The following is a 144,179-nucleotide window of genomic DNA, read 5'->3' on the forward strand; positions in this document are numbered from 1 at the left end:
GAAGAGATTTGGTATGTCAACAAATACACTCCAAAACTTCTATAGATGTACCATGGAGTGCATTCTGACAGGCCGCATTACTGTCTGGTATGGGGGGGAGGAAACTACTACACAGGACTGAAAGAAGCTGCAGAGGGTTGTAAATTTAGTCAGCTCCATCTTGGGTACTAGCCTACAAAGTACCCAGGACATCTTCAAGGAGCAGTGTCTCAGAAAGACAGCGTCCATTATTAAGGACCTCCAGCACCCAGAGCATGCCCTTTTCTCACTGTTACCTTCAGGTAGGAGGTACAGAAGCCTGAAGGCACACACTCAGTGATTCAGGAACAGCTTCTTCCCCTCTGCCATCCGATTCCTAAATGAACGTTGAACCCTTGGACACTACCTCACTTTTTAAAAATATTGAGTATTTCTGTTTTTTGCACTATTTTTAATCTATTCAATATATGTATACTGTAATTGACTTATTTATTTATTATTATTTTTATTTTGTTTTTTCTACCTTATTATGCCTGCATTGAACTGCTGCTGCTAAGTTAACCAATTTCACATCACATGCCTGTGATAATAAACCTGATTCTGATAATGTTTTCTCTGAGCTGTGTATTTTTGAATACAAGAACTATTGTAGAAGTAGAAAGACAGATGAGCTTAGGGCATGGATCAGTACACGGAATTATGATGTTGAAGCCATTAGTGAGACTTGGTTGCAGGAGGGATAGGACTGGCAGCTCAGTGTTCCAGGTCTCTATTGTTTTAGATTTGATAGAATGGGAGGAATTCAAGGGAGATGGTTGGCATTACCATTCAGGGAAAATGTCACTGCGGCGTTCAGTTAGGACGGACAGGAGCACAATTAGTGAGGCTTTATGGGTAGAAATGAGGAATAGGAAAAGTACAATCATATTAATGGTGCTAAGTAACAGTCCGTGGGATTTAGAGGAGCAAATTTATAGAGAAATTGCAGACTGTTGCAGGAAACATAATGTGATAGTAGGTGATTATATTGACTGGGACTCCCATACTGTAGAAGGGCTGGATGGGAAAGATATGTTTAGGCAAGTTTCCTTAATCAGTGCATGGAAGTTCCAACTAAAGGGTGTGCAATATCAGATCTCCTGTTGGGGAATGAGGCATGGCAGGTGACAGAAGTCTGCAAAGGGAAACACCTTGAATCAAGTAATCATAATGTTATTAGTAAGATAGTTCTAGTCCTTGGGTTGAGATTCTAAATTAGAGAAGGATCAATTTTGATGGTATTAGAAAGGATCTGGCAAGTGTGTATGAGGACAGGTCGTCTTCTGGCAAAGGTGTACTTGGCATGTGGGAGGCCTTCAGTAATGACATTCTGTATGTTCCTGTCAAAATAAAAGGTAATGATAACAGTTTTAGGGAACCTTGGTTTTTGAGAGATATTGAGACCCTGGTTAAGAAAAAGAAGGTGATGCATTGTCAGTATAGGAAGGCAGGAACAAATGAGGTACTTGAGGAATACAAGAAATGTAAGACAACACTTAAGAAGGAAATCAGAAGAGCAAAAAGAAGACATGAGGTTGCTTTACCACTTGAGGTGAAGGAGAATCCTGAAGGCTTCTACAGATATAAAGAGCAAAAGGATATCAAGGGACAAAATTGGTCCTTTGAAGGTCAGAGTGGTAATCTATCTGTGGAGCTCAAAGAAATGGGGGAGATTTTAAATGGATTTTTTGCATCTGTATATAGAAGTGAGGCAAATCAGCACTGAGTTCATGGACACTATACAGATTACAGAAGAGGAGGTGTTTGCTGTCTTGAGGCAAATCGGGGTGAATAAGTCTCCAGGGTCTGACAATGTCATATTCATAAATCCCAGTTTAAGATTGCTGACGACACCACCATGGTAGACGGAATCAAACAAGGTGTCAAATCAGCAGATTGGAGGGAGATTGAAAATCTGGCTGAGTGGTGCCACAACGACAATCTCAGCAAGACCAAGGAGGGAGCTGATTATTGACCAAGGGGAGGAGCCAGTCCTCATCGGAGTGTCAGAGATGGAGAGAGTCAGCAACTTTCAATTCCGTGGTGTTACCATTGTGAAGGACCTGTCCTGGGCCCAGCACATATGAAGAAAGCCTTTACTTCCTTAGAAGTTTGTGAAAAGTTGGCATGACAGCTAAAACTTTGACAAACTCTTATCAATGTGTAGTGGAGAGTATATAGACTGGCTGCATCACAGCCTGGTATAGAACCACCAATGCCCTTGTATGGAAAATCCTACAAAAAGTATGGAGATGGTCCAGACCATGATGGGTAAAGCCCTCCCCACCACTGAGCACATCTACACGGAGCATTGTCCCAGAAAAGCAGCATTCATCGTCAGGGACACCCACCACCCAAGTCATGCTCTCATTTTACTGCTGCCATCAGGAAGAAGGTACAGGAGCCTCAGGGCACACACCACCAGGTTCAGGTACAGTTGTTATCCTTCAACCATCAGGCTCCCAAATCAGAGGGTATAACTTCACTCACCTTCACTTGCCCCGTCACTGAAATGTTCCCATAACCTATGGACTCTGTCAGGGCACTTCATCTTATTTTCTCAATGTTTATTGCTTATTTATTTATCTATCTATTATTATTATTTCTTTTTTATCTATTTTTCTTTCTTTTTCTATTTGCTCAGTTTGTTCTCTTTTGCATGCTGGTTGTCCGCCCTATTCATATGGTTTTTCATTGCCTGTCTTATGGTTATTGGATTTATTGAGTATGCCTATGAGAAAATGAATCTCAGGGTTGTATATGATCACAATAAATTTACCTTGAACTTTGATGTGTTCCCTCAGAACCTGTGGGAAGCTAAAGCAGAATTTGCATGGACTTTAGCAAGGCATTTGGCAATGTCCTGCATGGGAGGTTGGTACAGAAGGTTTAGACACTTGACATTCGAGATGAGGTAGTAAATTGGATTAGCCATTGGCTTTGTGAGAGAAGCTAGAGAGTGGTCGTAGATGGTTGGCTCTCTGACTGGAGGCCTGTGACTAGTGGTGTGCCATTGGGTCTGTTGTTGTTTGTCATCTATATCAATGATCTGGAAGATATTGTGGTAAAGTGGATCAGCAAATTTGCGATGACACCAAGATTTGGGGTGTGGTGGACAGAGAGGAGCTTGCAGTGGGATCTGGACCAGCTGGAAAAATGGCAGATGGAATTTAATGCAGACAAGGTGTGAGGTATTACTCTTTGGAAGGTCCAACCAGGGTAGGTCTTACACAGGCACTGAGGAGTGTGGTAGGACAGAGGGACCTGGGGAAAATGGATCCATAAGTTATTGGAAGTGGCATCAAAGGTAGATAGGGTCATAGAAAAAGCTTTGTCCTTCATAAATCAATGTATTGAGTACAGGATTTGGGATGTTACATTGAAATTGTCTAAGATATTGGTCAGGCCAAATTTGGAGTATTGTGCCCAGTTTTAGTCACTAACCTACAGGAAAGTCGTAAAATAAGATTGTAAGATTGCAGAGAAAAATTACAAGAATCTTGCTGGGACTTGAGGACCTGAGTTATAGGGAAAGGTTGAATAGGTTAGGATTTTATTCACTGAGCAGAATTATGCTTTTTAGCCCATCAAGTCTACTCTGTCATTTGATCATTGGTGATTTATTTTCTCTCTCAATCTCATTCTTCTGTCTTCTCCTTCTAACCTTTGATGCCCTTACTAATCGAGAAAAAAATCAAACTCAGCTTTAAATAGACTCAGTGTCTAGGTCTCTACAACAATCTGTGGCAATGAGTTCCAGAGATTCACCACCCTCTGATAAAAGAAATTCCTCTTCATCTCTGTTCTAAAGGACATCCTAATCTGAGGCTCTGTCCTCTGGTCCTGGACTCCTCCACTATTGGAAACATCTTCACCATGTCCACTCTATCCAGGCTTTTCAATATTCAAAATTCAAAGTAAAATCATTATCAAAGTACATGTATATCCCCGTTACAGCCCTGAGATTCATTTTCTTGTGGGGATACTCAAAAAATCCATAATAGAATAATAACCATAATAGAATCAATGAAAGACCACACTAACTTGGGTGTTCAACCAGTGTGCAAAAGACAACTGTACAAATACAAAAAGAAAGAAATAATAATAAATAAACACTAAATACCTTTTACATAAGATGAAGAGTAATTGAAAGTGAGTCCATAGATTGTGGGAACATTTCAATGATGAAGTGAAATTGAGTGAAATTGGTTCAGGAGCCTGATGGTTGAAGAGTAATAACTGTTCCTGAAACTGGTGGTGTGAGTCCTGAGGCTCCTCTACCTTCTTCCTAATGGAACAGTGAGAAGAGAGCATGTAGGCTTCAAAGAGATTCCACCCCCCCACTTCATTGTACCTAATGTCCCGACCAAGGAGGATAAACATGACATATGCCTTCTTCCCCACCCATGACTCCGAAGAAAATCATTCGGCCCATTAAGACTCTGCAATTGAGTCTTGCTGATTTCACTGGGGCAAGTCTTCAGATGTTAATTGTACATATAATCGTGTATCGTGTGTTTTAGTTTTGTGACAGAGGAGAAATTCCTGCTCTACTTGCAGCAGCATCACAATCACATCACATCAGGGTCACAATGTCGACAAGTAAAAAAATTAAACATAAATTATATACAACTTTACAGGAAGACAATCAGAACAAAAAAAACAAGCCCGTTGTAGTGCAAAGTGATCATAGTGCTGATGTAGTGATTAGCATTGTGCTAGTTGGTTCAAGAATTGACTGGTTGAAGGAAGTAGCTGTTCTTGAACCTGGTGGTGTGGGACTTCAGTGTTCTGTAGCTACTGCTGAGAGAAGGTGGCACAGCCTGGATGGTGGGCATCTTTAATATACTGAACTAGAGCCTCAGACGGTAGTTTGAATCAGGGTGACTTTCTGTGGAAACTTCTGGAATACCGACTGAGACAGCTGGTTCTCCGAGGTATTTCTGGTCTTCCCCCACCCTCCCACTTCCCCACACATCACCACAAAGGAGCTGAGCCATTTCAAGGAATGTTTGGCTCAGAGGGCTTGGTAACACAAATTGCTTTTATGTTAGTCTCTCAGGGTTTGGCATTGAAAAATGAGGGTTGAAAGAAATATGCATTCATGCATACTTATGAAAAGCCCCTTTGTTTTCACTAAGCATGTACACACTTTACTCTAATTGCAATACTACTTCTTCGCTAATTCTGCCCAGATTTAGACTTTTACAAGCCCATTCTCGTTGGGAATGGTCAGTCCTGCTTGGCTTCTCTGTCCCTTTATAGACATTAGTAGCCAATGGCCTGTAATACCTTAGAAATCCACAAGTCTCTGGAAGAAAGATTTGGAAAGGTTCGTGATGAGGGGAATTTTCTCCTCACTTCCACTCTAAGCTCCTCAACCTGAGACTGAAGGCCTGTTGGCTAGAGCCCCCAGTCTGTGAATATCTGAATGTCCACTGGGAAGGCAAAGCCCAATGCCTGGAACTCAGAGTCTGAGCCCATTGGCGACTGGAGCTGGAATGTACGACAACACTGCTGTGCACCCTTCGACGGGGTTGCAGGGCTGTGGCTGGGAGGAGAGAATGTGGATTTTGTGTTGCTTGTTATGTTATAGTCTGTGTATTCTGTGTTGTTCTACTGAGCATTGTGGGTATGCTATGTTGGTGCCAGAATGTGTGGCAACACCAGCGGGCAGCACCCAGCGCAACTTCATTGGTTGTTAATGCACTTGGTGCATTTCACTGCATGCTTCAATGTAGTATATGTGATCAATAAATCTGAATTGTGAAACGTGTTCCCCTGCCTCTATCACATCTGTCTCCTTAATCCCTTGTGGTAAACTATGTATACCTGTCTGGACACGCCCCTCTGCTGACTGCTCCTGTGGCTCCTCCCACTGACCCCGGTATAAAGGCGATTGGAAGCACTGCTCCTCCCTCAGTCTCCAGGATGTTGGGGTCTCTTTTGCTGCTAATAAAAGCCTATCATTCACCTCCCGTCTCAGAGAGTTATTGATGGTGCATCATCCCTCAAAGCATTTCTCCATGTCTTCACTTTCACTGTTCAGCAGGACACTGAAACACAACCTCTCTTTTCCCTCTTTCCAGTCCGCTCTCCCTCCAAATTCCAGGGTACTGAGGAGGTTGCTGTCTGTGTGGAGCCCTACAGTTATGAGAGGAGGATGAATACTCTGGGTTTGTTTTCCTTGGAGCAGAGGAGACTGATGGGAGACCTGATAGTTTAGGAGAGGAATAGTTCAAGCCTTAGAACAGTACAGACAGCATTGAAACAGGCTCTTTAGCCCAACTTGTCCAGACTGACCGAGATGGTCCCATATGCCCCCTTATCCCCCTAAACCTTTATAACCCCTGTACTCATACAATGGTAGCTTTCATTACTGTACCCATTGTGGTTACTTCCTCTGTCAGTTTTGTCTGCATACGTACCACTCTCTGCAAGAAATATTTCCCCTTGTGAAAAGGGCATTTCACCAGTTATATTTCATTTGGAGTTTGAGGGGATTTGATTCATCACCAAAGACTCTTGCCAATTTCTACAGATGTACAGTGGCGAGCTTTCTGACTGGTTGCATGGTGCGGAGGCTCCAATGAATAGGATCGAAGTGGGCTGCAGAGGGTTGTAGACACAGCCAGCTCCACACAGACACTATCCACTGCTCTGGCGAGGACATCTTCAAAAAGTGATGCCTCAAGAAGGTGGCATCAGCTTTAAGAACCCTCACCATCTGCAAACCACCCTCTTCTCAATACTACCATCTGAGAGGAGGTACAGAAACCTGAAGGCACACACAACATTTTAGGAACAGCTTCTTCCCCTCTGAAAACTATTAGATTTCACAACGAACATGAACACCTCACTATTCATGTTTTTCACTATTTAAGTTTTTCTTGTAACTTTAGGTAATATTTTATGTATTCTAATGTACTGCTGTCACCGAACAGAAAATCTCATTGATAGTAAACCTGATTCCGATTCTGTAAAGGAGTGAAAATGGAGAGCAGGAGTGAGGAGTAAAAGGGCGAGCGAGGGCGTGGAGAGAAAGTGGAAGGGTAAGAGGAGTGCGAAGATAAAGAGCAAGGAAAACAAGGGCAAGAGAAAGTGTGTGTGGGCGGTAAGACTGAGAAAAGGGCAAACAGAAGAAAGGTGAGCTGAGATTGTAGAGGAAAAGAGTGGGAGAATGAGGGGAGAGAAAGTGACCCAGAGGTAAGAGTGAGGGAAGGAGGGAAGGGAGTGGTGATAAGAGTGAGGGATGGGAGTGGTGATAAGAGTGAGGGAAGGAGGGAAGGAGGGAAGGGGAATGGTGATAAGAGTGAGGGAAAGAGGGAAGGGAGCGGTGATAAGAGTGAGGGATGGGAGTGGTGATAAGAGTGAGGGAAGGAGGGAAGGAGGGAAGGGGAATGGTGATAAGAGTGAGGGAAAGAGGGAAGGGAGCGGTGATAAGAGTGAGGGATGGGAGTGGTGATAAGAGTGAGGGAAGGAGGAAAGGGGAATGGTGATAAGAGTGAGGGAAAGAGGGAAGGAGGGAAGGGGAATGGTGATAAGAGTGAGGGAAGGAGGGAAGGGGAATGGTGATAAGAGTGAGGGAAAGAGGGAAGGGAGCGGTGATAAGAGTGAGGGATGGGAGTGGTGATAAGAGTGAGGGAAGGAGGAAAGGGGAATGGTGATAAGAGTGAGGGAAAGAGGGAAGGGAGCGGTGATAAGAGTGAGGGATGGGAGTGGTGATAAGAGTGAGGGAAGGAGGAAAGGGGAATGGTGATAAGAGTGAGGGAAAGAGGGAAGGAGGGAAGGGGAATGGTGATAAGAGTGAGGGAAAGAGGGAAGGGAGCAGTGATAAGAGTGAGGGAAGGAGGGAAGGGGACCGGTGATAAGAGTGAGGGATGGGAGTGGTGATAAGAGTGAGGGAAGGAGGGAAGGGGACCGGTGATAAGAGTGAGGGAAGGAGGGAAGGGGACCGGTGATAAGAGTGAGGGAAGGAGGGAAGGGAGCGGTGATAAGAGTGAGGGAAGGAGGAAAGGGGAATGGTGATAAGAGTGAGGGAAAGAGGGAAGGAGGGAAGGGGAATGGTGATAAGAGTGAGGGAAAGAGGGAAGGGAGCAGTGATAAGAGTGAGGGAAGGAGGGAAGGGGACCGGTGATAAGAGTGAGGGATGGGAGTGGTGATAAGAGTGAGGGAAGGAGGGAAGGGGACCGGTGATAAGAGTGAGGGAAGGAGGGAAGGGGACCGGTGATAAGAGTGAGGGATGGAGGGACGGGGACAAGTAGGACTCAATTCCCTCACATTTTATCCACATCTCTGAAAATTATTCTCTCATTAGTCCATGCAATTCCCTTGTAATATCTGTGACTGATTCAGTTCCTGTCATCTCTATAGCAGCAAACTGCAGATCCGAAACCCACATTGAATGAAGACATTTTATTCCTTGTCCGATGAGCACAGTGGGAATTGTTTCCAGCTCCAGCTGCCATCTGCCCAACAGCTTGCAATCTGATTTTTGCCTCAGAGAATGAGAGCTTTTAATCACCCATTTGTTTTTGGGTGTTGCCAACACAGACATAGAACAGTACAGCACAGTACAGGCCCTTCAGCCCACAATGTTGTGCCAGCCCTGAAACCCTGCCTCCCGTATAATCAGCATGCAGTGACTGAATGAGGAGCTCTGCTGAGTTATGAAGAGGAGAAGAAATGTCTGCAGGCACACTGAGTCAGCGGGCAGACATCAGCAGATGGACTTTCAGCATGGGTGAATGGGAGACAGCTTTGGATCTGAAAAGGACAGAGGAGAAGATATAGAGTCATATAGCAGAACTCTACAACCGAGAAAAGGCCCTCAGCCCATGCCAAGCTATTAACCTGCCTGCACCCAGACAGCGGTGGATGGGAAGGGTTCTGTTGGCTACGGTAGAGCACAGATCAGTACAGTGTAGTACAGGCCCTTCGGCCCATGATGTTGTATTGACCTTTGAACCTATTCCAAGATCAATCTAACCCTTCCCTCACACAGAACCGATTTTTCTTTCATCAATGCACCTATCTAAGAGTCTTTTAAATTTCCCTGACGAACCCATCTGCCTCTAACCCAACCCCAGCAGTGCACTGCATGCACTTTCCACTCCGTGTATGAAAATCGACCCTGATATTCCTCTTACACTTTCCTCCAATCACATTAAAATCATAGCCTTTGGCATCCTGGGGAAAAAGGTGCTGATTTTTCCACTCGATCGTGCCTCTTATCATCTTGAACACCTCTACAAGTCGCCTCTCGTCCTCCTTCGCTCCAAAAAGAAAAGCTCCAGCTCGCTCAGCCTTTCCTCGTAGGACAACATCGTGGTAAATTTCCTCTGCACCCTCTCTAAACTTTCCTCCTCCTTCCCATAATGAGGTGACCAGAACCGAGCACAGTAATGAGGTCTAACTAAAGTTTTATAGAGTTGCAGTATTAAATAGTAGCTTTATTTGTTACATACACATCGAAAAGTAAAGTGAAATGCATCATTTTGCATTAAACTAAATCGGTGAGGGTTGTGCTGGGCAGCCCCCAAGTGTCGCCACACCTCCAGCACCAAAATAGCATATGCCCACAACCCACCGACTGTAACCATACCTCTCTGGAATGTGGGAGGAGACCAGAGCACGGGAAGAAACCCACGTAGACGGGGAGAACTTACAGACTCCTTACAGGCGGTGGCGGGAATTGAGCCCTGATCTTTTAGCTGGCCGCTGTAATTGCGTTACGTGAAGCCAGTGTGTTACCACGCTGCTCTTGAACTCCATCCCCAACTAATGAATGCCAGCACCCCCCATGCCTTCTTAACCACCCTATCATGTGTCAGATTTAATCATAGAGACTGGCCTTAAACTATCCCAGACAATCTGATCCAAGCCAAGCAGTTCACTGTAACTGTGCAAATCTCAACCGGTGTGTATGGTCAAGGACACACACCTCACACCCACTCAGCTAGCACTAGACTGCTCCTCATGCATAAAAGTTTGCCTGAGAGTGTGATTGCCTCTCTCCTCTCGGTCCAACTCTTTTCATCCTGGAGGGTTCCTGATCCCGAGTTACATCTCCCCAGCTCTCCACTCCTTATCCCAGTGCCAGGCTGGATACGGCCTCTCTGAGAGTGACCCCTCACTCTGATACTGACTGACTCAGAAGACGGGGGTGGGGTGGGGAGGAGAGGACAGAGTCATAGAGTCACAGAACACAGTGGCAAGTCCTTAGGCCTATCTAGTCTGTGCTGAACCATTTATCTGCTGAGTCCAATTGACAAGCACCTGGACCTTAGCAATCCATGCCTCTCCCATCCACGTACCTATCCAAACTTCTCATACATTGAAATTAAAATTGCATCCACACTGTCAGTACCCTTTGAGTGAAGAATTTACTCCTCATGTTCCCCTTAAACATTTCACTTTTCACCCTTAACCCATGACCTCAAGTTCTAGTCTCACCCAAGCTCATGGAAGCAGCCTGCTTGCATTTACGCTGCCTATAGCTCTTATCGTGAGGACGGATGCTGACTGGACACAGTAGTGTAGTGGTGAGCATACCACTATTATAGGGCCAGTGTCTGTGTTCAGTTCTGCTGCTGTCTGCAGAGAGTTTGGACATACTCCTCATGACCACGTGGATTTTCTCTGAGTGCTCCAGTTTCCTCCCGTTTTCCAAAGACATACGAGTTAGTAGGTTAAATGGTGACATGGGTATAACTGGGTGGCATGGGTCATAGGCTGGGAGAGCTGGTTACCGTGCTGTGTCTCTAAATATCATAAAATTAAATCAATAACCATTTAGGCTGCTGGCAGGCCAGTATTGAGGGAGGTGTGTGACATTAAAACAGGTTGCAAGTGACATTAAAACAGGTTGCCTCTCAGGGCAGGTCAGCACTCTAAATTCCTGGGCCCAGCACGCAGGTACAATCACAAGGAATCACGCCAGCAGCAGCAGAAAAGGCTCAGACTCAGCCAGTTCCATCATGGGAACCGGTCCCCCCCTCATCGAGGACACCTTCAAAAGGTGATGCCACAAAAAGGCAGCATCCATCATCAGGACGTGCCCTCTTCTCATCACTACCATCAGAGAGGAGGGACAGGAGCCTGAAGATGCCCACTCAGCATTTCAGGAACAGCTTCTTCCCCTGCACAATCATATTTCTGAATGAACAATGAAACCACCAGCACTATGTCACTGAGCTTGCTCTCTTTTTGCTTTCCTTATTTAATTTTAATATATATTTATCACAGGCACATCCCTCCCCACCATCAGTCCCACCTACAGGAGGTACTGTCTCAGGAAGACAGGGACCATAGGATGCTCTGTCACAGGAAGGCAACATCTCTCATCAAAGATTCCCACCCACCGGGCCATCCCGTTTTCCTACAACTACTATTGGTCACAAGGTTCAGAACCCTGAAGACCCACACCACCGGGTTCAAGAACGTGCAAGGCACTCCTTCCCTCCGCTAATCTGCGGGTCACCCTTGGGCAAGCTGTACGACCTGCTTCACCCCTTACCCCTGATCAGCGTCACGTGAACCCATGGGATCAGGTGCTGGACGGTCGTACGAGCAGCCGGTGCAGACCACAAGTCCTGGGTATGCCACCACTGACACCAGGCAGACAATCTCTGAAGAGTATTGATAATGGCTGGGGTGAGCCACCTTGTAAAGACACTGGCAGAAGAAGACAATGGCAAACCACTTTTGTAGAAAAAAATTGCCAAGAACAATCATGGTCAAAGACCACGATCGCCTACATCATACAACACGACACATAACGATGATGATGATGAGTCCTGTTGACCTGCAGTGAGGCCACAGCCCTCCATACCCCTACAATCCATGTGCCTATCCAAACTTCTCTTAAACATTGAAATCACTTGTGCTGGCAGCTTGTTCCACACTCTCACCACCCTCTGAGTGAAAAGTGGCCCCTCATGTTTCCCTTAAACTTTTCACCTTTCACCCTTAACCCATGACTTCTAATTGTAGTCCCACCCAACCTCAGCTGAAGAAGCTTGCTTGCATTTCCCTATCTATACCCCTCATAATTTTGTATACCTCCATCAAATCTCATTTCAAACTACATTCTGGGGAATAAAGTTATAACCTATTCAATCTTTCCTTATAACTCAGGTCCTCCAGACCCAGCAACATCTTTGTAAATTTTCTCTGTGCTCTTTCAATATCATTCACATCTTTCTTGTAGGCTGGAGATCAAAACTGCTGACAATACTCAAAATTAGGCCTCACCAATGTCTAATACAACTTCAACATAACATCCCATCTCATATGAAGGACAACGTGCCAAAAGCTTTCTTTACAACCCTATCTACCTGGGATACCACTTTGAATAAATTATGGACCTGTATTCACAAATTCCTTTCTTCTACTATCTCAATTCCCTACTGTTCACTGTATAAGATCCACTATGGCTGGTCCTACCAAAGTGCAACACTGTAAGATAGGAGCAGAATTAGGCCATTTGGCCCATTGAGTCTGCTTCACCATTTCATCAAAGCTGATCCAATTTTCCTCTCAGTCCCAATCTACTGCCTTCTCCCCATTTCCCTTCATGCCCCGATCAATCATGAATCTCTCGAACTCTGCTCCAAATATAAATAAAGACTTGACCTCCACAGCTGCCTGTGGCAATGAATTCTACAGATTCACTGCTCTCTAGCTAAAGCAATTCCTCCACATCTCCATTATAAATGCGCCACTATTCTGGCATTATGTCCTCTGGTCTTAGACTCTCCCACCATAGGAACCACCCTCTCCATATCCATTCCAACAAGGTCTTTCATCATTCAATAGGTTTCAATGAGGTCACTCCTCATTCTTCTGAATTCTGGTGAATACAGGTCCAGAGCCATCAAACGTTCTTCATATGACAAGCAATTCAATCCTGGAATCATTTTCGTGAACCTCCTTTGAACCCTCTTCAGTTTCTGCACATCCTTTCTAAATGCTCAAAGTTGCTCACAACACTCCAGGTGAGGCCTCGCCAGTGCTTTATAAAGTCTCGGCATTATGTCAATTGCCTTTATATTTTAGTCCTCTTGAAATGAATGATAGTATCACATTTTCCTTCCTCACCAGACTCAACCTGCAAATTAACCTTTAGGAAATCCCGCACAAGGACTCCCATTTGTGCCTCAATTTTTTCCTGTTTTCTCTCTGTTCAGAAAACAGTCTACCCTTTCATTTCTTCCACCAAAGTGCATGACCATACACTTCCCGTCACTGTATTCCATCCGCCATTCCTTTGACCAATCTGTCTAAGTCCTTCTGTAGCCTCTGCCTATCAAAACTATCTGCCCCTCCACCTATCTACATATTGTCTGAAAACTTTGTAACAAAGCCACCAATCCTATCATCCAAATCATTGACATATAACGTAAAAAGAATCGGTCCCACCACAGACCCCTGTGGAACACCACTAGTCACTGACAGCCAAACAGAAAAGGCTCCCTTTATTCTCACTCTGCCTCTTGCCAATCAGCCACTGTTTTATCCAGGCTAGAATCTTTCCTGTTAATACCATGGGCTCGTGGCTTGCTAGACAGCCTCATGTGTGGCACCTTGTCAAAGCCTTCTGAAAATCCAAGTACACCACATCAACCAATTCTCTGTTGTCTGACCTGAATAGACAACATGGCTTTATCATAAGGTTGTGCATTATGAGCCTGATTGAATGTTTTGAGGATGTGACTAAACACATTGATGAAGGAAGAGCAGTAGATGTAGTGTATATGGATTTCAGCAAGGCATTGGATAAGGTACCCCATGCAAGGCTTACTGAGGAAGTAAGGAGGCATGGGATCCAAGGGGACATTGCTTTGAGGATTCAGAACTGGCTTGCCCACAGAAGGCAAAGAGTGGTTGTAGACGAGTCATATTCTGCATGGAGGTCAATCACCAATGGTATGCCTCAGCGATCTTTTAAGGGACCCCTACTCTTTGTGATTTTTATAAATGACATGGATGAGTAAGTGGAGGGATGGGTTAGTAAATTTGCTGATGATACAAAGGTTGGAGGTGTTGTGGATAGTGTGGAGGGCTGTCAGAGGTTACAATGGGACATTGATAGGATGCAACACTGAGTTGAGAAGTGGCAGATGAAGTTCAACCCAGATAAGTGTGTGGTGGTTCATTTTGGTAGGTCAAATATGATGACAGATATAGTATTAATGGTAAGACTCTTGGCAACATGGAGGATCAGAGGGATCTTGGGGTCCGAGTCCATATAACACTGAAAGCTGCTGCACAGGTTAACTCTGTGGTTAAGAAAGCATATGGTGCATTGGCCTTCAGCAATTGTGGGATTGAGTTTAGGAGCTGAGAGGTAATGTCAGACCCCACTTGGAGAACTGTGCTCAATTCTAGTCACCTCACTATACAAAGAATGTGGAAACCATAGAAAGGGTGCAGAGGAGATTTACAAAGATGTTGCCTGGATTGGGGAGCATGCCTTATGAGAATAGGTTGAGTGAACTCGGCCTTTCCTCCTTGGAGCGAAGGAGGATGAGAGGTGACCTGATAGAGGTGTATAAGATGATGAGAGGCATTGATTGTGTGGATAGTCGGAGGTTTTTTCCCCAGGGTTGAAATGGCTAGCATGAGAGGGCACAGTTTTAAGGTGCTTGGAAGTAGGTACAGAGGAGATGTCAGGGGTAAGTTTTTTACGCAGAGAGTGGTGAGTGCGTGGAATATGCTGCCAGTGATGGTGGTGGAGGCAGATATGATAGGGTCTTTTAATAGACTTCTGGACGAGTGCATGGAGCTCAGATGAATGGAGGGCTATGGGTAACCCTAGGTAATTTCCTGGGTAAGGACATGTTCGGCACAGCTTTGTGGGCTGAAGGGCCTGTATTGTGCTGCAGTTATTCTATGTTTTTATGAAACCATGCTGACTATGACCTAAGTTTATCATGTGCTTCCAAGTACCCCGAGACCTCATCATTGATAATTGATTCCAACATCTTCCCAATGACTGGTCAGACTAACTGGCCTTTAGTTTCCTTTCTTTTGCCTCTCTCTTCTTGAGTGGAGTGACTTTTGCAATATTCCAGTCTTCGGGAATCATTCCAGAATCTAGTGATTCTAGTGCCTTCACAATCTCTTCAGCCACCTCTTTCAGAACCCTGGGATGTATACCATTTGGTGCAGGTGACTTATCTACCTTCAGAAAAGACTCTTCCCAAGAATCTTCTCCCTAGTAACGGTAACTTCACACACGTCATTCCCCCTGACATTTGGAACTTCTGCCATTCTGCTAGTGTCTTTCACAGTGACAACTGATGCAAAATACTGATTCAGTTCATCCGCCATTTCGTTGTCTCCAGTGTCATTTTCCGGCAGTCCAATATCCACTCTCACCTCTCTTTTACACTTCATGTATCTGAAGAAACTTTTGGTATCCTCTTTAAAATTACTGGATGGCTTACTTTCATATTCCATCTTTACCATCTTAATAACTTTTTTAGTTGTCTTCTGTTCATTTTTAAAAGCTTCCCAATCCTCTAACTTCCAACTAATTTTTCCTCTATTAAATGCCCTTTCTTTGGCTTTTATGTTACCTTTGACTTCTTTTGTTAGCCACAGTTGTGTCATCTTTCCTTTAGAATACTTCTTCCTCTTTGGAATGTATGTATCCTGTGCCTTCGGAATTCCAGCCATTGCTGCTCTGTATTCAACCCTGCCAGTGTTTTTTCTAATCAATTCTGGCCAGCTCCTCTCTCATGCCTCTGTAATTCCCTTTACTCACTGTAATACTGATACATCTGACTTTAGCTTCTCCGTCTCAAATCTCAGGGTGAATTCAATCATATTATGATCACTCACCTCTCAGGGTTCTTTTACCTTAAATTCTCTAATCAATTCCAGTTCATTTCACAACACCCAATCCAGAATATCTGATCTCCTAGCGGGCTCAAACAAAGCCATCTTGTAGGCGCTCTAGAAATTCCCCCTCCAGGAATCCAGCATCAACCTGATATACCCAATCTACCTGCGTATAGAAATCCCCCATGACTATTGTAACATTGCCCTTTTGGTGTGCACTTTGTCTCCCATTGTATCCCCATTACTGTTTGGGGCTCTGTATACAATTCCCATTAGGTTCTTTTTATGTTTGCAGTTCCTTGTCACCTCTTTCTAATGATTTGATTTCATTTTTACCAACAAAGCAACTCTGCCCCCTCTACCTTCCTGCCTGTCCTTTTGATACAATGTGTATCCTTGGACATTAATCTCCCAGCCATGATTCAGTGATGCCCACAACATCATACCTGCCAATCTGTAACTGTGCTACAAGTTCATCTACCTTATTCTGTTTACTGCACACGTTCAAATATAACACCTTCAGTCCTGTATTCACCCTTTTCAAATTTGGCCGACTTTTACATTGCAGCACATCCTGTTGTCTGCAATTTTGCCCCATCAATAGCCTCTCCTCACTACACATTGCCTCGGTCTGTAAACCAGTTACCTCATCTTCAGTACTATCATCTGCCTTTCCTACAGTACTTCTTGCATTGAAATATACACAGATCAGGACACAAGTCACACCATGCTCATCCTTTTGAATTTTAGCTTTGTCTGAGGTCTTACCAACATCTGCCTCCACAACCTCTCCACTACCTGCTCTGACACTGTGGTTCCCATCCCCCTGCAAACCCTAGTTTAAACCCCACCGTGCAGCATTAATCTCACACTTACTGCATTAAATTCCATCTCTCATTTTTCATCCCATTTTTCCAGCTGCTCCAGATCCTGCTGCAAGCCATGATAGCCTTTTTCACTGCCCACTGCACCACCAATCTTGGTGTCATCCAAAAATTTGCTGATCCAGTTAATCACATTATCGTCCAGATCATTGATGTAGATGACAAACACAATGGACCCAGCACCGATCCCTGTGGCACTCCACTAGTCCCAGGCCTCCAGTCAGAGGGGCAACCATCTACTATCACTCTCTGGCTTCTTTCAATGTCTAATCCAGTTTACTACCTCATCTTGAATGCTGAACGACTGAACCTTCTTGACCAACCTCCCACTTTGGGACATTGTCAAATGCCTTTCTAAAGTCCATGTAGACAACATCCACTGCCTTGTCTTCATCAACTCTCCAGGTAACTGACTATCCCCAAGCAGTTCATGTCCATCCAAACACTCATATCCTGTCCCTCAGAACACCTTCCAATAACTTTCCCACTACTGATGAAAGGCTCGCCAGCCTATAATTTCCAGGTTTATTCTTAGAGCCTTTCTTAAGCGATGGAACAATATTAGCTATCCTCCAATTCTCAAGTACCTCACCTGTCACTAAATCTCCCTGCTAGGGCCCAGCAATTTCTGCACTAGCCTCTCACAGGGTCTGAAGGAACACCTCATCAGGCCCTTGAGATTTACCCACCCTAATTTGCCTCTAGACAGCAAACACCTCTTCTTCTGTAATCTGTTTAGGTTCCAGGACCTCACAGCTGCTTTTCCTCACATCAACAGATTCTCTGTTCATCTCCCAAGTAAATACAGATGCAAAAAAAAATCCATTTACGATCTCCCCCATCTCTTTTGGCTCCACACATGGGTTACCACTCTGATCTTCTGGAGGACCAAGTTTGTCTTTCCTATCCTTTTGCTCTTAACATATCTGTAGGATCCTTTAGGATTCTCCTCATCTTGTCTGCTAGAGAAACATCATGTCTTCTTTAAGCCCTGTTGATTTCCTTCTGAAGTGTTCTCTTGCATTAATACCTCATTTATTCCTACCTGCCTATTCCTGTTAAATACCTCCTTTTTCTTAACTGGGGCCTCAATATCTCTTAAAAACCAACGTGCCCTACACTTGTTATCTTTACCTTTTATTCTGACACGTTCATACAAGCTTTGTAATCTCAAAATTTCAGTTTTGAAGGTCCCCACTTACCAAGTACACATTTGCAAGAAGACAGCCAGCCCCGATCCATATTTGCCAGATCCATTCTGATACCTTTGTCCAATTTAGAAACCCAACACCAGACCAGACCTGTCTTTTCTCATGTTTACTTTGAAGCTAGTGGCATTGTGATCACTGGATGCAAAGTATTTCCCTACACAAACTTCTGTCACCTGCTCTATCTAATATTGCATGCTCTCTCGTTGGGACTTAATGTTCTGATTACAGAAACTTTCCTGAACATATTTGACAATCTAGTCCTTTTACAGTATGGGATTACCAGTCAATATGTGAAAAATTAAAATCACCTTCTATCACAACCTTATGTTTCTTGTAACAGTCTGCAATCTCTCTATACATTTGCTTCTCTAAATCCTGCAGACTGTTGGGTGGTCTGTACAATGCCTCATTAACATTGTGATACCTTTCGTATTTCTCAGTTCCACCCCTGAAGCCTCACTAGATGAGTTCTCCAGTCTGCCTTGACAGTGCACTGCCATGACATTTTCCCTGACTAGTAACACCACCCTTCCTCCCTTAATCTCTCCCACTCTATCCTGTCTAAAACAACGGAACCCAGAATATTAAGCTTTTGGTCCCATTCCTCCTGCAACCAGTCTCACCAATGGCTACAATATCATAATTCCATGTCTTGATCCAGGCCCTGAGCTCATCTGCCTTTCCTACAATACTGCCTGCATTGAAAGATACGCATGTCACACCAGGCTCAACCTTTTGGTTCCTGACTCTGTCTGAGGTCTTAACGAGATCTGTCACCACATCCTCTCCACGGACCATTCTGACACTCTGGTTCCCATTCCTCCACAACTCTAAACTCCACCATGCAGAATTAACAGATCTTCCCACTAGGATACTAGTCCCCCTCCAGCTTAGGTGCAAACTTATCCATCTGTACAGGTCCCACCTTCCTTGGAAAAGGGCCCAATGATCCAAAAATCTGATGCCCTCCCTCCTACACCCACTCCTTGGCCACATATTAAACTGTATAATCTTCCTAGTTCTGGCCACACCAGCACGTGTCTGGGTAGCAATCCTGAGATCACAACCCTAGGAGGGTCCTGCCCTTTAACTTAGCACCCAACTCCCTGAGCTCCCTATGCAGAGCCTTGTCACTCATTCTACCCATATCATTGGTACCAATATAGACCATGACCTCTCTCTGCTCTCCCTCCCACTTAAGAATGCTGAGGACTCGATTCAAGATATCTTGGACCCTGGCACCCAGGAGGCAACATACCATCAGTAATCTCGCTCCTGTCACAGCCTCCTTTCTGTTCCCCTAAGTAACGAATCCCCTATCACAACAGCTCACTTCTTCTTCTCCCCCCCCCCTCCACCCCACCCTACTTACGTTCTGAGGCAGAGTCAGTGCCAGAATCTTGACTACTGTGACTTTCCTCTGTTAGGTCATCCCCCCAAGTGCATTCAAAGTATATCTGTTGTAGCCACAGGGGTACTCTGCACTGGCTCTTTAACCCTTTACCCCTTCCTGACTGTCACTGAGTCTCCTGTGTCCCGCACCTTGTGTGTAACTCCCTCTCTATCACCCCTTCAGCCACCCGAATGATCTGGAGTTCATCCAGTTCCAGCTCCAACTCCTTAACGCGGATTGTTAGAAGCTGCAGCTGGATGCACTTCTTGCAGGTGAAGTCACCAGGGACACTGGAAGTCTCCCCGTCTTCCCAAATCCCACAAGAGGAACATTCAGCTATCCTGCCTGGCGTCACTACTGTCCTAAATGTACAAATACGTAGAAAGAAGGAAAAACTGCGTGTTGCTCAGATTTCCAACTTGTGCAGAATTTCCTGTTTTTCTTGTGAATAATGTGTACATGATGCTACTTGCCTGTGATGCAGGTGTAAATATTTTTTATTGCACCTAAGCATGAGTGCATTGTGCTTATGACAGCATTGGTATCAGTATTACGTACACAACGCTGGAAGAACTCAGCAGGCCAGGCAGCATCCGTGAGAAAAGAGTAGCCAACGTTTCGGGCCGAGACCCTTCATCAGGAATGGGGGGGGAAGAGAGGACTGAAGCCCAGTAATAGAGATAGGGGAGGGGGTACCTCACTTGGAGCTTTGAAAGGATAAGTTCCTTTCAAAGGAGAAAGTTTCAAAAGTTGAGGCAAGTATTGGGTAGGTCATGGCAGCTGAGATCGGCCCCGTGGTTTGTTCATCCTGCAGCATGTGGGAAATCAGGGATACTTCCGGTGTCCCTGACGACTATGTGTGCAGGAAGTGTGTCCAACTGCAGCTTCTGGCAGACCGCATTGAGCGTCTGGAGCTGCGATTGGATTCATACTGGAGCATCCGCGATCCTGAGAAAGTCGTGAATAGCACCTTCAGTGAGTTGGCCACACCGCAGGTAAAGGCTACACAGGCAGAAAGGGAACGGGTGGCCACTAGACAGCATAGCAGTAGGCAGGTAGTGCAGGAGTCCCCTGAGGTCATCTCCCTCCTAAACAGATACACTGTTTTGGATACTGATGGGGGAGATGTCTCATCAGGAGAAGGCAGCAGCAGCCGAGTTCATTGCACCATGGGTGGCTCTGCGGCACAGGAGGGAAGGAAAAGGAGTGGGAGAGCTATAGTGATAGGGGATTCGATTGTAAGGGGAATAGATAGGCGTTTCTGCAGCCGCAAACAAGACTCCAGGATGGTATGTTGCCTCCCTGGTGCAAGGGTCAAGGATGTCTCTGAGCGGCTGCAGGACACTCTGGGTGAACAGCTAGTGGTCGTGGTGCACATAGGTACCAACGATATAGGTAAAAAACGGGATGAGGTCCTACAAGGTGAATTTAGGGAGTTAGGAGATAAACTAAAAAGTAGGACCACAAAGTTAATAATCTCTGGATTACTACCAGTGCCACGTGCTAGTCAGAGTAGAAATAGGAGGATATTTCAGTTGAATACGTGGCTTGAAAAATGGTGTAAGGGGGAGGGATTCAAATTTCTGGGGCATTGGAACCAGTTCTGGGGGAGGTGGGACCGGTATAAACAGGACGGTCTGCACCTGGGCTGGACTGGAACCAATGTCCTAGGGGGAGCGTTTGCTACTGCTGTTCAGGAGGCTTTAAACTAATGTGGCAGGGGGATGGGAACAAGTGCAGAGAGACAGAGGGGTGTAAAATGAGGGGAGAAGCAAAAAGTAGTAAGGTGAAAAGTAAAAGTGGCAGGCAGGCAAATCCAGGGCAAAAAACAAAAAGGGCCACTTTTCAACATAATTGTATAAGGGCAAAGAGTGTTGTAAAAACAAGCCTGAAGGCTTTGTGTGTCAATGCAAGGAGCGTTCATAACAAGGTGGATGAATTGAATGTGCAGATAGTTATTAATGAATATGATATAGTTGGGATCACAGAGACATGGCTTCAGGGTGACCAAGGATGGGAGCTCAACATCCAGGAATATTCAATATTCAGGAGGGATAGACAGGAAAGAAAAGGAGGTGGGGTAGCATTGCTGGTTAGAGAGGAGATTAACGCAATAGAAAGGAAGGACATAAGCCTGCAGGATGTGGAATCGATATGGGTAGAACTGCATAACACGAAGGGGCAGAAAACGCTGGTGGGAGTTGTGTACAGGCCACTTAACAGTAGTAGTGAGGTTAGGGATAGCATTAAACAGGAAATTAGAAATGCGTGCAAAAAAGGAACAGTAGTTATAATGGGTGACTTCAATCTACATATAGATTGGGTGAACCAAATTGGTAAGGGTGCTGAGGAAGAGGATTTCTTGGAATGTATGTGGGATGGTTTTCTGAACCAACGTGTCGAGGAACCAACTAGAGAGCAGGCCATTCTAGATTGGGTATTGAGCAATGAGGAAGGGTTAGTTAGCAATCTTGTCGTGCAAGGCCCCTTGGGTAAGAGTGACCATAATATGGTGGAATTCTTCATTAAGATGGAGAGTGACATAGTTAATTCAGAAACAAAGGTTCTGAACTTAAAGAAGGGTAACTTTGAAGGTATGAGACGTGAATTAGCTAAGATAGACTGGCAAATGATACTTAAAGGGTTGATGGTGGATATGCAATGGCAAGCATTTAAAGCTAGCATGGATGAACTACAACAATTGTTCATCTCAGTTTGGCAAAAGAATAAACCAGGGAAGGTAGTGCACCTGTGGCTGACAAGGGAAAACAGGGATAGTATCAAGTCCAAAGAAGAAACATATAAATTAGCAAAAAAAAGCGGCACACCTGAGGACTGGGAGAAATTCAGAGACCAGCAGAGGAGGACAAAGGGCTTAATTAGGAAAGGGAAAAAAAGATTATGAGAGAAAGCTGGCAGGGAACATAAAAACTGACTGTAAAAGCTTTTATAGATACGTGAAAAGAAAAAGATTTGTCAAGACAAATGTAGGTCCTTTACAGTCAGAAACAGGTGAATTGATCATAGGGGACAAAGACATGGCAGACCAATTGAATAACTACTTTGGTTCTGACTTCACTAAGGAGGACATAAATAATCTTCCAGAAATAATAAGGGACCGAGGGTCTAGTGAGATGGAGGAACTGAGGGAAATACATGTTAGTAGGGAAGTGGTGTTAGGTCAATTGAAGGGATTAAAGGCAGATAAATCCCCAGGGCCAGATGGTCTGCATCCCAGAGTGTTTAAGGAAGTAGCCTAAGAAATAGTGGATGCATGAGTGATAATTTTTCAAAACTCCTTAGATTCTGGATTAGTTCCTGAGGATTGGAGGGTGGCTAATGTAACCCCACTTTTTAAAAAAGGAGGGAGAGAGAAACCGGGGAATTATAGACCGGTGAGTCTGACATCGGTGGTGGGGAAAATGCTAGAGTTGGTTATCAAAGACGTGATAACAGCACATTTGGAAAGAGATGAAATCATCGGACAAAGTCAGCATGGATTTGTGAAAGGAAAATCATGTCTGACGAATCTTATAGAATTTTTTGAAGATATAACTAGTAGAGTGGATTCAAAAGGCTTTTGACAAGATCCCACACAGGAGATTAGTGTGCAAACTTAAAGCACACGGTATTGGGGGTATGGTATTGATGTGAATAGAGAATTGGTTGGCAAACAGGAAGCAAAGAGTGGGCATAAACGGGACCTTTTCAGAATGGCAGGCAGTGACTAGTGGGGTACCGCAAGGCTCAGTGCTGGGACCCCAGTTGTTTACAATATATATTAATGATTTAGACGAGGGAATTAAATGCAGCATCTCCAAGTTTGCGGATGACACGAAGCTGGGCGGCGGTGTTAGCTGTGAGGAGGATGCAGGTGACTTGGATAGGTTAGGTGAGTGGGCAAATTCATGGCAGATGCAATTTAAAGTGGATAAATGTGAGATTATCCACTTTGGTTGCAAGAACAGGAAAACAGATTATTATCTGAATGGTGGCCGATTAGGAAAAGGGGAGATGCAATGAGACCTAGGTGTCATTGTACACCAGTCATTGAAGGTGGGCATGCAGGTACAGCAGCCGGTGAAAAAGGCAAATAAGTGTGAGGTTATCCTCTTTGGGAGTAAGAACAGGAAGGCAGATTATTATCTGAACGGTGTAGAGTTAGGGAAGGGAGAAATACAAAGAGATCTAGGAGTACGTGTTCATCAGTCACTGAAGGTGAATGAGCAAGTGCAGCAGGCAATGAAGAAGATTAATGGAATGTTGGCCTTTATTACAAAGGGAATTGAGTACAAGAGCAAGGAAATTCTTTTGCATTTGTACAGGGCCCTGGTGAGACCACACCTGGAGTATTGTGTACAGTTTTGGTCTCCAGGGTTAAGGAAGGACATCCTGGCTGTAGAGGAAGCGCAGCGTAGATTCACGAGGTTAATTCCTGGGATGTCTTACGCAGAGAGGTTAGAGAGACTGGGCTTGTACACGCTGGAATTAAGGAGATAAAGAGGGGATCTGATTGCAACATATAAGATTATTAAGGGATTGGACAAGATAGAGGCAGGAAATATGTTCCAGATGCTGGGAGAGTCCAGTACCAGAGGGCATGGTTTGAGAATAAGGGGTAGGTCATTTAGGACAGAGTTAAGGAAAAACTTCTTCTCCCAGAGAGTTGTGGGGGTCTGGAATGCACTGCCTCGGAAGGCAGTGGAGGCCAATTCTCTGGATGCTTTCAAGAAGGAGCTAGGTAAGTATCTTATGGATAGAGGAATCAAGGGATATGGGGGCAAGGCAGGAACTGGGTATTGATAGTAGATGATTAGCCATGATCTCAGAATGGCGGTGCAGGCTCAAAGGGCCGAATGGTCTACTTCTGCACCCATTGTCTATTGTCTATTGGTATGTTGGCATTCATAGCAAAAGGATTTGAGTACAGGAGCAGGGAGGTTCTACTGCAGTTGTACAAGGCCTTGGTGAGACCACTCCTAGAGTATTGTGTGCAGTTTTGGTCCTCTGAGGAAAGACATTCTTGCCATAGAGGGAGTACAAAGAAGGTTTACCAGATTGATTCCTGGGATGGCAGGACTTTCATATGAAGAAAGACTGGATTGACTAGGCTTATACTCACTGGAATTTAGAAGATTGAGGGGGGATCTTATTGAAACGTATAAAATTATAAAGGGATTGGACAGGCTAGATGCAGGAAGATTGTTTCCGATGTTGGGGAAGTCCAGAACGAGGGGTCACAGTTTAAGGATAAAGGGACCTTTTAGGACCGAGATGAGGAAAAACTTCTTCACACAGAGAGTGGTGAATCTGTGGAATTCTCTGCCACAGGAAACAGTTGAGGCCGGTTCATTGGCTATATTTAAGAGGAAGTTAGATATGGCCCTTGTGGCTAAAGGGATCAGGGGGTATGGAGAGAAAGCAGGTACAGGGTTCTGAGTTGGATGATCAGCCATGATCATACTGAATGGCGGTGCAGGCTCGAAGGGCCGAATGGCCTACTCCTGCACCTATTTTCTATGTTTCTAGAACAGGTAAAACAACAATACAGAATAAAGTGTAAAAACTACTGAAAATGTGCAGTGCAGGTAAATGATAAAGTACAAGATCATAATGAGTAGATTGTGAAGCCAGGAATTCTGGCTTCTTATTGTACAAGAATCTGATAATGGCAGGATAGAAGCAGTCCTGGACTCTGGTGGTACGCTTTTTCAGGCTTTTGTATCTTGTGTCAAACGGGAGCAGGGAGAAGACAGAATGTTTGAGGTGGCGGGGGTCTGCTTTACCAAATGTAGGCAGTGTTCATAGATGGGGAGATGTGATGTGTTGTGATGTGTTCTTTGGTTATGTACAGAGCAGTTGGCATTCCAAACCATTATGTAACCAGACGGAATGTTTTCTGTGGCGTATCGATAAAAATGACAACAGTCAGCAAGGCATCCTGAATTTGTTTTGTCCCCTGAGGAAGTAGAGGCACTGTGAGCTTTCTTGACTGAGATATGAATGCGAACAGACCAGGGCAGACTACTGATGCTGATGGTAATAATAACAATAACAATAGTAATTTACTGAATCGCATGAAAATTGAGTATCAAATCGGAAACAATGAAATGAGCCATACCTTTACACACCTTCTATACATGGATGATTTGAAATTCATCAAGTAGCTAAATAGCAGCTGTATAGGAACCTGGTCAGACCCCACTTGGTGTACTATGCTCAGTTCTGGTCACCTCACTACAGGAAGGATGTGGAAACCATAGAAAGGGTGCAGAGGAGATTTACAAGGATGTTGCCTGGATTGGGGAGCATGCCTTATGAGAATAGGTTAAGTGAACTCGGCCTTTTCTACTTGGAACGATGGAGGATGAGAGGTGACCTGATAGAGGTGTACAAGATGATGAGAGGCATTGATCGTGTGGATTGTCAGAGGCTTTTTCCCAGAGCTGAAATGTTGCCACAAGAGAAGACAGGTTTAGGGTGCTGGGGAGTAGGTACAGAGGAGATGTCAGGGGTAAGTTTTTTACTCAGAGAGTGGTGAGTGTGTGGAATGGGCTGCTGGCAATGGTGGTGGAGGCGGATAGGATAGGGTCTTTTAAGAGGCTTTTAGATAGGTATATGGAGCTTAGTAAAATAGAGGGATATGGGTAAGCCTCGTAATTTCTAAGGTAGGGACATTTTCGGCACAACTTTGTGGGCCGAAAGGCCTGTATTGTGTTGTAGGTTTTCTATGTTCTAAAGCAATTAATTCAAACAGTAGAACTACTTTTGAAAGATGTAAACATGAGCTTTGGACTGGATAAATCAGAACATTAAACATGAAGAAAGGTGCAATAGAGGTGTAATGCCCTGGTTCACATCTTTACTGTTATGCAGTAGCAGCTCTGTTCTGCTTTCAGCCTGTTTGGGTGTTTGTTGAAGATGAGGGTTGATGTGGAGTGTGTTACATCCAGTTAGTGGGAGGTTTTCTTGCTGAGGGATAATAAGGTTGGTCTTGGGATTTTGTCCATCAGGAGATGAAGAGAGAAGACGCTGGGGAGAACTGGTCGTAGCGTACGAACCCGTTGTTCGAGATGGATTGCGAGCAACGTTCGGAAGGTGGTGTGGGTGTTCAGACTGACCAAGGGCCCAGTGAGTGAGTGACAGGGAAGTTCAGGATGAGCTCCAGCTTGTGCACATTTGACTGTTTAGTTAGAATGGGCTCTTTTCTTTTTGTTATTCTTTACCAACCCTTCAGTTAAGATTCATAAATATAATTCCTTTAATCATATGCAGTGTACTGTCTGTTAATTCGTGTCACTAATTTGTAACAGGTTAGCATATCACACAGCATCCACACAAACCGGGGTTTGGGGTGGGACGAGCTACCTCAATCTCACGAATTTGGCGGGACTTGAGAGTGTCTTCCCTCGACTTACTCAGCCAAGAAAACCAGGGTGTTTCAGAACTAAAAGAATATTAAACAGAGCGGTGGAAACAATACCGCTGATGGATGAACATAAAACATGTAAAGGGAAGGAAGTAGATCATAATGTGATAAGGGAGTCACTTTTGACAAAATTTACTGCAATAAAAATATTTACAGCAGCATTGTAGGCAAGTAGCATCATATAAATATCATTCACAAAATCTGCCAGACAGAGCTCAACAGTAAAACTATAACAAAGGCAATAAACACTTTTGCTACACCTATATTAATGTATTCTTTTGGCATAATATCTTGGTCTGAAACTGATCTGGAAAATTTACAAAGAAAAATAAGAACTGAAATGACAAATATCAGAAAACACTCAAATGTACGTTGATTTACACTACCAAGATCAGAAGGGGGAAGAGGAATAATAGACATCAAAAATCTACACAACAGTCAGATAAAACTTCTAAGGATATATTTTCATCAACAAAGTCAGGATTCAGCACTCCACCCAAGCAGATGCAATTCTGATAAGAAGCATACACCACTAAACTTAAACGAGAGCACAAGCCAGAAAAATGAAGACATTATCACTATTGAAGTAAAAGTTAACCAACGGAAGAGCCTGACCCTCCGTGGACAACATCCCCGTGGTCTGAGCAGAAGAGCTGTCAACAACAAAGCTTCCAACGCCAGCTCAGAGTTGGAGACCTCTTCCCAGAAACAGAACAGTTCCTTGTGGCAATACAGGGCCAATTGGTTAACACAAAAATTAGCAAAAATACATAATTGAAGACAAATAAATGTAGAAAATGCCAAGAAAAATCACAAACAACCAGCACATTACAGGATCCTGCAGCAGTTTGAATCAATCTGATTGTCGCAAGGGGACCTGAGACTTGACCCAAGTGCAGGACGCAGGCACTGAAGTACTAGAGGCAGGACAGGAACAACTAAAGGATGGGGAGACCCTGGCGTGCGTGAGGGACATGGCATTCAAAGGGGATCCTGGAGAGATAGTTCAGGCAAGGCAGGACCCTGGTTAGGCTAGAGGATGGGTCTATGGGACAAGGAATGCTGGGAGGATAGCCCCTTGGGTGGGCCACATAACTCCTGGGCAGGGCCCGGCCTCCCAGGCAGGAACACAGGGGTCTGGGCAGGTCACAGGGCACCTGGGCAGGTGCAGGGCACAGCCCGTCAGAAGAGAGAGGTAGGAAAGGGTCAGAGTCCCCCACCCAGCAACAGCAGTCCAGCCAGGCTTACCCAACAGAGGCAAGGGATCGGAAGGGGCAGAGTTCCCCGCCGGGTAACGGCAGTCCGGCCTGCTTACCCGACAGAGGCAAGGGATCGGAAGGGGCAGAGTTCCCCGCCGGGTAACGGCAGTCTGGCCTGCTTACCCGACAGAGGCAAGGGATCGGAAGGGGCAGAGTTCCCCGCCGGGTAACGGCAGTCTGGCCTGCTTACCCGACAGAGGCAAGGGATCGGAAGGGGCAGAGTTCCCCGCCGGGTAACGGCAGTCTGGCCTGCTTACCCGACAGAGGCAAGGGATCGGAAGGGAGCTCGGTCCAGGGTGACTACAAGAACAGACTTACAGAACTAGTTGATTAACGGTGAGAACTCCAAGACAGGGCAAACAGGACAAAACAAATGAAACCGGGCAAACATGACGAACAGGTCAGAACAGGGTAAATAGGGCAACCAGGTCAGAACAGGATAGACAGTTCTTGGAGTCCGAGTCCATAGGGCACTAAAAACTGCTACACAGGTTGGCTCTGTGGTTAAGAAGGCACATGGTGCATTGGCCTTCATCAACCATGGGATTGATTTTAAGAGCCGAGAGGTAATGTTGCAGCTATATAGGACCCCAGTCGGACCCCACTTGGAGTACTGTGCTCAGTTCTGGTCGCCTCATTACAGGAAGGATGTGGAAACCATAGAAAGGGTGCAGAGGAGATTTACAAGGATGTTGCTTGGATTGGGGAGCATGCCTTATGAGAATAGGTTGAGTGAACTCGGCCTTTTCTCCTTAGTGCAATGAAGGATGAGAGGTGACCTGATAGAGCTGTACAAGATTGAGAGGCATTGATCGTGTGGATAGTCAGAGGCTTTTCCCTTCTAGCACAAGAAACCACAGTTTTAAGGTGCTTGGATGTCATGGGTAAGTTTTTTATGCAGAGAGTGGTGAGTGCATTGAGTGGGCTGCCGGCGGTGGTGGTGGAGGAAACAACAGGGTCTTTTAAGAGATTCCTGGATGGCTACACAGAGCTTGGAAAAATAGAGGGCTACGGGTAAAGCCTAGGTAGTTCTAAGGTAGGGACATGTTCGGCACAGCTTTGTGGGCCGAAAGGCTTGTATTGTGCTGTAGGTTTTCTATGTTCTTTCTATTAATACTATACTTTACTATTTTGTTTAGTTTTAGGAAATTATTGTTCATTTATTTGTTTATTGCAACCATACCAGAAGTCAGAGCAGACAGGGTGTTATCAGCATCAGGCTCAGCCAAGATATACAATTGTGCCTCATCTATTTATGCACTCTCATGATATTTCCTAAGGGGAGCATGTAGAAGGAGAAGGGTAGGGGAGCAAGACAGCTTCCCCAAGCAACACCAAAAGGTGCATTGTACCGCTTAGAAAATTGGTCTCTAAAACAGACAGAACATTTCTCTCTAAGACATAGAAATGAATCCAATTCTGAGTGCAACCCCCTCACCGGGCTCGTACCCCCCTCACCGGGCTCATACGCAAGCTTGGCTCATTCACAGGCTCCTCAAACAGCTACGTGACTGAGTGATGAGAAGGTCACCTTTCGCCAACAATATGCAACTGGGGTCTGTGTGATTTCAGATTCAACCAAACAGGAACATCATGATGTTCCAATTAAAGAAACGTCACTTTGAGTGAATGCTGTGTATATCTTCCCATACACAATTGTCGGCTGGCAAGAAGTAATAGATTGTACACCGCATAATTCTATAAAGTACATTTACAAACTTCAGCTTTTTCAAACAGTTAACAGGAAAGAGAAAAGAAAAAAAACCATAATAGAGCCTGCCAAAGGGTTTTGGCCTGAAATGTCGACTGTACTCTTTCCCTAGATGCTGAGTTCCTCCTGCATTTTGTGTGTGTTGCTCGCATTTCCAGCATCTGTAGGTTTTCTTGTGTTTATGAACAGGTCTATTATTGTTAAGCCAGTCCAATCTGCACATGAAGTTGGAACTCATCTGGAGTTGCATTGGACCCACGGTCTGTGTGAAAGCAGCCACCACATACTGAACTTCCCTCAAAATCTATCTCAAGCAAACAGACTCTCTCTTGGGAGCTTTGGCCCTTCCTCCTTTGAGCCATTATCTGCACAAAACACTTTGTTCAATGGGGATTTGCCTTCCAACGGCATTCTACAGCATCTCCCTTCCCCGCAGTCCCACCAAAAGGCCCCGAACCAGACTACTGTCCTTCAGAAAACCCTTTCCCACAGCTCTCCAGAACCTTCCCTCACATCCCACAAACCTAAGCTGGACAACACGTGTCCATATCTTTAGCCGAAACACACTGCTTTTACAGAAAACTGCTAATATTAACAACCCCACAACGTAGTAGTAGAAATCTTAACCAGGGTATTGCACTCCCTCTCCATCAAAAGTAGTCTTGACCTCATGACTTTGAAACTTGTTACACCATTATTAATTACATAGTATTCAAATGAATTTCATGATTTGAGGACCCCCAATCCGTTTGTAAGTGGAAGTGGCATATATCACCATGGGAATGGACATAACACTCTGTTTCTCAAGTATATCCTCTGCCAGCCTAGCTGGAGGTTTGCTGACTACCTCTCACCTCCTTACCTCATCTTCAGCTTCTTCAACCTCAGGCACTCCCTGTGACCTTTCCTGTTCACTAGAGGATGTCTGTCTACCAATCATACCTTTTGGCAGCTCAAGTCCCTCTGCCCCATGACTGAACTTAGCTTTCTTCAGTTTAAGCAGGTGCTGCTGAAGATCTTCAGCCTCCATGGGCACTAACTGGTGAGACCTCTCTCGGGAAGTTGTGCCCTCGGTCGCTCTAATAGTGTGGCAAGTACACTTGGAGCGACCAACATCAGTAGAAAGGACATCTTTGCATTCTAACATCTTCTCAGTTAATCTTCCTTTCTATTCCTCGGGTATCAGTGAGACACCAAAGTTGCATGACTTTGATGTCGACTTCCTCAATCCAGGAGACAGTTTCTCTCTGTTTCTCCTGGAAAACTGGACGCGACCCCCCCCCCCCCAGGGAAAAGAAGGGCAATGGGCAACCCATGTTGGAGGGTAACATATCTTCCAGAGGGTGTTCCTATTCATCACTGTCATCCTGTTTGCATAGACAGCTGAAGATTCTGCAGTTCAGGTCTCACCAGCACTACTGAAGGTAAGTGTGACTCTTCTTCCAGATCACTGGGGTTATCCACCTGGTTGGCCGAGGCATTGGGCATTGCGGCAGATATGGGGGTTACTGTACCTCAAACTACTCCTTCAACTCCTCCAGGACGTAACATGACAGGTTCAGCCTGGGCGTACTGCACAGTTCCTCTTTTCTGCTCATCATTCTGCTTAGGAGGAATTTGCACCTCCTGGAAAGCAGCTCTGAACACATCCTGAAATGCTTTTTCTTCGCAACCATCCATGAAAACAGAGGAGTGCCCCAAAGAATGAATGACAGTTAAATGTTAGAACCCCAAAGTACCCCCGCCCCCCAGCTCCCCTCCCTCCTGAGCGTAAGCGGCAGCGAGCAACAATCACCCCCCACCCCGGCAAAAATAAAGGACACCAGCTACCAGCACTCAAGCGTGAGCGAAGACACAGACTTGCAGTTACCCCAAAGACTACATTGTTCACCCAATAATTCAACGTGCTACAGGCTCTCTCTCTCCTAATAAGGGAGAAAGAGGTGACTCCATTTTCTAACGAATGGGAGAGATAACAAATAACTCGCTGGTTTACGATGTTAGAAGTCCGTTACGTTGCTTTTTTTGGGCTCTGTGCTGGAAGATTGCAAAGATCCCGGGTCCCCAGGTACACAGCAGATGTTCCGACTCCCCCAACGAGACACGGATCTCCTGTGGCGATACTGACCCTTGATTCGCTCGTCTCCAGTTCCTTGAGATCCCAGGCTTCTGAAACCTTGCTGAAATCTTAGGCTGAGACTTTGACATGCGAATAGCGGCCGATTGTGGAACCCGAGAGCAGGTCCCATTCCCGCAAAGAGCCGTAGTTGGCGTGTAACTCCAGGTCAGGGTCTTCAAAAGAACCCTGAAAGGGAAAAATAGAGATGTCAAAGATGGAAATAGGACTGTTTTCAAAGATGTAAACAAAGGAGTCGCCATTGGGCGCCATAACTACTCTCCACCTCCATTTCTCTCCTTGCATGCTCCACAGGCTTTCTCACAATGGAAGTATTCATTCCCACAAGAATGGAAGCTCCACCCTTTACAACTGGATCCAGGCAGGCCAATGCTGGTGTTACTCCAACATCTGCTTCTGAAAACTCCAGTTTCAACGTCAGTAACCATCATATGGGTGCTCATCAGTACTAAGCCTCCACAGCTCAAGGCCACCGAGAAGCATCAATGGTAAAAGCATCAAATACCGGTTGTAAAAGGATCTGTAGAGTAGAGTAACTGAGAACCTGTGTCATGTAAGGCTCTAGCATAATCACCCTCAGTCTGTATGGATCTGTCAGAGCCTGGTCCCACTAAACCTCCAGGAACAGTATTTTGCACTTTAACATTTCCCTTGATACACCGACTGGAAAATATCCTCTCCGAGTTATCAGCCCATTCCTTTACTGGGTCCCTCAGTAGTTTTGCCTCTTTTCTTCTCTGTTTGATTAACTGCTGACCTACTTTTCAAAGATTTTCCTGCCCCTCACAGTCCCATTTGTAATGTCCATCTTCTCGACAGTTGTAACAGAAAATACCAGTCACCCCTCTAGTCAAGAGACCCTTTCCAGCAGCAGTCTGCTGAATCGTAAGTACAGGTGGGTTGGGTTTCCCAACGGACGTATCACGTTTAGCTGAATCAGCTCAGTTTTCCACCTCATCCCTCAAAGGCTGTATCTCTATGGCATCAGGGGTCACTTTAGCAGCAGAGGCTACCACTGAAGACATGTCCCTCTTCTCAATCATGTTTTCCTCCTCTCTAACCTCTAAAAGACAGGAGAGCACATCTTGCAGGTCATTCAAATATGTCATGTGACAGCCCGCCCTTCACAACTTGCTCCACCCTCAAGCAATTTCTCTCAGATGGTGGGGTGCCCCCCTTATGGCACAAACAGTGCAGCAGTGTCTCCAACCTGGAAAAGTAGGCAGACAGCTTCTCTCCTTCCTCCTGGAATGTGCCTAAGATTAGCAGCATTTCCAGCAGAGCCAAAAGCATCTTTCAGAGCTTGCAGGCAACTAGCTGACGGGGCTAATGGGTTTTCTGCCTCGAGGAACCTCACTATATCAGCCGCTGGACCCTTTAAACTCTCTACCGGTCTCTGTTTTTTCATATTATCTGAGACAGCCATTCGGGCTTTCCAGCACGGCACACTGCTTTTACAGAAAACTGCTATTATAAACTACCCACAGCACAGCAGCGGAAATCTTAACCAAGAGCAGAGAGGCCAGCCCGGTACTCAAGCAATCTAGAATGTTGTGGTCAATTGTACTGAAGGCAGCCCTTCGATCTGGAAGAACTAGAACTGAGATCCTGTTTGCATCTGTGCTGAGCCTGACAATTGTCTCTGACAATTTTGGAAAGGGTTGTCTCTGTGCTGTGGTTTGCTGAAAACCCTGACTGAAACTTTTCTAGAGTATTGTTCTCAGCCATAAACTTGTTGAGTTGGTTGAAAGTGACTTTCTCAACAATCTTGTCCAGGAAGGATCAGATACAGGCCTGTAGTTAGCTGGTGCCTCACTATCAAGGTTTGGCTCTTTAAGCAGGGCTTTGACAGCCAGAGTTTTGAAGGCATCTGGAAAAAGTTCAGTTTCAAGGGAAGTGTTAATATTTTTCCTGACACTGTTAAAAGAGTCTTTAAAAAGTATAGCCAGGACAGGATTGAGACAGCAAGTAGACTGTTTATTCTTTGTTACAATCTTAAAGAGTTCTGAATTTGTACTTGTAAATTTTGACATAGTTGCCATCTTTTTACAAAGTTGACTGTAGAGGTTACCACTATCTGTAGCTATACTCTCCCTAATGGAAGTAATTTGGTTGATAAACAATGTTCACACCTAGGAACTTGAAGCTTGCAGTCCTCTGAACCTCAATATTGTTGATGTAGACAGGAGTAAGTGCATCACCCTTCCTTCAGTCAATGAGCAGCTCTATTGTTTTGTGGACATTGAGAGAAAGGCTGTTGAATGAACTTGATGTTGACTCTGAAGATCTCAGGCTGTTGATCATTTTTTGAGGAAGTGTGGAGAATTTACTCCCTATGTCCTAGCAAATATTCTTCCTTCACAGTTTGCATATCTTCTCGATTTTTGGTACTTGACATTTTCCATGATCCTGGGTGTTTCCAAGCTGGTCTTTCATGATATCAAACATTGTACTAGATTGTACAGTAGTGTGGTGGTTACTGTAACACTAGGCCCTTCCAGTTTTTTAGCCATGCCACCCAGCAACGCCCGATTTAACCCTAGCCTACTCACAGGACAATTTACAACGACCAATTAACCCACCGACCAGTATGTCTTTGTACTGTAGGAGGAAACCGGAGCACCCAGAGGAAACCCACGTGGTCATGGGGAGAGCGTATTTACAGATAGTGGTGGGAATGCCGGGAGTTGCTGGAGCCGTGCTCGAAGGGCCAGAAGGGCCCGCCCTGTGTTGGTACCATACTGAGCAGGTTAACTGGTCACTGACAATTGTCCAGCGATTAGGTCAGGGTTAAATCAGGGTTGTTCGGAGTAACTGGAGCAGCATGGCTTGATGGGGCAGAAAGCTTATGCTTTCTCTGGTTATTAATGCACCACTGTTTGCCTGTAGCTAAGGTTATCAAAAACAAAGGTGGGAAAATACAATAGAGCCTCTCCGTGCTTTGTCCATTGCCATTCCCTCCTGATCTGTAGTAGCAAGTTCACAGGGTGGAGCACCGTAGCCAGGTTTGGCAGGAATCTGTTATAGTAACTGACAGATCCTAAAAAAGGACTGCGACTGAGGCATATATTTCGGCCTTGGCACATCCACCTCTCTCAGCATATTTGTGTCATTCTTGTGCCTCCATGGTGTAACCACAGTAAGTGATTCTTGGTTTAAAAAATTTACACTTGTTGCACTGTGCTCTGACCCCATAATCCTCCAATCTTTTTAAGATAACCTTTGCATTTTGGAGATGTTCCTCACTGGTAATCCAGGTAACGCTGAGCGCCTGGGCAGCCTTGCAGCACCTGGTCCATGACGTTCCGCCAAAGGGCAGGTGCAGCTGCTACTCCAGAAATAAGCCCATTATAGCAATGTTTCTGGTGAGAAACACTTTGGACTCTTCTTCCATCTCCATCTGCAGATAGGCCTCAGCTAAGTCCACTTTGCTGAAGTGTTTTCCTTCAGAAAATTTTGTAAAGAAATCCCTGAGCTGAGGTCACTGATCTAAAGGGCTCCACACAACCATGAAACCAATTCCTTCAGCTTCCATCTCATCTACAGGAGCTCACCGGATATTTTACTACAGATAAGGAACTGGTTGGCCTTTATAAAATTTGGGTGTGGCAGATCCATTTAAACACTGTTTTACCCTTGATATATTTATGTTTTACAATGCCATCTTTGAACACTGCTGTGGCATCATCCAGCACTTCTCTTAATTCACTTTCAGTTGCAGGGGATGTGGCATGCAAATGGTGGATGGATCTCCAATCAAGTTGTAGTTGTCTCAGCCAATAACAGCCCCACAATGTTGGCCCTCCTGCTTTTAACCATATACAAGCCTAATGTGCCTTGTTCGTTGTTGTATTTCACTGTTACAAATGTTATTCCCACAGGAGTAATGTTACCATATAAACTACATATAACTATATAACAATTACAGCACGGAAACAGGCCATCTCGGCCCTTCTAGTCCGTGCCGACGCTTACTCTCACCTAGTCCCACTGGCCCGCACTCAGCCCATAACCCTCCATTCCTTTCCTATCCATATACCTATCCAATTTTACTTTAAATGACAATACCGAACCTGCCTCTACCACTTCTACTGGAAGCTCGTTCCACACACCTACCACTCTCTGAGTAAAGAAATTCCTCCTCGTGTTACCCCTAAACTTTTGCCCCCTAACTCTCAACTCATGTCCTCTTGTTTGAATCTCCCCTACTCTCAATGGAAAAAGCCTATCCACGTCAACTCTATCTATCCCCCTCATTATTTTAAATACCTCTATCAAGTCCCCAATACCTCTATCGTTACACAGTCCTACGCCACTAATCATTATCAGATTTTTGAACAGCATTCTCTTTTTGAAACTGCAACTTGACTTTTTATCGATTTCTTTTCCCTGTGCAATGCACTTATTTCTGTCTGCCCAATATGTTCTTTGTATGTGTCCTACAGTACTTTGTTGTGTTTTCTGTGAGTTTTGCCTTTAAACATACATTGTTCTAGGATATGTGAGTCCCTGTCACAACAATAACACAATTTGCTCAGCCAGGCAGGTTTCTGTTTAGACATTGCAACTTTGTTCAAACTCACTTTCACTCCTGATTGCAACTCAGTCGCAGTTTTGTTTGATGCAGCAATTTCAATTGCTTTTTTGAATGTGAGTTGTGCTTCAGTTAGTTGTTTTTGAATGCTTCCTTGCAAGATTCCATAAACTAAGTGATCTCTTAGTGCATCATTTAGCCCATCACTGAACTGCAAATTCTCAGAAAATCTCTTCAATTCAGCCACATAAGCTTCTTCTTTTTGATTCCACCTATGAAACCTCAAGCGTTCTGCAATCAACAATGGCTTTGGTTCGAAATGTTCCTGCATTACTTTCATGATACAGCAAACTCATTTCAGTTGCTTTGGCTGGAGCAGCTGTGTGCATACATCTACTGATGCTTCTGGACACATCATCAGTGATGTTCCTGGAATCATTGGGTGTTTCGGGTCCTTCAACATCATACACCCTTCTCCAGTTGACCCAGCTGGGGCTGATCAGACCCCAGCTTGTGTCCAGATGGCTTGCTACACATATAACCATATAACCATATAACAATTACAGCACGGAAACAGACCATCTCGGCCCTTCTAGTCCGTGCTGACGCTTACACTCACCTAGTCCCACTGGCCTGCACTCAGCCCCTAACCCTCCATTCCTTTCCCTGTCCATACACCTATCCAATTTTACTTTAAATGACAATACCGAACCTGCCTCTACCACTTCTACTGGAAGCTCGTTCCACACAGCTACCACTCTCTGAGTAAAGAAGCTCCCCCTCGTGTTACCCCTAAACTTTTGCCCCCTAACCCTCAAATCATGTCCTCTTGTTTGAAACTCCCCTACTCTCAATAGAAATAGCCTATCCATGTCAACTCAATCTATCTCCATTATTTTAAATACCTCTATCAAGTCCCCCCTCAACCTTCTACTTCCAAAGAATAAAGACCTAACTTGTTCAACCTTTCCCTGTAACTTAGGTGCTGAAACCCAGGTAACATTCTAGTAAATCTCCTCTGTACTCTCTCTATTTTGTTGACATCTTTCCTATAATTTGGTGACCAGAACTGTACACAATACTCTAAATTCAGCTTTACCAATGCTTTGTACAATTTTAACATTACATCCCAACTCCTATACTCAATCCTCTGATTTATAAAGGCCAGCATACCAAAAGCTTTCTTCACCACCCTATCCACATGAGATTCCACCTTCAGGGAACTATGCACCATTATTCCCAGATCACTCTGTTCTACTGCATTCTCCAATGCCCTACCATTTACCATGTATGTCCTATTTGCATTATTCCTACCAAAATGTAGGACCCAACACTTATCAGCATTAAACTCCATCTGATATCGTTCAGCCCACTCTTCTAACTGGCCTAATTCTCTCTGCAAGCTTTGAAAACCTACTTCATTATCCACAACACCTCCTACCGTAGTATCATCTGCATACTTACTAATCCAATTTACCACCCCATCATCCAGATCATTAATGTATATGACAAACAACATTGGACCCAGTACAGATACCTGAGGCACACCACTAGTCACCGGCCTCCAACCTGACAAACAATTATCCACCACTACTCTCTGGCATCTCCCATCTAGTCACTGTTGAATCCATTTTACTACTTCAATATTAATACCTAACGATTGAACCTTCCTAACTAACCTTCCATGCGGAACCTTGTCAAAGGCCTTACTGAAGTCCATATAGACAACATCTGCTGCTTTACCCTCATCAACTTTCCTAGTAACCTCTTCAAAAATTCAATAAGATTTGTCAAACATGACATTCCACACACAAATCCATGCTGACTATTCCTAATCAGACCCTGTCTATCTAGATAATTATATATACCATCTCTAAGAATACTTTCCATTAATTTACCCACCACTGACGTCAAACTGACAGGCCTATAATTGCTAGGTTTACTCTTAGAACCCTTTTTAAACAATGGAACCACATGAGCAATACTTCAATCCTCTGGCACCATCCCCGTTTCTAATGACATTTGGAACATTTCTGTTAGAGCCCCTGCTATTTCTACACTAACTTCCCTCAAGGTCCTAGGGAATATCCTGTCAGGACCGGAGATTTATCCACTTTTATATTCTATAAAAGCGCCAGTACTTCCTCCTCTTTAATTGTCATAGTTTCCATAACTTCTCTACTTGTTTCCCTTACCTTACACAATTCAATATCCTTCTCCTTAGTGAATACCGAAGAAAAGAAATTGTTCAAAATCTCCCCCATCTCTTTCGGCTCCACACATAGCTGTCCACTCTGATTCTCTAAGGGGCCACTTTTATCCCTCACTATCCTTTTGCTATTAATATAACTGTAGAAACGCTTTGGATTTATTTTCATCTTACTTGCCAAAGCAACCTCGTATCTTCTTTTAGCTTTTCTAATTTCTTAAGATTCTTTTTACATTCTTTATATTCCTCGAGCACCTCATTTACTCCATGCTGCCTATATTTATTGTAGATCTCCCTCTTTTTCCAAACCAAGTTTCCAATATCTCTTGAAAACCATGCTGCTCTCAAACTTTTAACCTTTCCTTTCAACCTAACAGGAACATAAAGATTCTGTACCCTCAAAATTTCACCTTTAAATGACCTCCATTTCTCTATTACATCCTTCCCATAAAACAAATTGTCCTAATCCACTCCTTCTAAATCCTTTCGCATCTCCTCAAAGTTAGCCTTTCTCCAATCAAAAATCTCAACCCTGGGTCCAGTCCTATCCTTCTCCATAATTATATTTAAACTAATGTTATCGTGATCACTGGATCCGAAGTGCTCCCCAACACATACCTCCATCACCTGACCTATTTCATTCCCTAACAGGAGATCCAAAACTGCCCCTTCTCTAGTCGGTACCTCTATGTATTGCTGCAAAAAATTATCCTGCACACATTTTACAAACTCCAAACCATCCAGCCCTTTTACAGAATGGGCTTCCCAGTCTATGTGTGGAAAATTAAAATCTCCCAGAATCACAACCTTGTGCTTACTACAAATATCTGCTATCTCCTTACAAATTTGCTCCTCGAATTCTCGCTCCCTATTAGGTGGTCTATAATCCACCCCTATAAGTGTTACTACACTTTCCTATTCCTCAATTCCACCCAAATAGCCTCCCTAGATAATATCCTGCCAAAGCACCGCTGTAATATTTTCTCGGACAAGCAATACAACACCTCCTCCTCTTGCCCCTCCGTGTCTATCACACCTGAAGCAATGAAATCCAGGAATGTTTATTTAGTTAATTAGTTGCCAATCACACCCCTCCTGCAACCATGTTTCACTAATAGCTACATCATCATATTTCCAGGTATCAATCCATGCTCTAAGCTCATCCACCTTTCTTACAAAGCTCCCAGCATTAAAATAAATGCATTTAAGAAACTCTCCACCTCTTCCTCTCTGTTTATCCCTAATGATGCGATCAACTTTATTATCTTTTTCTTCCTTCTCCCGTACATCTTCGGTCTGAGCGCTCCTCTTCTCTGTCACCTGCCTATCCTCCCTCACACACTGTCTACTAGCTTTCTCTATTTGTGAACTAATTTCCTCTCCCCTAGTCTCTTCAAATTGATTCCCACTCCCAACCATTCTAGTTTAAAGTCTCCCCAGTAGCCTTAGCAAATCCCCCTAGGATTCAAGTGCAACCTGTCCTTTTTGTACAGGTCACACCTGCCCCAGAAGAGGTCCCAATGATCCAGAAACTTGAATCCCTGCCCCCTGCTCCAATCCCTCAGTCATGCACTTATCCTCCACCTCATTCTATTCCTACTCTCACTGTCACGTGGCACAGGCAGTAATCCCGAGATTACTACCTTTGTGGTCCTTCTTCTCAACTGCCTTCCTAACTCCCTATATTCTCCTTTCAGGACATCTTCCCTTTTCCTACCTATGTCATTGGTACCTATATGTACCACGACCTCTGGCTCCTCACCCTCTCACTTCAGGATATCTTGGACGTGATCAGAAACATCCCGGACCCTGGCTCCAGGGAGGCAAACTACCATCCGGGTCTCCTGACTGCGTCTGCAGATATTGCCTGTCTGACCCCCTAACTATCGAGTCCCCTATCACTACTGCCTTCCTCTTCCTTTCCCTACCCTTCTGAGCCACAGGGCCGGACTCTGTGCCAGAGGCATAGCCACTGTTGCTTCCCCCAGGTAGGCTGCTCCCCCCAGCAGTACTCAAACAGGATTACTTATTGTCAAGGGGTACAGCCACTGGGGTACTCTGTAGTACCTGACTCTTCCCCTTCCCTCTCCTAACTGTGACCCACCTGTTTGCCTCCCGTGGCCCTCGTGTGACCACCTGCCTGTAACTCCTCTCTATCAACTCCTCTCTCTACCTGACCAGACTAAGGTCATCGAGTTGCAACTCCAGTTCCCTAACACTGTCCCTTAAGAGCTGCAGCTCGGCACACCTGGCGCAGATGTGGAAGTCCGGGAGGCTAGGAGACTCCAGGACCTCCCACATCCGACTCCGAGAACAACAAGCTGCCCTGACACTCATAATTCCCCCTTTCCTCAAATAACAGGAAAAACTGAAACCTAAACCTACCTGGCCTTGCCCGTTTCCACCTAAGCCCATTGAGCCAAAGCCCTTAAGCCTACACTCTGCTTCCAGCTCACTCCACTGCCCGCAAACGACGCTGCCCGCTGTATAAGGCTGTGTCCTTTTTAAATCTTCCCCGTTTCACTGCCCGACGTCACACGCCTGCGCAGTCCCACCTCTCTTAACTCCGATGAGAATAAGAAAAATTCAAGATGGCTCCCACCGCACTCCCATTCTGATCCTCTGACTCCCTTCTCCAAACGAAAAACATAACTCCGTAGCTCCCCTCTCTTGAGCCACAGCCACCTTGAGACCCTCTCAGCCACATCGGTGGTACTGCCGATGGCTCTCCTCTTCCTCTCTCCCTCGATGCCCAAATTGCTGAAGGCTCTGACTAAAGAATGGGCTGCAAATCCCTTACATCCAACCTCCACTGGGAGACACCTCGCTCTCCATCCAGTCTGCTGACAGTTGCTGACCAGTCCTGCGTACTTGGAGAGCTTCCTTTCGAAGGCCTCTTCCGAGCGATCTTCCCTTGGGACTGTCCGCTCCAGTGGCACCACCTGCTTGGTAGACTCAGACACAAGGACAATGTCTGGTCGCAGGGTGGTGGCTGCAATATGGTCTGGGAACCTCAGCTGCCGTTTGAGGTCCACCAACAGCTGCCAGCCCCTTGCTGAGGTCAGGATACCTGCCGATGTTCTTTTGGTGGGTATTGGCTGCCCCCCAGCTCTGACAAAGGCAATGGTCTGCTTGGAGGATCAGGACTGCTTCACCCACTCAGCTCCTGCGCTGATGATCCTGAGCCTACAGCGATGGTCTTCAGGACCTGATCATGCCTCCATCGGTACTGTCCCTCACCAAGTGCCCTTGTGCAGCTACTGAGGATGTGCTCCAGGGTTCCTTGCTTGGAAAACAGTGGGCACGCAGATGACTCTGCTTTGCCCCATGTGTGCAGGTTTGATGGGCTTGGAAACACATCGTACACTGCCTGGATGAGAAATCGGATGCGGTGCGGCTCGCCTTTCCAAAGCTCAGCCCACGTCACTTTCCTCTCCTCCGCGTTCTCCCATCTTGTCCAAGCTCCCTGTTGCTTCATTCCCACCGCCTTGCAGGTTCTCCTCTCCTCCACTGCTGCTCTCACCTCCTCCTGAACTAGGCAGCACCTTTCCTTCCCTCTGATGGTGTCCATTTGGGGAGTTGGAAAGGATCCTAGCCCAGCTCTGCCTCGTGTGACCACTCCCACCAGCCTCCTGTGACGCAGCCTTTCCTCTGCCTCCTGAACAGCTTCCTCTGCCCTCCACTTCCTGCCGGTCCTCACTTGGATCCCTGCTCTGGCCACCTTCGGATCACTTGAGTCCCTGTACTGTATCACTTCTCAGGCTCTTGTAACTTTGAATTCCTCCTCCAGGGATTTGAAGGGCAGTTGCAGTTTATTGTGGTGTCCATAGAGGGCGATGCTGCTCAGGCTCCTTGGCAGCCCCAGCCATCTCCTGAGGTGCTTGCTGACCCTCCTCTCCAAGGTTTCGACTGTCGAGATCGGAACTGCATAGACGAGGAGGGTCCACAGGATTCTGGGAAGAATGCCATGCTGATACACCCAGGCTTTGAACTTCCCAGGTAGGCCAGACTTGTCCACAGATTTCAGCCAGCCATCCAACTGGTCAGCCATTCAGGTCGCCTGAATGGATGCCGTGTCCCTTAGAGAGCTGTCAAAAACCTTACCTAAGCTCTTGACTGGCTTTTCTGTGATGGTTGGGATGGCTGAACCTGCGATGCTGAACCAGAACTTGTTTTCCACCTTCCCTTTCCTCAGCACCATTGATCTTGATTTGGCTGGTTTGAAACGCATCCAGGCCCACTCCACCAGCTTTCCGAGTCCCTGCAGAATCCACCGACAGCCTGGGACTGATTCTGTGGTGACAGTGAGGTCATCCACGAATGCCCCGATGGGTGGCTGCCGTTGAACAGAATTCATTCTGGGCCCTCTGCACTCTGTTTCAGCAGACTTTCTGAGCATGTTCATGGCCAGGGAGAACAGTGTCACTGAGATAGTGCACCCTGTGATGATGCCGATCTCCACCTTGAGCCAACTTGATGTAATTGTTCCTGAAGAGACCCTCATCCTGAAGTTGCGATAAGTCTCTGATTCTGCTGGGGACGTGATGCTTGGTCACTGTGAGCTGCACCAGCTTGTGCGGAATGGAGCCATATGCATTTGCCAGGTCGAGCCACAGCACTGACAGGTTGCCCTTGTTCTCTCCGCCTCCCTGATGTGCTGTGTCACCACACCGGTGTGCTCCATCCAGTCAGCCCGGCATCCCTGAAATGCCACCCTTCTGGACTGATGTATCGATATAGGTGTTCTTTGCTAGGTAGGTGCGCAGCCTGTTGGAAACAGCACTGAAGAAGATCTTCACCTCGACATACAGCAGGGAGATGATACAGAATTGGTCTATCTGGGTGGCGTTTTCCTCCTTCAGGATCCATACCCCTTCAGCCACTCTCCACTCATCTGGGATCTTCCCCCTTCTCCAGAAGACTCGCAGGACCTTCCACAGACGCAACAGGAGCTTGGGGCAATTCTTGTACACTTTGTACAAAGTGCTACTTGGTCCTGGAGCTGAGCTTGCCCTTGCTTTGCGGCCGACCTCTCTGACTTCCTTTAGCTGTAGCTCTGACATGTCGAACTGCACATCCAGTTCGGGGGGGTGGGGGGGTTCTATCAGGATGTTCCACTCTCCCAACTCCTGCTCTCGTTCAGGGTCACTGTATACCTTCTTCAGATGTTGGTCTGTGTCATCACCCACCTTGGTGAACTTGAAGGGGTTGGCTGGAGCAGACAAACTTCTAAACAAATTATATGCCTTTCCACTATTGAACTCAACAAAACTGGCACTCACTTTGCACTTTGCACTGGCTCTTTCATTTGCTTCAAAATACTGTTCAATTCACTCAAGATGCAATATCCAGTTATCTGTTGTGCAATCTATTTTTCTGATGTAGCCATACATTTCTGTTTTTTTAAATGTATTATCATTATTGTCTGGTTCTCACTGTTTATGAATCTGTGAATTTCATCTGTTTTCTGCCTTTTTAAAATATTCAATCGTCAAAGAAAAACATACATGCTGTGCTTTTTTAAACTCAAACATCTCTGTCTCTCTCTTGCGAAGAGAAAAACGTGCAATGCTTCAACAGGTAGGCAGTTTTCTCAGATTCATTTTTAAACTACCTTGTTGCCACTGTTATATTTTGTAATTCCAGAACATAAAACTAATTGAAAGAAAAACCTGGAGCTGGGGATAACATGTATGTTTCGTTTTTACTATAGTGAGGTGCACAAATATGATGTGGTGGTGTAATGACGTATGCCATTCACATACTTTTATATACAGTACTGTGCAAAAGACTTAGGGATATATATATAGCAACACACATACAAAATGCTGGAGGAACTCAGCAGGTCAGGCAGCACCTATGGAAATGAACAAACAGTTGATGTTTCGGGCCGGGACCCTTCTCCAGGACACTGAAACATTAACTGCTATTTTTTTCATGGATGCTGCCTGACCTGCTGAGTTCCTCCAACATTTTGTATATATAGCTAGGGTGCCTAATACTTTTGCACTGTATAGTAGTAACGTTATGTATTACACGGTAATGCTGCTACATAAAAAAACTAATCTCATGATGTATGAGAGTGAGGATAAAGCTGATTCTGATATGAGTCTCTATTGTGGTCTGAGAGTGGGAAGAGAGCAGGGAGAGGGAGAGGCATGGCTAGGAAAAGGGGGAGGGAGGGGGTGTGAGAGGGAAGGGAGCGGGAAGCACTAAAGAGACATTCTGTAATGATCAATAAACCAAATGTCTGGAATCAATTGACCTAGCCTGGTGTCTCAGGCTGCATGTATCTGCACCCATGCCACCCCTTACTCCCTGCCCAGCACTGCCACACCCTTCCCGGGGCATTCCACCCTTGCCATTCCCAACACCCTTTGCTTCTTCTGTATTTGCAAACTCGATCTCCTCTCCACATTGACAAATACAGTACTGTGGAACGAATCTAAGATTTCTTGTTCAACTATGGCAAGGTAGAACAAAACCAGCACCTCCATGCTCTGCTAAACTCTCACTGAAGACGACACTGACCTCTGCTGGTCATTGTTGGAACTAACACTGGGAGATATTTTCCACAGAGTTGTGGAATCATACAATATGTAAGCAGGCCCTTTGGCCCACTGAGTTCATACTAACCCAGCATCCATTTACTCTAATTCTACAATAATCCAATCTGTGTTAACCCAGCATGCATTTACTCCAATCCTACATTAATCCAATCTGTGCTAACCCGGCGTCCATTTACCCCAATCCTATGTTAATCCAATCTGATTCTCCCTTTCGTTCCCTTCAAGATGGCTGCATGATAGCATGAGTGTGGAGGGGTGCAGCACGGTAGCGTTGGAATAGCATGATTGCTTTGTGGTTAGAATAACACTTTACAGCACCATCAGCATGATAAGGCTTTCTTGCCTTTAAGCTGCAGGTCTATCAAAGTTGGAAGGCATAGACACAGACTCATAGACCCACAATATCACATTTACCCATATTTCATCTTTAACCTCTTCTCTTGGTCTCCGTCTATACTTTTCACCTCAGTAAAGCAGCCCACGTAATCGAAGACACCAACAACACCTCCCCCCCAGACATTCCCTTTTCTCCCCCTCCACCCCCCAGACATTCCCTTTTCTCCCCCCTCCACCCCCCCAGACATTCCCTTTTCTCCCCCTCCACCCCCCCAGACATTCCCTTTTCTCCCCCTCCATGCCCCCCAGACATTCCCTTTTCTCCCCTCTCCACCCCCCCAGACATTCCCTTTTCTCCCCTCTCCACCCCCCCAGACATTCCCTTTTCTCCCCCTCCACTCCCCCAGACATTCCCTTTTCTCCCCTCTCCACCCCCCAGACATTCCCTTTTCTCCCCTCTCCACCCCCAGACATTCCCTTTTCTCCCCTCTCCACCCCCCCAGACATTCCCTTTTCTCCCCTCTCCACCCCCCCAGACATTCCCTTTTCTCCCCTCTCCACCCCCCAGACATTCCCTTTTCTCCTCTCTCCACCCCCCCAGACATTCCCTTTTCTCCTCTCTCCACCCCCCCAGACATTCCCTTTTCTCCCCCCTCCACCCCCCCAGACATTCCCTTTTCTCCCCTCTCCACCCCCCCAGACATTCCCTTTTCTCCCCTCTCCAACCCCCAGACATTCCCTTTTCTCCCCCTCCACCCCCCCAGACATTCCCTTTTCTCCCCTCTCCACCCCCCCAGACATTCCCTTTTCTCCCCTCTCCACCCCCCAGACATTCCCTTTTCTCCCCTCTCCACCCCCCAGACATTCCCTTTTCTCCTCTCTCCACCCCCCAGACATTCCCTTTTCTCCCCCTCCACCCCCCCAGACATTCCCTTTTCTCCTCTCTCCACCCCCCAGACATTCCCTTTTCTCCCCTCTCCACCCCCCCAGACATTCCCTTTTCTCCCCTCTCCACCCCCCCAGACATTCCCTTTTCTCCCCTCTCCACCCCCCAGACATTCCCTTTTCTCCCTCTCCACCCCCCCCAGACATTCCCTTTTCTCCCCTCTCCACCTCCCCAGACATTCCCTTTTCTCCCCTCTCCACCCCCCCAGACATTCCCTTTTCTCCCCTCTTCCTTTGAGTGGATGATACAAAACCCTGAAATGTACCACTAGACTGAAGGACAGCTTTGGTAGACAATAATAGAAAGCTGCTGTTATGAGACTATTAAATGGCTTCCTGGTATGAGAAGGTGGACTCCTGATCTCACAATCAGTGGCGTATCTAAGTTATGGCAGGTATGGCACGTGCCCTGGGTGCCACTTGAAGGGGGGTGTCACTGAGTAGTTTCTATTAAAGTCAGACAAGCCATCCTCGGATAGTGAAAAAAGAATTTTCTTCAGATGTATGATCTGTCTTTGATTATCATGGGTGAGAAGCGCTAGGATGTCCTTATTTCAGAGCATTGTGTACGAAGACCATGAAACGTTTCTTCATGAAGAAGAAGGAAAGTGGAGCTGAAGGATGGAAGAGATGAAAGTTGGAGGTAGAGGAAGCCAAGAAGTCAAACAAGTTCTTCATGCCCTTCTTTGAAAAGCCCGGAACAAGTAGTTCCACACGTTCCATGGAGTCGCCTGCACCTGCTACAAGTTTGTTAGAATCTGAAGGTGGATCAAGTACAAATGTATCACAAGCCGAGGAGAAAGTCAAGTCAGATAAATCCAAGTATGATGAGATTAAGAATGAAGTTGCCACAGAGAACGTGGACATGACAGGAGGGGAAGTTGATGGTGGTGGTGGTGATGTTGAGTTTATTGACGAGATTGAACCTGATGACACTGAACCTAGTGACCTGGATGGTGTCAAAGAGCCTCGAACTGTCATACCAGATTAGTGACTGAACAGCATGGCGTTGGACTTCTGAAGTTTGACAAGGATACTGGAAAAGCAATTCTGCCTTACATGTTGAGAACAGAAATAATAAAGTTGGGCTCGAAGTATTTCCAGAACAGTGAGGGGCTTTTCCTACCAACAAATAACCGCTCAATGAACAAAACTTGGTTCAAGAGGAAATTGGGAAATGGTCATGGTGAGGAAGTGACTTGCTCATGGCTGGTCTATTCTCCTTCGAAAAAGTTTGCACTTTGTGTCTGTTGTCTTCTCTATTCCCGGTCAGACCATCAATCCTCATTGGAGCAGGAAAGTGGATTCAACCAGTAGAAAGCACCTGAAAGGATTAGTGTTCATGAAAATGCCAAGAATCATTGGGAATGCTTCACACAGTGGAAAGAAATGGAAAGAAATTTAACTGGAAACAGAGGAGTTATGGACATGGTATTTCAGTCATAGACTGAGAAGGAAAAGCAGAAGTGGTGTGATATCTTGATGAGAATCCTTCACTGCATAAAATTCCTTGCGACTCAGAACCTGGCTTTGCGAGGACACAGGGAGTCACTTCAGCTAGACGATGACTCCAATGTGGGAAATTTCCTTGGCTTACTGAAACTACTGGCCATCTTCGACCCTGTCATAAAAGAACACCTCACTCATGTGGAACGTCATCCTGGATCCATGTCTTATCGTTCACTGGGTGTCCAGAACGAATTCATCCACATGATGGCATCCACTGTTCACCAGAGTTTACTGAGAAGCATTCGTAAAGCCAAGTACTATGGTCTCATGTTCGACTTGACTCCTGATCAGGCACACCGTGAGCAGATGTCAGAGGTAGTGAGGTATGTGGAAGATGATTTTGAGAGGAAACCAGTCCGTGTTAAAGAGTCCTTTCTTGATTTTATCCAGATAAGCCAGTAGGATGCTGAGAGCTTGGTTGAGACATCTTGAAACAGCTAGAGAAGGACGAAATGGAGCTACAAGATTGTCGGTCACAGTGCTATGACAACGCTGCTGTGATGGCTGGACACGGAAGTGGTGTTCATCAAAGAATAAGTGAGAAAAACAACCTGGCAGTGTTTGTGAATTGTGACAATCGCTCACTCAACTTGGTGGGTGTTCATGCAGCCAAGCAGGATAACATGATGTTCACGTTTCTTGGAACCATCGAAGCTCTCTATGTGTTTTTCTCTCGTTCAACACTGAGCTGGGAAAAACTCAAAAACGCGTGTCTGGGACACGTGGGTGCCGGGCAAGATGGCTGCATGTTAGTGGAGCCCCGACAACCCACCATAAAATTCTATTAATTACAGCATATTTATCCCGCCTTATTCAGATACAGCTATTCCACAGTTAAAATCTGCTTGTTTTTTTCACTAAAACATAATAACTTTGTGAGAAAATTCGGTACGATGCCAAGACCTTGGAAGAAGGCTACAGACAGGGCCCGCAATCCGAAGGCCAAGGCTCACTAATGACAGACGGACCAAGGCTCCAACATGGAGAATTTACTGGCTGAGGTTAGTCGTTTAAGTTCCATTCTGCTCGGGGTGGCTACCGATGTATCTACAATTAAGGAAACGACAAGGGAGTTGAAGAACTCTGTCAATGCCATTCAAGAGAGGCTGACGGAAGCCGAGGGTCGCCTCTCCAGCGTGGAGGACGCCACTGTGCAGAATAATAAATGCTTGGACCTGCTGTGGAACCGTGTCGAGGAGCTTGAGAACAGGTGCAGACAGAACAATGCCAGGCTGGTCGGTCTAAAGGAGGGAGCGGATTGTGTGAAGAATCATGTCCGAGGGATTTGGCATCGAACTGAACGCAGAGGTTGAGATAGAGAGGGCACACCGGGTCCCGGCTCCGAGGCCGGGTGAGGATTGCCCCCCCACCCCCCACCCCAGGGTGGTCTTAATACAATTCTTGCCTCTTCGGCCAGAGAGAAAGTGCTGCAAGCGACCAAAGCAAAAAGAGGAGTTGAGTGGGAGGGATGCAAAGTCTCCTTCTTTCCGGATATGTCCAGAGAATTGGCTGAAAAACGGAGGGCATTTACTACGGCTCGGAAAATGCTGCAAAGAGTCAACGTGAGGTATACACTCGCTTATCCAGCAGTTCTACACTTCACGTGGGAAGGAAAGAACAAGTTCTTTACTACTGCAGCAGAAGCAGAGAAATTCATTCAGGAAAAGTGCAGCGCTGGCATTGACTGAGAGACAGTAATAGGTGGAGAAAACTTTTTAGGTACAACAGGGTGGGTGGGGAGCTGGATAAAGCGGTCTGTTTAGTGCCAGGCTTACTAGCTGGCACGGTACTTCGCGGACCATATCATGTGTCCTTTTCTTTTCTGCTTCTTTGTAGAGTTTATCCTGCCCATTTGTTTTTATTTGTTAGTTAATCCAGCAGGAATTTATTATCGCTATGTTTTTGGGTTATGTTGGTTGTTTAATTGTTTGAAAGCGCAGCATTTGCAGTGTTTGTTGGTGATAACTGAGCACGGGGATAGAGTACAGCTGGTTTTTCTTTGGATTTTTTTTTGGAATTATTGCATTCCAGACTCAGTCATCCGGGAAGATGTATATTTTTGCACATCTGTGCATGAAGTTTAGGGCATGAAAATGGTTAATTTCATATCATGGAACATTAATGGATGTGGAAACTCAATCAAGAGGAAAAAGATTTTATCATACCTTAAAGGTAAAAAAATTGATGTTGAATTTGTCCAGGAAACACATTTTAAAGATGTTGAAGCACTGAAATTTACAAGAGATTGGGTGGGCCAGGTATTCTATTCATCATTTAATAGCAAATAAAATGGGCAATGATTTTAGTTAACAAAAAACTTAATTTTGTATTGCTTGGAGAATTTAAGGATAAGGAAGGCAGGATAATTTGTATAGATGCACTTATTAATGGGGTGAAGGTGGTACTTTGTAACGTATGCACCTAATGAGGAAGACCCAGACTTTCTTAACAAGGTGAACGAAATGCTTCCTTTAAATATTTCAGATTTGATCTACAAGCAATACAACAAAATTATTAGTGACTTTCTATGGGATAAGAAGAAGCCCAGAATTAAAATGAATAAGATGCGTATGTCCAGGGACATGGGTGGGCTCAGTCAACCAGAGGTCAGGGCATATAAATTATCCTTTGAAATGACCAAGTTAGCTAAACATTGGGACAGGGCTGATGTTGATTTAGACTGGGTAGTTATAGAACAGAGCCTGGCTGCACCACATTCTCCCCTTAACATTCTCTCACAACATGTGGAAAACAAGACTAATTTAAATCCTATACTATTTCACTCAAGGAGTGGGTGGAGTACAATTCATAAAGCTTGTAGAATGTCACATTTAAATCAGTTCTACTCCTCGCTCTGGAATAACCCTGCGATACACATTGGGAAAAGGATGGTGTACTGGGAAGAATGGAAGATTAAAGGTGTAAATACAGTAGGTGATCTCTGTGAGAATGGGATTTTTATGTCGTATGTGGATTTGCAGAGGGAATGTAACTTTGTAGATAAAGGGAATTTCTGGAAGTATTTACAAATAAGACATTGCGTTAGTAGCATATTCAAGAATGGTGGCCCACAAAGTAACCCTTTAACTGAATACTTCACAGGAAGTTCATAAAGCATCAGTGTTTTATAAAATGTTCAAGCACTCTGTGGGTGAACCGTGTAACAATCTCAAAGCAGTATGGCAGAAGGATCTTGGAAGCGATATTGAAGATAATGAGTGGTCAAATATTTTATCAAATGTGGGTAGACGTATTAGTGAAGCGAGAGGGAAATTTATTCAGTATAAGATAGTACACAGATATTATTGGACACCAACTAGACTCTACAAAATGGGGATTGTTGATAATCATTTATGCTGGAAATGTAAAAATGAGGTGGGCACATATTTTCACATGATTTGGGAGTGTTCCATGGTTCGTCCATTTTGATGTAAAGTTCTTGATTTGTTGGGGAATTGGTCGGGTCCTACACTGCCCTTGTACCCAGGGCTTTGTCTCCTGGGTGATAGGACAATGATACCTAATGTAAACAATGACAAATTTACTATTTTAAAGGTGGGTCTCATCACAGCTGCAAGAATTATATTGCAAAACTGGAAAAAACCCAGATGTCCCACTGTGAGGGAATGGACTGAGGAAATGGTTAAGATTTCATCCTATGAACACATGTTGGGAAGAATTATCAGTGAGGAAAAAGTGCAAGATGCGTGGGATCAATTTTGGTTGTATGTTAATTTAAACTTAAATCAGAAGTCTTCTTCTGTTTCTTAGTTTTGTATGTTTTCCTGTCATGGGATGGCTGTGTAAGTATGCTGTACCATATCTGCTCTATAATATGCTGTGCTGCTTTGTAAAATAAGAATAAATAATAATAAAAATTTGAAATACAAAAAAAATGCCATGCCTGTGGTTGTTAAGTCAGAGTCCAAAACCAGGTGGAGTGCAAGGACAGAAGCAGTGAAGCCCGTTAACAGGTACCTTGAGGAGATACTTCAAATTCTCCAGGTCATGATCGACAATGAAAACGAGACCAGTGAAACAAGAAGTGACGCAAGGCAGCATGTTGAGTTACAATTTTCTGATTTTGCTAGGATTTTGGAACGAAGTACTCATTTGCATTGACCGTATTCAAAAGAGGCTGCATGAACTTCCAACGATGCTTCCCCAAATTTGAAAGCCCTTTGAGATCATTTTAATGATGAAAGAGAAGTGTTGGTCAGTGATCACTGGAAGAAGGAATCGGTCTTTGTCAAGAATGGAATATTGAAGTTGAAAGACGTCAGAGACGAAAGAAACGAATGGCTGATGAGAACTCGAGAGCCGCTGGGTTAACAGCTAAGGAGGAAATGGAAAGAGTCATGAAGGGAACACTCGACTGTCTTCACAGAGAAATGGACAAAAGGTTCGCTCGTTTGCATGACACTGATGCCAAGTTTGGGTTCCTCCTTGATGTCGAGGGACTGTGTTATGTGATAGTAACAACTTAAAGAAGAAATGCGAAAATTTGGGCGAATTGTACAGCTCTGATGTTACTGTTTGATTAAGTATTCTTTGTTTAATAATTCACTACAAGTTGTATGTAAAAGTATGAGAATGGCATATGTCATTACATCACCACGTCATAAGGGCACACTCACTAAAGAGACACGCTTCCTGGCTCCTGTGTTTCCCTTTCAGTTATTTTCTGGAGTTACAAACGTAACAATGGACCTTTCCTCGGGCCGTTGGTGTCAATTCAGGCGGGGATGGATCAGTCTCTCTGGGATTTGCTCCTGATCAACCATTTGGTGGCGTGGTAGCATAGCGAGTAGCGTGGCGCTGTCACAGGCCCCAGTGGGCCAGGTGTAACTTTGTGCCGCTGTCTGTAAGGAGTTTGTATGTTCCCTCTGGATCCCCTGGTTTCCTCCCACATTCCATAGGCATGCGCGTTAGGGGTAGTGAGTTGTGGGTGTGCTGTGTGGTCACTTGCGGGCTGCCAATCGCTCATTCGATTTGACACAACTGAAGCATTTCACTGTATGTTTCAAGTTTTATTTTTCTTTAAAAATCTTTAAACAAACCAACAACATTGTGATCACAATTACTGGCATTTAATATCTCAGATTTATTTAATCGAACAGGACATTTGAGGCAATGGAATAGAGAGCAGAGTGAAGCTCACATGAGGGTCAGCGAGGGTGCTTCCAGCACGTGGCAAGTCCAATACATTATCACCCTTCTGCTCCGGGACAACCTGAATTGCCTGTATCCACTTACAGAGCTCTGGTTTCTGTAGAGACAACAGTTTCCAAGGTTCAGAGTCCAAACTTTCTTCATGGGGATGAAGACTGGGTGATGAGCTGGTGCAGGTCCATGTGCACACCAGGTCAGTTTGACATAATTACAGGTCTGTGCCTCCACTATTCACTCAATGATTCTGATTGGTTTTGATCTACCTTATGCTGAGCAACATCTCTGAAAATGGCACGGACTTATCCCAACAACCTATCTACAGAATACGGCAATGGAACCTTTTCTTCCTCGCGGGCTGAAGGATCACCGCTCGAATTGCTTCCTCAAATATTGTCTTCAGACCTTCCTGCTTGGAGGCAGAGCTTTCGACGTACTTCACCGCTCCTGCAGGGATTCAGAGCAAAGGAGACATAGTCCGGTTGTGGGTCACCAGCTCCCCACCCCACTGAAACAGCCCCCTTTTCCTGGCTTCCAGTTGTGGATGGTCACCACCGGGATAACACACATGAAATGGTGGAGGGACTCAGCAGGTCGGGCAGCGTCTATGGAGGGAAATAAACAGTCGACCTTCTGAGCCAAGATGCTTTATCAGGACTGGAAAGGAAAGGGGGTGAGGGAAGAAGCCAGAATCAGAAGATGGGAAGCGGGGAAGGAGCAAAGAGGTGATGGGTGAGACCAGGTGAGGGGGAAGGTAGGTGGGTGGGGAGGAATGAAGTGAGAAGCCGGGAGGTGATAGGTGGAAGAGGGAAAGGGCTGAAGGAAAAGGAATCTGAGAGGAGAGGAGAGTGGACCATGGGAGAAAGGGAAGGGGGAGAGATACCAGAGGGAGGTGATGATCAGCTGAGGATGAGAGGGGAAACTAATGGTGCAGTTGGAGTGTGGAATCTCCTCAGTGCCAGGTCACAGGCAAGCTTCCATAATGCTGTTTGCAACAACAACCATCTCACTGCCAAGGAATGTGGGTTCCCCCACCCCCCTCAGCCCAGTGGGGCCCAGAAATTCCCACCAGGTGGGCTGCATAGGCAAGCAAGAATCACGCTGGAGTGGCTCGTTGCAGACTGATCAGCCACCTTCTCCTGGGGGTCAGCTGCGTCTTGTCCCGGGCATGGTGCTCCCACAGCTGAAGGAACTGAGGCAGATGCAGTCCCTGGGCAGAGGCAGAGGGACTGTTGCCCACTCAGTAATATTCAGCTGGAAGGACCCTCACTTTGGCACCCTCATCCTCCTGCACCTTGAAAACCCGGACCCTCTCTGGGGTGGATTGGTAGCATAATGGTTAGCCCAGCACTTTACGGTACAGCGACCTGGGTTCATTTCCCGCTGCTGTCTGTAAGGAGTTTGTACGTTCTCCCCATGACTGCGTGGGTTTCCTCCAGGTGCTCTGGTTTCCTCCCACAGTCCAAAGATGTACCGGTTGGGGTGTTAACTTGTCATTGTAAATTGCCCTGTGATTGGGCTAGGGTTAAATCGGGGGATGCTGGGTGGCATGGCTCAAAGGGTTGGGAGGGTATATTCTGTGCCGTATTTCAATAACAAAATTAAATAATCCCTGTAGACCCATCTACATGAGTTGGCTTCAGATCCAGGAGTCAGACTTGCTCTATCCTTGGACTTCTGGCCAGGATTAAATTTGACAATTGCCTGCTGGCGTTGGTGGGGAAAGGGAGAGGCTTTCCCACCAATGTCCAGTGGCCACACTTTGGCCAGAGAAGCCACCGCTCACGGTCAGACAACCTCACACTGTGAAAGTCTACATACCAATCTCCTTCGCCTTCAGCTCGCCCTCTTCACGGCTGATGGGGGCCATGTTCCGTTCCTTTAGCTTCTCTATCATTTCCTTGTCATCCCTCAGGTCCATCTTGGTACCCACGAGGATGATGGGAGTGTTGGGGCAGTGATGTTTGATCTCAGAGGACCACTGTGGGAGGAGAAGTGCGGCAGGGAAATAGAATGTTGGCTTTTAGCAGGAATCCAATCAGGAACTTTCAATCCAGATTCTATATCAGGTGGGCGGGTGACTGAACCCTTGCACCACACTTGAACTGCAGAAACAGTGGGATTAGATTGGCATCTCCTATTCAGCTGGCACAGTTATGAGGAGCCAGGTGGCCTTGTGTTGTCATTGTCATAGAGGCATTATCCTGGAAACAGCCCCTTTGGGCCCACTGGTCCATGCTGAACAAGATCTCCCATTGGTCCATGCTGAACAAGATCTCCCATTGGTCCATGCTGAACAAGATCTCCCATTGGTCCATGCTGAACAAGATCTCCCATTGGTCCATGCTGAACAAATCTCCCATTGGCCCACATTTGGCACATATAAACCTTTCCTAATAAACGTACCTGTCCAATTGTCTTTTGGATGTTCTTAACATAACTGCCTCTACTGCTTTGTCTGGCAGCTCGTTCCATATACAGAGAGTGGTGGACACAGCCCAATACATCTTGGGTACATGCTTCCCCACTATAGGTAGTATCTACAGGAGGGGCTGCCTCAAAAAGGCAACATCCATCACCAGAGAATCCCCACCACAAAGTCTATGCCATCTTCTCACAGCTCCCATTGGGCAGGGGGCACAGAAGCCTGATGTCCCACATCACCAGGTTTAAGAACATCTACTTCCCTTCCACAGCTTGCACCACCCTGATCACTACAGTTTAGCAACACGAGGGCCTCTTTGATCAATTTACACTAAAATAGACCGTTCTTTTTTCTTCTAATTATGTTATTTTTTTGAAAAAGTGAAGTATAATTTGTTTTAATTCACATTTTTCTTATGAACATTGTGCCTGTGATGCTACAGTGGTAAGTGTGTTTTTCATTGCACCTGCACAGATATATACTTGTGAAAATGACAGTAAATTTGTCTGTCTTTGTGTGAACAGGCTGCCCCTCAAGTTCCTATTAAATCTATCCTTCTCACCTTAAAATCAAGGTTGAATTCCTGCCGCTGTCTGTTAGTAGTTTGTACCATGTGGATTTCCTCTGGATGTCCCCGTTTCCTCCCACATTCCAAAGACAGACATATGAGATGAGGTTAGGAAGCTGTGAGCAGGCTGCGTTGGTGCCAGAAGCATAGTGACACTTGCGGGCTGCCCCCAGCACATCCTCAGACCGTGTTGGTCATTGACACAAATGATGCATTTCACTGTATGTTTCAATGTACATGTGACGAACAAAGCTAATCTTCTTTTAAATCTTTTTAGTCCTTGATTCGCAGCTCTCTGGAAAAGACTGCGTGCATCCACCCCACCCTGTGTGGTCTGTAATCTGCACAGAAAGCCACAGCACTGGAAGATTCCCACGTCATGACAGTAGAGGAAGACACTTGGCTGGGAAATTCTAGCACATTCAAAAGGCACTGGTGTCAATGAGTTTACAATGGGTCCAGTTGCTGACCACTTACTGGCTATCAGTACACCTGAGGGTGACAAGGTGGGTGTTAGAGACTGGAGCATCCCTTGTGGAGATGGAGGGACAGAGTGAGATAGTTAGAAGGAACATGATTATGGTTGATGTGTGAGGCAAGGTGGCGGTTCAAGTAATTAGGTGCAAGTGTGGGACATCCCTCACAAGACTCCGACCCAGCACTGAACTTCCAAAGACTGTGCTATCCTTGGAGACCCGGCATAGGTTGCTGTAGCCACAGCCTGGTTTAATCTCCAAAAGGAAGAGAGGGAGCGGGCTGGAAGCCTCTATATGTCTGGCACTGGACTTGTGACAGGTTGCACTGATGTTTCAAATGGCAGAGAGGCTAGTTGTGTCTCCAGAGTGATGTAAAACAGGTAGGAAGCAGTTATTTCTTCAACGGGGCATGACTGCACAAGCGCATGGAGGTCGCCCAGTGAGAACAGCGGGCGTCGGAGGAGCGGGAGACAGAGTAGGAGGGCTTTGGCTCAATGGGGCTTAGGCGATAACAGGTGGAGGCGAGGTAGGTTATCTGTTTAGAATACAGATGGAAAGTATGTATGTGAGACCGGTTTTCTGTGCTCAGTGTCAGATGTGGGAGGTCCTGAAACTCCCATCCTCCCGGATGGCCACACTGCACCACGTGCGTCGAGCTGCAGCTCCTTAGGGACCATGTCAGGGAACTAGAGATGCAGCTCGATGACCTTCGTCTGGTCAGGGAGAGTGAGGAGGTGATAGAGAGGAGCTATAGGCAGGTAGTTGCTGCAGGGTCTTGGGAGACAGGTAAGTGGGTAACAGTCAGGAGAGGGAAGGGCAAGAGTCAGATACTAGAGAGTACCCCCTGTGGCTGTCCCCCTTAACAATAAGTACTCCTGTTTGAATGCTATTGGGGGAGATGGCCTATCTGGGGCAAGCAACAGTGGTCGCGCCTCTGGCACAGAGTCTGACCCTGTGGCTCAGAAGGGTAGGGAAAGAAGAGGATGGCAGCAGTGATAGGAGACTCAATAGTTACGGGGTCAAACAGGCAATTCTGTGGAGGCAGGAAAGAAACACGGATGGTAGTTTGCCTGCCAGGTGCCAGGGTCCGGGATGTTTCTGATCGCGTCTACGATATCTTGAAGTGGGAAGGAGAACAGCCAGAGATTGTGGTACCAATGACATAGGTAGGAAAAGGGAGGAGGTCCTAAAAACAGACCACAGGGAGTTAGGAAGGAAGTTGAGAATCAGGACCTCAGAGGTAGCAATCTCGGGATTACTGCCTGTGCTACGTGACAGTGAGTATAGGAATAGAATGAGGTGGAGGACAAATATGTGGCTGAGGGAATGGAGCAGGGGGCAGGGATTCAGATTTCTGCATCATTGGGACCACTTCTGAGGCAGGTGTGACCTGTACAAAACGGACGGGTTGCACTTGAATCCTAGGGGGACCAATATCCTGGCAGGAAGGTTTGTAAAGGCTATTGCGGAGAGTTTAAACTAGAATTGTTGGGGGCTGAGAACCAAACTGAAGTGACAGAGGAAAGTGAGGTTGGCTCACAAATAGAGAAAGCTTGGAGACAGTGCGAAAGGGGGGATAGGCAGGTGATAGAGAAGGGATGCGCTCAGACGGATAGTTTGAGACTTGTCCATTTTAATGCAAAGAGGATGAAGCGGATGAGCTTAGAGTGTGGATCAGTACTTGGAGTTATGATGTTGTGGCCATTACAGAGACTTGGATGGTGCAGGGGCAGGAATGGCTACTTCAAGTGTCAGGATTTAGATGTTTCAGAAAGGATAGAGAGGGAGGCAAAAGAGGTGGGGGCATGGCATTGCTGATCAGAGATAGTGTCACAGCTGCAGAAAAGGAAGAAGTCATGGAGGGGTTGTCTACGGAGTCTCAGTGGGTGGAAGTTACGAATAGGAAGGGTTCAATAACTCCAATGGGTGCTTTTTATAGACCACCCAATATTAACAGGGACATCGAGGAGCAGATAGGGAGACAGATTCTGGCAAAGAGTAATAATAACAGGGTTGTTGTGGTGGGAGATTTTAATTTCCCAAATATTGAATGGCATCTCCCTAGATGAGGGGTTTAGATGGGTGGAGTTTGTTAGGTGTGTTCAGAAAGGTTTCTTGACACAATAAGCCTACAAGAGGAGAGGCTGTACTTGATCTGGCATTGGGAAATGAACCTGGTCAGGTGTCAGATCTCTCAGTGGGAGAGCATTTCAGAGATAGTGATCACAATTCTATGTCCTTTACCATAGCATTGGAGAGGGATAGGAAATGTTTAATTGGAGTAAGGGGAAATATGAGGCTATCGGGCAGGAACTTGGAAGATAAATTGGAAACAGATGATCTCAGGGAAATGTATGGAAGAAATGTGGCAAATGTACGGAGGATATTTGCATGGGGTTCTGCATTGGTATGTTCCAATGAGACAGGGAAAGGATGATAGGGTACAGGAAATGTGGTGTACAAAGGCTGTTGAAAATCTAGTCAAGAAGAAAAGAAGAGCTTACAAAAGGTTCAAAAAACTAGGTAGTGTTAGAGATCAAGAAGATTATAAGGCTAGCAGGGAGGAGCTTAAGAATGAAATTAGGAGAGCCAGAAGGGGCCATGAGAAGACCTTGACGGACAGGGTTAAGGAAAACCCCAAGGCATTCTGCAATAGGTGAAGAGCAAGAGGATAAGACATGAGAAAATAGGATCAATCAGGTGTGACAGTGGACAAGTGTGTATGGAACTGGAGGAGATGGCAGAGGTACTTAATGAATATTTTGCTTCAGTATTTTCTACGGAAAAGGATCTTGGCGAATGTAGGGATGACTTGCAGTGGACTGAAAAGCTTGAGCATGTAGATATTAAGGAAGAGGATGTGCTGGAGTTTTTGGAAAACATCAAGTTGGATAAGTCACCGGGATTGGATGAGGTGCACCCCAGGCTACTGTGGGAAGCGAGGGAGGAGATTGCTGAGCCTTTGGCAATGATCTTTGTATCATCAATGAGGACGGGAGAGGTCCTGGAGGATTGGAGGGTTGCTGATGTTGTTCTCTTATTCAGGAAAGGGAGTAGGGATAGCCCAGGAAATTATAGACCAGTGAGTCTTACTTCAGTGGTTGTTAAGTTGATGGAGAAGATCCTGAGAGGCAGGATTTATGAACATTTGGAGAGGTATAATATGATTAGGAATAGTCAGCATGGCTTTGTCAAAGGCAGGTCATGCCTTATGAGCCTGATTGAATTTTTTGAGGATGTGACTAGACACATTGATGAAGGTAGAGCCGTATATGTAGTGTATATGGATTTTAGCAGGGCATTTGATAAGGTACCCCATGCAAGGCTTATTGAGAAAGTAGGGAGGCATGGGATCCAAGGGGACATTGCTTTGTGGATCCAGAACTGGCTTGCCCACAGAAGGCAAATAGTGGTTGTAGATGGGTCATATTCTGCATGGAGGTTGGTCACCAGTGGACCCCTACTCTTTGTGATTTTTATAAATGACCTGGATGAGGAAGTAGAGGGATGGGTTAGTAAATTTGCTGATGACACAAAGGTTGGGGGTGTTGTGGATAGTGTGGAGGGCTGTCAGAGGTTTTCAGTGGGACATAGATAGGATGCAAAACTGGGCTGAAAAGTGGCAGATGTTCAACCCAGAAAAGTGTGAGGTGGTTCATTTTAGTAGGTGAAATATGATGCCAGAATATAGTATTAATCGCAAGACTCTTCGCAATGTGGAGGATCAGAGGGATCTTGGGGTCCGAGTCTATAAGGCACTCAAAGCTGCTGTGCAGGTTGACTCTATGGTTAAGAAGGCATACGGTGCATTGGCCTTCATCAATCGTGGGATTGAGTTTAAGAGCTGAGAGGTTATGTTGCAACTATATAGGACCCTGGTCAGACTGTGCTCAATTCTGGTTGCCTCACTACAGGAAGGATGTGGAAACCATGGAAAGGGTTCAGAGGAGACTTACAAAGATGTTGCCTGTATTGGGGAGCATGCCTTATGAGAACAGGTTGAGTGAACTTGGCCTTTTCTCTTTGAAGTGACGGAGGATGAGAGGTGACCTGATAGATGTGTACAAGATAATGAGAGGCATTGATCGTGTGGATAGTCAGAGGGTTTTTCCCAGGGCTGAAATGGCTAGCACGAGAGGGCATAGCTTTAAGGTGTGTGGAAGTAGGTACACAGGAGATGTCATGGGTACGTTTTTTATGCAGAGAGTGGTGAGTACGTGGAATGGGCCGCCGGTGGCAGTGGTGGAGGCGGATATGATAGGGTCTTTGAAGAGACTCCTGGACGGGTGCATGGAGCTTAGAAAAATAGAGGGCAATGGGTAGTTCTCAGGTAAGGACATGTTTGGCACAGCTTTGTGGGCCGAAGGGCCTGTATTGTGCTGTAGGTTTTCTATGTTTCTATGTTTTTATCCTGTTGCTTTACTGGGTGAAGACAGTGATGAGTCGAACTTGCAGGATGTTTTGATGTGAGGCTTCGGTGCTGTCCTTTTGCAATGGGCAGATAGAAAACCCAGGATACTCCCTCCCCTTTCCACTGGGAATATCTGAAGGAAGCTCAGATCTGACAGGTGCATCTTCTCATACCTTTCACTTGCAGTAAACTTCTGTCCTTTCCCAATCTCTGGAGTGCCGAAACAAGACCATGGGCCCAAGAAGTTTATGGTAATGAAGGCACCAATCTAAGCTCATCCCACTTGCCCACATTTGGTCCATATCCTTCTGAACCTCTCTTATCCATGGACCTGTCCAACTGACTTTTAGATATTGTTGATGTTCCTGCCTCAACCGCTTCCTCTGATATATATGGACCACCATCTGGGTCGAAAGAGTTGCCCCTCAGGTTTCTATTAAATTTCTCCCCTCTCACCTTAAACCTGTTTCTTGATTCTCCAGCCCTGGGAAAAAGAGTAATTCACCTTATCTATGCCCCTCCTGATTTTAAATCCCTGTGTAAGATTACCCCTCAACCTCCTACACACCAGTGAATAAACGCCTAGCCTGCTCAACTTCTGTCCCTTGAGTTGGCAACATTCTGGTAAATCTCCTCTGCACTTTATGCAGTTCCAGTGGAACGTAACGGTTAGTGTAATGACACTAGAACACTAGCTGTGAGACTGGAGTTTGATTCCTGCCGCTGTCTGTAAGGAGATGTACATTCACCCCGTGACTGTGTGGATTTTCTCCGGGTGTTCCATATTGCAAAATGTACGAGCTGTGAGTCTGCGATGTTGGCAGCATAAACATGGTGACACTTGCACGCTGCACAGCACAAACCCCACTGACTTGATTTGATGCAAATGGATGCCTTTTGCTGTATGCTTCAACATACATGTGACAATTACAGCTAATCTTTTCAGATCTTTTAAGATCTTAAAGGTCTTAATTTAATTTAATTCCTGTAGGACCATTAATGGAGGGCATAAAAAATGGAAACATTTGTAGATCATGCCGCGCCTCGTGCCTACTCCACTGTTCAGTCAGATCATGGCTGACCAAGTACTCAGTGGCCACTGTATTAGATACACCTGCTCTGTAATGGAAATACCCAATCACGTGGCAGCAGCTCAATGCACAAAGGCTTGCAGATGTGGCCAAGAGGCTCAGTTGTTGTTCAGACCAAAAGGTGAAGAAATGTGATCAGAGTGACTTTGACTGTGTAATGATTGCTGATCCCCTGGGATTTTCACTCACAACAGTCTCTAGAGTTTAAAGAGAATGGTGTGAAAAACAAAAAAACATCCAGTGAGCAGCAGTTCTGTGGGCAAAAGTACCTTTTTAGGTCAGAGGAGAATGGTTAACTGGCAGGAGGCAAAGAGTGGGGATAAAGGGGGCCTTTTCTGGTGACTAGTTCGACAGGGGTCTGTGTTTAGACCGTTTCTTTTCACATTATATGTCAATGATTTGGATGAAAGAATTGATAGCTTTGAGAACATATTTATAACCAATACAAAGATAGGTGGAGGGCCAGGTAGTGGGGACGTGTCTGCCAAATGACTTAGATTGGAAGAATGGGCAAAGAAATGGCAGGTGGAATATAGTGTAAGGAAGTGCATGGTCATACGCTTTGGCAGAAGGAATAACGGAGTGGACTATTTTCTAAATGAGGAGAAAATTCAAAAATCATAGTGCAAAGGGACTTGGGAGTCTTTGTGTAGCACTCTGTGAAGGTTAACTTATACGTTGAGTTGGTGGTGAGGAAGGCAAATGTATTCATTTCGAGAGGACTAGAATACAAAAGCAAGGATGTAATGCTGAGGCTTTATAAGGCACTTGGAATATTGTAAGCAGGTTTGGACCCTTTATCCAAGAAAATATGTGCTGACACTGGAGAGTGTCCAGAGGTGATTAATGAGAATGATCCCAGGAATGAAAGGGTTAACATCTGAGGAGCATTTGACGGCTCTAGGCTTGCATCCTGCAAACTATCGAATACTGAATGATCTAGATAGAGTGGATGTGGAGAGGATGTTTCCTTTAGTGGGGGAGTTTAGGACCAGAGGTCACAGCCTCAGAATTGAAGGATTGTGGTGACCCACTTCCTAGCGCACTCGAACCGGCTCACAAATAGCCAGCGCGCCGGCACAAAGGCCAGTCCCAAAAGGGCGCCAGGTCTGCTTCACCAACAAAGGGAAAAGCCCGCGCGGGACTGTGAGTACGTGCTCCCTACAGCATCCGCGCCCGGGGAGGGCGGGATCAGGGAGGCTTTAAAGCGAAGCCGTGAAGTTCGAATAAAATCTTCTTTAACTGCAGTTTACCGACTCCGTGTCGTTATTTCAGCGCTGTGTGTAGCACACCGCTACAATTGGTGACCCCGACGGTCCAAACGATATTTGGACCGGAGATGACCGACGCCGCATCTGTTCATGCGGTTTCGTTGAAACTGCCAAGCTTCTGGACGCTGCGACCTCACCTATGGTTCCAGCAAGCAGAAGCCCAATTCCACATTCGGCAGATAACCTCGGATGCCACACGTTACTACTACGTAGTGAGCTCCCTCAACCAGGACACAGCGGCCCAGGTTGTGGAGTTCGTACAGTCTCCCCCAGTGGACGGCAAGTACACGGAATTCAAAGCCCTGCTCATAAGGACTTTCGGACTCTCACGGCGCGAGCGGGCTGCCCGTTTACTGCACCTGGATGGCTTGGGAGACAGACCGCCATCGGCTTTAATGAATGAGATGTTGTCTCTGGCCGGAGGTCACAAGCCCTCCCTCATGTTTGAGCAGGCATTCCTGGAGCAGATGCCCGAGGACATACGCCTGCTGCTGTCCGACGCAGATTTCAGCGACCCCCGGAAGGTGACAGCCCGGGCGGACTTGCTGTGGAACGCCAAGAAGGTGAGTGGGGCGTCTGTCGCACAGATCACCAGGCCACGCTCCCAGCAGCAGACCAGACCAGGCCAGGCCGCAGAGCCCGCTAATCCCGGAGGCAGGGGTGAGGAGACCAACGAACACTGGTGCTTCTACCGCCAGCGGTGGGGCGCAGAAGCCCGCCGTTGTCGCCCGCCCTGCAAGTTCCCGGGAAACGCCAGGGCTAGCCGCCGCCGATGGCTACGGCGGCTGGCCATCGGGATAGCCTCCTGTATGTGTGGGACAAACGGTCGGGATGCCGCTTTTTGGTCGACACCGGTGCCGAGATCAGCGTCTTACCTCCGACAAGTTACGACACCCGCAACAGGACACCGGGTCCCACCCTGAGGGCTGTGAACGGCAGCACAGTAAGGACTTACGGCACCCGTACGGTGCAGCTACAGTTCGGCTCCAGCCGGTTCACGTGGGACTTCACACTGGCCGCCGTAGCCCAACCGCTCCCGGGGGAGGATTTTTTGCGGGCTCACAGCCTACTGGTCGACCTGCCCAGGAAGAGACTGGTTCACGCCGAGACCTTTCAGATGTTCTCCCTAGGTGCAGCCCAGTTTCCGGCCCCTCACCTCGACTCTATCACGCTGTCCGACAATGACTTCACCAGGGTCCTGGCAGATTTCCCATCGGTTCTGGCACCGCAGTTCACGGCAGCCATGCCCCAACACGGCGTACAGCACCATATCCCGACCCAGGGACCACCCCTCCAAGCCCGTGCTCGAAGGCTTTCCCCGGACAAGCTCCGACTGGCGAAGGAGGAGTTCAAGAGGATGGAGGAATTGGGGATCATACGGCAGTCCGACAGCCCATGGGCCTCCCCCCTGCACATGGTGCCCAAAGTGACAGGGGGCTGGAGACCATGCGGTGACTACCGCAGGCTGAACGAGGCTACAACACCAGACCGCTACCCTGTGCCGCACATTCAGGATTTTGCAGCAAACCTGCATGGCACACGGATCTTCTCCAAGGTAGACCTTGTCCGGGGATACCATCAAATCCCGATGCATCCGGACGACGTCCCCAAAACGGCACTCATCACCCCGTTCGGCCTTTTCGAGTTCCACCGCATGCCGTTCGGCCTAAAGAATGCCGCACAAACATTCCAGCAGTTAATGGACACGGTGGGACGTGACCTGGACTTCGCTTTCATCTATTTGGACGACATCCTCATAGCAAGCAGCAGTCGTCAGGAGCATCTGTCCCACCTCCGTCAACTCTACGCCCGACTGAGTGAATACAGCCTGACAATCAACCCGGCCAAATGCCACTTCGGGCTCGACACCATCAACTTCCTGGGCCACAGGATTACTAAAGACGGGGCAACCCCTCTGCTCGCTAAGGTAGACGCAGTCCGCCATTTTCCCCGACCCACCACAATCAAAGGCCTTCAGGAATTCGTGGGTATGGTAAATTTCTACCACCGCTTCCTCCCTTCAGCTGCCCGAATCATGCGCCCCCTGTTCGCCCTGATGTCAGGTCCGGGCAAGGACGTTACCTGGGACGAGGAGTCCGCCGCCGCTTTCATTAAAATGAAAGAAGCTTTGGCAAACGCCGCGATGCTAGTGCACCCCAGAATGGACGTCCCTACCACCCTCACAGTGGACGCATCTAACACGGCAGTCGGTGGGGTACTGGAGCAGCTCATCGAGGGTCACTGGCAACCCCTGGCGTTATTCAGCATACACCTGCGACCGCCCGAGCTCAAATACAGTGCTTTCGACCGGGAACTGTTGGCGCTATACCTGGCAATCCGGCATTTCAGATACTTCTTGGAAGGTAGGCCCTTCGCCGCGTTCACGGACCACAAGCCGCTTACCTTTACGTTCACGAAGATGTCCGACCCCTGGTCGTCCCGCCAGCAGTGCCATCTGTCCTACATCTCTGAACACACGACGGATGTCCGGCACGTCTCGGGTAAGGACAATGTTGTGGCAGACGCGCTCTCTCGCCCTAACATTCATGCCCTTTCCCAAGGAGTAGACTTTGAGGCGCTGGCAGAGGCGCAGCAGGCAGACGAGGAGATCCCGAGTTACAGAACCGCAGTCTCCGGTTTGCAGCTCCAGGACCTCCCCGTAGGCCCAGGTGAGAGGACCCTACTCTGTGACGTCACCACCAGCCAACCACGCCCCATCATCCCGGCAACCTGGCAGCGGCGCATTTTCGACTCCATTCATAACTTAGCGCACCCCTCCATCAGGTCAACCGTCCGGATGGTCTCCAGCAGGTTCATTTGGCACGGACTCCGCAAGCAGGCCAGTGAATGGACCAAAACGTGCATGCACTGCCAGACGGCCAAGGTGCAGCGGCACACCAAAGCTCTGCTGCAGCAGTTCCACCCCACCTGCCGGCGTTTCGACCACATTCATGTGGATATTGTGGGCCCCCTGCCAGTGTCGCGAGGAGTGCGGCACCTCCTCACTATCGTGGACCGGTTCACAAGATGGCCAGAGGCGATCCCGCTCACCGACACCACCTCCGAATCTTGCGCCCGGGCACTGATCACCACCTGGGTGTCCCGCTTTGGTGTACCGGCCCACATTACCTCCGACAGAGGCGTCCAGTTCACCTCCAGCCTGTGGTCAGCTATGGCCAGCCTTTTGGGGACACAGCTGCACCACACAACTGCCTACCACCCACAGTCGAACCCACAGTGGAGCGTTTCCACCGTCACCTAAAGTCGGCTCTCATGGCCCGCCTGCGAGGAGCTAACTGGGTGGACGAGCTTCCCTGGGTCCTGCTCGGCATCCGCACGGCGCCCAAAGACGATCTGCATGCCTCGTCGGCCGAGTTGGTGTACGGCGCACCCCTGGTCTTCCCCGGGGAGTTCATACTAGCTCCAAGGGGGCAAGAGGAAGAACCCGCAGCAGTCCTGGGCAGACTACGCGAGAGGCTCGGTGACCTGGCCCCCATACCCACTTCACAGCATGGGCAGAACCCGACCTGCGTACCCAAAGACCTGCAAAACTGTAAGTTTGTGTTTGTACGAAGGGGCGGGCATCGGCCACCGCTGCAACGGCCCTACGAGGGGCCGTTTATGGTGATCAGGAACAACGGGTCCACGTTCATGCTGGACGTTGGGGGGAGAGAGGAGGTTTTCACGGTGGACCGACTCAAACCGGCCCATGTGGACTTGGCGCAACCGGTCGAGTTCCCGGCACCGCGGCGCAGGGGCCGTCCTCCCAAACAGGGTCCGACCCAGACTGTGGACATTGGGCATTGGGGGGTGTATCGCCGGTTCTGGGGGGGGGGGGGTTATGTGGCGACCCACTTCCTAGCGCACTCGAACCGGCTCACAAATAGCCAGTGCGCCGGCACAAAGGCCAGTCCCAAAAGGGCGCCAGGTCACTAACAAAGGGAAAAGCCCGCACGGGACTGTGAGTACGTGCCCCCTACAGCATCCGCGCGCGGGACAGGACTGTGAATACGTGCCCCCTACAGCATCTGCGCGCGGGACAGGACTGTGAGTACGTGCCCCCTACAGCATCCGCGCGCGGGACAGGACTGTGAGTACGTGCCCCCTACAGCATCTGCGCGCGGGACAGGACTGTGAGTACGTGCCCCCTACAGCATCCGCGCGCGGGACAGGACTGTGAGTACGTGCCCCCTACAGCATCTGCGCGCGGGACAGGACTGTGAGTACGTGCCCCCTACAGCATCCGCGCGCGGGACAGGACTGTGAGTACGTCCCCCTTACAGCATCTGCGCGCGGGACAGGACTGTGAGTACGTGCCCCCTACAGCATCCGCGCGTGGGACAGGACTGTGAGTACGTGCCCCCTACAGCATCCGCACATGGGACGGGACTGTGAATACGTGACCCCTACAGCATCCGCGCGCAGGACAGGACTGTGAATACGTGCCCCCTACAGCATCCGCGCGCGGGACAAGACTGTGAGTACGTGCCCCCTACAGCATCCACGCGCGGGACAGGACTGTGAGTACGTGCCCCCTACAGCATCCGCACGCGGGACAGGACTGTGAGTACGTGCCCCCTACAGCATCCGCGCGCGGGACAGGACTGTGAGTACGTGCCCCCTACAGCATCCGCGCGCGGGACGGGACTGTGAATATGTGCCCCCTACAGCATCCGCGTGCGGGACAGGACTGTGAATACGTGCCCCCTACAGCATCCGCGCACGGGACAGGACTGTGAATACGTGCTCCCTACAGCATCCGCACCCGGGGAGGGCGGGATCAGGGAGGCTTTAAAGCGAGGCCGCGAAGTTCGAATAAAATCTTCTTTAACTGCAGTTTACTGACTCCGTGTCGTTATTTCAGCGCTGCGTGTAGCACACCGCTACAGGATGTCCATTTAGAACATAAACCATAGGACATAGAAATCTACAGCACGTTACAGGCCCTTTGGCCCACAATGTTCTGCCGACCATATAATCTACTGTAGAAACTGCTTAGAATTTCCCTACCATTTAGCCCTCTATTTTTCTCACTTCAGGTACCTATCTAAGAGTCTCTTAAAAGATCCTGTTGTATTCGCCTCCACCACCGTCACCAGCAGTGCATTTCATGCACTCACCACTCTCTGTGTGAAAAACTTATCTCTCACGTTTCCCCCCCCCCCCCCCCCCCCGTACCTACTTCTAAGCACCTTAAAACTATGCCCCCTCGTGTGTAAGCATTTCAGCCCTGGGAAAAAGCCTCTGACTATCCACACGATCAATGCCTCTCATCATCTCTATCAGGTCACCTCTCATCCTTTGTCGCTCCAAGGAGAAAAGTCCAAGTTCACTCAACCTATTCTATTAAGGCACGCTTTCCAATCCAGGCAACATCCTTGTAAATCTCCTCTTCAGAACAGAGATGAGAGAAAATATCTTTAGCCAGAGGGTGGAGTATCTGTGGAATCAATTTCAACAGTCAGCCATGCAAGCCAAGTCATTGGGTATATTTAAAGTGGTGGTTGATAGGTTCGTGATTAATCAGGACATCAACAGTCATGGGGAAAGGCAGGAGAATGGGATTGAGAGGGATAATAAATCAGGCTTGATGGAAAGGCGGAGGAGACTTGATGGGCCGAATGGCCTAAGTCTGATCCTTTGTCTTATGGTCATATGGTCTTATGGAGAATGGCCGGACTGGTTCAAGCTGACAGGAAGGTAACAGTAACTCAAATAATCACTCATTACAGCTGTGGTGTGCAGAAGAGCATCGCTGAACCCACAACACATTGAACCTTGAAGTGGATGGGCTACAGCGGCAGAAGACCCTGAACATACACTCAGAGGTCTCTTTATTAAGTGCCTCCTGTGTACATCAACAACACTTTCTTGCTTCAGCTCAATATTCCTTGATTTCTTTGATGTCCAACACTCCACTGAACTTTGCTTGAATAATCAACTGGGCAAGTAGAGAATACCAAAGAGTCACTACGTCTGGGTGAAGGAATATCTCCTCACCTCTGTCCTGAGTGACTGAATCCTTTATTTTGTGACTATGTTCCCTGGTTCAAGACAATCTAGCCTGACCAAACACCCAGCTGCATATCTCTCCTAGTAAACCCTCAGAAACTTGTGCACTGTGAAGAAACTATCTGTGTATAAGATGATGAGAGGCACAGATGGAGCTGACAGCCAGAGCCTTTTTCCTGGGGCAGCAATGGCTGATACAGAGGACGTCCTTTTAAGCTGAGTGGAAGAAAGTTTTGGGGAGGTGTCAGAGGGTGTGGCAAGTGCCAGTACCGGCGATGCTGATACATGAAGACATCTTAGAGAGGCACATGAATGAAATAAAAATGGAGGGTTATGTGCTGCAACTCTACAAATCTCTGGTGAGACCGCACTTAGAGTATTGTGTTCAATTCTGGTCACCTCATTATAGGAAGGATGTGGAAGCTATGGAGAGGGTGCAGAGGAGATTTACCAGGATTGGTAAATGTTGCCTGGACTGGAGAACAAGTCATATGAAGCAAGGTTAGCAGAGCTGGGACTTTTCTCTTTGGAGCCTAGAAGAATGAGAGGGGACTTGATAGAGGTCTACAAGATTATGAGAGGCATAGATAGGGTGGATAGTCAGTACCTGTTCCCCAGGGCACCAGTAGCAAACACCAGAGGGCATATGTACAAAATTAAGGGAGGGAAGTTTAAGGGAGACATCAGGGGTAAGTTTTTTACACAGAGGGTTGTGAGTGACTTTCCACGGATGGTGGTGGAGGCTAAAACAGGGGTATTTAAGAGCCTCTTGGACAGGCACATGGATGAAAGAAAAATGGAGGGTTATGGGGTAGTGTGGGTTTAGTACTTTTTTAAGGATTATATGGGTCGGCACAACATGGAGGGCTGAAGGGCCTGTACTGTGCTGTAGTGTTCTATGGTTCTATGCTGTGTAGGAGGAAAGGGTTAGATTGATGGTAGAGTAGGTTAAAGGTCAGCATAGCATCATAGCTGAAGGGCCCGTATCATGTTCTTTGAAGCTAAAATAGTATAGGGATAGTCTGCTATTTCTCATAGAAAATTACAGCACAGTACAGGCACTTCGGCCCACAATGTTGTACTGACCTTTTAACTTATTCTAAGGTCAATCTAACCCTTCCCTCCCACATAGCCATCCACTTTTCTATCATCAGCATGTCTAATATCTTTAATGTATCTGCCTCTAACACCACCCTTGGCAGGGTGTTACATGCACCCAAGTGGAAAAATGTTCCTCTGACATCCCCTGTATACTTACCTACAATCACCATGAAATGATGCCTCTTCGTACTAGCCATTTCTGCCCTGGAAAGAGAAAGTCTCAGGCTATCCACTCCATCTACTTTTCTTATCATCCTGTAGGCCTCAATCAAACCACCTGTCATCCTCCTTCACTCTAAAGAGAAAAATCTTAGCTTGCTCTATCTGTCTTCTTAAGATATGCTCTCCTGTCCAGACAACATCCTGTAAGCCTCCTCTGCACCCTCTCTAAAGCTTCTACATCACTACTCATCTCATTCGACAAAACCACTACACCAGGAATCAGACTCCCTGGATAGGCTTCTTTTGGCAATGTTTAGTGCTAAATATTCCAGTTAAAGCCTCAACCAAAGCTGTAGCTAATTCCAGTGAGACATGGAGTCATAGAAAACTACAGCACTAGACAGGCCCTTTGGCCCATCTAGTTCATGGTGAATCATTTAAACTGCCTATTCCCATCGACCTACACCTGGACCATATCACTCCCATCCATGTACCTATCCACATTTCTCTTAAACATCAAAATCAGAACTGTAGCCACAACTTGCACTGGCAGATCATTCCACACTCTCACCTCCCTCTGAGTGAAGAAGTTTTCCCTCATGTTTCCCTGAAACATTTCACTTTTCACCCTTCACCCCTTGTGGTGTTATTCTGGATTTCCAATATCTTGTGTTCATAATTTTTCCCTCACCTTTACACAATCCCAATACTCACCTTTGGATGGACATTGATGAAAGAAGGAGGACTAACCAGGGAAAAACAGATTACAAACACATCCTGAAAAAGAGAAGAATGGATAGAGAGACAAGGTGATGAAGAATCTAGTTATCCAGCAAACACTTCTTCCCCTCTTACTCCTTCTCTTCTCCTCTCCTCCTTCTGGTGACCCTCTTCCTTCCCTTTCTCCCATGGTCCACTCTTCTCTCCTATCAGGTTCCTTCTTCTTCATCCTTCACCTTTTCTACCTATCAAGTCCCAGTTTCTCATTTTATCCCTCCTCCCCACTCAACCCTCTCACCTGGTCTCACCTACAGTGCCTATAAAATTAATTATTCTCCCCCCCCCCCCTTGGAAGTTTTCATGTTTTATTGTTTTACAACATTGAATCACAGTGGATTTAATTTGACTGTTTAGACACTGATCAACAGAAAACTACTCTTTCATGTCAAACTGAAAACAGATCTCTTCAAAGAGACCTAAATTAATTACAAATACAATGCACAAAATAATTGATTGCATAAGTATTCACTCCCTTTTAATATGACACACCAAATCATCACTGGTGCAGCCAATTGGTTTTAGAAGTCACATAATTAGTTAAAAGGAGATCTGCTTTTGGAGGCTTGTATACAGTCACAGTGTTTCGATTGATTGTAGTAAAAATACACCTGTATATGGAAGGTCCAGCTGCTGGTGAGTCAGTATCCTGGCAAAAACTACACCATGAAGACAAAAGAACACTCCAAACAACTCTGTGAAAAGGTTATTGAAAAGCACAAGTCAGGAGATGGATACAAGAAAATTTCCAAGTCACTGAATATCTCTTTGAGTTAAGTCAATCATCAAGAAATTGAAAGAATATGGCACATCTGTAAATCTGCATGGAGCAGGCTGTCCTCAAAAACTGAGTGACCATGCAAGAAGGAGACTAGTGAGGGAGGCCATCAAGAGACCTATGACAACTCTGGAGGAGCTACAAGCCTCAGTGGCTGAGATGGGAGAGACTACGCGTCCAACAACTGTTGCCTGGGTGCTTCACCAGTTGCAGCTTTATGGGAGAGTGACAAAGAGAAAGCCTCTATTGAAAAACTCACATGAAATCTCAGCTGGAGTTTGCTGGGAGGTAAGTGGGAGATTCTGAAGTCAACTGGAAGAAAGTTCTATGGTCTGATAAAATGAAAATTGAGCTTTTTGGCTATCAGAAAAAAATACTATGTTTGGTGTAATCCAAACTCAGCACATCGTCAAAAACACACCATTCCAACCGTGAAACATGGTGGTGGGTGCATCACGCTGTGGGGATGCTTCACTGCAGCAGGCCCTGGAAGGCTTGTGAAGGTAGAGGGTAAAGTGAATGCAGCAAAATACAGGGAAATCCTGGAGGAAAACCTGACACAGTCTGCAAGAGAACTGTGCCTTCGGAGAAGATTTGTTTTCCAGTGAGACAATAACCCCAAGCATAAAGCCAAAGCTGCACAGGAATAGCCTAAAAACAACAATGTTAATGTCCTGGGGTGGCCAAGTCAGAGTAGAGGCCACAATTCAATTGAGAATTTGTGGCTGGACTTGAAAAGGGCTGTTCACTCACGATCCCCATGTAACCTGACAGAGCTTGAGCAGTTTTGTAAAGAAGAATGGTGAAAAATTGCAGTGTCCAGATGTGCAAAGCTGATAGAGGCCTATCCACACAGACTCAAGGCTGTAATTGCTGCCAAAGGTGCATCTACTAAATACTGACTTGAAGGGGGTGGATATTTATGCAATCAATTGTCTTGTGTTTTATATTTGTAATTAATTTAGATCACCTTGTAGAGATCTGTTTTCACTTTGACATGAAAGTTTTTTTTTCTTAATCAGTATCAACAAAGCCAAATTAAATCATCTGTGATTCAATATTGTAAAACGATAAAACATAAAAATTTCCAAGATGGGTGAATACTTTTTATAGGCATTGAATCACCTACCAGGTATTTGTTCCCCTCCCTTCATCTTCTTGTTCCAGCTTCTGCCCCCTTCTTTTCCAGTCCTGATCTTAAGACATAGGAGCAGATTTAAGCCATTCAGGCAATTACTGTTCCATCATGGTTAATTTATTATCCATCTCAATTCCCTTACTGTCTCCCCATAACTTTACCAATCAAAAACCTATAAATACAACCGATGAGTTGGCCTCCACAGCCTTCTGTGGCAATGAATTCTGCAGATTCACCACCTCTGGTTAAAAAAAGCTCCTCCTTCTCCTGATGAAGCCTCTTGACCTAAAACGTTGACTGTTTATTCCTCTCCATAGATGCTACCTGACCTGCTGAGTTCCTCTGGCATTTTGTTAGTCTGGATTTCTAGCATCTGCAGAATCTGTTGTGTTTAGGACCCAACAATCGTGCTTTGTCTTTGCCAATCTGATAACTACACAACAATTAATTTACTTTTTGAAAGCTTAAGGAATAGTGAACAAGGGAGAGATTCCCTGTGAAAATCTTCTTACAGTCTGTGGGTAGGAGAGTGGTCGAAGTCTGTCATAGTCTTCCTGACCAGCAGTGTCCCACAAACCGAGGTTCACTGCCTGTCCATCGACAGTGACAGTGGTGGAATAGTTATCGAAGCTGTAAAGGGAAAGACAGAATGGGCATCAGTCAATGTTCAATTATCCAGGGTAATGGAGGAGATGGTCTCCATTCACATTGATAAAACACAGGTAACACAAAAGCCATCAAAAGGAGCCTTAGGTCTCACATCACCAGGTGCAGGAACAGTTATTACCCTTCAGCCCATCGGGTTTGAACCAGTGTGGACTTCTTCCCTCACCACAACACTGAATATAATCTTTAGACTCACTTTCAAGGACTCTACAACTCATGTTCTCGGTTTATTTCTTTATTATTTATTATCAATGCTTGTTTCTTTTTGTATTTATGCAATCTGTTGGTCTTTGTGTGCAGTTTTTCATTGATTCTTTGTGCCTCTTTTTTCTACTGTGAATGCCCGCAAGAAAATGAATCTCAGGTAGTATTTGGTGGCCTAAACAAATTTTGATAATAAAATATACCTTGAACTTTGAAAAGGATACAAATGCACTGCATAGTAATTACCTGATTCCTGAGAAAGGGTCCTAGCCTGAAACGTTGGCACTTAATTCCTATTTGTAGATGCTGCCTGACCTGCTGAGTTCCTCCAGTAATTCGTGTGTATTACGGTAACTACCTTATTATTTAATAAAATCCTCAGTCTTGGTTATTTGTTTCAGGGTTATTTCACACTGGTACCTTTCTCCACTTTTACGACATATATTGACTATTATAAAGAAATAATTTTGTTATAAGTATACCTAAATAAATATGAAAAATTCAATCACTGTTCAATTAAGAATTCCTGCACCCCTATAGCATTTCATGGTCTCTAACTGCTTTCACCCTGCAATCAATATTCTCAGTTCATTCACACTGAAATGAATGAAATCTAATTCTAGATGTAATCTTACTGTAGTTAAAATCTAAAAAATTATTCCATTCCCTCAGGCAGTTAATGTGATTAACCATTCTAATTAGCCACTCCACCCCTATTACCTCAATAACAGCACAGCACAGTGACCACTTTAAACCACTGTTTATAATGATGTTTACATTGCAAATACATGTTGGTATTATGTACAGTATTTATACACATTTTATTCCACATCTGTCCTTTAACCTGTTTGTTTTTATACAATTTATTCTTATAGTTGTTGAAAGTTGTTTTTGATGCACATCATGCCAACACCACAGAAATCCCAAATACATGTAAATGTATGTGGCAGAGAAAGTTGAACCTTGATAATCTTTTTGTTGCCTCTCTCTGTACAGTTAATGTTTTATTTACAGAACTCCTGCTGTAGCTAATGTAATCATGTCCAAATATTCCATTTTCCTACAGTGAAATGATTTCTTTTATGACAGTTAGTGCATTGCCACTCTCTGGTTAGTCTCGTTAACTACTGTATTGTCTGGAAGTTTCCTGGAGATAAGTTTTCAAACCGGGAAATACACTTCATAACAATACAAGGATAATCCTTGGCGGTGGCACGGTAAAGCAGCAGTTAGTGCAATCACACTACTGTGCCAACAATCATTGATCCGAGTTCAATTCCCGCCACTGTCTGGAAGGCATTTATGTTTTCCCTGTGGCTGTGTGCATTTTCTCCGCGTGCTCCAGTTACCTCCTACCCAATGTGCGCAAAACAGAGCAAATCGTGGAAACGATAAAAGTAAATTCAGAACATGAACTGCAGAGTCCACGGAAATGAGACCACAGACACGAGGCCAGCTCAATGCCTCAGCTGGTCCACCAGCCCAGTGGTTGCAAAGGCCATTCCTCAGTGACTCCAGTTACCTAGAATGCCAGATCGCACAGCGTTAATCTGAGGAGTACTCCAATACAGCCGTATCATCTGCAAACCTGTAGGTGGAGCTGGAGCGGAATCTGGCCACGCATTTATGAGTGTACAGGGAGGGGGCCGAGGACGCAATCTTGTGCAGCAGTGTTTAGAATAATCGTGATGAAGGGGTTATTGCCTATCCTTACTGATTGTGAACTGCTGGTCAGAAAGTCAAGGATCCAGTTGCATTAATTCCCAGGTCTGGAGTTTAGTGATAAGATTGATCACTGCTAAAGTCAATAATGAATTTCCCACACTTCTTCATTCCCAGTGGAGCCACGGACATGGAGCGGATTGTGAAGCTAAATATTGGAATGACCACTCATGGAAATTTGATGCCCAAACTAAACATAACTTTCAGCACTGGAAGGAAAATACAAGTGAAAGAGTAGCAGGTGGAGTTACTTACACCGTCGGAATGTACTCCTCCGGGAATTCGTTGGTTGTGTATGTGATGAGGATACAGGTTTTCCCAACAGCCCTGCAAGAGAAAGAGAGAGTCTGACCCATCAGCCATCACATGGAAGAATAGGGAGCCTCAACAGGGCTCAGAGGGAGGACAGTTGGAGCAAGACTCTGAATTGGAAGGAAATTAATCCTCCCACTGTATTTCATTGGTTTTCTCAAACTATGTTATGTTTAAATTTAGAAAAAAATAGAAGTGGTGTATTCGACACTTCTATTAAATTTGAAAAGATATGGAGACCATTTATTCAATATTTTCATATGATGTAATATGGCCCTGTTCCAAGCTTATTTGATTTTCCAGCTTTAATCTTATTTATGTTGAGAGGATCGGAGTTGACGACACTGATGATTATGTATTCTTGTGAGATATTATAAACAGCCCTTTTTTTTCTTTTTCTAGTTTTTTTTTTCTTTTTTATTAGATTAGTAGTTTAGCTAATTTTGCAAACTTTTTTTTCTCTTTTTTTTCTTTTTTTTATACCATATATTATGAAATACCTAGATTTACCTTGTTCATACATATACTGTATGGTTCATGTTTTGGGAAAACTCATTTATACTGTAATCATTGCTTATGTATTCTTTCATGTGCAATGGGAATTTGTATGTTTGTAATCCCTTTATTAATATATCAATTGTATTTTGTTCATATTATTAATATTAATAAAAAGATTGAAAGAGTTGGAGCAAGACTCATGGCAACTATTGCCAAAGTTGGGTCTTTTTGTCTCATCTCCCACCTCCTCCTCACCCTCAATTGGTACAGAAACTTTTGTTTCAGACTGGTAAAATGCTCCCAGCAGATCCTCAGGAGCTTCCATCAAACTGGACCACTCTCTCTACATCTCCATCTCCATCCATCTCTCTCTCTCTCTCTATCCATTTCTCTCTCCTTCTATCTATCTACCCATCTCTCTATCTATCTATCTGGACACTCAAGGAAAGGTTGGAGGAGGTGTGAGCTCCTAGGAGTGGACATTACCAATAGCCTTTCCAGGTCCAACCACACTGATGTCACGGCTGAAAAAGCTCACTAATGTCTCTACTTCCTCAGGAAACTAAAGAAATTTGTAAGGTCTCTGTCAAACCTGATCAACTTTTATTGATGTACCACAGAAAGCATTCTGTCCAGATATATAATGGCTTGGCATGGTAACTGCTCTGACCGTGACTGCAAGGAACTGATTAGTATTCAGATTAATAGTTCAGCATGGACTAGATGGACAGAAGAGCCTGTTTCTACGCTGTAGTGTTCTATGAGTCTATGACTCTAAGGGAAAATTCCTTTCTATGTCCACTCTACCTAGACCTTTCAACATTCGACAGGTTTCAATGAGATCCACCCCTCATTGTTCTAAACTACATCAAGTACCGAATCGGATATTATTATCATTGTCATATATGATGTGAAATTTCCAACAACAGTACAGTGTTGCTTGCTGCTTAAGGATCTTATATGTTTCAATCAAAGTAGGTCTTATTCTTCTAAATTGCAAAGAATACAAGTCCAACAATTCTAAGCTCTACAATAGGACATCAAAGAAATTAGCCTATTGCTTTGGGTGCAAAACTCTTCATTACTAGAGCGTCCATTTTAAATATGTGGACCAAGATGGCACCAATTTACAATGCTCCCTCGGTCAACACCTTCCAGTTAGCTCAAAAAATGTCTACTTTACTTCTTTTACATCTATTTTTCACCTTAAATGTGTTTCTGGGACTGCTAGAGCTTGCGATTTACAGAATGGAGATCCTTACGGCGATCCACCTCTTTGCTGCCTCTGAGAAGATTCTGGAAAGTGAGTGTGTACTCAGACGGCCTCAATGCCTCCATTTAGCCAGTTAAAGCATCGAGGAAAATTGAGACATTGAGGCAAATGCAGAAGGCGAGTGAAAGTTCAGTGCCGACTGCCTTCATTTGATCGCTGCTGAAGAAGGAATCTGTGAGCGTCTATCGCTGTGTAACAGGCAGGTAGGCCCCTGCATTCGTGTGGCGTCTCTCTTTCGATGATGAAGGAAGATGTGTCTGTGGGTTAGCGTTTGTAGATTGGATTGCTGTGTTTATGGACTGTGGAATTTTCAGACTTAAGGTTTTTATATCCTGTGTTTTTCACCTGTTCCTTTCTGTTTTGTTGTGTAAGGAGAGGAGTTTGGAGGTTGATTCCTTGTTGTGTTCTGTTAGTTTTTTTTTGTGCGGGGGATGGGGATTTTTCTTGCATTTACTAAGGAGACAGACACAGGTTCTATAAAAGTGACGTAAAGCAACAATGAGCTCCTGGACCCTCTACAGATTACAGAGGAGGAGGTGTTTGCTGTCTTGAGGCAAATTAGGGTGGATAAATCCCCACACCTGACAAATACCTACACCTACGGGAGGCAAGTGCAGGAAATGCAGGGGCCCTAGCAGAAATATTTCAATCATCCTTAGTGACTGGAGGACTGGAGAATAGTTGATGCTGTTCCGCATTTTAAAAAGGCTCTAAAAATAAACCAGGAAATTATAGAACAATGAGCTTAACATCAGCAGCGGGAAAGTTATTGGAAGGTGTTCTAAGGGACCAGATATATGAGCATTTGGATAGACATGAACTGATTCAGGACTGAGTCACAGAGTCATAGAAAAGTACATCACAGAAACAGGCCCTTCAGCCCATCTAGTCTATGCGGAACCATTTAAACTGCCTACTCCCATCGACCTGCACCGAACCATACCCCTTCCATCCATCTATTTATCCAAACTTCTCTTAAATGTTGAAATTGAGCTTGCATGCACCACTTGTGCTGGCTGCTCATTTCACAATACTGACTGTCTTTAATAGTAGGCATTTTAAATGGTTCAGCATGGAATAAATGGGCCAAAGGGCATGTTTCTGTGCTTTTCTATGACTCTAATGCAAATATCCAATGCGCCTCCTAACTGCTCGGTGTACCTACCCACCAATGGTTTGTAATTCATGTCCTAGTCCACCTCTAACCCTTTGCACTTTACATTTGCTCTCCATTTGGACAATAGATCCTCCTTGAAAAAGTGCATTACATCAAACATTTCTGCAATAAACTCTGTTCACCGGAATTTTGGCTATTCAATCAAACTAGCTACACTCAATGGTCTCTGAATCAGGTACACCTGTAACTCCGCTTGTTATACAACTATCTAATCAGCCAATCGTGTGGCAACAACTCAATGCATAAAAGTATTCAGACATGGTCAAGAGGTTCAGATGTTGTTCAGATCAGACATCAGAATGGGAAGAAATGTGATTTAACTGACTTTAACCGTCGAATGGTTGTTGGTGTCGTTTCAGTATCTCAGAAACTGCTGATTTCATGGGATTTTCATGCACAACAGCCTCTATTATTTATAGAGAATAGTGTGAGACACAAAAACCACCTAGTGAGCAGCAGATCTGTGGACAAAAATGCCTTGTTAATGAGAGAGGTCAGAGGAGAATGGCCAGACTGCTTCAAACTGAGAGGAAGGCAACAGGAACTCAAATAACCACACGTTACAACAGTGGTGTGGAGAAGAGCATCTCTGAATGCACAACACGTTGAACGTAGAAGAAAAAAAGCAGAAGACCATGAACATACACTCAGTGGCCAATTTATTAGGTGCATCCATAGAACTGCTCATTAATGCAAATATCTAATCAGCCAATCATGCAGCCAGTGATGACACAGTCTGGAGATTCCGTTCCTGTTCAGGGCAAATATCAGAAGAAGGAAGAAATGTGATCTAAGTGACCTTTGACTGTGGAATGATTGCTGGTGCTAGATGGGGTGGTTTGAGTATCTCAGATATTGCTGATCTCCTGGGACTTTCAATACACAACAGTCTCTAGAGTTTACAGAGAATGGTGCAAAAAAAATCTAGTGAGCAGCAGTTATGTGAGCATAAATGCTTGTTACTGAGAGAGGTAAGAGGAGAATGGCCAAACACCATAGACATATTCAGTGCCCATTTCATTAGGTACAGGAAGCACCTAATAAAACAGCCACTTGTCACCCAGTCCAAATATTGTCATTGCAAAATGTCCTTACAGCTTTTTAATGCCAGCAACAAAGCGGTTAGCATGATATTATTACAGCTCAGGGCATTCCGGAGTTCTGAGTTCAATTCTGTAAGGAATCTCTGAACATCCTCCCTGTGGAATGCAGGGGTTTCCCCCGGATCCTCCAGTTTTCTCCCACACTCCAAAGATGTACCAGCTAGGTTAATAGTTCATCGTAAATTGTCCCGTGATTAGGTCAGGGTCAATCAGGGTCGAGGGTTGTGGGGCAGCATGGCTCAAAGGGACAGAATGGCCCACTCCATGCTGTATTGTTCAGGAAATAAAATAAAATAAACTAGAATACCTTTTACTCTCCCAGGTCATTAATACAACAGCAAGGAATCAAATGGCAAGAGCTGGTACCTGAAGCAGTTTAAAATAAAGCTCTTTATTCCAACTCTGTCTGCTCAGTGATAACCATCGCCAGTACATATTCATCACCATCATTATGTGTCATGTTGTATGATGTAGGCGATCATGGTCTTTTAACCCTGATTGTTCTTGGCAAATTTTCTACAGAAGTGGTTTGCCATTGCCTTCCTCGAGGCAGTTTCTTTACAAGACAGGTGACCACAGCCATTATCAATTCTCTTCAGAGATTGTCTGCCTGGTGTCAGTCGTTGCAGAACCAGGACATCACCTGGCTGTGCAGGTGATGCCTCCCTCCCAGATGCACTGAATAACTTCTACACTCATTTTGAGGTGGAAAATGACGTGGCGGCGAGGAAGTTCACCCCTCTGACAAATGACCAGGTGCTGTGTCTCTCCGTGGCCGATGTGAGAAGAACCCTGTGCGGGGTCAACCCATGGAAGGCTGCTGGACCAGACAATATTCCTGGTAGAGTGCTCAGAGGATGTGCAGACCAGCTAGCAGATGTTCTCACTGACATCTTCAACATTTCCCTGAGCAGCGCCACCGTTCCAATGTGCTTCAAGGCCGCCACCATCGTCCCCGTGCCGAAGAAGTCTTCAGTGTCCTGCCTAAATGACTACCGTCCCGTTGCACTTACATCCATCATCATGAAGTGTTTCGAGAGGCTCGTCATGAGGCATATCAAGACCCTGCTGCCCCCCTCACTGGACCCCCTGCAGTTCGCGTACTGTCTCAACCGTTCAACAGACAAGTTCATTGCCATCACCCTCCACCTGGACTAAAAAGACACGTACGTTTAAATGCTGTTCATAGACTTCAGTTCAGCATTCGACACAATCATCCCTCAGAAACTGATTGGAAAGCTGAGCCTACTGGGCCTGAACACCTCCCTCTGTAACTGAATCCTAGACTTCCTGACTGGGAGACCTCAGTCAGTCCGGATCGGGAGCAGCATCTCCAACACCATCACACTGAGCACGGGGGCTCCCCAGGGTTGCGTGCTCAGTCCACTGCTGTTCACTCTGCTGACCCACGACTGTGCTGCAACACACAGCTCGAACCATATCATCAAGTTCGCTGATGACACGACCGTGGTGGGTCTCATCAGCAAGAACGACGAGTCAGCTTACAGAGAGGAGGTGCAGTGGCTAACGGACTGGTGCAGAGCCAACAACCTGTCTCTTAATGTGAACAAAACAAAAGAGATGGTTGTTGACTTCAGGAGGGCACAGAGTGACCATTCCCTGCTGAACATCGACGGCTCCTCGGTAGAGATCGTAAAGAGTACCAAATTTCTTGGTGTTCTCCTAGCGGAGAATCTCACCTGGTCCCTCAACACCAGCTCCACAGCAAAGAAAGCCCAGCAGCGTCTCTACTTTCTGCAAAGGCTGAGGAAAGTCCATCTCCCACCCCCCATCCTCATCACATTCTACAGGGGTTGTATTGAGAGCATCCTGAGCAGCTGCATCACTGCCTGGTTCGGAAATTGCACCATCTCGGATCGCAAGACCCTGCAGCGGATAGTGAGGTCAGCTGAGAAGATCATCGGGGTCTCTCTTCCCGCCATCACGGACATTTACACTACACGCTGCATCCGCAAAGGAAACAGCATTATGAAGGACCCCATGCACCCCTCATACAATCTCTTCTCTCTCCTGCCGTCTGGGAAAAGGCTCCGAAGCACTCGGGCTCTCACGACCAGACTATGTAGCAGTTTCTTCCCCCAAGCTATCAGACTCCTCAATACCTAGAGCCTGGACTGACACCTTACTGCCCTATTGTCTTGTTTATTATTTATTGCAATGCCTGCTCTGTTTTGTGCACTTTATGCAGTCCTGGGTAGGTCTGTAGTCTAGTAAACACAAGGAAATCTGCAGATGCTGGAAATTCAAGCAACACACACAAAATGCTGGTGGAACACAGCAGGCCAGGCAGCATCTATAGGGAGCAGCACTCTCGACATTTCGGGCCGAGACCCTTCATCAGAACTAACTGAAAGGAAAGATAGTAAGAGTTTTGAAAGTAGTGGGGGGAGGGGGAAATGCAAAATGATAGGAGAAGACCGGAGGGGGTGGGGTGAAGCTGAGAGCTGGAAAGGTGATTGGGAAAAGTGATACAGAGCTGGAGAAGGGAAAGGATCATGGGACGGGAGGCCTCGGGAGAAAGAAAGGGGGAGGGGAGCACCAGAGGGAGATGGAGAACAGGCAGAGTGATGGGCAGAAAGAGAGAAAAAAAAGGAGGGGGAAAAAAACTAAATATGTCAGGCATGGGGAAGAAGGGGAGGAGGGGCATTAACGGAAGTTAGAGAAGTCAATGTTCATGCCATCAGGTTGGAGGCTACCCAGCCAGTATATAAGGTGTTGGATTCAAACCTGATTGTGGCTGAGTGTGGCTTCATCTTGACAGTAGAGGAGGCCATGGATTTAATTCCACGTCCCATTCCCATTCTGATATGTCTATCCATGGCCTCCTCTACTGTCAAGATGAAGCCACACTCAGGAACTTCCACCATACTATTAGTGCCTTCCACAGTGAAGACTGATGAAAAATACTTATTCAGTCCTTGTCCCCCATTACTACCTCTCCAACATCGTTTTTGAGCGGTCTGATACCCACTCTCAGCTCCCTTTTATACTTTATGTATCTGAAGGAACTTTGGGTATACTCTAATATTATTGGCTAGCTTACCTTCGCATCCCATCTTTTCCATCTTTATGACTTTTTAGTTGCCTCCTGTTGCTTTTTAAAAGCTTCTCAATTCTCTAACTTCCCACTATTTTTTGCTCCATTACATGCCTCTCTTTGGCTTTTATGTTGGCTTTGACTTCTTTTGTTATCCACGGTTGTGTCATCTTGCCTTTAGAATACTTTTTCAGCATTGGGATGTATATATCCTGTGCCCTCTGAATTGCTTCCAGAAATTCCAGCCATTGCTGCTGTGTCGTCATCCCTGCCGGTGTTCTTTCCCAATCAATTCTGGCCATCTCCCCTCTCATTCCTCTGCTATTCACCTTACTCCGCGGTAATATTGATGCATCAGTCTTTAGCTTCTCCTTCTCAGTTTCAGGGTGATCACTTGCCCCTCCGGTTCTTTTACCTTAGACTCTCCAATCAATTCTGGTTCCTTGCATTACACCCAATCCAGAAGAGCTGATCCGCTAGTGGGCTCAACCATGAGCTGCTCTATAAGGCCATCTCACAGGCTTTCTGGAAATTCCTGCTCTTGGGACCCAGCACCAACCAGATTTTCCCAACCTATCTGCAGATTGCAGTCGCCCATGACTATTGTAACTTTGCTCTTTTGGCAGTCATTTTCTATCTCCTGTTGTAATTTGTAAGCTGCGTCCTTGCTGCTGTTTGCGGGTCTGTATACATCTCCCATCATGGTCTTTTTATCCTTGAACACTAATCTCCCTGCTATAATGTTCTTTCAGCCATGATTCAGTGATGCCTACAATGTCATACATGCCAATTTGTAATTGTGCTACAAGATTATCTACCTTATTCCATATACTGTCCACATTCAGATATAACACCTTCAGTCCTGTATTCACCTTTCTCGATTTTGTTCACCTTTTATGTTATAACTCATCCTGTTGACTGCAACTTTGCCCTATCATCAGCCCCTCCTTGCTCGTAGTGTCACTACTTATTGCCTTCGTTTGTAATCCTGCCAAATTAGTTAACCCCCCCCCCAACAAATCGAGCAAAGCTGCTCACAAGGATTTGGATGCCCTCGGGTTCAGGTGTAACCCATCCTTTTTGTACAGGTCATACCTTTCCCAGAAGAGAGCCCAACGATCCAGAACTCTGAACCAGCCCCTTCCACCAGCATCTGCAGAATCTCTTGTCCAAGTCCATGCTTTCCCAAATTATGGATTAGAAATGGGGAATGGAGACAATTCCATGGGCTTTGGAGGCCACAACAAGAGGGACAAGGACATGAAGACCTGGACTGGAAGAGCTGGGAATCACCAATGATATCAAGTCTTGTTCTGCAGAGAAAGGCCTGTTACACCCACAAAAAGCTTTACTCTCAGGAGAAGGGAATCACATCGAAAAGATGGATATTTTCAGTATTGTAGAAATGTGCAGGAGATGATGACAGAACCCCCACCACCACGTATTTGCTATTTCACATCATCTTGCTCTGGCTGCATACAATTCTCTCTGTTTTAATTTTAACCCGACTGTTCCTTGTGGCATTGCTTTTATTTTGAATGTCTTGCTGTGCTTCAACAGGTTGATGGCCACCTCAAGTTCATATTAAAAATACCTTGTAGCCAATGTTACGCTTTGTAACTTCAAAACATTACTCTAATTCAAAGGAAGACTCGGGAGTCTGGGAACGCGAGTCTGGCTTTGTGTTTACTTTAAGAAGAGTGTGGCCGTATCACATGGTAGGGTGATGATATATGCAATTCACGAATTTTTTACATATGTGTGTGTGTAGGCCTCCGTTAGTCTCGATAAACCATTTGCGCCTTGGAAAGTTTCCAGGGTACAGGCCTGGGCAAGGTTGTATGGGAGACCGGCAGTTGCCCAAGCTGCAAGTCTCCCCTCTCCACGCCACCGATGTTGTCCAAGGGAAGGACATTAGGACCCATACAGCTTGGCACCGGTGTCGTCGCAGAGCAATGTGTGGTTAAGTGCCTTGCTCAAGGACACACATGCTGCCTCAGCAAAGGCGCGAACTAGCGACCTTCAGATCACTCTACGAACGCTTTAACCACTTGGCCACGTGCCAACACCCTTAATTAACCCTTAATTAATTATCTTAAATGAACAAAAATGCTTAATTGAACAATATATATATACACGATTACTCGCATATATCTGAACTATTAAATACACAACAGTTCTCCTCACGACCACATGGTTTTCTCCGGCTGCTCCAGTTTCATCCCAGAGTCCGACGACGTACCAGTTAGTAGGTTAATTAGTCATTGTGATATTGTCCTGTGATTAGACTAAGGTTAAGTTGGGGGCTGTGGCTCATCGGGCGGGAAGGGCCTGTTCCGAGCTGTATCTTTAAAAGAAAGATCTCCACAGTGGCAGTATCTGTCATCAGAGGGCAGACACTTAAGATGAGGGGTAGGATTCAAGTTTAAGGATTAAATTTTATTCATCATGTGAGCATCAAAACACAGAGTGAAATGTGTTGTTTGCATTAACAACCTACACACTTGGGGGTATTTTGGGGGCAGCCTGCAAGTGTCGCCACATACTCAGACACCAACACAGCATGAGCACCGTGCTGGAGAGAACAACACAGAACACAACAGAAGAGAACATACCAAGCAACAACTCAATCACACTGAACCAAACCCCATTCCCCCCTCGACCCAGCCACACACACAGCCCTCCAGCCCCAGCGGGCAGGGGCAGCCCTGTCTTTGGCCTCTGGCCTCCGGCAGACTTGGACTCAGACTCAGGTTCACAGAGTCCCCAGCGGATCCGCAAAGATTTGCAGACTCCAGAATCAGTGAATAGAGGATGTGATATAAGAATGAATTTCAGCCAGAGTGGTTGGAATCTGGAATCACTGCCTGAGGGTGTATTGGAACCAGAGACACCAAGAACATTTCAGAATTAACTGGATTAGAACACAGCACAGGAACGGGGAGAGGCCCTTTGGCCCATGATGAACCAGTTAAGGTGACAATGAAATGCCTAACCCAATCAATCAGTTCTATGACACAATGTCTCCATGCCTTTGTTCTCTGCACTATTCATGTGCCTCACTAACCAGCCTCTTGAACTCCTCTTATCGTATTTGCCTCCATATCTACCCTTGGCAAAGCATTGCAGGGACCTACTACTCTCTGTGTGAAAGAAACAAAAATTCCCCACACATCCCCATGAATTCACACCCTCACCTTAACTGCAGGTCTCTAGTGTAGGACATTTTGATTTGGTGGGGGTTGGCAGATTATTTATTTGTTTATTTATTTATTGAAGGACAACGCAGAATAAGCCCTTCCGGCCCTTTGAGCCGTGCTGCCTGCAATGCCCCGATTTAATCCGAGCCTGATCACAGGATAACTTACAATCACCAATTAACCTACCAAAGGGTACGTGGGAGGAAATCGGAGCACGAGGAGGGAGCCCGCATGCTCACAGGGAAAACATACAGACTCCTTACTGGAAGATCCCTGCTGTCTACTCTACCTTTGGCTCTCATGGCCTTAAAGACCTCTCTCAGGTCTCCCATCAGCTCTCCGGCACTCCAGAGGAAACAACTGAGGTCTGTCCAGTGTCTCCTTGCAGCACGTGCTCTCTAATCCAGGCAGTATCCTGGTGAAACTCTTCCAAAGTGTCCTCATCCTTCCTGTAATGGGGCAAACAGAACTGAATGCAGATGAGCATTTGAATCATCAAGACCTACGGATCAAGGGCTGGTGACTGTGATTAGTGGAGCTGGATACTTGATGACTGGCATGAACAGGATGGGCCAAAGGGCCTGACTCTGAGCTGAACGACAATGACTCACCTATTTCTATGTTTATACAAACAGCTTTCAGAATGCTGAAAGCCTTTCTAGTCATTTCTCTCATTTGATAGTGAAATTAGCCGTAATCTAATTTTCCTACATATCCACTCAGGATGTAAACACAACGGGCCAGTATTCTCTTATAAACAGATCTAGAGGTAGAAACCGATATCCGGGAGATCTCGGAGCTCACAGTTTGAGCAGGGCTATAGAGAAGGGGTTGAGATACAAAAAGCATCCAGTGAGCAGCAGTTCTGTGGGTGAAAATGTCTGTGGGAGAGGTCAGAGAAGAACGGTTCATTGTAAATTGTCCCTTGATTAGATCAGGGTCAATCAGGGTCAAGGGTTGCTGGGGCAGCATGGCTCGAAGGGACAGAATGGCCCACTCCATGCTGTATGTCCTTCCAGCTATTTAATGCCAGCAGCATTAAATTGGGCACCATTGTAACTAAGCGGTTAGCGTGATATTATTACAGCTCAAGGCATTCCGGAGTTCTGAGTTCAATTCTGTAAGGAATCTCTGAACATCCTCCCTGTGGAAAGCATGGGTTTCCCCCGGATCCTCCAGTTTTCTCCCACACTCCAAAGATGTACCAGCTCGGTTAATAGTCCATCGTAAATTGTCCCGTGATTAGGTCAGGGTCAATCAGGGTCGAGGGTTGTGGGGCAGCATGGCTCAAAGGGACAGAATGGCCCACTCCATGCTGTATTGTTCAGGAAATAAAATAAAATAAACTAGAATACCTTTTACTCTCCCAGGTCATTAATACAACAGCAAGGAATCAAATTGCAAGAGCTGGTACCTGAAGCAGTTTAAAATAAAGATCTTTATTCCAACTCTGTCTGCTTGGTGATAACCATCGCCAGTACATATTCATCACCATCATTATGTGTCATGTTGTATGATGTAGGCGATCATGGTCTTTTGACCCTGATTGTTCTTGGCAAATTTTCTACTAAAGTGGTTTGCCATTGACTCCAGCCATTATCAATACTCTTCAGAGATTGTCTGCCTGGGGTCAGTGGTCACATAGCCAGGACTTATGATATGCCCCAACTTCTCATATGACCATCCACCAACATAAGACCATAAGACCATTAGATATAGGAGCAGAATTAGGCCATTTGGCCTTTTGAGTATATTCTGCTATTTCACCATCCTCTGCCTTCTCACTGTATCCCTTTATACACTGACCAATCAAGAATCTATCAACCTCTGCCTTCAATATGCCCAATGACCTGGCCTCCACAGTCACCTCTGGCAACAAATTCTACAGGTTCACCATTCTCTGGTTAAAGAAATTCCTCCTAATCTCCATTCTAAAAGTACACCCCTCTATTCTGAGGCTGTGTCCTCTGGTCCTAGACTCTCCCAGCACAGGAAACAATCTTTCCACTTTCACTCTATCGAGGCTTTTCAACATTTGATAGTTACAAATGCTCTTCATATGACAAGCCATTCAATCCTGGAATCATTTTCGTGAACCTCCTTTGAACCCTCTCCAGTTTCAGCACATCCTTTCTTAGATAAGGGGCCCAAAACTGCTCCAAGTGAGGTCTCGCCTGTGCCTTATAAAACCTCAACATTATCTCCGTGCTTTTATATTCTAGTCCTCTCGAAAGGAATGCTAACATCATATTTCCCTTCCTCACCACTGACTCAACCTGCAAATTGACCTTTAGGGAATCCTGCATGAGGATTCCCAAGTCCCTTTGCATCTCAGATTTTTAAATTTTCTCTCCATTTCGAAAATAGTCGACCCTTTTATTTCTTTTACAAAGTGCATGACCATATACTTCCCATCACTGTATTCCTTCTGCCATTACTTTGCCCATTCTCCTAATCTGTATAAGAAGTCCTTCTGTAGCTTCTCTACTTCCTCGAAACTACCTGCCTCTCCACTTACGTTCATATTGTCCGCAACAACAAAGTCATCAATTCTGTCATCCAAGTCATTGACATATAACATTAAAAAAATGTGTTTCCAACACAGACCCCACTAGTCACCGGTAGCCAACCAGAAAAGGCTCCCTTTATTCCCAGTCTTTGCCTCCTGCCAATCAGCCACTGCTTTATCCATGCTAGAATCTTTCCTGTAATACCATGGGCTCATAGTTTTTAAGCAGCCTCATGTGTGGCACCTTGAAAATCCAGTATTGAATATCAACTGATTCTCCTTTGTCTATCTGTCTTGTTATTTCTTCAAAGAATTCTAACAGATTTGTCTGGCAAGATTTTCCCTTAAGGAAACCATGCTGATTCTGACCTATTTTATCATGTGCCTCCAAGTACCCTGAAATCTCATCCTTAACAATCATCTTAACCAATGCAGTCAGACTAACTGGCCTATAATTTCCTTTCTTCTGGCTTTCTCAATTCTGGAAGAGTGGAGTGACATTAGCAGTTTTCCAGTAGTGATTCTTGAAAGACGATAACTGATACCTCCATAATCTTTTCAGCCACCACTTTAAGAACCCTGGGGTGTACACCATCTGGTATAGGTGACTTACCTAGTTTCCCAAGAACCATCTCCCTAGTAATAACGACCACACACTTCTGACCCCTGACATACTGCTAGTGCCTTCCACAGTGAAGACTGATGCAAAATACTTATTCAGTTCTTCTTCCATTTTCTTGTCCCCCATTTCTACCTCTCCAGCATCATTTTGCAGCAGTCTCAGCTCTTTTTTACACTTCATGTATCTGAAGAATTCTTGGAATCCTCTTTAATATTATTGGCTAGCTTACTTTCATGTTCCATCTTTTCCTTCTTTATGATTTTTTAGTTGTCTTCTGTTGGTTTTTAAAAGCTTTGCAATCCTCTTATTTCTCATTTATTATTGCTTTGTTTCTGCCCTCTTTTTGGCTTTTACGTTGGCCTTGACTTCTTTTGTTAACCATGGTTGTGTCCCGCCTTTAGAATACTTCTGCCACTTAGGGATGTATATATCCTGTGTCCTCTGAATTGCTCCCAGAAACTCCAGCCATTGCTGCTCTGCTGTCATCCCTGCCAGTGTTATTTCCCAATCAATTCCTCTCTCATGCTCTGCAATTCCCTTTACTCCACTGTAATACCAATGTATCCGACTTTAGCTTCTCCTTCTCAAATTTCAGGGTGAATTCAATCATATTATGATCACTGTTCCCTCAGGTTCTTTTACCTCAGGCTCCTTGCATGACACCCAATCCAGAAGAGCTGTTCCCCTAGAGGGGTTAACCATGAGCTACTCTATAAGGCCATCTCCCAAGCTTTCTAGAAATTCTTGCTCTTTGGACCCAGCACCAACCAGATTTTCCCAATCTACCTGCATATTGAAATCTTCCATGAATGTTGTAACTTTGCCCTTTTGTCATGCATTGTCCATCTCCCATTGCAATTTGTAGACCACGTCCTCATTATTGTTTGTGGGTCAGTATATCACTCCCATCAGGGAGTGTCACTACTTAATGCCTGTGTTTATAAACCAACTACCTCATTCTTAGCACCATCTCTCTGGTTCCCAACCCTTACCAAATTAGTTTAAACCCTATCGAACAAATTCAGCAAAGCTGCTCACAAGGATTTGGATGCCCTCGGGTTCAGGTATAGCACATCCTTTTTGTACAGGTCATACCTTTCCCAGAAAAGATCCCAGAAATCTGAACCAGCATCTGCAGAATCTCCTGTCCAAGTCCAAGACTGGAAGAGCAGGGCATAACCCAATGATCACCAAGTCTTACAGTAAAAGAGTGGACTTTTGCTCTGTGGAGAGAAGCCCGTTATGCCTACATAAAGCTTTACGCTCAGGAAAAGGATGGAGAGGGGGAATCACATCAGAAAGATGGATATTTTCAGTATTGTAGAAACGTGCAAAAGAGATGACAAGAATTACTCACCCATCCCCCACCACCACGCATTTGATATTTCGCATCATCTTGCTCCAGCTACATACAATTCTCTCAGAAAGATTGCAGAATAAAGATCCAAATTCTCTTTTGTTGATAACGCCCTCAGCACCAACCCTGCTCAAACTGTGAGCTCTGAAAACTCCCGGATATCGGTTTCTACCTCTAGATCTGTTTATAAGAGAATACTGGCCCGCTGTGTTTACATCCTGAGTGGATATGTAGGAAAATTAGATTACGGCTAATTTCACTATCAAATGAGAGAAATGACTAGAAAGGCTTTCAGCATTCTGAAAGCTGTTTGTATAAACATAGAAATAGGTGAGTCATTGTCGTTCAGCTCAGAGTCAGGCCCTTTGGCCCATCCTGTTCATGCCAGTCATCAAGTATCCAGCTCCACTAATCACAGTCACCAGCCCTTGATCCGTAGGTCTTGATGATTCAAATGCTCATCTGCATTCAGTTCTGTTTGCCCCATTACAGGAAGGATGAGGACACTTTGGAAGAGTTTCACCAGGATACTGCCTGGATTAGAGAGCACGTGATGCAAGGAGACACTGGACAGACCTCAGTTGTTTCCTCTGGAGTGCCGGAGAGCTGATGGGAGACCTGAGAGAGGTCTTTAAGGCCATGAGAGCCAAAGGTAGAGTAGACAGCAGGGATCTTCCAGTAAGGAGTCTGTATGTTTTCCCTGTGAGCATGCGGGCTCCCTCCTCGTGCTCCGATTTCCTCCCACGTACCGGCTGGTAGGTTAATTGGTGATTGTAAGTTATCCTGTGATCAGGCTCGGATTAAATCGGGGCATTGCAGGCAGCACGGCTCAAAGGGCCGGAAGGGCTTATTCTGCGTTGTCCTTCAATAAATAAATAAACAAATAAATAATCTGCCAACCCCCACCAAATCAAAATGTCCTACACTAGAGACATGCAGTTAAGGTGAGGGTGTGAATTCATGGGGATGTGTGGGGAATTTTTGTTTCTTTCACACAGAGAGTAGTAGGTCCCTGCAATGCTTTGCCAAGGGTAGATATGGAGGCAAATACGATAAGAGGAGTTCAAGAGGCTGGTGAGTGAGGCACGTGAATAGTGCAGAGAACAGAGGCATGGAGACATTGTGTCATAGAACTGATTGATTGGGTTAGGCATTTCATTGTCACCTTAACTGGTTCATCATGGGCCAAAGGGCCTCTCCCCGTTCCTGTGCTGTGTTCTAATCCAGTTAATTCTGAAATAGAAACATAGAAAACCTACAGCACAATACAGGCCCTTCGGCTCACAAAGTTGTGCTGAACATGTCCCTACCTTAGAAATTACTAGGGTTACCCATAGCCCTCTATTTTTCTGAGCTCCATGTACCTATCCAAAAGTCTCTTAAAAGACCCTATCATATCCACCTCCACCACCATCGTCGGCAGTCCATTCCACACATTCACCACTCCCTGCATAAAAAACTTATCCCTGACATCTCCTCTGTACCTACTCCCAAGTACCTTAAACCTGTGCCCTCTTGTGGCAGCCATTTCAGCCCTGGGAAAAAGCCTCTGACTATCCACATGATCAATGCCTCTCATCATTTTATACACCTCTATCAGGTCACCTCTCATCCTCCGTTGCTCCAAGGAGAAAAGGCCACGTTCACTCAACCTATTCTCAAAAGGCATGCTCCCCAATCCAGGCAACATTCTTGTAAATCTCCTCTGCACCCTTTCTATGGCTTCCACATCCTTCCTGTAGTGAGGCGACCAGAACTGAGCACAGTACTTCAAGTGGGGTCTGACCAGGGTCCTATATAGCTGCAACATTACCTCTTGGCTCCTAAATTCAATTCCACGATTGATGAAGGCCAATACACCGTACGCCTTCTTAACCACAGAGTCAACCTGCGCAGCTGCTTTGAGTGTCCTATGAACTCGGACCCCAAGATCCCTCTGATCCTCCACACTGCCAAGAGTCTTACCATTAATAATATACAGGTTTCCCCCGCTGTCCGAAAGTAGAGCATTCCTATGAAACCTTTCATAAGCCAAAATGTCGTAAAGTGAAGAAGCAATCACCATTAATTTATATGGGAAAAATTTTTGAACGTTCCCAGACCCAAAAAATAACCTACCAAATAACACATAAAACCTAAAATAACACTAACATATAGTAAAAGCAGGGATGATATGATAAATACACAGCCTATATAAAGTAGAAGTAATGCATGTACAGTGTAGTTTCACTTACCGGAATCGGGAAGACAGCGAGCACCACACTGATGATGGTGTGTCAGGCTGAGTCGTCGGAGGTTGGGGTGGTGGGAGGTACAGGAGACTGGTGTGTCATCTCCTTGTCATCTGAATCCGTCAGGGCAGGCAGGTCACTAACATCTACACTTTCTTCTATGTCTGCCTGCCTCGATGTCGAAGGTCCAGGTTTGTCGTCTGCTGTGGCTGATGTGGAAGGCTTGAAATAGGATAGTATGCTTGATTGCTTAGCTTCACGCACTGTTCTATCAAACAGTTCTTATTAAGCACTCAAAACATCCTGCAAACCTGCCTTAAACCTACGTGCCCTTTCAAAATTAAAGTCATACTTTTCTGCAGTCATTGCAGCACTGTCAATCTTAGCGAAAATCTCACACAGGTTCAGTTCCTGGATCACTGCATTCGGTTTCGATCCATATCCTTTCCTTTTGCAATTGCATCAGCTCTTCATCTGTCAGTTCTTCATCATGGGATGCCAAAACCTCTCCAACATCAGCTTCGTCAACTTCCACAAACCCAGCCTCCTTAGCCAAAGTCACTATTGCCGTATTTATTGTTGTTGGTTCGAAGTCTTTAAAATCGTTCACTGCTTTGGGACACAGCTTCCTCCAAACGGCATTTCTCATGGAGAATGTTAGCCTATCGAGAGAATCTCCAAAGTTGGCGATTGCCAATTTCATATTGTGCTCTTTCCAGATCTCTCGCAAAGATGCTTCAGAGTTGCCCTCTCTGTCAATGGCACTTACAATAAAACACATCACATTTTGCGTATAGTAAGCCTTAATTGTGGCTGTTAGGCCTTGGTCACACGGCTGCAGCAACGACGTCGTATTCGGTGGTAAGAACGCAACACGAATGTGACCGCCATATTCGGTAATGCCAGGTGGATGAGCAGCACAATTGTTGACAATCACAAGACGCTTATTGTCGAGGTTATTTTCTCTACAGTATTTTTCAACAAAAGGACTAATGTATCCACTCGTGTACTCAGAAAAAAATCACTTGGGTATTCCAACCATTTGGATGTGAACGGAACACAACGGGAAGTGTTTTCTCATCAATGCCTTTAAGTGCCCTCGGATTTTCTGTATGGTACACTAGTAGAGGCTTAAAGACAGCATCACTAGTGGCATTATTAATAGGCATTAGAGTAAACCTGTCCTTTGATGCCTTAGCCTGCTTTTCTTCTATCGAAATAAATACCTTGCTGGGCATTTTTTTCCAATAAATTGCAGTTTCATCACAGTTAAACACTTGCTTATATGAATAACCACCTTCCATAATTATTTTCGTCAGTTCTTCTGGGAACTTTTTGGCAGCTTCAGTATCAGCCGAAGCACTCTCTCCAGTAAACATTCAGCTATGAAGCTGCCCTCGCCTCAAAAACCGATCATACCACCCATGACTACCTTTAAATTCCACTTTCGCCACACTTTCATCACCATCGTCCACTGCTTTCTGTTTCAGCTTATTAAAAAGACTGACTGATTTCAGATTCAGATTCAGTTTATTGTCATTTAGAAACCACAAATGCAATGCAGTTAAAAAATGAGACAACGCTCCTCCAGAATGATATCACAAAAGCATATGACAAAACAGACTACACCAGAAAATCCACGTAATGTTTGGCAATCCCCAATCCAGAGTCTGGAGAGGCTGCTGCGTACTAATATCACGCTACCGTCTTAGTGTGTTCCCCGGAAAGGAGCTCCAAATCCACCAGACAAAAACAAGACCAAAAATAAAGCTACAAGACCTGCACAAAACCACACAGTTACAACATATAGTTACAACAGTGCAAACAATAGCATAATTGATAAAAACAAACCATGGGCACAGTAAAAATAGTCCAAAGATGTTAAAGGTTCAAAAGAAATCACCACACAGTTTCCACAAGTCCTCAGGGTCCCAATTGACTCGTCATCCTACGCCAGCGGCGGAAGTGAATACTCCCACTATGGACTTCCATGGCGCCACCTGACTCAGCCTCGCAGACACAGCACACAATGAAAGCTCCATCGAAACCAGCCTCGCAGACGCAGCACACACCGAAAGTGACCTGACCGCAGCGGACTCCGAGTCCGTCGAACCTCTGAGCCTCCGACCATCCCCTCCGGCACAGCTTCTCCGAGCAGCATCCTCTGCTGAGCATATTAAAACGCCAATGGCCATCGGCAACGCGACCCCAAGGACTGGGGACCTGTTCTTCCCAGCAGAGTCCCAGACCTCACAGCAGCAGCAGCAATGAAGAAAGTTTTCCTGGAGATTTCCCGATGTTCCTCTGTGCTCCCACGTCCGTTTTCAATCAATTATGATTGCGCATGGCACCCCACTTCACAAATAACAGATAATCAGCTCCAGAGTGGCCGCTGCAAGCTACATCGCGCCGCCATCTTGGAAATTTCTCCTAAAGTATAAGATAACAACGGAACACCACGCTTTGTACACCCATCAATCCACTTAAGCAAAAGCCCTTCCATTTTATCCATTACTGGATGCCGACTAAACGAGACCACTTTGCTACTAGCAGAACTAACAATAACATCGGTAGTTTTCAAGATTCTTTCTCTTTGTGTGTAAATAGTGCGAATGGTAGGCGCAGGCAAGTTCAATGCAGCACAGTGTCCTTATTTAGTTCACCACGATCGAAACCCTTAATTACGTCCAGTTTTACACTAAGTGTAACACCCTTACGAGCTCTCTAGGCTTTTCTGATACCTTGGGACACATCTTGTTAACAGATGCACAAAATAAATCGAGATAAAGCACAGATGCTCACAGACACGTGTTTAAGCTATGGCCGCTTGATGTTGAGTGTAGTTCCCGGGTGAGGAGCTTGGCGGTGCTGCTCGAGGTGCGCGTTGCCTTTCTTCGTAAAAGCAAAAATCCTCTTCAGTTAGCGAAAACAGGGTACTAATGTAGGTCCTTCGTAAAAACGAAGAGGTGTAAAGCGAACTTTCATAAAGTGGGGGACACCAGTATTCTGCCATCACACCTATCAAAATGAACCACCTCACACTTATCTGGGTTGAACTCCATCTGCCACTTCTCAGCCCAGTTTTTCATCCTATCAATGTCCCGTTGTAACCTCTGACAGCCATCCACACTATCCACAACACCCCCAACCTTTGTGTCATCAGCAAATTTACTAACCCCTCCCTCCACTTCCTCATCCAGGTCATTTATAAAAATCACGAAGAGTAAGGGTCCCAGAACAGATCCCTGAGGATCATATGTTCTTGGTGTCTCTGGTTCCAATACACCCACAGGCAGTGATTCCAGATTCCAACCACTCTGGCTGAAATTCATTCTTATATCACATCCTCTATTCACTGATTCTGGAGTCTACAAATCTTTGCAGATCCACTGGGGAATTCTTCAAACCTCTGAGTCCAAGTCTGCCGGAGACCAAAGGCCAAAGACAGGGCTGCCCCCGTCCGCTGGGGCTGGAGGGCTGTGTGTGTGGCTGGGTCGAGGGGAGAATGGGGTTTGGTTCAGTGTGATTGAGTTGTTGCTTGGTATGTTCTCTTCTGTTGTGTTCTGTGTTGTTCTCTCCAGCACGGTGCTCATGCTGTGTTGGTGTCTGAGTATGTGGCGACACTTGCAGGCTGCCCCCAAAATACCCCCAAGTGTGTTGGTTGTTAATGCAAACAACACATTTCACTCTGTGTTTTGATGCTCACATGATGAATAAAATTTAATCTTTAAACTTGAATCCTACCCCTCATCTTAAGTGTCTGCCCTCTGATGACAGATAATGCCACTGTGGAGTAAGTTTAAAATCTTTCTTTTAAAGATACAGCTTGGAACAGGCCCTTCCCGCCCAATGAGCCACAGCCCCCAACTTAACCTTAGTCTAATCACAGGACAATATCACAATGACTAATTAACCTACTAACTGGTACGTCGTCGGACTCTGGGATGAAACTGGAGCAGCCGGAGAAAACCATGTGGTCGTGAGGAGAACTGTTGTGTATTTAATAGTTCAGATATATGCGAGTAATCGTGTATATATATATTGTTCAATTAAGCATTTTTGTTCATTTAAGATAATTAATTAAGGGCTATATGTAAAATTTTGTGAATTGCATGCATCATTACCTTACCACATGATACGACCATACTTTGCTTAAACACAGTCAGACTCGTGTTCCCAGACTCCGGAGTCTTCCTTTGAATTAGAGTAATGTTTTGAAGTTACAAATCATAACGTCTGCCACAAGGTATTTTTAAAATGAACCGAGATGGCTATCGACCTGGTGAAGCACATGAAGACCTTCAAAATAAAAACAATGCGGCAAGGATCAGTCGGATTGAAATAGAAACAGCCCAGCACGTGCACAGACTATCAAGTTTTTAAAAAATGTAAGATGCAATTGAGATTTTAATAAAAAGTCAGGAAACAGAAGAATGAGAACTGAATGATAATAATCATAAAAAAATCAGAAATAGCTGGCTACATCAGAAAGATTGACATGTTTGATTCTACAATGGGTAATTGGCTTACGTGTACTGAGCTAATTCAACAGAATTTTGAAGCAAATGAAATAGCCAATGAAAAACGAGTACCAATTTTGGGTTTAAAGGCATATAGTTTACTTTGGCTTTTGACTGCTCCATCCAAACCAGCCAAAATGAACTTTCATGCTATTGTAAAAGTAATGCAGAAACACTTAGAACCAAAGCCATTGTTGATTGCAGAATGCTTTAGGTTTCATAATCAGAATCTAAAGGAAGGTGAGTCAATTTCAACGCAAGTGACAGAATTGAAGAGATTCTCTGAGCGTTGTCAGTTCGACAATGGGCTGCATGATGCACTGAAAGATCTTTTAGTTTCTGGAATCTTTAAAGAAAGCATTGAAAAAAACAGCTCCCAACTGATGCACAACCTACATTCAAAAGAGCAGTTGAAATAGCTGTTTGAATGGATACCTCAGACAGAGATGCAATTGATGTGCAGTCGGGAATGAAAGTGAGCATGAACAGAATTATAACGTCCAAACAGACACCAGCCCGGCCAAACAAATAGTGTTACTGTTGTGGCAGGAGCTCACATACACCAAGCAAATGCAGATTTAAAAGAAAACTTGCAGAAAATGCAATGAAGTAGGACACATACAAAGAGCATGTTGGGCAGACAAACATAAATGGACTGATCAGAGAAGAGAAAAAAAGATAAAAAATCAAGTTGCAGTTTCAAAAAGAAATTGCACAATATTGATGAAAAAACTGATAATGATGAGAGTGACACAGGACTGCATAGCCTTGAGATTCACAGTGTAAAAACTAACAAGAGAAAGCAATATGGCTTACACCAGAAGTGATTGACAAATTAATTAAAATGGAATTGGACGCAGGTTCGGCTGTTTCAGTTATTCCACAAAATGAGTTTGAATAGCATTTCAAAGATAGTAAACTGAAGCCAGCAGATATCCAATTAAGGACATAATCTGGAGAAAAGATAACTTCTGTGGGAATGACATCCATAACAGTGAAATACAACAACTGACAAGCCATACTGGGCTTGCACATGGTAAAAACAGAAGGACCAGCATTATGGAGTCACTATGCTGAGAGAACGACAATTTGATTGGAGATCCATCCACCATTTGTTCCCCACATCACCTACGATAAAGTTAACTGAAAGCAAATTACGAAAGGTGCCACAACTGCCTCCATGCCAAACACCATGAATCATTGCCCAGCAGGGGACAAACAGGTGTTGGTGCCAACCACTGTGTCTCTGTTTAGAAAGCATATTGGGCCAAGGAAGGGCCAGGCTACTCAGAGGAAGTGTGAAAGTGAAGAGAGTAGTGCTCTGACTACAACAGTTTTTATAGGCACTATATCTGAGAAAGCTTCAAATATGTTAATCAGGCAGTTACTTCTAAAATGTGGCTTGTTTTTAAGCTGGAAGAGAGTTTGAGGAGCTTCAGGAAAGTTGCAAACATTTGGCTCTTGTGAGTATAAAGAACCAGAATCTGCTCTGTGTGCATTAAGGTTTTTGCATGAACTTCAAGTGCGGGACAAAAAGCTGCTGGTAAAAGTAAATACAAAGAGAAAAGCCCAGCTGGATGAATGGAAGGTGTCATGACCTCAGCCCCCCTCCTTTGTGAGAATCGCAAGAGAGAGAGAGAGCCTTACGGTTTGGAATGTGGGCTGGTCGCTCAACAAGACAAAAGCCTCGGACATAGCCATTGTCTTGGGAGACACCTTTGTGGGATAAGGAACTGGCCTACGTGCAAAATCTCAGGGCAATGTGAGATGGGTGATGGGGGAAGGATTGTCTCGCCCCCCCCCACGCTGATGAACATCTACAACCCTGCCAGTCCAGATAAAAGGTGGGCTGCCGAGGTGGGGCGCCAGAGACGCACCAGAAGACACTCTAGAGATCCTGTGACAGCGTTTTGATAGCAACAGCCGGTGGTGGGGTTCGTGTGTGTCTTTTCCCTGCCTGGGATTGGCGACCCCACAGCGGAAGAACGGCTTAGCTACAGGGGAGGCCACCGATGAGCGTTCATTCCCCCAACGAGGCTCCGACAAACCGAACTCCTACAGGTTGGAAAACCTGTCGGGTAACTGTTTCATTCAATTCTCTGTCTCTCTTTCTAACAAAAGTGCACCAACGCGACACCACAACGACGGCAGCTAGTGGAACTGCAGTGACCGCAAAAGACTTTTAGATATCCAGTAAACAATATATATCTACATTACCCCTAGACAACGATAGAGCTTATTTCTGATTGATTATTACTACACCTGTGCTTTAGATTGAGTTGTGACAACGTATATGGTCTGAATGTTTTGTATTAACCATACGTTTGTGCCCCTTTATAAATAAAAACGTTTGAAAATAGTAGCATCAGGCTTCAGCGGACCTATCTATCTTTGCTGAGAAGTCACCTGGTTACTGGGGAACGTAACAAAGGCCAAAAAGAAAGGAGTCAATGGAGATACGGATACAGAGAATTCGTTAGATGTTGTGGAGGAGGAAGCGAAAAGGAGAGACCAGATTGTAAAAGCAGCAATAGAAGAATTAATAAGGGAATACTCCAGTGGACTAAACCAAGATCAAGATACACAAACTAGAAGAAGAAAATGGAGAGAAGAGATAGAGAGAAAGCATGTGAAAGAGAAAGAGAATGGTGTGAAAGAGAGAAGGATCTGGGGAAAGAAAAAGAAAGGGATTGAAGTAGATGCACAGAGAGAAAAGGACAAGAAAGGTGTCCAGAGCTGTCAGAACCACTTCCTGTAATCCCAGAGTCAACTCCTTCAATACCATGGAGGAGGCCTCAGAGCCTGAGATTGTTTTCACAGCTGAATCACTTCCCTTGCCAGGAAAGACATTATCCTACAAGAGTAAGAAATCCTCCGCAGTGATTAAATCTTTAGGCCTGAACTTAAAATTTACTGTCCGTATAGAGAAGTTGTATTATATAATATTATGTGTATCTTGTTGAGATGCATTTCCTATTGAGTTGTAGTTTATAGCTGAGCAGGGAGGAGAGTTGTGTATTTAATATTTCAGTAATATTTGAGTAATCTTATATACATATTGTTTGATTAAACTCCTGTTTGTTTAAATAATTAATCATTAAAAATACATGAATTGCACATGTTATCACGCTACCACGCTTAAAGCGCAATGTGGAAACTCCTTGCAGAAGGCACCAGAATGAATGCCCTCTGGTGATCGATAACTCCATTACAAACAGTTTCTAGTTTTGTATTCTGTCTATGCTCCTCATAGAACGCAGATGGCTATTTCAAGAGCGAAGAGACAATTTTGAACGAGTTTGGAGGTGATACCAGATGTATGGCACCTCTGGTGAGGTCTGCAAGACATTACTTCCTGCAAAGTGAAACTCAATAGCGTGAATGGCAGCAATGCTTCACTACCAGATGAACTCAATGCCTTCTGTGCACACTTTGAAAGGGAGAACACAATTACAGCTGTGATGATCCCTGCTGCACCTGATGACCCTGTGATCTCCATCTCAGAGGCTAATGTTAGACCGTCTTTAAAGAGGGTGAACCCTCGCAAGGCGGAAGGCCCTGATGGAGTATCTGGTAAGGTTCTGAAAACTTGTGCCAACCATCTGGCAGGAGTATTCAAAGGCATTTTCAACCTCTCACAGCTCTGGGTGGAAGTTCCCTCTTGCTTCAAAAAGGCAACAATTATACCAGCGCCTAAGAAGAATAATGTGAGCTGCCTTAATGACTATCGCCTGGTAGCACTCATATTGACAGTGATGAAATGCTTTGAGAGGTTGGTCATGACTAGACTGAACTCCTGCCTCAGCAAGGACCTGGACCCATTGCAATTTGCCTATCGCCACAATAGGTCAATAGCAGACGCACTCTCAATGGCTCTCCACATGGCTTTAGACCACCTAAATAACACAAACACCTACGTCAGGATGATGTTCATTGACTATAGCTCAGCATTTAATACCATCATTCCCACAATTCTGATTGAGAAATTGCAGAACCTGGGCCTCTGTACCTCTCTCTGCAATTGGATCCTCAACTTCCTAATCGGAAGACCACAGTCTGTGCGGATTGGTGATAACATATCTTCTCGCTGACGCTCAACACTGGCACATCTCAGGGGTGTGTGCTTAGCCCACTGCTCTACTCACTGTATACACATGACTGTGTGGCTAGGCATAGCTCAAATATCATCTATAAATTTACTGATGATTCAACCACTGTTGGTAGAATCTCAGGTGGTGACGACAGGACATACAGGAGTGAGATATGCCAACTAGTGGAATGGTGCCGCAGCAACAACCTGGCACTCACATCAGTAAGACGAGAGAGCTGATTGTGGACTTCAGGAAGGGTAAGACGAAGGAACACATACCAATCCTCATAGAGGGATCAGAAGTGGAGAGAGTGAGCAGCTTCAAGATCCTCGGTGTCAAGATCTCTGAGGATCTAACCCGGTCCCATCATATTGATGTAGACATAAAGAAGGCAAGACAGCGGCTATACTTCATTAGGAGTCTGAAGAGATTTGGCATGTCAACAAATACACTCAAAAACTTATATAGTTGTACTGTGGAGAGCATTCTGACAGGCTGCATCACTGGCTGACATGGAGGGGCTACTGCACAGGACTGAAAGAAGCTGCAGAAGGTTGTAAATCTAGTCAGCTCCATCTTGGGTACTAGCCTACAAAGTACTCAGGACATCTTTAGGGAGCGGTGTCTCAGAAAGGCAGCGTCCATTATTAAGGACCTCCAGCACCCAGGGCATACCCTTTTCTCACTATTACCATCAGGTAGGAGGTACAGAAGCCTGATGGCACACACTCAGCGAATCAGGAACAGCTTCTTCCCCTCTGCCATCATATTCCTAAATGGACATTGAAGCTTTGGACACTACCTCACTTTTTAAAATATACAGTATTTCTGTTTTTGCACATTTTAAAAAATCTATTTAATATACGTAATTGATTCACTTGTTTATTTACTATTATGTTTAATTTAATTTATTATTATTATTTTCTCTGCAGAATTATGCATTGCATTGAACTGCTGCTGCTAAGTTACAAATTTCACGTCACATGCCGGTGAAAATGAACCTGATTCTGATTCTGATTCCTCATTTTGTACATCTTTATCAGGTTACTGTCAACTTGCTCCGCTGCAGAGACAGACTCTGCCCTTCCAGTTTCTCTCAAGAACACAACAACTTTTAATATTGAACTTTGTGTCAGGCTTTGAGCTCTACTTCAATGGGTATTAATCTTGCTGACATTCAAAGGTCCTGGGTTAAAATTCTGGCCCCGGTGCTAGAGAGGACACAATGAGGCAGACACTTCACTGCACTACTGAGGGAGTGTTGTCCTGCTATGTCAATGCTGTGACAATCAATGTCCTGGTGGAGACCAGATCAAGGAGGTAGACCCCCTCGTGTCTGTAGAATGATCTGTAAAACCTGAAACAACACATTTCACTGTATGTTTTGATGTACATGTGACAAGTAGAACTAATCTTTATAATCTTCATAAATATTTGAACAACTAAAGGGTAATGGGGCAGTACGGAAGAAGAGATAAGGCCAGCAAAGTAAATGGTAGGAGTGGGGGTTAAACTGTGGCACAGATCTCTCAGGACAACTAAGGTGATGCAAGCATCTCAACACAAGATTTCTCAAGAAAAACGATTGTATACTGAGATGTGTTGTTTGCATCAAGTCAAGTCAGGGAGGATTGTGTGGGGTGCAAGTGTGGCAATGCTTCTGGCACCATATAACTATGAAACCTACAAACCTACATAACTTACATCGCATGCCCATAACTTACTCACCCTGACACGTATGTCCTTGGACCTGTGGGAGGAAACTGGAGCATCTGAAGGAAACCCACTTGGTCAAAGGAGTAGGTACAAACTCCTTAGACAGTGGCAGGACTTGAAACACCATCAGTAACCGCTGGGGCTGTAATAGCATTGTGCCATCTGCTACGCTATAGTGCTGCCCACGGTCAATTTGGTCAACTTGTGTCAAAACATTCACAAGAAAGGAGCAGAGAGTAATGGTCCTGTGATAGATGGGAAATCACCACAGACCAACACCACAAACATCAAAGGAAAAGTTAACATAAATTCCATTTCATTTGAAATGTTTGGACAAATAACATGCTTCAAGAATATGATGCTCCACATCAATTCTTTTTGAATACACAACTGACAACATTATCTGCAGCTGACACCACAATTCCAGACAGGGTGAGTGCAAAGGTTCGTACATACGAGTTCTGCAGTGGTCTGGCAGATGAGCTTTCAGTTAAAACAAAATGTCTCTCCAGAATTTATTGTGGTGATGCCAGCATCTATTGTCCATCCCTTAATCACTCCTGAAATGCGAATACCTGTGGGCCACCACAGTGCTGGGTCTGGAGCCTCTTACAGACCAGACTAGGTTAGAGAGGCAGATTTCTGTCCCGGAATCACATCTGTTACCAGGTGGGATTTTACATCAACCTAGGAGTTTCATGATCACCACTGACAATTGAGGATTAGTCCGAGGTGAATAATTATTAATAAAGCAGAATGGAAACAGGCCATTTGGCCCATGATGCCAGATTAAACTAATCTCTTCTGCGTGAATATGATCCATTTCCTGTCTATTTAAAATTCTCTTGAACACCAGCATGGTGTCTACTTGCAGCAGCACTCCTGCAGGTGTGTTCCATGTGGATGTCAGCTTTGCATTCGAGAAATCATTTGATCATTTGAAATTAAGTTTCCAGTTTCTATAGTGCATAGAAGATTGAAAGGGTAAAGGGTGGAAGAAGAGGAATTTGATAAGAGAGAACAGTGGACAACAGAAGGAGGAGGCCGCCAGACAGCGGTGATGGGTAAGAGGAGGGGTATGAAGGGAATCAGAACGGAGAATGAGAAAACAGGGGAGAAATTACCAGAAGTTAGAGAAATCGATGTCAGATTGGAAGCCACCCAGAGAGAGTATTGCTCCTCCATCCTGTGAGTGGCCTCATTGTGGCAGTAGAGGAGGCTGTGGGAATGGAAGTTGAATTGAAGTGGGTGGCCACTGGGAAATCTCGCCTGTTGTGGAAGACAGAGAGAAGGTGCTGAGCGAAGCGGTCCCTCGATCTGCACCAGGGCTCACCGATGCAGACGAGGCCACACTGGGAGCTCCGGGTACAGTGACACAGCTGGAAGAGGAAGTACATTAAATGTTCGTCAGGCAGGCTCCAAGATATGCACACTGACTCTCTGCGGTTTCCAGATTTGGCAATGCAAATACAAAACAGGAAGGTGTTCAGTGGCACAAACAAATATGACAACATCTACTTACCTTGCTCTCTGAAAGCCCAAGCTGAAATGTTTGTAACACAATGCTTTGAGGTGAAAATTTACAGTCTGGTAGTAAAATGTCTCAGTCATTATCACTGAACTGTAGAGTTAAACATTTCCATTTCCTCCTCTTACCATGTGGATGACACCAGCAAGACCAGCATAAAACAAAGAACAAGCACAGCACAGTGTAGTCCCTTTGGCCCACAATGTTGTGCCGAACTATAAGATTAATCTAATATTTCTCTCCCACAAAGCCTTCCAGTTTTCTTTCATCATGTGCCTAATAGTCTCTTGAATATCCCCAATGTACCTGCTTCTACCATCATCCACAACATTGCATTCCATGCAGTTACACCTCTGAGTCAAAAGCCTACCTTTAAAATCCCCACCTATTGTCTTTTAATCGCCTTAGAAGTATTTGTTATTGCCCCTCTGGATAAAGGTCCATTCTATCTCTGTCACCTATCATCTTGTACAATTCTATCAGCGTGCCTCCCATCTTCCTTCACTCACCTTAAGACATGTTCTGTAATCTTGGCAAATCTCCTCTGCACCCTCTCTAAAGCTTTACATCCTTCCCTATAATGAGGCGACCAGAACTGAACACAACGTTCAGAGTTTTGTAGAGCTGCAACGTTACCTTGTGGCTCTTGAACTCAATCTCCTGACTAATGAAGGATCCTGACTAATTCATGGTCCGGACCCCAAGATCCATCCGTACCTCCACACTGCCGAAACTCCTGCCATTAAACTTGTATTCTGCCTTCAAGTTTGAACTTCCAAAGTGAATCAATTCACACTTTTCTAGATCGAACTCCATCTTCCTCTTCTCAGCTCTGTTGACGTCCTGTTGTAACTTACAACAACTTTCCACACTATACATAATATCACCAACCTTTGTGTCATCTCCAAACTTACTAACTCATTCTTCATCCAAGCCAATTATAAAAATCACAAGAAAACAGAGATCCCAGAATAGATCCTTGTGGAACAGCACTGAGCACTGACCTCCAGGTAGAATATGTTCCCTCTACTACCATTCTCTGCCTTCTGTGAGCAAACCAATTCCGAATCCATGCAGCCAAGTTTCCCTCCATCCCATGCTTCCTAACTTTCTGAATGAGACTAACACAAGGAACCCCTGGATTGTTGTAAAATTCCATCTGGGTGATTCCGGGAAGGAAATCTGCCCGTTTCACCCAGTCTGGTCTCTAAGTAACTCCAGACGTGGCACTATGGTGGCTCACTGGAGTGAAAGGGGATGGACAATAAACGCTGGCATCCAGTGAATAATTTTTAAACTAAAAGTTCATCTGCCAGCCTACGTGCATCATGTGTGAATGAATCTGTACCCTTACACTGAATGGAGTCATTGTGTCAGTTGTAGACAATGTTGTCATTTGTATGGAATGTGAATTTGAAAAGAATTTGTGTGAAGTGTCACATTCTTGAAGCATAGTTACTGCACCCAAATAGTTCAAATGAAAGGGAACTTATGCCAGCATTTCCATTGAAGGGGAATCTAGGACCAGAAGGCACAGACTCACAATAGAAGGATGTCCATTTATAACAGAGATGAGAGGAATTTCTTTAACCAGAGTGTAGTGAATCTGTGGAATTCATTGCCACAGATGGCTCTGGAAGCCAAGTCATTGGGAATATTTAAAGATGATGTTGCTAGGTTCTTGATTAGTAAGTGCATCAAAGGTTATGGGGAAAAGGCAGGATTGAGAGCGAAAATAAATCAGCGAAGATGAGATGACAGAGTAGACTTGATGGGTTGAATGGTCTAACTCTGGTCCTATGTACTGCGTCTTATGGTCTTGATATTTCTGGTTTCCCATTCATTGTACAGCTTTTACTCTCTGCTCTTCACTTGTGAATGGGTTGACACAAACTGACCAGGTCCTGAATCAAGTTGTTTACATCACAGAGACAACTCATTTGACCCAACAGTTCTTTCTGTGCCACAGTTTCTAAAGGGAGGATGACAAGGAAAACCACGGCAACCATGGCTGACAAGGGAAATCAAAGGCAGCAGAAAAGCTAGATAGAGAGCATAATATATAGCAAGAAATAAATGGGATACTAAAGGATTGGGAACTTTCAAAAACCAACCAAAGACAACTAAAAGGAGAGAAAAGATGAAACGTGAAGGTAAGCTAGCTAATAATATCAAACAGGATATCAAAAGTTTTTCAGGTATTCAAAGAGTAAAAGAGAGGCAAGAGTGGATATTGGACCACTGGAAAAGGACGCTAGTAATGGGGACAAAGAAATGGCAGAAGAACTTAATAAGTATTTTGCTTCAGTCTGTGGGAGACATTAGCTGTATGCCAGAAATCCAAGAGTGTTGGGAGTAGAAGTGAGTGTAGTTGCTATTACTAAGGAGAAGGTGCTTAGAAATCTGAAAAGTCTGAAGGTAGATACGTCAACTGGACCAGATGGACTACATCCCTGGGTTGAGAAAGGGGTAGCTGACAAGATAGTGGAGGCATTAGTAATGATCTTTCAAGAATCACTAAATTCTGGAATAGTTCCAGAGGGCTGGAACTCCACTCTTTAAGAAGGGAGGGAAGCAGAGAAATGGAAATTATTGGCCATTTGTCTGATTTCAGTGAATGGGAACATGTTGGATCCACAATAAGGGGTGAGGTTTTGTGGTACTTGGATGTGGGTGATTAAAAAGGCCAAAGTCAGCTTGGTTTACTTAAGGTGAAGTATTGCCTGACAAATTTGTAGGAATTCTTTAGGAAAATAACAGGCAGGATAGACAAAGGAGGGTCAGTGTATTTTTAATCACAAACAAGAGAAGATCTGCAGATGCTGGAAATCCGAGCAGCACACACAAAATGCTGGAGGAACTCAGCAGGCCGGGCAGCATCTATGTAAAAAGAAGATGGGCTGACTGTACTCTTTTCCATAGAAGCTGCCTGGCCTGCTGAGTTCCTCCAGCATTTTGGGTGTGTCAGCTGATGGTGCTTACTTGGACTTTCAGAAGGTCTTTGACAAGGTGCCGTGCATGAGGCTGCTATTACAGGAAAGATACCAGCATGGATAATAGATTGGTGACTGGCAGAGGCAAAGAGTGGGAATAAAAGGGGCCTTTTCTGATTAGCTGCCGGTGACCTGCTGTCGGTGTTAGGACCGCTTCTATTCATGTTATATGTTAGTGATCTGGATAGCGGAATCAATGCCTTTGTGGACAAGTTTGCAGACGATACAAACATAGGTGGAGGGGTAGGTAGTGAAGCAGGGAGTCGGCAGAAGGACTTGGACAGATTGGAAGAATGGGCAAAGAACTGGCAGATAGAATCTAGTGTAGAGAAGTGTAAGGTCATGGACATTGGTAGAAGAAATAAAGGCATGGACTATTTTGTAAAAGGGAAGAAAATTTAAAAAAATCAGAGGTGCAAAGGGACTTCACAGTCCTTGTGCAGGATTGCCTAAAGGTTAACTTATAGGTTGAGTCTGTGGTGAGGAAGCAAATACAATGTTAGCATTCATTTTGAGAGAACTAGAATATAGAAGCGAGAATGTAATACTGAGACTTTATATGGCTTTGGTCAGACCACACGGAGTATTGTGAACAGTTTTGGGCCCATATTGAAAGATCTGGATGGGAGGATGGGAGGATGTTTTCTCTAGTGGGTGAGTCCAGGATCAGAGGGCACAGCCTCAGAATAGAGGGATGACCATTTAGAAAAGAAATGAGGAGAAATTGCTTTAGCCAGAGAAGAGTGAATCTGTGGAACTCATTGCCACAGAGAGCTGTGGAGGCCAAGTCATTGAGTATATTAAAAGCGGAGGTTTGTAGGCTCTTGATTGGTCAGGGCATCAAAGGTTACGGGGAGAAGGCAGGAGAATAGGGTTGAGAGGGATAATAAATCAGCCATGATGGAGTGGCAGAGCAGACTTGATGGGTTGATTGGAAATGAATGCTAACATGCCTTCCTTACAATTGCTTGGCCTAATTGTGCTCCTATGTCTTATGGTCTTTAACCCAAGAGAACAGGAGCAGGTCACCAGCATCCTTCAGCTTGCCCAGCCATTTAATTTGCTTAGCTCAGCTCCTGTGCTAGTTACTCAGAGCTCTCAAAACAAGTCAGGCACAAGGAGATCCTCCAGCAGTGGAAGGGTATAAATGATCAAGGTTTAGGTGGAGCCCTTTCATTTTATGCTGGTGTCTGCCTCCTTTCTTTCCAGCCCTGATGAAGCGTCTTGGCCCAAAACATTGATTGTGTATCCCCCTCCATAAATGCTGCCTGACCTGCTGAGATCCTCCAGCAGTGTTGATCAAGATTTACAGCATGTGCAGAATCTCTTTTGCCTATGATTTGCTACTCTACTGCAAAGTCTGTTTGAGGTACAACTACCCTGAACAAATTGTCCTCTCTTTGACAGAAGTTTTGAAGACTCTCTTTCTCTGCTCCCCCTCTGTGATCTCTGACTCGTCAACCATGTGCTCTCCCAGACGTAAGTTGTACTCATTCATCCTCTGCCCCACCTTCTTATTCTGATTTCTGACCTCGTCCTTTCCAGTCCTGATGAAGGGCTTCGGCCCAAACTGTTAACTGCTTATTCTAGTCAATAGATGCTGCCTGACCTGCTTAGTTCCTCCAGCATTTTGTGTGTTGCCCAAGATTTCCATCATCTGTAGAATCTCTTGTGTTCCACAGCTCTCATTTCTTCAGTGATAGAGAAGTGCAGCACAGAAACAGGCCCTTCTGCCCAACTAGTTCTTGCTGAAACCATTTAACCTGCTTACTCCTATTGACCTGCACGAGGTCAATATCCTTATATATCACTCCATATCCTTACTATCCATGTACCTATCGAAACTTCTCAAATATTAAAATCATTCTTGCATGCACTATTTGTACTGGCAGCTCATTCCACACTCTCATAACCCCCTGAGGGAAGAACTTCCCCTCATATGCCCCTTTAGTTTCTCACCTTTCGCCCTTAACCCATGACCTCTGATTGTAGTCCCACATAACCTCAGTGAAAAAAGCCTGCTTGCATCTACCCTATCCATACCCCTCATAATTTGTATACCTTGATCAAATCTCCTCTCAATCTTCGATGTTCTAAAGAATACATTCCTAACCTATTCAATCTTTCCTTGTATCTCAGGTCCTCCAGACCCAGCAACATCCTTGTAAATTTTCTCTGCACTCTTTCAACCTTGTTTACATCTTGGTAGGTGACCAAACTGCACACAATACTCCAGATTAGGCTTCACTAACATCTTACACAACTTCAATATAACATCCCATATCTCATACTCAATAAACAACAACACACACAAAATGCTGGTGGAACACAGCAGGTCAGGCAGCATCTATAGGAGAAGCACTGTCGACGTTTTGGGCCAAGACCCTTCGTCAGGACTAACCGAAAGGAAAGATAGTAAGAGATTTGAAAGTAGTGGGGGGAGGGGAAAATGCGAAATGATAGGAGAAGACCGGAGGGGGTGGGATGAAGCTAAGAGCTGGAAAGGTGATTGGCGAAAGTGATACAGAGCTGGAGAAGAGAAAGGATCATGGGATGGGAGGCCTCGGGAGAAAGAAAGGAGAGGGGGGAGCACCAGAGGGAGATGGAGAACAGGCAAACAACTAAATATGTCAGGGATGGGGTAAGAAGGGGAGGAGGGGCATTAACGGAAGTTAGAGAAGTCAATGTTCATGCCATCAGGTTGGAGGCTACCCAGCCGGTATACAAGGTGTTGTTCCTCCAACCTGAGTGTGGATTCATTTTGACAGTAGAGGAGGCCATGGATAGACATATCAGAATGGGAATGGGACGTGGAATTAAAATGTGTGGCCACTGGGAGATCCTGCTTTTTCTGGCGGACCGAGCATAGGTGTTCAGCGAAACGGTCTCCCAGTCTGCATCGGGTCTCACCAATATATAAAAGGCCACACTGGGAGCACCGGACGCAGTATATTTCCTCCCTCACCACCATTCAGGGCCCCAGACAGTCCTTCCGGGTGAGGCAACACTTCACCTGTGAGTCGGCTGGTGTGGTATACTGCGTCCGGTGCTCCCAGTGTGGCCTTTTATATATTGGTGAGACCCGACGCAGACTGGGAGACCGTTTCGCTGAACACCTACGCTCGGTCCGCCAGAAAAAGCAGGATCTCCCAGTGGCCACACATTTTAATTCCACGTCCCATTCCCATTCTGATATGTCTATCCATGGCCTCCTCTACTGTCAAAATGAATCCACACTCAGGTTGGAGGAACAACACCTTGTATACTGGCTGGGCAGCCTCCAACCTGATGGCATGATCATTGACTTCTCTAACTTCCGTTAATGCCTCTCCTCCCCTTCTTACCCCATCCCTGACATATTTAGTTGTTTACCTGTTGTCCATCTCCCTCTGGTGCTCCCCCCCTCTTTTCTTTCTCTCGAGGCCTCCCGTCCCATGATCCTTTCCCTTCTCCAGCTCTGTATCACTTTCGCCAATCACCTTTCCAGCTCTTAGCTTCATCCCACCCCCTCCGGTCTTCTCCTATCATTTCGCATTCCCCCCCCCCCCCCACTACTTTCAAATCCCTTACTATCTTTCCTTTCAGTTAATCCTGACGAAGGGTCTCGGCCCGAAACGTCGACATTGCTTCTCCTATAGATGTTGCCTGGCCTGCTGTGTTCCACCAGCATTTTGTGTGTGTTGTTGTTTGAATTTCCAGCATCTGCAGATTTCCTCGTATTTGCTCTTATACTCAATACATTGATTTATGAAGGCCAATGTGCCCAAGGTCACCCTTGGGCAAGGTGTAGCACCTCCTGATCAGGGTCACGTGAAGCCATGGGAGCAGGTGGCGGATGGTTGTATGAGGAGCTGGTGTAGCTCACAAGTCCTGGTTATGTGGCCACTGTCATCAGGCAGAGAATCTCTGAAGAGTATTGACAATGGTTGGGGTCTCCCTTCTTGTAAAGACACTGCCTAGAAGAAGGCAATGGCAAACCACTTTGCCAAGAACAATCATTGTGATGGGATGATGATCGCCTATGTTGTACAACACGGCACATAATGAAGATGATGATAATCTCTGCTGTGGAACAGAGAGATCTAGGAATAACAGTGCATAGTTCCCTGAAGGTGGAGTCTCATGTAGATAGGGTGGTGAAGAAGGCTTTTGGAACGCTGACCTTTATCAATCAGAGCATTGAGTACAGAAGATGGGATGTAATGTTAAAATTGTACAAGGCACTGGTAAGGCCAAATTTGGAATATTGTGTACAGTTCTGGTCACAGAATTATAGGAAAGATATCAATAAATTAGAGAGAGTGCAGAGACGATTTACTAGGATGTTACCTGGGTTTCAGCACTTAAGTTACAGAGAAAGGCTGAACAAGTTAGGTCTCTATTCATTGGAGCGTAGAAGGTTGAGGGGGGATTTGATCGAGGTATTTAAAATGTTGAGAGGGATAGATAGAGTTGACGTGAATAGGCTGCTTCCATTGAGAGTAGGGGAGATTCAAATGAGAAGACATGATTTGAGAGTTAGGGGGCAAAAGTTTAAGGGAAACACGAGGGGGTATTTCTTTACTCAGAGAGTGATAGCTGTGTGGAATGAGCTTCCTGTAGAAGTAGTAGAGGCCAGTTCAGTTGTGTCATTTAAGGTAAAATTGGATAGGTATATGGACAGGAAAGGAATGGAGGGTTATGGGCTGAGTGCGGGTAGGTGGGACTAGGTGAGATTAAGAGTTCGGCACGGACTAGGAGGGCCGGAATGGCCTGTTTCCGTGCTGTGATTGTTATATGGTTACATGGTTAAATATTCTAGTGATCTGGTCTTGTCTCATCTAGGGTGTAGCGGGGCCCAAAGATTCACTACATTCCGCATATCCTAGTTTGAAATGACTTCCTGCATATCTTCTAACAACTTCCCCTTGTTTGGTGACTTTCTCACTGGTGAAAACATCTCAACATCAAACCCATCAAGCTCCCTTAAGATCTTATAAGCTTGAATAACTTCACCCACTCTTTAATCTAAATCTTCTTCGTCCCTCAACTAGTCCCACCTCGAACACCATCATGCCACCTATTTAAAACTAACTTTGATTTTACATATCAGTTATAGATGCTCTTGGGACTAGAGGACCTGAGTTAAAAGAGTGCAGGAGAAGAAGGGGAGAGCCTATACAGAATCAGGAGACATATAGATAGAGTAAATGGTAGATGCTGGCTCTATCCCCTCAGGTTGGCTGAGACTAGAACTAGATGGCATAGGTTTATGGCGAAAGGTGAAATATTGAAGGGGAACCTGAGGGGGTTCTTCTGTGAAAGGGTGGAAAGGGTGGATGTGGGTTCAATTTCAACATAAAAGAGAAGTTTAGGTAAGTACATGGGTGGGAGAGGAATGGAGGGCTATGGTCTAGGGATGGGTAGAGGGACAATGAAGAAAAATAGATCAGCACAGACTGGATGGACCGAGAACTTGTTTCTCTGTTGCAGTGCACCTTGATTTCAGGACTATATAACTTTTTGTTAACACATTTCAGTTTCTGAAGGTATTCTTCCTCAAGTTCATTATATATTGAATAAGATGCATTTTAGATCTATAACTGTTAATGTGACTGTTTTCTGTCTAATGTCATTTGGTAAACACCCTCAGTGCAGTACAGACGGTGACAGCATTGCTTTCTTGCAAATAAGATGTCAAAGTTATTTCCTGTCGATACTTCGACAAAGAACATTCACCACTCAATCATCAACATTTCTGAATTAAAGTTACCTGCTTTTACATGCCATCTCCACATAGACAGCACCCAAGGTCAGGATCGAACCTGGGTCTTGGGAGCTGTGAGGTGGCAGCTCTATCAGCTGTGCCACTGGGCTTCCACTTTGACCCTGCGCCTTAACCAGTATCATCCTTAAGGTAACATATACACTGTTACCATCCATTCTACAAACAGAGGGAGAAATCTCCTTTTATGAGTGATTTTGTGGGACCTTTTACCCTCCACCTGAGAGGACAGACAGGGGCATCAATTGGAGACACAATATATTCTGCTGGAAATTTTTTCTGAGCCATGATCTCTCATCAGGACTCTTCCCTGCTTCAACGGGAGTTCCATCAGACCCACTCCCACTGATCCCTGTTGTTTGGTTTCTACTGCTCTCTGGCCCTTCGACAGGGTTCAAACGGGCATTGATCACCACTTCATTGGGATGACCATGTAACTCCCCCTCGGGATCACAGTGAAGTGACCGCCTCAGTGTGCCCACTGGGATTTAATCCCAGGCAAAAATAATGTCCATTGAACCATAGATCATAGCTTGACACCTTCATAGAGTCAAAGAGTGCTACAAAACTGAAACAAACCCTTTGGCCCATTTTGTCCTTACTGAATGATTAATCTGCCTACTCCAGGGGTTCCCAACCTGGGGTCCATGGACCCCTTGCTTAAAGCTATTGGTACATGGCATTAGAAAGGCTGGGAACCCCTGGTTTATTCCCATCGACCTGTACCTGTATATAGACCTCCATACCTTTCCCACCAATGTTCTTCTCTTAAATGTTGAAAATGAACCCCCATCCACCACTTCCACTAGCAGCTCATTCCACACCCTCTGAGTAAAGAAATTCCCCCTCATGCTGTCCTTAAACAGTTCACCTTTCACTCTTAACCCATGACCTCTAGTTGTAGTCTCACCCAACCTCAGTGGAAAAAGCCTGCTTAAATTTCCCCTCATAATTCAGTATTAAAAGTTGGTTTGTTCCTCAATTTCCCACTTTATTGAAATGACAGTTCCAGGTATTTTTCTCATTTGCTAGTCAAATCAGAATTAATCTAATTTTCCTGCATAGCCACTCAGGATGTGAGCAAGGAGGCCAGTATTCTGTTATAAACAGGTGTGGTGGAAACTGACATCCGGGAAACCTCACAAACAAGAGGAAGTCTGCAGCTGCCGGAAATCTGAGCCACACGCACAAAATGCTGGACGAGCTCAGCAGGCCAGCCAGTAACAATGGGAAAAAGCACAGTCGATGTTTTGAGCCGAAACTCTTCAGCAGGACTGGAGAAAAAAAGCTGAGGAGTAGATTTTAAAAGGTGGGGGGAGGGGAGAGGTGTTAGGTGAAACTTGGGGGGGGGGGAGGGATGAAGCAAAGAGCTGGGAAGTTGATTGGTGAAAGAGGAAGCAGGCCATGGAAGAAAGAAAAAGGCGGGGGTAGAGAGGAGCACCAGAGGGAGGCGACGGGCGGGTAACATGAGAGAGGACAAGGGGATGGGAAATGGTGAAAGGTGAGGCAGTGGAGGCATTACTGGAAGTTTGAGAGACTGATGCTGATGCCATCAGGTTGGAGGCTACCCAAATGGAATACAAGGTGTTGCTCCTCCAACCTGAGTGTGGCCTTGTCCCAGCATTGGAGGAGGCCATGGACGGACATATCAGAAAGGGAATGGGAAGTGGAATTAAAATGGATGGCCACTGAGAGACCCTGCTTGTTCTGGAGGACAGAGCGTAGATGCTCGGCCCAGTGGTCTCTCAATCTACGTCAGGTCTCACCGATATATAAGAGGCCTCACCGGGAGCACCGAACATAGTAATGACTACAACAGACTCACAGGTGAAGTGTTACCTCATCAAGATGGACTGTTTGGGGCCCTGAATGGTAGTGAGGGAAGAGGTGTAGGAGCAGGTTCTGCTTGCAAGGATAATTGCCAGGAGGGAGATCAGTGGGGAGGGACAAATGATCAAGGGAGTTGTGTAGGGAGTGATCCATACTGAAAGCAGAATGTAGGGGTGAAGGAAAGATGTGCTTGGTGCTGGGATTCAGTTGGAGGTGGTGGAAGTTTTGGAGAATTATGTCCTGGACGTGGAGGCTGGTGGGGTGGTAGGTGAGTACAGAGGAACCCTATCCCTGGTAGCTTGGTGGGAGGATGGGGTAAGAGCAGACATGCGTGAAATGGAAGAGATGCGGTTGAGGGCAGTGTTGATGGTGGATGAAGAGAAGACTCTTTCTTTGAAAAAAGAGGATATGTCCTTCATTCTAGAATGGAAAGCCTCATCCGAGAGCAGATGCAGTGGAGATGGAGGATTTGAGAAAGTTGAGACAAGGTATAGTCTAGGTAGCTGTGAGAATCCGTTGGTTTATAATAGACATCAGTGGATAAGCTGTCCCCAGAGACAGAGGCAGTGAGATTGAGAAAGGGAAGGCGAGTGTTGGAAATGGACCAGGTGAATTTGAGGGCCGGGTGGAAGTTGGAGGCAAAGAGGATGAAATCAATGAGTTCAGCACGGATGCAAGAAGCAGCACCAATGCAGTCATCCATGTAGCGTAGGAAAAGTTAGGGACGGCATTGACTTCTCTAACTTCCATTAATGCCCCTCCTTCCCTTCTTACCCCATCCCTGACAATATTTAGTTGTTTGTTTTTTCTTCTCTCTTTCTGCCCATCACTCTGCCTGTTCTCCATCTCCCTCTGTTGCTCCCCCCTCCCCCTTTCTTTATCCTGAGGCCTCCTGTCCCATGATCCTTTCCCTTCTCCAGCTCTGTAACACTTTCGCCAATCACCTTTCCTGCTCTTAGCTTCATCCCACCCCTTCCGGTCTTCTTCTATCATTTCACATTTCCCCCTCCCCCCACTACTTTCAAATCTCTTAGTATCTTTCCTTTCAGTTAGTCCTGACGAAGGGTCTTGGCCCGAAATGTCGACAGTGCTTCTCCTTAAAGATGCTGCCTGGCTTGCTGTGTTTTACCAGCATTTTGTGTGTGTTGTTTGAATTTCCAGCATCTGCAGATTTCCTCATGTTTGGACGGTCACCAGTGTAGGCTTGAAACATAGACTGTTTCACATGGCCGGCAAACAGGCAGGCATAGCTGGGACTCATGTGAGTGTCTATGGCTACACCATTTGTTTGAAGGAAGTGGGAGAAGCCAAAGGAGAAATTATTTAGAGGGAGGTCAAATTCCACTAGGCAGAGGAGAGTGATGGTGCAGGGGAACTGGCTGGGTCGGGTGTCCAGAAAGAAACAGAAAGCTTTGAGGCTTTCCTGGTGGGAGATGGAGGTGTATAGGGACTGGACATCCATAATAAAAATAAGATAATGGGGGCCAAGGAACCTGAAATCCTTGAAAAGATCAGGAGTGTGTGAGGTGTCACAGATGTAGGTGGGAAGGGACTGAACCAGGGTGATAAAACAAAGTCTAGTTATGCAGATATGAGTGCATATCTGAGTGCAGTGGGCAGGTACAAGCTGAAACAATGAGTTTACCTGGACAAGCAGGTTTATGGATTTTGGGCAGGAGGTAGAAACAGGAGGTGCTGTTTTCGGGGAAACATCAGTTTCTTTGTGGATAGGCACAGCTCATATATCATCTATAGATTTGTCAATGATGTAGCTATTATTGACAGAATGTCAGATGGCGATAAGGAGGTTTGCAGGAGCAAAACAGATCAACTGATTGATGTCATAACACCAACCTTGCACTCAATGTCAGTAAGACCAAGGAATTGATTGCAGACTTCAGGAAGGAGAAGTTGAGGAAACACACATCAGTCCTCAGAGAGGGATCAGCAATAGAAAGGTGAACTGTTTCAAATTCCCGTGTGGCAACATCTCTGAAGATCTACCCTGGGACCAGCCTATTGATGCAGTTACGAAGAAGGCGTGACAGTGACTATATTTCATTGGGAATTTGAGGACATTTATGTCACCAAAGACTAGCAGATTTCTACAGATTTACCATGCATTACTATCTGATTTGGAGGAACCGCCGCACAAGATTAGAAAAAGCTGCATTAAGTTGTAAACTCTGCCAGTCCATCATGGGCACTAGACTCCTCTGCATCGAGAACATCTCCAAAGGGCAATGACTCAAAAAAGTGCAATCCATTATTAAAGGCCCCCACCATCCAGGACATGCCCTCTTCTCATTACAACCATTATGGAGGGGGTATAGGAGCCTGAAGGCACACACTCAATGTTTTAGAAACAGCTTCTTCCCCTCTGCCATCAGATTTCTGAATGGACAGTGAACCCATGTACATTACCTCAATATTTTTGCTCTCTTTTTGCACAACTTATTTAGTTTTATTTTAAAATATAACATTTCCTATTGTAATTGATAGTTTTTAATTATATATTACAATGTGCGGGTGGCTGGATGGAGATAGGTCTCTACCAAAGGAGGTGCTCAGCACTCCTTCCCTCTGCCATCCCTGCAGGCCATCCTTGGGCAAGGTGTAGTACCTGCTTAGCCCCCTCCTCCCCCTGATCAGGGTCATGTGAAGCCATGGGGGCAGGTTGTTGTATGAGCAGCTGGTGCATATTACAAGTCCTGGTTATGTGACCACTGACGCCAGGCAGACAACCTCGAAAGAGTATTGATAATGGCTGGGATCACCCATCTGGTCAAGACACTGCCCAGAACAAGGTCACTTCTGTAGAAAGATTTGCCAAGAACAATTATGGTCATGGATCAGACTAGGTAACAGCTTCTTCCTTCAGGCTCTGAGATTAATGAATACCCTGCCACCACTGAGTTCTTGTCACTAGGCCAGCTGCTTATTGTACTGTTCACAGATTACCTATGCTACGCAGTACATGCCTTTTGGATTAAAATTTATTAACTTATTTATAGAATAATATTTTGGTTCATGTGCTGTGTGTGATTTATATTTTGTGGGTGCACCGTGGTCCAGAGAATCATTGCTTCATTTATTTGCAAATGTACAGTCAGATGACAATAAACTTGAAATTCAACTTGAATTTGAGAGGAATGGATGAGACCATGTTAGTCCTTATGGCTTGAGCTCTGTAACTCCAAAAATACTCAACAATCTCAAGCAGTCATTTGAGAGTCTACTTGTTTGAGCTAGTGCCCCTCCACACCCACTACCAAAGTCACGCCATCTCCTAATCAGAATTCCACACCCCCATCCCCATTCTCTCTTATGGAGGAAGGTTCTCAGTCCAGGAAGGGTTACTGGACAGGTTGTGGCTGTTGATAATGACAACTGGCAGAATCAAACAACATTTGGGCCGGCACATTTGGGTCATGTCACAATGAATTACAGCACTAGGTCTTGTCTCTGCCTGTAAGGAGTTTGTACATTCTCCCCGTGACCATGTGGGCTTCCACTGGGTGCTCTGGCTTCTTCCACAACCCAAGGATGCCCTAGTTAGTGGGTGGACTGGTCACATGAGTGTCACTGGGCACTCAGGAGGGCCTGTTACCATGTTCTAAGTAAGCACGGTGGCACAGTACAGGTTTTTCAGCCCACAATGTTGTAACAACCTTTTAGTCTTCTCTGAGATCAGTCTAACCCGTCCTTCCGACATAACCCTCCATTTTTTCATCCATGTGCCTATTTAAGAGTTTCAGAAATGCCCTCATGTTTCTGCCTCTGCCACTAGTCCTGCCGGAACATTCCATGCACCCACTATTCTGTGTTTAAAAAAACCTACTCTAACATCCCCCTTAGACTTTCCACCATTCACCTTAACAGAATGCCCCCTCGTATTAGTTATTTCTGCTTGGGAAGCTGTCTCTGGATGCCCACAATGGGCACCTTTAAAATGCTTTTGATGGGGCAGAGAGTTCCAGCAGACCGTTATCAGACTGACACTGAGGTTGGACAAGGGAAGGAGACAAGACCGTTCACCTGGGGTTCAAAGAGCTTCCAGAATTGGATTGAGAAACAATTGCTGCTCGATCATCTGAGGCCACAGCAAGAGGAACAAAAGCCACAGAGACTCGGAAAGGATAACACAACAGTTGTTAAGTTTACAGTGAATGGGTGGAGTCCTGCTCTGCAGATATTGGCCTGCCATCCCCATGTAGAGCTGTACCTCACTGCTCCAGCCACCCAGGTTCAATCCTGACCTCAGGTGCTGCCACTAAAGCTGCACCTCAGAGACAGCCGGAAGCTGGAGAAAAAATATTTTCTCTGTATCCAGGAGAAGGTGACAAGGATCCCTGCTCCCCAACATGCACTTGATATTTCACATCATTTTTCTCTGCTACATACAATTCTCTCCCAATCAGATGGTGAAATAAAGATCAAAAGTCTCTTCTCTTGTTGATGCCCTTGGCTCCAACCCTACTCGATATGTAAAGTTTAAACAGGAATCAGAATCAGAATCAGGTTTAACGTCACTGGCATATGTTGTGAAATTTGTTGTTTTGCTGTGGCAGTACATTGCAATCATCATCATCACACACACAAAATGCTGGAGGAACTCCGCTGGGACTCTTCCAGTTCTGCCGAAGGGTTTCAACCTGAAACCTCAACTGTACTCTTTCCCTGCCTGGCCTGCTGAGTTCCTCCATTTTGTGTGTGTTGCTCGGATTTCCAACACCTGTAGATTTTCTCTTGTTTGTGATCATCATCATCATCATTATGTGTCTTGTTCTATGACATGGGCGATGATGATCATATGACAAGCCTTTCAATCCTGGAATCACTTTCATGAGCATCCTTTGAATCCTCTTCAATGTATGCCAGGATCATTCGAGTCTTGAGAGATCATTATTAATACCAACACAATCACTTCAGTCACCTCTTCAGAGCCCTGAGGTGTACACTATCTGGTTCAGGTGGCTTATCTACCTTCAGACCTTTCAGTTTCCCAAGAACCTTCTCTCTAGTAATGACAACTTCACACACTTCTGCCCCCTGACACTCTCGAACTTCCAGCATACTGCTAGTGACTTCCGCAATGAAGACTGATGCAAAATACTTATCCAGTTCATCCACCATTTCCTTGTCCCCTATTACTACTTCTTCAGCATCGTTTTCCAGTGGTCTGATATCTCCTCTCTTAAACACTTCATGTGTTTAGAGACTTTTGGTGTCCTCTTTAACATTATTGGCTAGCTTAACTTCTTATGCCATCTTTTCCTCCCTCATGACTTTTTAAGTTCCCTTCTCTTGGCTTTTAAAAGCTTCCCAGTCCTCGAACTTCCCACAAAGTTTTGCTCTATTATATGCCCTCTGTTTGGCTTTTATGTTGGCTTTAAGTTCTCTTATCAGCCATGGTTGTGTCATCCTGCCTTTAGAATACTTCTTCTCCTTTGGGATATAAATATATAGCACTTTCTGTATTGCTCCCAGAAATTCCAGCCATTGCTGCTCTGCCATCATCCCTGCCGGTGTCTTTTTCCAATCAATTTTGGCTAACTCCTCTCTCATGCCTCTGTAATTCCCTTTACTCCACCTTAATACTGATACATCTGACTTTAGCCTTTTCTCAAATTGCAGGGCGGATTCTATCACAAACCCTAAGGGTTCCTTTACCTTAAGCTCTCTAATCAATTCCAGTTCATTGCACAACGCCCAGTCCAGAATAGCTGATCCCCTGGTGGGCTCACACACGAGCTGCTCTGAAAATCCATCTCCAAGGCACCTCACAGCCAGCTATTGAGGCCTTACACATCAGGGTTGACAATGTTGGCATGGCAACCGACCAAGTTACTGACCCAGAGGCCCAGGCTTACTGAACAGCAGTCACAGGCCCGCAGTTGGCTGACATTAAGTTTGGGAAAGCTGGTGTTTCTCTCCTGTACAATGTCTTAACTGGTCAGCCTCGTCTCCATCGTAGTTGCAAACTGAGACCAACTCACTTTGACTCCAGACATGGACCCTCACATCCGGGCTCAAAGGCCCCTCAGAAACTGGTTGCACTAAAGTTTGTTTGGCACGTCCTCGGAAAGGATGTGTGGGATTGGACTGCGTTCAGCACAAGGGCCGAGATGGAAAGCGGCCAGTGAGTGAGTGGGTCTGTGAAGGACTGGAGATTTGAGGCTTTGACTCGAGAGGCTTCGACGAGAAGAGGCTGAGGACGAGCTTCACTACAAGTGAGGTAAGGCCGGGTAAATTCCTTTCAAAGGAGAAAGTTTCAAAAGTTGAGGCAAGTATTGGGTAGGTCATGGCAGCTGAGATTGGCCCCGTGGTTTGTTCATCCTGCAGCATGTGGGAAATCAGGGATAATTCCAGTGTCCCTAACGACTATGTGTGCAGGAAGTGTGTCCAACTGCAGCTTCTGGCAGACCGCATTGAGCGTCTGGAGCTGCGATTGGATTCATACTGGAGCATCCGCGATCCTGAGAAAGTTGTGAGTAGCACGTTCAGTGAGTTGCCACACCGCAGGTAAAGGCTACACAGGCAGAAAGGGAATGGGTGGCCACTTGACAGCGTAGCAGTAGGCAGGTAGTGCTGGAGTCCCCTGAGGTCATCTCCCTCCTAAACATATATACTGTTGGGGGAGATGTCTCATTAGGGGAAGGCAGCAGCAGCCGAGTTCATTGCACCATGGGTGGCTCTGCGGCACAGGAGGGAAGGAAAAGGAGTGGGAGAGCTATAGTGATAGGGGATTCGATTGTAAGGGGAATAGATAGGCATTTCTGCGGCCGCAAACAAGACTCCAGGATGGTATGTTGTCTCCCTGGTGCAAGGGTCAAGGATGTCTCTGAGCGGCTGCAGGACATTCTGGAATAGGAGGGTGAACAGCTAGTGGTCGTGGTGCACATAGGTACCAACGATATAGGTAAAAAATGGGATGAGGTCCTACAAGGTGAATTTAGGGAGTTAGGAGATAAACTAAAAAGTAGGACCACAAAGTTAATAATCTCTGGATTACTACCAGTGCCACATGCTAGTCAGAGTAGAAACAGGAGGATATTTCAGATGAATACGTGGCTTGAAAAATGGTGCAAGTGGGAGGGATTTAAATTTCTGGGGCATTGGAACCAGTTCTGGGGGAGGTGGGACCGGTATAAACAGGACGGTCTGCACCTGGGCTGGACTGGAACCAATGTCCTAGGGGGAGCGTTTGCTACTGCTGTTCAGGAGGCTTTAAACTAATGTGGCAGGGGGATGGGAACAAGTGCAGAGAGACAGAGGGGTGTAAAATGAGGGTAGAAGCAAAAAATAGTAAGGTGAAAAGTAAAAGTGGCAGGCAGGCAAATCCAGGGCAAAAAGCAAAAAGGGCCACTTTTCAACATAATTGTATAAGGGCTAAGAGTGTTGTAAAAACAAGCCTGAAGGCTATGTGTGTCAATGCAAGGAGCATTCGTAACAAGGTGGATGAATTGAATGTGCAGATAGTTATTAATGAATATGATATAGTTGGGATCACAGAGACATGGCTCCAGGGTGACCGAGGATGGGAGCTCAACATCCAGGGATATTCAATATTCAGGAGGGATAGACAGGAAAGAAAAGGAGGTGGGGTAGCATTGCTGGTTAGAGAGGAGATTAACGCAATAGAAAGGAAGGACATAAGCCTGCAGGATGTGGAATCGATATGGGTAGAACTGCATAACACGAAGGGGCAGAAAACGCTGGTGGGAGTTGTGTACAGGCCAGCTAACAGTAGTAGTGAGGTTGGGGATGGCATTAAACAGGAAATTAGAAATGCGTGCAATAAAGGAACAGTAGTTATAATGGGTGACTTCAATCTACTTATAGATTGGGTGAACCAAATTGGTAAGGGTGCTGAGGAAGAGGATTTCTTGGAATGTATGCGGGATGGTTTTCTGAACCAACGTATCGAGGAACCAACTAGAGAGCAGGCCATTCTAGATTGGGTACTGTTAGGGTTAATGTTAGGGTTAATTCGAGACAGCCATTACAGGTCAGGAGTGGCTCACGTAATGCGAGGGAGGGGGGAGTGAAACTGGGGACTCCGCTACACCTAAACTACCAGTGTCACGCGATTCAGTAAACAAAAGAAACAGGTAACTCGTGAGTGTATGGCTTCGGGCCAATAAGATGGACACAAGTGCCCGATATTACCTAATATGTAGCGGGGGGTTGTGCTGGGGGGGAAAAGGGATATAAATAAGAGCAGATTGTAAGGGGAAGTCGGAACGCACCTTCTCCAGCGACTCCGTCGATTCGCTGTGCCAGTTACGGATTCTGCAATAAACCCAAGTTTTGTAATATTCCGGTGTTGGTTGTCTCTCTTCCTAAATGAACACAGGGCAGAATTTCAAGCCCAACAGTACTGAGCAATGAGGAAGGGTTAGTTAGCAATCTTGTCGTGCGAGGCCCCTTGGGTGAGAGTGACCATAATATGGTGGAATTCTTCATTAAGATGGAGAGTGACATAGTTAATTCAGAAATAAAGGTTCTGAACTTAAAGAAGGGTAACTTTGAAGGTATGAGACGTGAATTAGCTAAGATAGACTGGCAAATGATACTTAAAGGGTTGATGGTGGATATGCAATGGCAAGCATTTAAAGATCACATGGATGAATTACAACAATTGTTCATCCCAGTTTGGTAAAAGAATAAACCAGGGAAGGTAGTGCACCCGTGGCTGACAAGGGAAATTAGGGATAGTATCAAGTCCAAAGAAGAAACATATAAATTAGCAAAAAAAAAGCGGCACACCTGAGGACTGGGAGAAATTCAGAGACCAGCAGAGGAAGACAAAGGGCTTAATTAGGAAAGGGAAAAAAGATTATGAGAGAAAGCTGGCAGGGAACATAAAAACTGACTGTAAAAGCTTTTATAGATATGTGAAAAGAAAAAGATTGGTCAAGACAAATCTAGGTCCTTTACAGTCAGAAACAGGTGAATTGATCATAGGGAACAAAGACATGGCAGACCAATTGAATAACTACTTTGGTTCTGTCTTCACTAAGGAGGACATAAATAATCTTCCAGAAATAGTAGGGGACCAAGGGTCTAGTGAGATGGAGGAACTGAGGGAAATACATGTTAGTAGGGAAGTGGTGTTAGGTAAATTGAAGGGATTAAAGGCAAATAAATCCCCAGGGCCAGATGGTCTGCATCCCAGAGTGCTTAAGGAAGTAGCCCAAGAAATAGTGGCTGCATTAGTGATAATTTTTCAAAACTCTTTAGATTCTGGATTAGTTCCTGAGGATTGGAGGGTGGCTAATGTAACTCCACTTTTTAAAAAAGGAGGGAGAGAGAAACCGGGGAATTATAAACAGGTGAGTCTGACATCGGTGGTGGGGAAAATGCTAGAGTTGGTTATCAAAGATGTGATAACAGCACATTTGGAAAGAGATGAAATCATTGGTCAAAGTCAGCATGGATTTGTGAAAGGAAAATCATGTCTGACAAATCCTATAGAACTTTTTGAAGATGTAACTAGTAGAGTGGATAGGGGAGAGCCAGTGGATGTGGTATATTTAGATTTTCAAAAGGCTTTTGACAAGGTCCCACACAGGAGATTAGTGTGCAAACTTAAAGCACACGGTATTGGGGGTATGGTATTGATGTGGATAGAGAATTGGTTGGCAGACAGGAAGCAAAGAGTGGGAGTAAACGGGACCTTTTCAGAATGGCAGGCAGTGACTATTGGGGTACCGCAAGGCTCAGTGCTGGGACCCCAGTTGTTTACAATATATATTAATGATTTAGACGAGGGAATTAAATGCAGCATCTCCAAGTTTGTGGATGACACGAAGCTGGGCGGCGGTGTTAGCTGTGAGGAGGATGCTAAGAGGATGCAGGGTGACTTGGATAGGTTAGGTGAGTGGGCAAATTCATGGCAGATGCAATTTAATGTGGATAAATGTGAGGTTATCCACTTTGGTTGCAAAAACAGGAAAACAGATTATTATCTGAATGGTGGTCGATTAGGAAAAGGTGAGGTGCAATGAGACCTGGGTGTCATTGTACACCAGTCATTGAAGGTGGGCATGCAGGTACAGCAGGCGGTGAAAAAGGCAAATGGTATGTTGGCATTCATAGCAAAAGGATTTGAGTACAGGAGCAGGGAGGTTCTACTGCAGTTGTACAAGGCCTTGGTGAGACCACACTTGGAGTATTGTGTGCAGTTTTGGTCCCCTAATCTGAGGAAAGACATTCTTGCCATAGAGGGAGTACAGAGAAGGTTCACCAGATTGATTCCTGGGATGGCAGGACTTTCATATGAAGAAAGACTGGATCGACTAGGCTTATACTCACTGGAATTTAGAAGATTGAGGGGGGGATCTTATTGAAACGTATAAAATTCTAAAGGGATTGGACAGGCTAGATGCTGGAAGATTGTTTCCGGTGTTGGGGAAGTCCAGAACGAGGGGTCACAGTTTAAGGATAAAGGGGAAGCCTTTTAGGACCGAGATGAGGAAAAACTTCTTCACACAGAGAGTGGTGAATCTGTGGAATTCTCTGCCACAGGAAACAGTTGAGGCCGGTTCATTGGCTATACTTAAGAGGAAGTTACAAATGGCCCTTGTGGCTAAAGTGATCAGGGGGTATGGAGAGAAAGCAGGTGCAGGGTTCTGAGTTGGATGATCAGCCATGATCATACTGAATGGTGGTGCAGGCTCAAAGGGCCAAATGGCCTACTCCTGCACCTATTTTCTATGTTTCTATGTTTGTTTCCGTGCTGTAATTGTTATACGGTTATCTGGTTATCGGATTGCTTTGACATTTATACTTATTGTGATTTTAATGCTTTTTGTGTTTCTTTATGTTTCATTGGATCCGACGTAACTTCTCCTTTACACTCGTGTACTGAAGAATGACAATAAACATCTTTTATTTATTTATTTAGAGCTACAGCACTGAACCGGCTCTTCCGGCCCAACAATCCACCGATTCAACACTAGCCTAATCACAGGATAACTTACAATGACCATTTAACCTACTAACGGAAACGTCTTTGGACTGTGGAAGAAAGTGGATCACCCAGAGGAAACCCACACGGTCACAGGGAGAATGTACAGACTCCTTACAGAACAGTGCTGGAATTGAACTCTGAACTCGGAAACTCCAAGCTGTAAAAGCATTGTGCTAACCACTATGCTGCCATGCTGCTTGCTGTTTCTTGAATCCTGAATCTTCAATTTGCATTTCACACTAAGAAATGCTAATCCTTGTAGTGGGGAACAAATGAGATACAAATGTTAGTGGTGGTGGGGGTGGGGCGGGGGCATGGCCCAATCTGACGTGCTGTGGCAGGGACTGTCTGATACAGAATAACCAACTGAGAGGAAGTCTCAGAGGACAAGGGGTTAAATGGCTGAGACCTCTCAGTATCCTGCGCTATGTCACCCTCTCGAGGTGAGCACAGAGACTGCAACTTGGAACGTCTAACTCCTGCCCTGTGTGTGTCTTTAACATGACAAGAAGGGTGATTTTGTCAGCCTGTATATACAGCTCAGAATCTTGGAATCATAGGTGATATAGCGGATAGCATGACGCCATTGGAGCTCAGGGCGTCAAAGTTCGTAATTTGTCCTTTGTAAGAAAGTTTGTACAATCTTCTTGTGTGCATGTGAATTTCCTCCAGAGGATCCGGTTTCCTCCTACAGTCCGAAGTCGTACCAGTTAGTAGATAAGTTGGTTGTTGAAATTGCCCAGTGATTAGACCAGGTTTGAGTAAATTGATGGGATGCTGGGCAGTGTGGCCTGTAAATTCTCTGTTGGACGGGGCCAGATTATCTGAGCTTCCCCTGGAATCTTGGACCTCCCTTCTGTAGTGTACTTAATATTTCAGCAATATTTGAGTATTATTGTAATAAGCACTCTTTGTTTGTTTACGGGTTATAATGTTTGTAAAAAGTACATGTATGGCATACACCACGTCATAGGTGGGCGCCTCGTTGAAAAAAAGGAAAAGCAAAACTAAGTAAACGAGTATCCTGGCTCCTGTGTTTTTCTTTCAATTCATTTCTGGAGTTACAAAACATAACAAAGGCAACAAGGAAGCTTTAAAACAAACCTGAGACCTGAGACCTGCCTGTTGAAGCGCAGCACATTTTTCTTCGGAAACGGGGCTTTTATGTGGTAAAAATGAGAGCCAGCATTATGGGGCTGAGGTAGGCTGAGAAAACTACATCTTGATTGGAGATCTGCCCACCCTGCAGTAGAGTCAACTGAAAGTGAATTAAGAGAAGTATTTTGGATGATGCCACAGCAGTGTTGGAGCATCACACTGGAAAACTCTAACTTCAAGTGTAAAATAGCATTAAATGAAAATGCCAGCTGCAAGTTCTACAAAGCCTGTCTGGTTCCTTACACCATCCATGATAAAGTCACCAGTGAGCCAGATCGCAAGGAGCTGAAGGAATTCTTTCCCAGGTTGAGTGGAGCACAAGGGCAACGTCAGTGGTCCCAGTAGCAAGAAGGATGGGTGTGTTAGGACCTGTGATGTTTCTCCATCAACCCAGTACTGAGAGTAGATCAATACCCCCTGAGGGTATCTTTGCAAACCTCTCAGCAGGGCAACACTTCAGGGAAGTACAGGCTGACTTCAGTTCTTTGCAGAAATGGGACCCACTCTTGGGACCTCACGACCGGCCGCTTTTCGATATGCCAAGGATGCAGCCTGAACAACTCGCTCACCTTCAGGGTGCTGGATTTTCGCGGCTCTGGAAGTGGGCAGATTCAAGGCCAGTGACGCTGCCTGATGCGTTGTGGGAGATGGAAGGTTGTAAGCAGCGAGCTGGCTGTGTGCCCAGAGACCCGAGCTCTTTGGGCACAGAGCTTGGAAAAAGTGATGCAAAATACTTCTAACACCGTAAATCAGTGAGTTGCTTTGTTATGCCTCCCCTCTCGACGTGAAACAGGGACACCTCTTTTTCCCTTGACAGAGAGAGGGCCAGTGGTATGTTGAATTATGTGAACGAGTAGTCTTTGGGGTACTGCAAGTCTGTGTCTTTACTGATACTTTGCTGCATGCGTGAGTGTTCGGTGGAGGGTGCTGATGCTTTTTCACTGGTGGGGGGGTTGTCGCTTTGCTGCTGATTATGCATGGGAAGGGGGAGCTGGGAGGGGCTTTGGGGTTCTAACATTTAACTGTCATTCATTCTTTGAGGCACTCCTCTGTTTTTGTGGATGTTTGCGAAGAAAAAGAATTTCAGGATGTATAGTGTATACATTTCTCTGACATTACATGTACCTATATTCTATCTGCACTGTACCGCCCAGTTACAAATGGCTTGGCGGAAAGGTTTGTCCGGAGTCTAGAGAACGCACAGCAAGCAATGCCAGCAGAACACTCGGAATCAGAGGCTCACCAATTTCCTCCTTGCTTATCACAACGCAGCACATTGGCTATGTTGTTCCTGGGTTGTCCCTTATGCTCACACTTGGATCCCCAATAGGGAGACGACACATTGATCAGTTTAGGAGAGCAAAGTCAATTGTTAGGGAAGAACATTGACCAGAGCTGTCAGAACCACTTCCTGCAGTCTCGGTAAACTCCTACAACCACCACGAGGAGACCTCAGAACCTGAGGTTATTTCACAGCCAAACGTTTCACCTGCCAAGCAGAGTGACCCCTCTCCTGAGTGGAAAGAATCCCACATGAAGATACACTTATATATGATGAATAGAGAGCAATATGTTACATATTTGAGTTGAGATGTATTCTATATTGAGTTGGAGTTTACAAGTAAGCAGGAAGGAGTGTTGTGTATTTAACATTTCAGTAATATTTGAGTAATATTGTAAATATATTGGTTGTATAAGCTTTCGTTGTTGTTCACATAATTCACTATGGGTTATATGTAAAAGTACGTGAATGGATTATGTCATCACGCCACCACGTCATATGTGAGTGCCTCACTAAAAAAAGAAAAACTAAGTACCTGATTATTCCAGTCCCCAGCACATCCTCAAGTGTGTTGGTTTTTAACGCAAATGACACATAAATGACTGTATGTTTCGATGTACACCCGATGAATAAATCTGAATGTGAATTGTGCTCTCCCCACCCCCGAACACTCTCAGGGGCACTGGGCTCCTTTAGGGTGTCTGCAGCTGCCCTCCATTTCAGCTGCTGGGATACGCTGTAAACGGACTGTTGACCTCAGTCTGTCTTGTTATGTTCTCACTCCTTAGTGTCTACCTGCATTTCCCTTTCTCTGTAACTGTTACATGTTGTTTTGTTCTGTTACTGTACTAACTCAATGTGCTCTGTATGAACAGTATTCAAGACAAGCTTTTCAATCTATCTTGGCACAGGTGACAACAAGTCCAATTTTTGTAGTCTCTGACCCCCACCCTTCTCTACCTTCATACCCCTCCCCTCAATATCTCTGCCCTCCTTCTTCCCCTCCATCCTGTCTCCTTCATGGATCTCTGTCCTCACTTACGGTCGTCTGAGACCCTGCACGCTGGCCAGTCCCCTCCCTGGGTCAGAGTATTGAGCTGCCGAGAGGTGGATTGTAATGAGTGACAGACAGTCACTGGAGGAAAATGTTGAGGACTCATGGTTGGGTTAAAGTCCTAAAAGTGTTATTTGTTTGTGCTCAGAAACCAATGGCTGCTGTTATTTATTGAAAATTATACAACACTTACACACACACATACAAACATTCCTGCCGAAGGTTTTTGGCCCGAAACGTTGACAATACTCTTTTCCATAGATGCTGCCTGGCATGCTGAGTTCTTCCAGCATTTTGTGTGTGTTGTTTGAGTACATTATAGATATCGATAGTTATACCTAAGTATAAAAGATAAAGCTCTACATTACACACAAAGTGCTGGAGGACAGAGAGAAATACACAGTCAACATTAGCAGGCTGGCAGATTAATTCGGGAGGGTTTAAATTAATTGGACAGGAGGATGGGACCCGGAGTGACAGTGAGGTGGCTGGTTTACAAACAAAAGCCATGTGTAGTGAGGAGAGGCTGTTGAGAGGGTAAAATTGCAGTCAGCAGAATGAGTTGCAACATAAAAGGCGGACAAGATGAAAAAGGGTGAATATAGGACTGAAGGAGTTACATTTGAATGTGCGCAGTATATGGAATAAGGTAGCTGAACCTGTAGCACAGTTGCAGATTGGCATGCATGACGTTGTGGGCATCACTGAATGATGGCTGACTGAAGATTATAGATTATAGTTGGGAGCTTAATGTCCAAGGATACACATTGTTTTGAAAGGACAGGCAGGAAGGCAGAGGGGGCAGTGTTGCCCTGTTGGTAAAAAAGGAACCTCATTAATAAGAGGTGACATAGAGTCAGAAGCTGTAGATAGAGTTAAGGAACTGCAAGGGTAAAAAGATCCTGATGGGAGTTGTATACAGACCCCAGATAGTAGTTAAGGACGTGGTCTACAAATTACAATGGGAGATGGAAAATGAATGCCAAAAGGACAATGTTACAATTGTCATGGGGGATTTCAATATGCAAGTAGACTGGGAAAATCAGGTTAGCACTGGATGCCAAGAGAGAATTTCTAGAAGGGCTATAAGGTGGCCTTGTAAGAGCAGCTCGTGGTTGAGCCCACTAAGGGATCAGCTGTTTTGGATTGGGTGTTGTGCAATGAAATGGAATTGATTAGGGAGCTTAAGGTCAAAGAACACTAAGGTTAAGTGATCATAATATGATTGAATTCACCCTGAAATTTGAGAAGGAGAAGCTAACGTCAGATGTATCAGTATTACAATGGAGTAAAGGGAATTACAGAGGCATGAGAGAGGAGATGGCCAGAATTGATTGGAAAAGAACACTGGCAGGGATGATGGCAGAGCAGCAATGGCTGGAATTTCTGGAAGCAATTCAGAAGGAACAGGATATATACATCTCAAGCAAGAAGAAGTATTCTAAGGAAATCAGCACTAGGATTTGCAAGACCAGTCAAGCCCTCGGGTGCTTGCGTTCACGTGTACTGAGCCAGCCTAACATCCAAAAAGCCATGAAACTCAAGGTGTACAAAGTGGTCATCCCTAGCAGTCTAATCTATGGCTGTGAAACCTGGACCGTATACAGAAGGAACCTTAAGAGGCTGGAACCCTTCCATGCACATAGCCTGAGATCAATCCTGGGCATCCACTGGCAGGGCCGAGTCACCAACCTGAATACCCTCGAAAGAGCAGAGAGCACAAGCATAGAAGCAATGATCCCGCAAGCCCAGCTTCACTGGACAGGGCACGTTATACACATGGAGGATTCCAGAGCATCCAAATACAATTGCTATCCGGAGAGCTCTCGCAAGGGCGAACAGACTGGTGGCGACCTCGTAAGAAGTTCAAGGACTGTGCGAACGCCAACCTCACACATGCTGACATTGTACCTAAACAGCTCGAGCGGAGTGCTCGGGATCAGACTGGATGGCGTGCCCTGGTGAGACGAGCCTCCAACAACTTCGAGAATAGTCAGACCGTGCAGACCTGGTCACCACTCGAGAGGGGAGAAAAATGTCCACATCAGTTACTCTAACAGCAGCCGATTAGTTTACCTGCCCTCACTGTCTGCACTCATGTCTTTCTACAATCGGATTGCAGAACCACCTCAGAACGCACAATTGATGAGCTGCACAGACAAATGTCACCGTCAGAAACGATGGACAACCAGCATTCTAAAGGCAAGATGTTACAACCGCAGCCATCAAGAGAAGTCAAAGTTGACATGAAAGCCAAAGAGCGGCCATATAATAGAGCAAACATTACTGGGAAGTTAGAGGATTGGGAAGCTTGTAAAAACCAACAGAAGGCAACTGAAAAAGTCATTGTGAAAGTAAACTAATATTAAAGAGGATATTGAAGTTTCTTCAGACACATGAAGTGTAAAAGGGAGGTGAGAATGGATCTGGATGCTGGAAAATGATGCTGATGAAGTAGTAAGGGGGATTAGGAAATGGTAAATGAACTGAATACGTATTTTGCATCAGTCACTAGCAGTATAGTGGAAGTTCCAAGTGTCAAGGGCATGAAGTTACCATTACTAGAGGAAAGGCTCTTGGGAAACTGAATGATCTGGAGGTAGCTAAGTCACCCGGACCAAATGGTGTACACCCCAAGGTTCTGAAAGAGGTGGCTGAAGAGATTGTAGAGGCATTAGTAATGATCTTTCAAGAATATTTAGATACTGAAAAGGTTCGGGAAGACTGGAAAATTGCAAATGTTACTCCACTCTTCAAGAAGGGAGCGAGGCAGAAGAAAGGAAACTATAGACCAGTTAGTCTGACCTCAGCGGCTGGGAAGATATTGGAGTTGATTGTTAAGACCATAAGATATAGGAGCAGAAGTTGGCCATTCTGGAACCTTTGAGGGGAATGAGCAGGTTGATTGGAACAATCGTTTAGCCAAAAAGAGTTGTTGAAAGTTCATCTGTGGATATAGACCTTCCACTGAGCAAATCAGAAGCTATGAGGTTGGTAAGGCTAAAAATTTGGGGATTATGGCAAGATTTGTGGGATAATGGACATAAGGGGAGACACCTTTACAGAATACATAAAACTGTTGGATTGTTGGGGGAAGGGAGTAAGACAAGGAGGGAAGAAATTATATTGACTCGATTTAGAATTGGGCATACTGTGCTTAATTATTCCTTAATCTTGTTGAAAAACATCGCTTTAGGACATGTAGGTTTTGACATTATTATGAACAGTTATAAGAACATAAGAAATAGGAGCAGGAGTGGGCCATCTGGCCCATCGAGCCTGCCCTGCCATTCAATAAGATCATGGCTGATCTGAGCTCCATCTACCTGCCTTTTCCCCATAACCTTTAATTCCCCTACTATGTAAAAATCTATCTAACTGTATCTTAAAGATATTTAGTGAAGAGGCCTCAACTGCTTCCCTAGGCAGAGAATTCCATAGATTCACTACTCTCTGGGAAAAACAGTTTCTCCTCATCTCCATCCTAAATCTTCTCCCATGAATCTTGAGGCAATGTCCCTCAGTTCTTGTCTCACTTACCAATGGAAACAACTTTCCTGCTTCTATCTTATCTATCCCTTTCAAAATTTTGTATGTTTCTATAAGATGCCCTCTCATTCTTCTGAATTCCAGAGAGTATAGTCCCAGGTGACTCAATCTCTCCTCATAGGTTAACCCCTTCATCTCTGGAATCAACCTGGTGAACCTCCTCTGCACTGCCTCCAAAGCCAGTATATCCTTCCTGAAGTATGGAGACCAGAACTGCACATAGTACTCCAGGTGCAGCCTCACCAGTACCCTATATAGTTGCAGCATGATCTCCCTGCTCTTGAATTCAATCCCTCTAGCAATGAAGGCCAACATTCTGTTTGCCTTTTTAATAACCTGTTGTACCTGCAAGCCAACTTTTTGCAATTCATGCACAAGCACTCCCAGGTCCCTCTGCTCAACAGCATGCTGCAATCTTTCACCATTTAAATAATAATCTGCTCTTCTATTATTCCTTCCAAAGTGGATGATCTCGCATTTACCAACATTGTACTCCATCTGCCAGACCTTGGCTCACTCACTTAACCTATCTATATCCCTCTGCAGACTCTCCACATCCTCTGTACAATTTGCTTTTCCACTCAGTTTAGTGTCATCAGCAAATTTTGCTACGATACACTCAGTCCCCTCTTCCAAATCATCAATGTAAATGGTGAACAGCTGCGGGCCCAGCACCGACCCCTGCGGCACCCCACTCACCACAGACTGCCAACCGGAGAAACACCCATTTATACCAACTCTCTGCCTTCTATTGGTTAACCAATCCACTATCCATGCCAATATACTTCCTCCGACTCCATGCATCTGTATCTTATTTTTAAGTCTCTTGTGCGGCACCTTATGGAATGCCTTCTGGAAATTCAAGTATACGACGTCCACCTGTTCCCCTCTATCCACCACACTCATTATATCCTCAAAGAACTCCAGTAAGTTTGTCAAACAGGACCTGCCCTTTCTGAATCCATGCTGCGTCTGTCTAATGGAACCACTCCTTTCTAAACGTTTCACTATTTCTTCCTTAATGACAGCTTCAACCATTTTCCCGACTACAGACGTTAAGCTAACTGGCCTACAGTTGCCCATCTTTTGCCTACATCCTTTTTTAAAAAGTGGTGTGACATTTGCTGTCTTCCAATCCGCTGGGACCTGCCCAGAGTCTAGAGAATTTTGGTAAATGATTACCAACACATCTACTATAACCTCCACCAATTCCCTCAGCACCCTGGGATGCATCCCATCAGGACCAGGGGACTTATCTACCTTCAGGCCCTCTAGTTTGCTCATCACTATCTCTTTAGTGACAGTGATTTTATCAAGGTCCTCACCTCCCATTTCATCCATAACATCATTCTTTGGCATATTAGACGTGTCCTTCACCGTGAAGACCGACACAAAATAGTTATTCAATGCTTCAGCCATTTCCTTATCACCCAATATCAATTTCCCCTTCTCCTCTTCCAAGGGATCTACGTTGACTCTAGCTATCCTCTTCTGCTTTATATATCTATAAAAACTTTTGCTATCTGTTTTTATATTTTGTGCTAATTTACTTTCATACTCTATCTTCCCTCTCCTTATTTCTTGGTTAGTTTTTCTTAGTTGCTTTTTAAAGTTTTCCCAATCCTCCAGTTGAACACATTCTTTCACAAAGTGAAACATACAAGGTTGAAATTAAACAAATGCGGGCTGCACTACTGTCTTTGGGAGTTGATCGTTCTCATTTAAAAACTTTACGAAGTTTTTAAATTTAATTTTAATTTAATTCACAATATTGTCTTTCATTATTCACAATCTATATGGCTGTTCAGGGTAATTTAGTTTTCATTTGATAAAGAACTAGTTTTATTTCCCAACTCTCTACACCACTCTCCAGTCCAGTTGGTGGCGGCAATGCACTTTTAAGTTGAACTGCCAACCGCTATTAAAAGTCAGAAAAAGAAGATATGGTACCGACTGATTACTTTAGTCTCAACCATTGCTTTTGTCTCTAAGACCCAGGAAAGGCTGGTGAACTTCTGGGGCAACAGGAGGCACGATGGTCCTGAGTCGGATCGAGGAGGGCGGTCAGCCACTGGTGTGTGTGCACCCAGCTCTCTGTCTCAGGACCCTGCAGATTCCTGTACAGTGCGATCGCTGTGGCCAGTCAGTCACTGGTGTGTGGGCGGTCAGTCTGGTGTGTGCGCACCCAGCTCTCTGTCTCAGGACCCTGCAGATCCCAGTACAGCGCGATCGCTGTGGCCAGTCAGTCACTGGTGTGTGGCCAGTCAGTCACTGGTGTGTGCGCACCCAGCTCTCTGCCTCAGGACCCTGTACAGCGATCACATTCCGAGATGGCAAGGGCTGGCGATGCACTTCCTCCGGGGACACTGCCTGCGGGGGGTTCGCGGCTTTCAGCGGACAGCATCAGCCGCGCCGCTCTGAGGGAACTGCCTCGGTTATACCGAGGGCTGCTGAGGGTACGGGGTCTAGTTTCATCCAGACAGGGTGCGACTGCGCTGGTGGGGGACAGTGCTCTAGCTGCGAGGCGGCTGCTCCCCATCCCATCGTGGCGGGTGGCGGGGAAGTGGAGGGGTGTCAGGAGAGGGTCCCACACGTCTTGCGTTTCTTGCACAGGCCGCTGCTGCACGCCTTTCACTTCCCCGCCGTTGTCTGCCTTGGCGGTTGTTCCACCATCTGGCGGCGGAGGAGGTCCCCAGTGGAAGTCTGTTTGTACAGCGGCCCTTCCCCTGTACATTGGGGACCTGGGTAGAAGGTGTTGCATCGGGCAGTACCGTACAACAGGTTCAGTGACACCCCGTCCACCTGTCCATTCTGCGGCTGGGCGGAGTCAGTGTACCACACCTGTATGGAGGGTGCAGCCCCCGTTTGAGTATCTGAAGGAGCTTCTGCGGCTCCGGGTTCCTAATATACGGGCACCCAGTTCGGAAGGGGATGGGTCGGGAGGAGGCTGTACTGGTGGGCTTGCTCTTGGGGCACGGCCATTCACTGGTCTCGGCGGCGGAAAGTCGACTGCCACGCCGATTGTCTGCCCCTTTCCAAAATACGTTCGTGCCCGGCTGACCTGGGAGATGGACCATGCGGTGGCATTGAGTACAGTGGGGACTTCCGGGAGCCCCCGGGTATTGACTGTTTTATAGACGGTAGTAACCATATTTTAATTTGAATTTATTCACTGTCTTGTAAATACTTAACATTTGTACCTTGTGTATTTGTTGTGTAAATGAATTTTTATAGTTTTGTTAAAAAGATTAATTTTTTGTGTCTGTTGTTGCACTAGTGCAGTGAAAATTGTAATTCTTAATCATTAACCTTATCAGAATTGTCCATAGGTCTTTGCCTAGAATCCCCCTTTTTCAACTCACACTTCCTCTTCAAAAATCTCCACACTGGATCATCTTTAGAATGAAAATTTCCCTCCAGTTTTCTACATCACCAGTAGAATTTGTTCTTTCCCATAAATCCAATATATAAAATCTCAGTTAGACCCCACTTGGAGTACTGTGCTCAGTTCTGGTCACCTCACTACAGGACGGATGTGAATACTATAGAAAGGGTGCAGAGGAGATTTACAAGGATGTTGCCTGGATTGGGGAGCATGCCTTATGAGAATAGGTTGAATGAACTCGGCCTTCTCTCCTTGGAGCGTCGGAGGATGAGAGGTGACCTGATAGAGGTGTATATGATGAGGGGCATTGATCATGTGGATAGCTAGAGGCTTTTTCCCAGGGCCAAAATGGCTAACACATGGGTGGAGGCATAGTTCTAAAGTGCTTGGAAGTAGGTACAAGGGGGATGTCAGAGGTAAGTTTTTCACACAGAGTGGTGGGTGCGTGGAATGCATTGTTAGCGACGATGGTAGAGGTGGATACAAAAGGGTCTTTTAAGAGCCTCTTGGATAGGTATATGGAGCTGAGAAATATAGTGGCCTATACAGCAGAGAAATTCTAGGCATTTTCTAGAGTAGGTTACATGGTCGGCACAATATTGTGGGCCGAAGGGCCTGTAATGTGCTGCAGGTTTCTAAATTCAATGCCCTACCATTTACCATGTATGTCCTATTTTGATTAGTCCTACCAAAATGTAGCACCTCACATTTATCAGCATTAAACTCCATCTGCCATCATTCTGCCCACTCTTCTAACTGGCCTAAATCTCTCTGCAAACTTTGAAAACCTGCTTCATTATCCACAACGCCACCTACCTTAGTATCATCTGCATACTCACTAATCCAATTTACCACCCCATCATCCAGATCATTAACAACATTGGATCCAGTACAGATCCCTGAGGCACACCAGTAGTCACTGGCCTCCAACCTGACAAACAGTTATCCACCACTACTCTCTGGCATCTCCCATCCAGCCACTGTTGAATCCATTTTACTACTTCAATATTGGGTGAGTTCATTCAATGGTTGGAAAACAGACTTCACACTCCTCATCAGCCTACCGTCCTCCCCTCCGTGTAATACAGTACTCACCAATTATCAGCCTACTGTCCTCCCCTGTGCAATACTGTACAGCGCTGACCAATTATCAGCGAACCGTCCTCCCCCCGTACAATATTGTGCTCACCTATTAACAGCCCACTGTCCTCCCCACCATGCAATACAGCACTCACCAATTATCAGCTGCCTCCCCTAACTCGCATTAAAAACAGAATGGACTCAAGCAAATAAACGTGGTCCTACTGCGCACTGTCACACTGGGCTGGGAGACCTCTAACGAGATTGCTAACTGTTCTGCTGGGTTACTGCCAACCACTGCAGAACTCTAGGGTTCCATGGAACCCCAGTTGGGAAACCATGTCCTGAAGGTTAATTTGGTGTCGAGGAAAGTCATTCATTTCAAGTGCACTGGAATATAAAAGCAAGGATGTAATGTTGAGGCTTTATAAAGGCATCATTTGGAGTACTGTGAGTACTTCTGGGCTCCTTATCTAAGAAGGGATTTGCTGACATTGGAAAAATGTCAAAGGAGCTTTACGAAAATGATTCCAGGTTTGAAAGACTTGACATATGAGGAACGTTTGATGGCTCTAGACGTCTACATACTGGAATTCAGAAGAATGGGGGGAACCTCATTGAAACCTATGGAGTGTTGAAAGGCCTCAACACTGGGTCTGGAGAAGATGTTTCCTATGGTAGGGGAATCTAAGACCAGAGGAGAGCCCTCAGAGTAGAGGGGTGTTCTTTTAGAATAGAGATGAGGAGGAATTTCTTTTGCTAAAGAGCGGTGAATCTGTGGAATTCATTGTTAGTTGAAATGTACTTTGGTAGAAGAAATGAAAGGGTTGACTATTTTCTAAATGGAGAGACAATACATAAAACTGAGGCACAAAGGGACTTGGGAGTATTTGTGCAGGATTCCCTAAAGGTTAATTTGCAGGTTGAGTCTGTGGTGAGGAAGGGAAATGCAATGTTATCATTCATTTCAAGAGGGCTAGAATTTAAAAGCAAGAGTGAAACGTTGTGACTTTATAAAGCACTGGAGAGGCTTCACAGAGTATTGTGTACTTTTGGGCCCCTTAGAAAGAATGTGCTTCAACTGGAGAGGGTCCAAAGGGGGTTCACAAAAATGATACCAGGATTGAATGGCTTGTCATATGAAGAGCATTTGATGGCTCTGGGCCTGTATTCACTAGAATTCAGAAGAATAAGGGGTCTTGATAGAGTGGATGTGGAGAGGATGTTTCCTGTGGTGGGAGAGTCTAAGACCAGAGGGCACAGCCTCAGAATAGAGGGGTGCCCTTTTACAGCAGAGATGAGGAGGAATTTCTTTAGCCAGAGAGTGGTGAATCTGTGGAATCCACTGCCACAGGCAGCTGTGGAGGCCAAGTCTTTAGGTATATTTAAGGCAGAGGTTAATAGATTCTTGATTGTTCAGTGCATGAAGGGATACAGGGAGAAAGCAGGAGATCAGAGCTGAGGGGAAAATTGCATCAGCCTTGATGAAATGGCAGAGAAGACCCAATGGGCCAAATAGCCTACTGTACTTCTGTTCCTATATCTTATGGAGATTTCAGGCCAAGACCTATCATTAAGACTGGAAATGAAGTGGGTGACACTAGAATAAGAAGGTGGGAGAGGGGGGAGGAGTACAAGCTGGCAGATAAAACGTGAGACTGGGTGAGAGAGAAGGTGGGTCGCGTGGGGAGGGGGTGGGGGAATGAAGTAAGAAGCTGGGAGGGGATAGGTGGTAGAGCCCTTCTCCTTTCTCTTTTCCTCATCTACCAATCAGCTAATTTAGTTCTCCTCCTCCTTCCCTTTCTCTCATGTTCTACTCTCCTCTCCAGTCAGATTCCTCATCCTTCAGCTCTCTACCCCTTCCACCTGTGCTCTTCAATATTCAATGAAATCTCTACTCGTGCTTCTAAACTCCAGTGAGTATAGGCATAGAGCCATCAAACACTCCTGATACATTAACCCTTTTGTTGCCTGGACATCAGGAAGCACTCCTTCATACCAGAGAGGTTGGACTCTTTGCCTTGAGATGTTGTGAGGAAGATAATCACTGCATTTTACACACAGGTAGGCATTCATACAAAACACACGAGGTGGACATTTCACCTTATGCATGGTGCACAAGTCTACAATGAGAGTTAAATGAGTCAGTTTTACAGGGTGTGTGACCTTATTCTACTGTTATGCATGATGCAGGCAGAAGCTTGCATAGAAATTATGACATGAATCATGTTAAACTTCCGCTGTATTTAAACATCGGCTGATGAGAACACTCAATCCCGTCAACGTCCAAACTGACTTAAGACAAGCAGTGCTTCTCTGCACACACCACCCAGGCATCGAGAGGGGAAGGGAGGAAGGTAACGAGACTGAATCAGTCAAAGTAAATTTATCAAATCACGTATATGTTTCTATATACTACCTTGAGATTCATTTTCTTGCAGACATTTACAGGAAAATAACAAAAAAACAATAGAATTTACAAAAAATACTATACACAAACAAAATGTGCAAAAGACGACAAATTATGCAAATTAAAAAATGAAATAAAATAAATAATTCAGAACATGAGTTTATTTTTAAATATTGATTGATTGATTTTGCTGATTTATTTAGAGATACAGCATGAAATAGGCCCTTCCAGCCCAACAAGCTGTGCTGCTCAGTAACCCACCCTAGTCTAATCACAGGACAGTTTACAACAACCAATTAACCTACAAACCAGTACATCTTTGGACTGTGGAAGGAAACTGGAGCACTGGGAAGGAAGCCATGTGGTCACAGGGAGAACTTACAATCTCTTTACAGTTGGTCCTGGAATTAAACTCTGAATTCCATCTCCAACAAGAGCAAATCTGCAGATGCTGGAAATCCAAGCAACACACACAAAATGCTGGAGGAACTCAGCAGACCAGGCAGCATTAGAGTACAGTCAATGTTTTGGGCCAAGACCCTTTATTAGGCCTGGAGAAAAAATGTTCAGGAGTCAGCGTAAGAAGTTGGGGGGAGGGGAGGAAGAAACACAAGGTGACAGGTGAAACTAGCAGGGGAGGGGGAGGGATGAAGTACAGAGCTGGGAAGTTGATTGGTGAAAGAGATATAGGGCTGGAGAGGGGGGAAATCTGATAAGAGAGGACAGAAGGCCATGGAAGAAAGAGAAGAGGGAAGAGCATCAGAGGGTAGTGATGGCCAGGTAAGGAGATTAGGCGAGAGACGGAAATGTGATTGGGGAATGGTGAAGTGGGGAGCGGTGCATTTCCAGAAGTTCGAGAAATCGATGTTCATGCCATCAGGTTGGAGGCCACCCAGATGGAATAAAGGGTGTTGCTCCTCCAACCTGAGCGTGGCCTCATCGTGACAGTTGAGGAGGCCATGTCGGAATGGGAATGGTCACTGGAAGATCCTGCTTTTTCTGTAGGTGATCAGCAAAGCCGTCTCCCAGTCTATGTTGGGTCTCACCAATATACAGGAGCACTGAATACAGTAGATGTCCCCAGCAGACTCACAGGTGAAGAGTCGCCTCACATGGAAGGACTGTTGGGGGGCCTGAATGGTAGGGAGAGAGGTGGTTAGGGGCCCGTGTAGCTTTTGTTCCACTTGTCTGAATTCCATAACAGCCTGAGGTTAATAGTGTTGCACTAACCAATGCACGACTACGCACGACAACAACCAAAGAGTTGTTGAGTCCTTGAAGTTGTGTCTGTAGGTTGTGGTATCAGTTCAGAATGGTGATGAGTGATGTTATCCACGCTGGTTCCGGAGCCTGTTGGTTGTAGGGTGATAGTTCTTCCTGTGGAACTTCGTGCCTGATGGTAGTTGCAAGAAGAGGGTACGGTCTGGGTGGGGGGTCCTTGACGAGGGATGCTACTTTCTTGTGGCAGCACTCCATGTAAATGTGCTCAATGGTGGGAGGGCTTTGTCCGTGATGGAACTGAGCATATCCATAAATTTCCATTGACTTTTCCATTCCAGGGCATTGCTGTTTCCAATGATACAGCTACAGCCGAGTGAATTTTAATACAGAAAACTATGAGCTGATATAGTTTGGCAGGAAAGGCGCTAAGTACATAGTGAATGGTAAAATTTAAGGGGCAACCTGGGATTGGATAAAAACAGATCTCTGAAAGATCCAGTTAAAACAAGCTAAGAAGGATGCTTGTGAAGATACTAAAAAGCACAACCTGAAATCCAGATGTAAGAAATTGAAAATAGCACAGGAAGGAAATGTAGCTATGAAAGTAGACTTTGGTCCATAGCAAAGATTACGAAGAAGATGCGAGGTAACTTGATAAGGGGTATAAGATGATAAGAGGTGTAGATAGAGTGAGCAGCCAGCACCTTACTCCCAGGTCAGCAATGACTAATACAAGCAGACATCATAGAAACATAGAAACAGAGAAAACATCAGCACAATATAGGCCCTTTGGCTCACAAAGCTGTGCCGAACATGTCCCTACCTGAGAACTACTTAGGCTTTACCCATAGCCCTCTATTTTTCTAAACTCCATGTAGCCATCCAGGAGTCTCTTAGAAGACCCTATCGTTTCCGCCTCCACCACCGCCGGTGGCAGCCCATTCCATGCAATCACCACTCTCTGCATAAAAAAACTTACCCCTGACATCTCCTCTGTACCTACCTCCAAGCGTCTTAAAAATATGCCCTCTCGTGCTAGCCATTTCAGCCCTGGAGAAAAGCCTCTGACTATCCACACAATCAATGCCTCTCATTATCTTATACACCTCTATCAGGTCACCTCTCATCCTCCTTCGCTCCAAGGAGAAAAGGCCGAGTTCACTCAACCTGTTGTCATAAGGCAAACTCCTCAATCCAGGCAACATCTTTGTAAATCTCCTCTGCACCCTTGGCTCCCTATCTCCTTATGGCTTCCACATCCTTCCTATAGTGAGGTGACCAGAATTGAGCACAGTACACTAAATGGGGTCTGACCAGGGTCCTATATAGCTGCAACATTACCTGTCGGCACAAACTCAATCCCACGATTGATGAAGGCCAATGCACCTTCTTAACCATAGAGTCAACCTGCACAGCAGCTTTGAGTGTCTTATAGACTCGGACTCCAAGATCTCTCTGATCCTCCACACTGCCAAGAATCTTACCATTAATGCTATACTTTGTCATCATATTTGACCTACCAAAATGAACGCCCTCACACTTACCTGGGTTGAACTCCATCTGCCACTTCTCAGCCCAGTTTTGCATCCTATCAACGTCCCATTGTAACCTCTGACAGCCCTCCACACTATCCACAACACCTCCAACCTTTGTGTCATCAGCAAATTTACTAACCCATCCCTCTACTTCCTCATCCAGGCCATTTATAAAAATCACGAAGAGTAAGGGTCCCAGAACTGATCCCTGAGGCACTCCACTGGTCACTGACTTCCATGCAGAATATGACCAGTCTACAACCGTTCTTTGCCTTCTGTGTGCAAGCCAGTTCTGGATTCACAAAGCAATGTCCCCTTTGATCCCATGCCTCCTTACTTTCTCAATAAGCCTTGCATGGGGTACCTTCTCAAATGCCTTGCTAAAATCCATATACACTACATCTACGGCTCTACCTTTATCAATGTGTTTAGTCACATCCTCAAAAAATTCAATCAGGCACATAAAGTACAACCTGCCTTTGGCAAAGCCATGTTGACTATTCCTAATCATGTTATGCCTCTCCAAATGTTCATAAATCCTGCCTCTCAGGATCTTCTCCATCAATTTATCAACCACTGAAGTAAGACTCACTGGCCTATAATTTCTTGGGCTATCTCTACTCCCTTTCTTGAAAAATGGAACAGCATCTGCAACCCTCCAATCCTCCGGAACCTCTCCTATCCTCATTGATGATACAAAGATCATCGCCAGAGGCTCAGAAATCTCCTTCCTCGCTTCCCACAGTAGCCTGGGGTACAACTCGTCCAGTCCCGGTGACTT

General features: G+C 45.4%; 1 protein-coding gene across 3 annotated transcripts; it reads right to left on the minus strand.

Moving 5' to 3' along the window:
- Positions 1 to 53,076: 53,076 nt before the first annotated feature.
- Positions 53,077 to 106,245, minus strand: LOC140719245 (ras-related C3 botulinum toxin substrate 1-like). 3 transcript variants are annotated; one of them, XM_073033721.1, is made up of 6 exons: positions 106,164 to 106,245; positions 76,220 to 76,291; positions 73,885 to 74,002; positions 71,394 to 71,456; positions 54,984 to 55,143; positions 53,077 to 53,609 (listed from the first exon to the last, which is right to left on the minus strand). In XM_073033721.1, the coding sequence occupies exons 1-6, from the start codon at positions 106,193 to 106,195 to the stop codon at positions 53,482 to 53,484; spliced, it is 573 nt and encodes a 190-aa protein (XP_072889822.1). In that variant the 5' UTR covers positions 106,196 to 106,245; the 3' UTR covers positions 53,077 to 53,481. The 3 variants fall into 3 exon arrangements, with proteins under 3 accessions (XP_072889822.1, XP_072889820.1, XP_072889821.1); XM_073033719.1 differs by lacking the exon at positions 106,164 to 106,245 and adding an exon at positions 105,154 to 105,254; XM_073033720.1 differs by lacking the exon at positions 106,164 to 106,245 and adding an exon at positions 91,074 to 91,260.
- Between the last annotated feature and the right edge of the window lie 37,934 nt (positions 106,246 to 144,179).

Source organism: Hemitrygon akajei, chromosome 31 (assembly GCF_048418815.1).
Source record: "Hemitrygon akajei chromosome 31, sHemAka1.3, whole genome shotgun sequence".
Lineage (NCBI taxonomy): Eukaryota > Metazoa > Chordata > Chondrichthyes > Myliobatiformes > Dasyatidae > Hemitrygon > Hemitrygon akajei.

Bases quoted from the DNA above. Each gene is read 5' to 3' on its own strand.
- LOC140719245 (XM_073033719.1), bottom strand. From the start codon at position 105,242: ATGACTGAGACATTTTACTACCAGACTGTAAATTTTCACCTCAAAGCA. The intron at 76,292-105,153 runs GTAAGTAGATGT...TTTCTCTTGCAG, and splicing joins TTGGGCTTTCAGAGAGCAAG to GGCTGTTGGGAAAACCTGTA. The intron at 71,457-73,884 runs GTAAGAAGATTT...TCTCTTTTTCAG, and splicing joins CACTCTCCTACCCACAGACT to GATGTGTTTGTAATCTGTTT.